The sequence below is a fragment of the Cryptomeria japonica genome, chromosome 6 (genome assembly GCF_030272615.1).
Source record: "Cryptomeria japonica chromosome 6, Sugi_1.0, whole genome shotgun sequence".
NCBI lineage: Eukaryota > Viridiplantae > Streptophyta > Pinopsida > Cupressales > Cupressaceae > Cryptomeria > Cryptomeria japonica.
The window spans coordinates 276,520,100-276,664,278 of NC_081410.1; the positions used below are offsets into that span (position 1 = coordinate 276,520,100).

The 144,179-nt window shown below is 36.8% G+C and overlaps 1 protein-coding gene across 1 annotated transcript; it reads right to left on the minus strand.

Moving 5' to 3' along the window:
* Positions 1-21,138: 21,138 nt before the first annotated feature.
* On the minus strand, positions 21,139-120,275 carry LOC131062625 (protease Do-like 10, mitochondrial). The gene is made up of 8 exons (XM_057996330.2): positions 119,132-120,275; positions 118,770-119,015; positions 104,116-104,311; positions 92,825-93,084; positions 92,515-92,642; positions 52,596-52,799; positions 22,050-22,100; positions 21,139-21,747 (listed from the first exon to the last, which is right to left on the minus strand). The coding sequence occupies exons 1-8, from the start codon at positions 119,685-119,687 to the stop codon at positions 21,463-21,465; spliced, it is 1,926 nt and encodes a 641-aa protein (XP_057852313.2). The 5' UTR covers positions 119,688-120,275; the 3' UTR covers positions 21,139-21,462.
* Positions 120,276-144,179: the final 23,904 nt, after the last annotated feature.

Here is a 144,179-nt window from a genome sequence, read left to right on the forward strand (position 1 = left end):
CTAATCAATAAAGGCTTTCTTTAAAACATCCCAACCATTAATGGAATTTCCTGGTAGAGTCAAATACCAATTATACTTGTTCTCCCCAAGTGAATATGGGAAGAGTTTGCATACCATGTCTTGATGTTCGATATGGTTATGAACCACTGCATCCTTGAATGCTTCAATATGCTCTTTTGTAGTCCTAGGTCCCCCAAAGTAGAACTTACTACAGAATTTTCCAGGGTTCCTAGGTAGGTCATGTATCTCTCTAGGCATATTTCCTAATGGCGTGTGATCTTGGTTGAAGTAGGCCACTAGAGGTGGTGATGGTTGGTGTTGAGTCACGAAAGGTGCAATGATGGGTTGTGGACCAGGGATTAATCAGTCTTCTACGTTGGGTCTGGATGATTATGCTAGTGAGGATGTTGAAAGTCGTTCCTTAGCTTTTTTCTTCTTCTTCCTAGTTGCAGGTCCTAACTCTACTAAGTCTGATGGAGAAGAGTTACTCCTACAAACTTTGTAAAACCTCTTCAGAGAGAAAGATGATATATGATCAAACTTAGTATTTCAATTTCTTGGTTGTAGCAGAGGTTGTTGGGGGTTTCTTTGTGCAAGAAGTTGCCTTTGTGCCTTCACTTTTATGTGTATACCTTTTTTTCCTTTCATTGTCAAGGACTTGTCTCGCTCACAACCAATCATTATGATTCCTTCTACTATCCTAAGAAAGAGTGTGTAGCTGGGAAATGATGTCATCTTGTTCATAATTGAGGTTGGGTTAGGTGAATGGTAAAAGTTCGTCTACTTGGAGTACCATGTTAGGTCATAGTGCGACCATGCAATTGAAAGTTGAGTGGGTTTTTGCTTCAGGCCCTCCTTCTAGCGCCAGTTTCTGTTGACGAGTGTTTTGACACACTCACCAATAGCCAAGTAGTTTATGTGAACACTCCCCACCTCTCCTCAAAAGAGAAAATTTTTTGGGAACTAACCACTCCAAGGTCTCTATAGTCAGTTCTCGACGGTGATGGGCAACTCAATGGTTGATGCGGTCGTACTTGTTAAAGGGGCCTGCTGGTTGAAACAACTTCCAATAGCTCAACTTATTTATTTTTTTGCATTTTTTATGATTTAGGTTCTCTTTCAAAATAAACAACAAAAGATGGATCAAGGAAACAAGAAAATAACAATGAAACCAATACAATAACAACTTAATGAACTACACAATTAGAACCATGTAATCTAAATATCATCAATATCATTTAAACCAACATTCAGTAACGGACCTCCAATTAACATAAAAAGTCATGCAATCTCACAAATTCACGGAAACGAATACCACCACAATATTGTTTTATCACATCAATTCTCATACACCACTTACGTGCACAATACAATTCATAAAGCAATAAAACATAAAATCAAAACAAGTTGTTGATTTCAAATAATAGACATTACCAGATTGCAAAGAACAAATTCATAGCACAGACGCATAGATCAGGCAATCTATAAGTTGCTTCTTGTATTAACTCTAAAGAATGTATCATAACATCTACTCAAACTCATAAAATCTGCATAAAAATCTCTAAAAGAATATCTAATTGGACCTCAAATCATCAATTTGTGGACCCTTACAATGAATCAAAATCTCTAATTTATAGAGTTTTTTTTGTCCTACTTTCTAGGAAATAAACCTATCACTAAAGAAGCAAGGAGTCGCAGTTGGCATGCAAGTCTTTGCCTTGAACTCAAGTTAACTACTACGAAACTATGATTGGGTGAGCATTACGAAAACGGTGCTACATGAGCCAACCCTTTTGTAATCATGCAAAACTTGCTCAATAATTTAATGTACATGTTGGAGCAGCAGTTGAAGTCCCAAACACAGTGACATGCAAAATTATTCAAAAATATCAAGCTATCATTAGCAACTGTATGTTCAAATTTTACTTCTTTTTATATCTCTTGTAGTTGCTAATGAAGCATGCAACTACCTCAGTAGGAGGATCAACAACATGTTTGATTCTGAACTTGAACTTCTTCAAAATCTCCTCTACATTCTTACTTCTATTTTCTAATTTCTCTATTATTGTTGAAGCATGTTGATACTGAGTTATCAAGTATGTATATCTATCCATTAACTCAGCATTAAACTCAACATAAATTGTAAAATAACGTGTTGCATATGTGTCCCACTGACAGAGTACATTGTCCTCCTCCAAATGTCCAGCACTAAGGATACCAAGCCCAAAAATGCCTTACAACTTCACTACAAACTTTTCATATTTCTTTACCGACCCAAGGAGAGGAAGACAAGAATTTGTTATGTCCTTTTCATATTGTTGTAACACCTCAATCTTCAATTCTAAAATATATATATATAAGACTGCAAATTTTCAATACTATATCCTCCCAAGAGTTCTTCCTCCATTATGATTTCTTCCCCCAAGATTCAAAATTTGACATTGCTTAGTAAAAATGTTGAGCTTTCGCTCCCACTGTTGAGAAATTTAAGCCAAAGCTCCTCCTATCTGCGTGGATTTCCTACATAGTATTCTGCAAAAACAATCTAATTTTAGAAGCATTATTTTGCGCCCATGTTTTTGCAATTGCACCCACCTTTATCACTTCAATGAGTGCCTTCACATCTCCTTCTATAAGCGATGAAGTTGAAGGTAAATTTTCATCTACACACACGTCCATTGGCTTGCCCATTTCTACAAGTAATTGCTTGTATCGTCCCAATTGTGCTTTAACCTCTGAGTGAGAAATGTGTTCTTTCTCTATTCTGCTCCTTACAACACCGGTAACAAGTTCCAAAGTATCCAACTCTCCCCACTTGGTTTGTTTACCCAATTTTACTTGTGAAGCTTGGTATTTCGGGGAGCTCTGGCCTTCAACTTGTACAGGAGCTACAATATCAACAATCACCTCACTAGAACCGGTCCTAGACAAATGATGTATGGTTTTCGCCCTCTTTGTTTTCCTTGGCTCTTTAGTGATTGCAGCTTGTTGCAAGGTGATTTTTGGTAGTACCACTTTCTTTTTCTTCTCAAAGGTGAAGCTTAACAATTATAGTGTGTCTTCACCCTTATCACCTTTGTGTGGCATGATCTTTGTAGTTACCTTGTGTACCTTTTGTAATTGATCTTCTGCTTCATCTTTCTCCTCCTCTTCTTGCTCAGGAATTTGAATATCTTGGGTTGACATACTTTGTTGAACTTGGCCGGTTTGGAGAACAATATTAATATTCAACTGCTTATGTTTGTCTAATTCTCCTAACCTGACGCTTACTTCTTCTTCAAGCCCTTTATCAGCTTTATCTATTTCTTTCAATTCTCCTTCAGCTGCTATTTCTTTTAACAAATTATCCTGGTCCTCAGGACTTAGAACCAATATTTCATCATGCTCATCCTTAGGCTCATCTTGTTCTCTCTCTTCTTCAGATGGCTACTTCTCTGGTAGATTCTACTCATCCACATCCATGGGATCTACCTGTTCTTGTTTCTCAAGCCAAATAGATTTATTTTTTTATTTTCCTCAGTTTTCCTTTGTACTAGTTGTACAATAGGTTTCTCATTCTCCTGATTAGAATAAGACCCAATATTATGAATAGTTACCTTTCCAGTAGTGGGAGTTATTACTTATATTACTGGAGGTGATGTTACTAATGTTGTGGCAAAAATATCAGTTGGTGCAGACATCGGCACTATTACAAGGATTGTAGTAGCTGATGATGTCAAAATTGGAGCATGTGTTGTTGTAGTAGGTGGAGGCTGAGTAGATGTTGTTGTCGTATCAGGAGGAGGTTGAGTAGATGTAGTTGTACCTTCATCAGCCTTTCCTTGCTCATATTTCTCCTTAGCACCTTCTCCTGGTGTTTTCCCAATAGCAACCCTAACAGGATGTATTTCCATAAGTGGCACGGCTCCTAATCCCTCCCTTATTCCAAAATTTGTTGCCTTCTTCAACAACTCAGATTTTTGCATTTGTTTCTTGACTTGTTCGATAAGCTCCTCTATGATTGGCTCGGGTCTAGCACCTTCATCTAGTTCTATGGATGTGTTATTTCTAGAGCTAGACCTTGTTCTCCAGGCATATTCCCTATGTACCTTTTCTTGAGGGTTATCAGTGGTTGGTTCTTTTTGTTTTCCTCTTGAAGCGCTTGGCCTAATCCTTGAATTCAACCAATGTTTAGTTATTTTTATAACATTTTGGGTTACTGAATCTATATTTACATCTTCTTGTCCCAACCATCTTATTGGGGAGAGGGGCTTCTTATCAATTCCTTTCTCCCTGTATGTTTGATCTAATAATTCACCATCATCCCTGAATTCTTTAGGGAGATTTGTCTCTATTTCAAAATTTCTTATTTGTGGGACTAAGAGCCTAGAATATTTTTTCTCTCTAACTTTTAAACTGTCATAGAGGTTGGCCCAAAAGTCTTCTAACCTCGGTTTATGCCCATCATAATCATTTGCTTCAATTTTCCATATGGATCATAATATTCCCGAGCATAGTTAAATTCTTTTAAATGCAAGTCCTAGAATTCTTATTCAGTTGCCTTAGTTGCTTGAATTTTCAAACAAGAAAAATAACCAATTGAAACAGAGAAATCCACACCGGTTTTGTGCTTTGAAGACAGCAATGACTGCAACCCAACCATCTGCCTTACATACTCCAAGAGTATCACCCGGTCATTGCAATATCGAGGCAGAAGCATGGGATTCCATGTGAAGCCACTAACCCTGATGTACGTAGAAAGTTTATTCTAAATGAACCAACATCCCCATTCCCTTAATATTGTCATTGCCTCTGGGATTATTCTATAAACCTCATCACCTGTGAGTTTTATAATAACAGGAAGAGGAAGGCATCATTTATCCTTTTGAAATGTATCTTTGCATTGCTCAGAGGGAGTTGAGTATAATACTCCCATACCTTTTTTTGCCCCTCTTCATCATCGAGTTGGTCTTCTGTTTGAAGACCTGGAAACTTGCCTACTCAAGCAGCTTCCCAAATAATATAAGAAGTAAAGAATAACTTCTTCATTTTATGCACATCAACCAGTTGATGATGTATGTTATTCGATAATATTTGGGCCCAATCAAAATAGTAGTCATATACTAAAACATCCACGGGTGAAAATGTTGGCAATCTGGCTTACCGAAGACCTTGCTCAACATGATTATTAGGTCTTGTTGTGGCTCTTTGAAATCGGCCCTTAGAATGTCAGTGGCCTTCAACCCTGTCTTCTTCTCTTCTTTGAGCTAGTTTTCATTCACGTGTCTTTTGCAAGAAGCGGTATCCTTATCCCATACCTCTGCAGCTTCCTATTCAGCAGTCAACAATACTTCATCCCTTGAAGGAATTCTAAATACAAAACCTAGCATATCTCCTGACAAATCTATTAATGTTTTGTCTTTATCATTTGTTCACTTTTTGGTGTCTGTGTTATAGAACTGTGCAATAGTCATAATAAATTCAAGGGCTTGAACAGATTATGGAAAGATGGTTGCCTCCATTAGCCCCAACCTCTTGATCCTCCTATAAGGAGCATCCAACCTTGTCTTGTCCAACTATATTTTGATATCCTCCAGTTCAATATGTCCAACTTCAGTATCAATCGCCCATTTGATTTGGTCTTCCAATTTGGAAGCATAAGTCTGACCTTGGTAGTGGTACTTCATGGTTGATGGTAGCTTTTCCAATTCCTTAACTTTCTTGTTGGAGGTTGCATCCATTTAATTGCTCTAATTTGCAAGAAAGAACCAAAAATTAGCCTATCACATAGTCAAAATAACAATTTTATCACCCACTTCGGGACCCTGGGGTTCCAAGATGGGAAACTCCTTCAAAAACAATTAACTCCGGGGTCCCAGGGTTCTAAGATAAGGATAAGCCAAAATGGCCAAGCCCGGAACTTCGCGGTTCCTAGGTAAGGATAAGCCAAAACAACCAAGCTTGGAACTCCGAGGTTCCGAGGTAAGATAGATAAATATGGCCCAGAACTCTGAGGTTCCGAGGTAAGTTATTAGAAAGCCCAAAAGGATGGTCCGAAACTCTGGGATTTCGGGGAGAAATAAAATAGTAGAGCCTGGAACTCTGGGGTTTCGGGGTGAAAGGGGAACAACTTTGAAACTTTAGGGTTCCGAGGTTCTGATGGGCAAAACATAAGACTTCAGAATCTCGAACCTAGAGCACGCGAAAAACAAGAACACACAAAATGAGAAACGAAAAAAAAAGCCAAAGAAAATCTACACTAGAAAACTAGAAAATATAAACAAGAAAACACAAGATGGAAGAAATCCACCAACCTGGTGGGAGAAAATGCTTGAAAGCTCGGCAACACGGAGGCACGAATTCAAGAGGTCAGAGTTGGAAAACTAGAAAGCTTGAATGCACAAATGAGCTTAGAATAGTTTATTCTCCCTATTTATACCATCCCCCCACCGGTAAGTCGTTCGTACAATTGCCTTAAACACGACCTTGGGAGTCCGGGGTTCCAGATTTCCGAGGTGACAAACAACAAAACACGAACACATCTTGGAACTTCAGGGTTACTAGGTGAAAACACCAAACAACCTCGGGATTGCAGGGTTCTGGAATTTTGAAGTTCACAAATAAACAAATGACAAAAACGAAGAACTCAGAATTTCAGGATTTTGAGGCTTCAACAAAAAGGAACAAGGCAAAACCTCGGGATTCCAGGGTTCTGGGGTCTAAACCAAACATAGGAAACAAAGAGGCTACCTCGGGACTCCGAGGTTCTGGGGTCTTAAGGCAAAAACTCAGGAAAAAAAAACTACAAAAAGCAAAAGAGAGGGGACCTATATTTTCAACACAAGGAAACTGATGGGGTTAGGTATGCAAGGCATAACACTATGCTATTCACTCAACTTGCAAACATTTGCAATTTCAATGCAATGAAACAACTTCGTGAATCAACTAACCTTAATTCTAACCCTAAACCTAACTATAATCCTAATGTTAATTTTAAATAATTAAATTAATCGTTGATATAATTGTTAACATTAACCATAATTGTAATATAACCTTAACTCTAGTTGTTAATAATTAAATTAATTATCAACACAAATATAAATTATATATAAAATGTAAAGTTAAATTAAATAAATTTTTATTAAATTATTCTAATAATAATTATAACCTCAAGTTAACTTTATTATATAAATGAAATAATATTATAACATTATTATTACTTATTTTGTACTCATAATTTTTTCTTTCATTTAATTTCTTACATATCACAATGCAAATGCTACTCTACACACACACACGTGTGTGTGTGTGTGTGGGGAAGTTATTCCCGTACATAATGGCTTTATAAAGCCAATATACTCAATGTATTGAGAGATTAATGATTATAATGAAATTCCTCTTTATTTTTGTTATTATTTGAAATATAAATATTTAATATTGTTATATATTGGTATAAGAGAGAATTGATCATGTGATTTTGAAGTAAGAATGGAGGGCGATTGTTACAACACGTTTCAAAAGAACAAGTGTGAAGGGTGTTATCCTCATTTTTTATTTCAAAAATATGGACTATTACGTAGAATTTTTTGTCAAAAAATGAAAATTTTATTCTAAGGCATCCTTCCCGAGGCAGAATTTTGCTTTGCCCTTGGACTGACTTAATCCTCAGCCCATCCTCGAACCATTATTCAAATTTCATCGCATTCTGAGTTCGTTTGCCATGTTTTTCCTTCAATTTCGGGTTTTGTCTCCCAAACTGCAGGTGGGAAATTTTCCTTAAGTTACAAGTTTTATTTTTCTTTTGTTTTAGTGTTGTAAGGAAATTTTAAGTCAATTCCAAGTACACTTTATAAAAAATAGAGCTTGTAACTTACTTTTTATTCCCCCCTTGTTGTTTTTTGGCTTTTTAGTCATTGTAGGAACGTTTTGGACATATTACAAGTGAACTTTAAATTATAAAGTTCAAATAAAACTTGTAGTTCATTTTAAAAGTTCCACTTAAGTGATTTTAAGTTATGGTAGAGGTTTTTCTCCTCCATTGCAAGTTTTATAAATCACTTTAAGTTGTAATAGGGATTTTATTTCCCTATTACAAGTTTTATTTTTAAGATATTTTTGTGAATTGTAAAAGGAATTTTATTTTCCCTTTAATAGTCTTTTGTTGAGTTGTTTAAAACTTGTAAAGGGACTTTTATTTCCCTTTTACATGTATTTTAAACTTGTTGTTTGCTCTCACAAACCTGATTTTGCCTTAATGAATGAAAAGTGAATATTTTTTAACTTGCAAATAGGTGAAAGAAACCCGACTTATTTTGTTCTATGCATTTTAAACTTGTCATTCCTCCTCAAGAACTCGACCAGCAATATTGGAGGATTTTGTTGAATATTTCCACCGATTTTTGTGGAGAGATTCAAGGAGGGAGAAGGCGTTTCGAATTCCTTTCTATTTTCATGCATTTTCCAACTCCTTTCATGGCATTCGGAGGTTGTAGTTGCTGGTTTTGTGGCCTTCAAACAGAAAAAACGTGTTTGAGAAATGTCACAATTTGCCTTTGGAATTTGCCATGAATCCTCTTCCTCAGTCATTTTTATTTGTCTTTCCTAGGCGTGGAGTTTGGATGAAGATTTGACCAATTCTCATGCCATTTTGATAGTCGTTTTTGTTGTATAAGGTGTTTTGGAAAAACGTGGCTACCTTTTTGAATCTCCTTCTTGTATCTATTTAAGAGTTTCAATCTTCTCTTTCAAGGATTGATTCTTGCTTCTTGGAGGGCATTTGATTGATCAAGGTATGTTTTTTTCCTTTCTTCTTTGTTTTCATTTCTAGTTTGTTTGGGTTTCCTTGGTCAATTTGTATATGTTAGTTTTGTTTTGCTCTTGCTTAAAATCAGTTTTGTGAGAGATTTTCTCCTTTGTTCCAAGTTTGCAAAGCAATTTGTGAATTGTATTGTCTTTCCCCATTTTCCCTCTTTACTTGCATTCGAGAATTAAAACCTGATTGCAAATAAGATAAAAATAGTTGATCTACCCCTTTCGTTGAAAATCTTAACCATCTTTTGTTGAAATTTCAAATTTCAAAGTTGGAAAAATGTTGAAAGATCCTCCCATTTTCATAAAGACGATCTTCCCAAAATCTTTCCATTTTCACTCATATTCATTGCCATCGTTCGTACATACCATTCCCGCCATTTCCCAGATGCCAAAATCTCATTTTTCACCTACTTCTTCATTTTCCTTTTTACAAGTATACTTGCATTCGGGTTTCAAAATCGTGATTGCACATTTGTTCTTCCCCACTTGTATACTTGTAAAACGTTCCCCAAGACCCAAAATTGGTCCAAAATGCACTCAAAAAACACTTGAAAATGAGTTTTAAAGGTCCAATTACAAGTGCAAACTTGTGTTTACCCATTACACATTTGAAGTGGCATGTTTGTTCTCCATAATTGCGAGTTAATTCTCTTGTTTTTCTCACACATGTAATGCAACTTCCAGAACCCGAAATTCACTTGTGAGCCCATTTTTGCATCTGTTTATCCCTTCCCTTGTCAGTTCGGTTTGCACACACAATCTATCAAATCAATGGATTAAGGCATGGGCCTTATTTTGCAAGCAAATTTCAAGATTGGATGATGATACAAAGAAGAGATACAGCAACAATTCATGGTTGAGAGTATAGAATGCTTTCAAGACAAAGATGGTCATGATATGAAAAGAGGAAGGCATCCATTTCCCTCCTGAAAATCTAGTACTACCCCAAGCAAGAAGATCAGGTTGAAGTCTGTTGGCCAAGGACACAAAGATCATTAAGGATGCAAGTTCTTGTTCCGGTTCAAGATGTCTTCACTGATCTAGAATACTTCAAGTTCTAGCACCTTGAACCAGCATGAAGATCATCATAGACAAAGCATGATGTAGTTAGAGTCGTGTCTTTGGACACATAGAATAGTTTTAATTATGCATTTGTAATTTTGTTTTGACAAGTTACATGTAAAAAATAACTTTGTAATTGCAAGTTAACTCATCACTTGCAGTTTTGTAATTACATGTAAAGCACAAGTTGAGTTCAATTAGGACTGTAGTTGGAATAAGTCATGGTGCTTGAGATAATTTCTCAAGTTAGTTAGGATCCTCCCACATTTTTTCTCAAGAATCTTCTCCTATAAATACTTGAGGGGGTCTATTGTAATGGACATCTTTTGGCAATGCAACAAAATTTTGCCAGTTTGTATGTGCACTCTAAGACTTTGAGCTTAGATGCAAATCATATTGCTTTCAATAAAAGAGGCAAGTTATGTTGAGACTTTGTGCCAACTCAAGTTGTTATGTGACGACATTTTCTAGAGTTGATTGTGAGTTTTGTTCTATTGTGAAAGAGGAATTTAAATTCAATCTTGCAGACTTTGAGCTGCTAATTGTATTTAGAGTTATAAGTTTGGTTTTCAGATTTGGTCTTGCAGACTTTGAGTTGCTTATCATATCTAATACTAGTGTGGAAAGCTCAAGTGGGAAGATAGCTTGTAGACTTTGTGCTACTTATATTTTCAAGACTTGTGCATGTAAGGTGAAGTGCATCATGTAGTTAGACTTTGAGCTTTCTTTATGTTTTCTCATCCCGGGGAATTGATGGAGGTCTTTGTGCTTTCATGGAAACTTTGCTTCCCTTTGTGTTCCAAAAATTCTACAAAAACATCTCATTTATATATTTGTTGTTATTTATTTCCAATTTCTATTACTTTACTGTGAAGAGAAAAGAGTATAGTTTTACTTGAAAGAAAAAGAAAGATTGTTGTCCCACCCATATAAGATTAGTTTAGTTTGTAGATAGTGGGAGCCTTCCCTAAATTAGGGGAGTATCATACTCACACACTGTGGCTGAAACCACAATTTTGCACATCCCCCAGGTGTACAAAATTTTCAACCAATAGTTTTTGGCGACTCTGCTAGGGATCGAAATATTTGAAGTACTTTGTTAACTCTATCTTAGAATCTATGGTATAAATTTGATTGGCCCATCCAAGTTACCAACAATTTTGGCGACTCTGTTGGAGACACAAACGCATTCGGAAGCATCATGCTTTTGTTTGAAGTCTATTGTCTTGTTTTTTTTTAGAATAAATTTTCTTAGGTTTCTGCTAGAAATACCAATACACATCCAAAATCCTCACTCTTTTCTTTGAAGTATACCGGTATCCTATTCATTGTAATTGTTCTTGTAATTTCTCAAGCTTTCACCAAGGTCATGTAAGATGGCTACTCAAGGTCCTTGGGGGAATGTTTTTGGTCTGTTGAATCTGACTCCGCCATTACAAGCTCTTCCTGATGGTTTGAGGAAGAACTTTCCCAAGTTCTTTGCAGATGGATAGCAACACCCTGACGAACACATTTTTTCTTTCTACATTGCATGTGGTGTTCATGGTGTTGAACACAAAGATGTATCTGTAAGGCTATTTGTGGAGACTCTCCAAGGTATTGCAGCTGACAGGTTTTATATCCTTTCTGTTGGTTCGATTATATCTTGGGTCACACTTAAAGACAAGTTTGAAGAGAGGTTCAAGCCTGTAGAAGATGTGCATGCATTGTTAGCTCAGTTGACTCAAATGAAAAAGAAGTCACATGAACCTATACGGGAGTTTGTGGTTAAATTCAATAAGTTGTGTAACAAAATTTTAGTTGTTGCTCAGCCTACCGCTACAAATTTGAAGTGCTTCTTCATCAATGCTCAAGTGCCAAAAGTATGTTTCTTATTGAGAAGGGTTGTTCCAAGAAACCTTGCAGTAGCACAAGCCTTGGCAATTGATATTGAAGATGATATTATCCTTGCTGGTAAGATAAAGATAGAATCAAATGGGTCCAAAGAAATCTCTTCATTGGGATCATGGGCTACCAAGAGAACACATCCCATGGTGCAGAGGTTGGCTAATGAGTTGGTTTCCTCAAAAATCAAATAGGTCAAGGTGTATTCTCTTCCCCTTATGATGAAGACATTTCAAGGAGGCCATACCCAAATACTGCTCCTGGTTATGTAGTTGAAAATCAAGATAAGCTTCCTTCATCACTAGAAGGGCTTGCTCTTGAGGCACCACCAACAAATGCAGCAGTGGAGGATTCTAAAATTGAACAAAGTGATCTTGTTGGTCTCTTCCAAGAAGAGGAGGAGGCAAACACAGTTGGCGACTCTCAAATCTGGTTTATGCAGTTCTGGAAAGATGATGAACAAAAAGAGTGGACCATGTCAGATATCATGGACAATGCGCAATAAGAGGTTGAAGGCCACCTTTGCAAGATGTTCATGAAGGAGGATAATCATCATGTCATGGGATGTGAAAATATGGTTTATGAAGATAAAAATAAAGTTTATGTAGTTTGGTTTGATGAATTGCCCTCTTTTGTTGAAAAAGATGAAGAAATCCTAATCAAAGCAGCAACAACAACAGTTTTAGAACATAAAGACAATTCTATTTTGAAGTTTGGAAAGTTTGATGAAAGTTGTCATGAAGCAAATTTCAGCTCTCCTATTCAAAAGAGTAAAGAAGATATTGAAGAGGATACATTTTGGGATAAGATGGAATTATTTTATTCAAGCTTTGATGTCAAACCAATATCCTATAAGTAAGAAGATGATGAGCAGCTTGAGAAAAATGAAAATCAAGAGTCTGTTTTCCAAGATGGAGGTTTTGATATTTGCTCAAGTCATCAAGAAAGTTCTATAGAAGGGTCTTGTTCAAGTCTTGTTGATAATTCTCTCCAATCAGAAGTTCGTGAACAACATACTGAGGAATGCAATGCAGTCATGTTTTCATTTGAACCACATGAAGATCTTGTCATTCAGCACAAGATTATGGTTGAAGCATAAGGTTATGGTTGAAGAAGCAGTTGATAAAGATGTAATCAACAAGAAGAATTTTGTTTTTGTCCCATCAAGAGGATGTCATATCAAACATCTTTCTCAGTTGGAAGCCAATGGAAAGCAAGAGGTTTCACTTGTACATGAGTTGGGAGATACACTTGAGGAAGAGGCCAAACATGCATTTTCAACTAAGCAAGAGTAGTCTGATTTCAAAAATCTACTTTGGAGCAGCAATACATATGATTCATTTCAAGGGGAAGGTGAATTTTTTCATCTTTTCCAAGGAGTGTTGCATCAAGTTCTGGTGCAATTGTTTGTGCTTCAATTGGTTGTGGTTACTAATGATCATGCAAGGTACCATAAGTTGTTGAAGAAAGGCAACTATTTTGTTGAGCCGGTGAATGGTTTCATTTGAATGGTTTTCATTGTGGCTAGTTTAGGATAGGTAGGTTTCCATTTTCAATAAGTTCAGTTGCACAAGTTAGCGTCTTGTTTTTAGTTAGTTGATTTGCGTCAGTCATATCATCCTTTTTGTCGTCTGTATCTTTTTCTTTTGGTCTTTTGTCTTTTTGTTTTTTGTTTTTGCTTTGATTGACTCTGTGGACCAATGGATAAGGAGGAAGGCACTTAGAGATCTGGTTTCTATTCTTTCACAACAAGTGAAATGAAATCCCCAATTAGAGCCAGTTGTTGTCCTCATTTTTGTTTTCAAAAATATGGACTATTAAATAGAAATTTTTGTCAAAAAATGAAAATTTTACTCTAAGGCATGCTTCCCGAGGCAGAATTTTGTTTTGCCCTTGGACTGACTTAATCCTCAGCCCATCCTCGAACCATTATTTGAATTTCATCACATTCTGAGTTCGTTTGCTAAGTTTTTCCTTCAATTTTGGGTTTTGTCTCTCTGACTGCAAGTGGGAAATTTTCTTTAAATTACAAGGTTTATTTTTCTTTTGTTTAAGTGTTGTAAGGAAATTTTAAGTCAATTACAAATACACTCTATGAAAAATAGAACTTGTAACTTACTTTTTATTCCCCCCTTGTTGTTTTTTGGCTTTTTAGTCATTGTAGGAACTTTTTGGACATATTACAAGTGAACTTTAAATTATAAAGTTCAAATAAAACTTGTAGTTCATTTAAAAGTTCCACTTAAGTGATTTTAAGTTATGGTAGGGGTTTTTCTCCTCCATTACAAGTTTTATAAAGTCACTTTAAGTTGTAATAGGGGTTTTATTTCCCTATTACAAGTTTTATTTTTAAGTTATTTTTGTGACTTGTAAAAGGAATTTTATTTTCCCTTTACTAATCTTTTGTTAAGTTGTTTAAAACTTGTAAAGGGACTTTTATTTCCCTTTTACATGTATTATAAACTTGTTTATTGCTCTCACAAACCCAATTTTGCCTTAATGAATGAAAAGTGAATATTTTTAACTTGCAAATAGGTGAAAGAAACCCGATTTCTTTTGTTCTTCTATGCATTTTAAACTTGTCATTCCTCCTCAAGAACCCGACCAACAATATTGGAGGATTTTGTTGAAGATTTCCACCGATTTTTGTGGAGAGATTCAAGGAGGGAGAAGGCGTTTCGGATTCCTTGTTATTTTCATGCATTTTCCAACTCCTTTCATGCCATTTGGAGGTTATAGTTGCTTGTTTTGTGGCCTTCAAACAGAAAAAACGTGTTTGAGAAATGCCACAATTTGCCTTTGGAATTTGCCATGAATCCTCTTCCTCAGTCATTTTTATTTGTCTTTCCTAGGCGTGGAGTTTGGATGAAGATTTGATCAATTCTCATGCCATTTTGATAGTCGTTTTTGTTGTATAAGGCATTTTGGAAAAACGTGGCTAGCGTTTTGAATCTCCTTCTTGTATCTATTTAAGAGTTTCAATCTTCTCTTTCAAGGATTGATTCTTGCTTCTTGGAGGGCATTTGATTGATCAAGGTATGTTTTTTTCCTTTCTTCTTTGTTTTCATTTCTAGTTTGTTTGGGTTTCCTTGGTCAATTTGTATATGTTAGTTTTGTTTTGCTCTTGCTTAAAATCGGTTTTGTGAGAGATTTTCTCCTTTGTTCCAAGTTTGCAAAGCAATTTGTGAATTGTATTGTCTTTCCCCATTTTCCCTCTTTACTTGCATTCGAGAATTAAAACCTGATTGCAAATAAGATAAAAATAGTTGATCTACCCCTTTCGTTGAAAATCTTAACCGTCTTTTGTTGAAATTTCAAGTTTCAAAGTTGGAAAAATGTGGAAAGATCCTCCCATTTTCATAAAGATGATCTTCCCAAAATCTTTCCATTTTCACTCATATTCATTGCCATTGTTCGTACATACCATTCCCGCCATTTCCCAGATGCCAAAATCTCATTTTTCACCTACTTCTTCATTTTCCTTTTTACAAGTATACTTGCATTCAGGTTTCAAAATCTCGATTGCACATTTGTTCTTCCCCACTTGTATACTTGTAAAACGTTCCCCAAGACCCAAAATTGGTCCAAAATGCACTCAAAAAACACTTGAAAATGAGTTTTAAAGGTCCAATTACAAGTGCAAACTTGTGTTTACCCATTACACATTTGAAGTGGCATGTTTGTTCTCCACAATTGCAAGTTAATTCTCTTGTTTTTCTCACACATGTAATGCAGCTTCCAAAACCCGAAATTCACTTGTGAGCCCATTTTTGCATCTGTTTATCCCTTCCCTTGTCAGTTCGGTTTCCACACACAATCTATCAAATCAATGGATTAAGGCATGGGCATTATTTTGCAAGCAGATTTCAAGATTGGATGATGATACAAAGAAGAGATACAACAACAATTCATGGTTGAGAGTATAGAATGCTTTCAAGATAAAGATGGTCAGGATATGAAAAGAGGAAGGCATCCATTTCCCTCCTGAAAATCCAGTACTACCCCAAGCAAGAAGATCAGGTTGAAGTTCGTTGGCCAAGGACACAAAGATCATTAAGGATGCAAGTTCTTGTTCCAGTTCAAGATGTCTTCATTGATCTAGAATACTTCAAGTTCTAGCATCCTGAAGCGGCATGAAGATCATCATAGACACAGCATGATGTAGTTAGAGTCGTGTCTTTGGACACATAGAATAGTTTTAATTATGCATTTGTAATTTTGTTTTGATAAGTTACATGTAAAAATAACTTTGTAATTGTAAGTTTACTCATCACTTGCACTTTTGTAATTACATGTAAAGCAACTACAAGTTCAATTCAATTAGGACTATAGTTGGAATAAGTCATGGTGGTTGAGAGAGTTTCTCTAGTTAGGATCCTCCCACCTTTTTTTCAAGGCTCCTCTCCTATAAATACTTGAGGGGGTCTATTGTAATGGATATATTTTGGCAATGCAACAAAATTCTGTCAGTTTGTATGTGCACTCTAAGATTTTGAGCTTAGATGTAAATCAGAGTGCTTTCAATAAAAGAGGCAAGTTGTGTTGAGACTTTGTGTCAATTCAAGTTGTTATGTGACGACATTTTCTAGAGTTGATTGTAAATTTTGTTTTATTGTGAAAGAGGGATTTAAATTCAATCTTGCAGACTTTGAGCTGCAAATTGTATTTAGAGTTATATGTTTGGTTTTTAGATTTGGTCTTGCAGATTTTGAGTTGTTTATCATATCTGAAACTAGTGTGGAAAGCTCAGGTGGGAAGATAGCTTGTAGACTTTGTGTTGCTTCTATTTTTAAGGGTTGTGCATGTAAGATGAAGTGCATCATGTAGTTAGACTTTGAGTTGCTAGATATTGTGCTTGGTTAGCAGAAAATCATCTAAAAAGGTTGATAGGAGAATAGATAGTTGAAGACTTTGAGTTTTCTTTCTGTTTTTACGTCTCGGGGAAGTGATAGAGGTCTTTGTGCTTTCATGAAAACTTTGTTTGCCTTTGTGTTCCAAAAATTCTACAAAAAAGTCTCATTTATGTATTTGTTTTTGATTAAGTAAAAACAGGTTTTAAGGGACCCGAAACCCTTTACAAGGCAAGTTTTGGAAGGACCTGCAACCCGAACCGAAAGATAAACTTGAAGGTCCACTCAAAGAAACAGGACACAAATGAGATACAACATGGCCAAACCAAGGATGGGGTACATCACAAAAAGGAACCCCAACAAGAACCAGCGAGCTGCAAGAGACCAGCAGCCCCAACCCAACCAGGAGAGATCAAGAGTTTGACCTACCCTTATGGGATCGAAGGGTCATATCAAAAGAGGACTGAGACGATTTAGATTTTTTACTTTTAACAGTAATCCATCCCTCCTCAACCCTAGCAGCAGCCTTTTGCCAAGAGGATGGATCCAGAATAGAGGACCTCCCATCACCAGGAGGAACAGAGCCAGCTTCCGGAGAGGCAGGGACAGCAGAAATCAAAGGATCAGACAAAGATCGAGCATCACTCTGGGAAGCGAGAAGGTCATCCACCAAGGAAGAAGATCCAGCAATCTTTAGACGATCATTAGGGATGCCACCACAAGCATCCCCACACCCCTGAGCACCAGAAACAGAGGCAGCAACCAAAGGCTCGGCCTGAGGAACCTGCGCAGCCACCTCGGAAAAGCTTTTCTTTTTAATAAAGTAGTGCTCAAAGGAGGCACCTTTCCACCAAGAAGCAAATTTCTTTTTCTTCTTATCTGATTCACACCGTGCAACAACATGTCCAATCTGGAAGCACTTTCGACATCTAAAGGGGATGCCCTCAAAGTCAAGCGGTTGGACCCAAGATCCCAAAGAAGATTTAATTTCTATCTCAGCTAGAAGCCCTTTAGAAACATCAATGTTAACCAATATCCGAGCATAAGTAGAATGATAAATTTGGTAAGATTCCTTATCAATCATTAGGAATTCGCCTAAAGCCTCCCCCACCTCCTCTAGCAGAGAGTCCGTCCATAGATGAAGGGGAAGGTTAAGGAGCCTAACCCAGATAGGAATCTCATTAAAAGAATCAGTAGAAGGATTAAAGCCCAAGAACTAGGGTTTAACCATCAAAACAAATTTGTCCTCCCAGCTGAAAGGATTTGTGCATAAAATTTTCGATCTATTCTCTTCATATTCAAATTTAGCAATGAAAAAGCCCTTGGCTGAAGGAAAAATGTTAACTGAACCTTTCAAAATCGGTTCCCAGCTTTGGGAAATCCAAGTGTGCAGCTGAGGAAGGCTTGGCCAAAAGCCTCGAAATCTACAAATCAGACCATGAGACTCAAACACAGAGGAGTTGTGGATGATCTCCTGATTAGTATCATTAGACACCCGAAAAGCCAATGGTTTGTAAACAGGAACAGTCAGAGGCCCCAAACCGCAAGCAGCCTGATCTGAACCAGAGGGCGCCGAATGCATCGAATCACAACCCTCCGTATTAGTAACAGGAGTCTTGGGCTTGCAAGGTGCAGCCACAGTAGCCTCCTCTAGCAAAATGGCAGCATGGGAGCCCCCAGGAATCGGAGCAGACCCAACATCCACCCCTGAAGAGGGCAAGGCATGCAAGGAAGTCGCAGAAGAAACCCTCGAACCGTTGGCTTTGGCCCGAACAGAAACTTCCACGCCCTTCGTAGCTCCCACAGCATCCTTCACCGAGCTCCCCGTAGGCAAGACGAGAGTCGGCCTTAGGGCTGCAGCAGCGGCAGCGGCATTCGGCCTTAGGGCTGCAGCAGCGGCAGCGGCATTCGGCGACATAGCGATTCATTTATGTATTTGTTGTTCTTTATTTCCAATTGCTATTACTTTTTTGTGAAGAGAAGAGTATAGTTTTTCTTGAAAGAAGAAGAAACACTGGTGTCCCACCCATATTATATTAGTTTAGTTTGTAGATAGGGTGAGCCTTCCCTAAATTAGGAGAGTATCATACTCACACACTGTGGTTGAAACCACAATTTTGCACATCCCTCAGGTGTACAAAATTTTCAACCAACAAAGGGTAAGCTAAAATGGTCGTTGAATGTTTGTTGGTCGACACCATTTTGTTGGGCATGTGCATTGTTGTTGAGCATGGAATATTAGAAGTATAAATTAAAATTTCAGATTTCATAAATGTAATCTCTGCCAAACATCTCTTCAAGGAAATCATAATAGGATGAAACTTAAAAACCCTTAAAAATAGGAATTAAATTTTATTGGAGGAATTGGATTTTTTGAAGTTAGTTGCAAAATTTGCGTTTGTATGCTACCAATTGGATGGAATCGATTTTTTTTTAGACTAATAAACAAGTGAAATGACCAATTTGATGGGACTATTTGATGAGGTGTTGGATAAACAAGGGAGGCATACAAATTCTGAAAAAATATAGGCATATTATAAATTGTAAATATTGTTTAATTTTTGTAACATATTCAAATTGGAAAGAGGTGGCATTTTCTATCTTGACGATTGATCTTTTATTACATACGCATTCCATTGAGTGTAGCACGAGGAAAGACATATTCTTGAGGTAATTGTTGAAAAATACATATCAACATGGTATATTAATCATGTTCTGAACTTCTTGTTTGAAAGATGAATAAATGCAAGAGCTTACAAAAGAAGACATAATTACCAAGGAGGAAATGTGAATTGTTTTTTGCACAAGTTAAAAATGTGATTTATTGGGCATAGACTTGAACAATAGTACCCAAAAAATTAGTTTTTAGAGATAATGAATAGGTGTTCCCTTGGTCAAGGTTTGAATGTAATGCAAGAATATGTTAATGGAATTATTGGATGCCGCTACCAATCCCATGAGGAGTTTGGTGAGTAGAAATTTATGATTGAAGATCTATATTTTTAGGTTTTATTTATTTTTCAAAATCAATTTAAGAAAAAGGGGTTTATTTTTGTAATTGGAGATAAAAGAGGAGCTCAAAGGTTCTTGTTCTTTTTGTTATAGTTATTTGATGTGCTACATATTTTAGGAGAGTAATGAGCATTGTTTTTGGACTTATGAGGAGTGATTTTCTAAAAGGTTCATTTTTTTGTAAAATTCAAGTGTCTTGACAATTTTATCATGACCACACATATTTTTGGGGCAATCCATAGGCAATCTAATAGGGCTTGCAAAGACTCAAAGGTGATATTGGGCGGATATAAAATATATCATCCAATAGGAGGTTGGAAGCATTGGAGGTAGGAGAATCTTCATCATCTCGAGCTAGCTTCTCGCTCAAAGAACATCTAATATGAGAAGCATCTATTTCATCTCTAGTCCCTTCAAGAGCAAGAGGGAGCATGCAATGATTTGTAGGTTTGTAGATAGTTGAATCCACAAACCAGGTATGGATAATTGAGTTTGTCTTAATCCATAGTTCTACAAGTGTGTTACTATGGATAATTGAATTAGTTTCAATTCACAATTGATTGGTGATTATGTTATTGTAGATAATTGAGCGAGTCTTGATTTACAGTTGGTTGGTGATTTTCTTATTAATGATAAGTGTATCTCGATTCACAGGTGAACATTGGATAATCAAAACATTTCCCCAAACATGAAGAGTTTGGATTGATGCTAGTGTAGAGTTGGATAATCAAGACATTTACCTAGACATGCAAGTTTGGGTTGATGTTGATGCAAAGTTGGATAATCAAAACATTGTCTAAACAAAGAGGTTAAGGTTGATATTGAGACAATATTTTTCTATTTTTCTTTTTTAGCTTGTTAGGAAATGAAAGTTAACATATAATAGATTAGTTATTAGGTTAGTTGGATAGGAAGTTAGAAGTGAAAGTTAGTCCCATCATGGGAGAATAATGACTAGAAAATAATATATTGAATATAATAAGAAATGAATGATTGTAATAAAATTCCTCTATTCTTGTTATTATTTGCAATGTAAATCTTTAATATTTCTTTTTTTTTTAGTCTAGAGGTATATCGATGATCCAGCCCAACGCCCAACCTACATTACCTTGAATGTAATAAGAAATGAATGATTGTAATAAAATTCCTCTATTCTTGTTATTATTTGCAATGTAAATCTTTAATATTTCTTTTTTTTGAAGTCTAGAGGTATCTCGATGATCCAGCCCAACGCCCAACCTACATTACCTTGGTCTTACTTATTGCCAAGTTGGGGCCAAGAAGGGGCGAGCTGAGGTGAGACTAGTCCTCTAAGGATGTACGCAACCGCCCGCAACTATAGTTAATATTCAAAATTAAACCATCCTTTGCATTTGAATTCATTGAGTTTGTTTTAAAAAGATATGGATTATAAATATTTTGTTTTCCTGGGTTTAAAAACAAGTTATGCTTTCAAATTAAGACAATGAGTATAGGCTAGTTTCGTTATATTAAGATGTAATCAACGAGACTGGTGTAAAATGTGTGCAACATCTGGGTATAAATTCAAGTTTTGCATTTGCATACCTAGAAATTTAGAATTTAAAATTTGCTCTTAGGTCTATGCTTTTGCAAGCAAAAACTACATTTAGCACATTCTCCTCATATTGAGGATGCAACATTAAAATTTATTTTTATCACCCAAATTGAGGAAAAATTCATATTCTTTTACACCTGGTAGGTTTCATTCCCTTCACAAAATGTGGCTGCAATCAACTGTGCCCAGCATAATAAAATTGATGGATCCTGCTAATGTTTAACATGCCAAGGCCGAATATATAAATCAAATGTCAAGGAACTTGTGACAGCATCCAAATCCTATTATCTAGAGTCTAGAGACGGCAACAGCTTCTTCAACAGGTGCACCATCTACCCTTTCTTTATATTCCAATTGCTCTCGCTCTACATCTTCCATCAAATCGAGAGACAAGGCAGAAGGTATCCTATGTCGCTTCAATATACGAGAAGTGGCACCTTTAGCATTCTCATAATTCAGAACAACCACCCTTTCATCATCCAAGTCAAAACGGAGGCTCTTTTCTGTGCAACCTTCTACTAACCGACGTAAATGCTTCAAGTTGTCAACTACCACCCCGTTCACTTTTTTCACCTATCAAAAATCAATATAAACACTCAAAACTTAGAGTATATATACATACACGTAAGTGCGCATCTAAGTGCATCCTTTATCTCTTTTAATTTTATTGGCAACTAAAATTATAGCATCAATTTGCAATGCTAATGCTTAGAGATGGTTAACATGGTGTATAAAAAGAAACTATTATCCAGATTGTTGCCTTTATTGACTGGAAGCTAGTGAATCACATCTCAAATACTTCATGTGGTACCAAACGAATTGAACTACTTAACTTCAGGAAAAAATTACGAATCAATTCAACTGGAGAAACAAACCTGAAAATCTGACAGGCGCTCATAACCTGTATTAATATCATCCATCAACACCTGTATAAGCATGAAGAAATAAAACGCAATTTTCTGATCAGTAAATGAAGTTAAAACCATAATGACAACGATGGGATCTGTTCAATACTTGCATTTCCTTTTATGACATTTAAACAAAAATATCACTCTAATGCCAGCCAAACAACACTAGACAATTCTTATCAGACCTGTTCTTATCAAAATATATATTATGCTTATTTTACTTTCAGTTTTCATAATTTCTGCCCTGAAACTTTGGACTTGATTCTAGTACTGAAACAACAACCTGCTCATGGCAAACCAGTCTCTGCTTTAAAGGACAAAATCATTGAAAAAAAGGGGTATGGTATCAATTACTTGTATTAACCATATCACCATCAATCTCAAATACAAAGTGTAGCAAAACAAAAAAATTACTGAAACTTCAGGGATCCATAAGGAAAGTTTGTGCATGTTTGTGCCGAGAAAGGCAGAGAGGTAGAGCGATAAAATAAGATTGTGTGTTACAAAAACATAGATATGACTATAACCTGAGAATTCATTTTGAATTTCCAAAGAAAAGAGAGGCATTTATAACATCACAATAAAGACTAATGAAGCTAATAGAAAGGAACCTGCTGGGGTTTTCTTTGCCAAGGCGGCTCTCTTACATGATATGGCTCTAGATTTCATCCATCAACGTCATTCTCATCTTTATGTTACTCAAGAAGTTTACCCCTAAAGATCAGATGTTGGTTTTTTGAGTAAGCTTGATAGAACCTAAGAAACATCTCTTTTTATGGATTTCTAGATTGGATTCATATAAGCATGTAAACTTGATCAATACGGTTTTGCATGTTTGTTGATCAATGTATACTTATTGCTGTGGGTTATAATTTGTTCTATGTCTTTCACAGTTTTATTTATATATGTTCTTGGGAAGCTTGTTTTCCAACCAAGATTTGTGAGAACTAAATCTGTTGGAACTAAATCTGTTGGTGAAAATTATGTCTCATAATTACACTTTACTTAAGTTGACTTAAGGTAATGCATTTCATCATAGTTTGCATATGAGACACTCAGGAAAGTGTGCACATAGGGATGATGCATGTAGGAGAAATTTCACCTTTTGTGGTCTTATCTTGTTGTTACATTCCACCTTCGGTAGGTGATCCACCTCTTGTGGAATATTTTATTATTTCTCCTCCCTGCTCCTACCTACCCTCACCTACCCTTGTTTCTCATTGAGCCACATGTCATGATTGTGTGCTCACATATCCATATGGCCTTGCCTTTATAAACAAGTTCATTTACAGTGTATGTAACAATTCAATTTCAATCAACTCAGTTAGTTGGGTATTTTGCATATTTTGTTCTCTCTTGTTTGTGCTATCAATTGGACTCTAGATCTTGGCAAATTCTCACAAAATCTCATCTTGAGACTCAATCCTGACAAGCTACAGATGACAACAATAATACAATCATATGGAGAGTATTTTGTAGGGTTCTAGCTAGCTCTAAAGAAAAGAGCCTTCCCCTTCCAGTCCTATAACTATGCAATTCTTGGACAATGAGGTCTCTCACTTCAACATAGGGTGTTATCCTTTGAATGCATGTCATGAGGCCCTTCATAACCTCTCCATTAGGATCTCAGAAGATATTTGGATACAAAAAACAGGGGTTGGGGAAGTACCTTGTTGCATGGATGGTGATAGGCCAAAACCGAGATAAATAATGAGAAAGTTTTATGTTTAATAATTAAATTTTGTTTGGTCTTAGTGTCAATCTGGGGGTGCAAACTTGCAAAAGGCGTAGTGCCTATATGTGAAAGGGCTACAGGTAGTGAGCTAAGTGTGGAACAAATGCAACTAGAAAATAAAAACACTCATTTAAAATTGCTACGTGAACTGTGCAAGCTGCCAAAACTATGCAGGCTGCTATAGGGACTGTGCAGACTACTGTGACTAAATGCTATAGGAACTACTTACAAAAGTATAATTTCAAACAGCTAAACATTATCAAAACAACAGATTATAAACTATTAGAAACCATTAAATTTAAACCCTAAATGAAATCGATTCAGCAAAACTGTAATTTACAAACAAAAATGAAATCGAAATTAAAACAAAAATTAATAAAAACATGGAACAAAGTCACTGCCATTTCGTGAGAGTGAGCCCTCCTGTAATGTCCCCACTCTAGTCAGAATCAGTTGTTGATGGCTTAACCTATTATTTGAACTCTCGTAGGCTAACATGTTTGGATAGAGTCTCAGTAACAATTCCACTTCTTCAATTCAGTCTTGGGTTTAGTTCCAAGGCCTTTGCAGTCAGTGTGTGGACTTAGTTGAGGGACTTATTATTTATAGTAAGTCAATCTGGCAGTAGTGCTATCTTTAGTCAGGGCACCTGGACACATAAGGGTTATTCAGTGTTGACTTCAACTTCAGATGGCACGCCAAAAAACTAAATATTGAGGGAGATATTAATTTTTTAGTGGTTAAGTTATTAAATTAACTTATATGGATATTATAAAGTCATAAAGTGACTTTATTAAAATTAAAAGCCACTTAAATATGATAAAATGATTTTTATTAAATAACTTAAGTGAGTTTGGAGGCCCAAAAAGCAAATTAAACTATGGAAAGTAAATTAAATACATTTAAATGTATTTAAATGACTTTAGGCATACTTTCTTGGGAAACGTGCCATTTGGAGTTATTATAAAGTTATATTATTAACTTTATTAAATAGTGGGTCACTTAAATAATATTAACTGAATATCAAAAGGTTACGCCCAAGCGAGGAATTAATTCAAATAGTGCATAAAGTATATTAAATATATTTTAAATGTATTTAACTCCCTTCAAGAGGAAATCACACTTTTTGGAGAATTATGCATTTTTGGGTTTATAAAGGCAAAGCAAGCAATTCAACCTCTATTATTGATTATTGATTATTGATTATTTGACATTGCTTGTTATTTTGCTCTGTGGAATTATTTGACAAAGGTTTCAGAGGTTTGGCCATTGGAGAACGAAAATTCTTCGTGGATCTGTGATTGTGAAGTTGTGGAAGATCAGTTGAATTATTGCAATTGTGAAGGCTTCATTCAGGAGTCTTATTGTGCTTCAACAGAGATTCTTTTATCCAGATATTGCAGATTTTTCAATAAGGAAAGGGCAGATCAGGTTAGACAGCCCTTTTAGCAGCATACTTCATTTCAATAAACAGCCGCACGATTTCCAGTTGCTGGCCGTAGAATTCAGGTTTGGCACGTGAGGTCCAGGAAAGGGACGTTTTGTCCTGGAGGGCAAAAATGCCTTCCTTCTTGCATTTTGGTTGCACAATTTCCAACGCCTAGCACATACAGGGTATTCCATCACTTTTCTGGCTTGAAGAAATAATTCCCTGGACTTGTACACCTATTTTGGTCAGTTTCCCAGTTCTGGCTGATAAACTCCGGAATTCTTTATTTAAAATAAGCTGAGGACCTATGGGTATGTTTTATGTATCAGTTTCATTTGCAGTAGTTATCTAATTCATAATATAGATTTGATTGCCCTATATTTGGTATCTATCCAGTTTTATGAGCAATTCTTGCCTAGTGCACTTGTTATTTTTTGCTTAAAATTGTTCAAAACCCTTGAAAAATCCAAAAACAAATCAGCAATAGTATTTCAAAAGAGTTAGAACCAGCAGGGATCTTACACCTCTCCTTCCATAAGATGATCAAAACATTGCTACAGAACTTAGATAAAAAATAGCATGTATTTATTTAAATGAAACATATTACAATCATTATTTCTGTTGAAAACTCTCACAAATGGGAGAACCTACAAGCACAAAGTCTTACAATTCCTCTCTACTATGAATAATTGGCTGTAATAATTTAATCCTTAATACTTGTAGCACAAAGTCTACAAGAAATCAGATTAAAGCTCCTTTCAACAATCTCGTTAGAACCTCATGCAAATGTAGAAAAATATATCAATATGACACAAGAACACAATGGATATAAGAACAAGGCTTCAACACAAAGTTTGAAACTCAAATGCTTTCTTAATATTACTTGAGAAACCAATTTACAAGTATGAAGCACAAAGTCTTTACGATTGTAAATTTCTATAGAGTTTTCTTGCTTGCTCATAAGATAAAAAAATTTATAGAGCGCCCTCCTGTATATATAGGTGAGGGGCTAAGAGCAAAAAGTGGGAGAAGTCTAACTAACTAAGACTTTTTCCACAACCAACTGTAACTAACTATGACTTATTACTAACTATGACTTATTCAAATTACAGTCTTATTGCTAACCAAATTGTAATTTGTTTATATGTAATTACAATTTACAAGATTACAAGTGTAAGACTACTTGTAATTACAAGTTTTGCCACTACATGTAATTTGTCAAAAAGGAAATACATAAAACAAGAACAAAACTCAAATGTCAGGAGACACTTCTTGTCCTTCTCTACTCCTAGCCATGAAAGCTTGAAACCTGTCAATTGATTCCTGCCATTCATCAGGATTTGGTCCTATTGTATTCCTTGCAACACCAACAGCTTTGATGATAACATCAGAATATCTTACCGTTGCTACTATATGTTCCTCAAGAATAGTTTGCATCTTTTCAAGGAAAACTTGGCAATTGACAAGTCTATGAATGGAAGTCACTGTTCCTGACAAAGCCTTGACACCAACTCAAAAAGTATTAGATCTTCAAGAAGCAACTCTTCATCTTAACTTAAGATCTTACAAGACATCTTCTCAAAATTAGAGTGTAATGTCCCCTTTTCTTCGAGTGATAATTAAATAATTATATGTTTAATAGTCCTAAGTCTTATGGGATTATTTAAATTTAATTAATCGGCAACTGGACATACTTTATTTTATAAAGTAAAGTCACTTTTGAGGGGAAAAGTAAAGTCACTTTTGAGGGGAAAAGTAAATTAAGAGAAATAAAATAAAGTATTACTTTCAAAAAGGAAAAGTATTAGAAAAGGAGGAAGAAGTGCAATGGGGATTCATTCTTGAGTTGTTATTTTCAAAAAAACTTCTCCTTTAGAGCTTGAAAGCTTTAGCTTGCAGGTTCAGTAAACCTTAGGACAGAAACCCTAGAGGTTTTGGCTATTTGGACGGAAACCCAAGTCAGCCCACTTGGTGAATTCATCTCAAAATTTACAGTTGCACAACATTGATTAGTTTTCATGGAGATTCAATTATCTATCTCATAGATTTTTAAAAGGTTTGTTATTTTATGTGTGGAGGCATTCCCGAGTATGTCTTGCCTGATGGCATTAGGCATTTTTTGATTTGTAACAGCAGCATGTGTTTGTAAACAACAATAAATTTCTATATCAAAAGAATTCCATTGGCTTATTTAGGTTCTCCATATTTCACTGATTGATTTCCTTAAAAATCTATATCGTTCATCTTGCATGTTCAATTTGCATGTTTGCATGTTGCAATATTACATTATGATGAAACAAAACAGGAGTAAAAACAAAAACCCAAATCAGATTTGAAGCAATCTGAGACCAAGATATTACAGTAGTATCAAAGCTAGTGATCTTGCCAACCTGTTGGAGTTTCAGCGTTGCATGTCAATTAGGTGAATACCCAGATTAGTGCATGTCAATTTGGTGAACTTGCATGTCAGTTTGGAAACTACCCAAATCTTGCATGTCAGTTTGGCGACTGCCTAGATAGTTGCATGTTGATTTTGAGAGTTGCATGTTGATTTTGAGTGTTGCATGTTGCTTCTAATCAGTTGCATCTCATAATTTATGGTTGCATGTTGCTTCTAATCAGCTGCATGTCAAAAATTATGGTTGCAAGTTGCTTCTAATTAGTTGCATATCAGTTTGAAATCAGTTGTTTCGGCTGCATACAAGTTTATAAAAGGTCACGACAATGGGTAGAATTATAGATAGAAGATTGCCACCTACTTTCCTTCTGAAATCAACGTCACATACAACAGGGGTAAAAAAAGTTACAACAATGGATAAAGGCGGAACAAGTCAATCAAGGAAAGATAGAAGGGATAGTATAAGTCCACAAAAAAATGATTGACATATGGACGAGCTTATGAATGATATGTTCAAGCATTTCAGAAATATCAATCAGATATGTTATTATTGTTTGAGAAATTGCTTTTGGAGGAAGAAGCCAAGAAGATGGATAAAAGGCATAACAACGATGAACACATTGAAGTCACTAAAGATGAGCATATAGATCATTCCAATGCTAAGAATTCACTTGAAGAAGAGGCACATGAAACTTGTGGCAGCTATGGTAATGCTGCTGAAAGGGAGGAAGCTAATTCTGATTTGGTTATGCATAATAACGGAGCTACATTAAATTTTCCAAGAACCGTTACTTGAACATGCATCTACAAATGTGGATGTTGTGACTAATAAGGATGACAAAATAGTCGCCATGGGTACAAATTCAGATTTAAGCAATGTTGAAAGAGACATTGTCCATACATATGAAGGTTTTGTGGATCAAAGACTTCTAGCACAGCATGAATGTTCAATCTATGGTTGAGGAAGAATATGTGGAAGAGTGTGTGGAAGAGAACATTATTTCAGATTGGAAAAACCTAACCCTTCACGAAGAACTCAAGGAATCCACCTATGTTTCAGCATCACACCATTATGACTCTTGGGTGGGGCATAACGCTTCAAAAGAGGAATTTGGTGAAGAAGAGGTCAAGGAGGTAGCTGATTTTGAGAGGCATGACTTTGAATGCAAATCAGGGAAACAATTCTCTAAGGCAGCCATACCTGTGGGGCAACTTTCACATGAAGATGCAAATTCAGTCATGAGATAGGTGCTACAACTTTAGGATCAATCAACAATGAGGTGCATAAGAAGGAGCTCGTAGATGTAAGCTGCTTGAAAGGTATGACTGCCCTTAGTAAGTTTGATATTCCTCGTTTTATACACAAGATTACATTGGAGGAATACTTGTTAAGATCAATTAGGCATATTGTCTTAGAGAGCTTATTATAGAGACTAAGAGATTGCCTAATAGGAAGATCTTACAATTTGATAATGTTTGGTTTGTTTTGCACACTACACCATGGAGTTGATTAGTAATGAAAAACAGATCAGCTTTAGCAGCTAGGAATTTATGTTATTGCAGCAGGAGACACCTCATAGACCAGCACTCATGGAGGAACAATCTTCCCTCAGAAAAGATACAAGAAAGAGCAATGAAGACACCTTGGAAAGCTTCTGGTTTTTTGAGTTGGGACAGCAATCGTGTGATGTCACATGTGCACAAATCCAAGAAGGATAGTGGTGACAAGAAGTGTAGCATGGTAGACATTCATGAGTGGATAGATAAGTATGAGGTAAAGGTTGAAACCTCAATTTGCCAACAATCTAATTTTTTACCAGCGGTTGAAGAAGGGCATTAATCAATTTGTGATGTTGGCAATTTCATTGAGGTGTATCATGATTTTATGGGTGATATGTTTAGTGGATCAACCATTCATGCTTTGACTTTGGGTATTAATGGAGACAACTACAATACAACTATGGAATCGTCACCTATTTCATATGCTTATGTAGTTGTTTATTGGTTGTGTTGTGACATAATTCTCATGGATTCATGGTTGACACGTGGCTGTCCTACATGGTTGTACATTGCATTTTCAGATTTATCTGGGTCTACAACAGTTTTTGGGTTGGATTGGAGTTTATGGAGACACGTTCACTTGATAGGTAAGGTGTATGAGATGGGTTTCTTTCTCATGCATGGGTATGCAGACATCATTGCCTTCACTTTAGTGGCTGGTCTGATTTATAACAGCAGCCTTGAGGTGGAAAGTCTAACAGCTCTTGAGAGGAGTTCTCAGTTTGTCACACACCTTGGGACAGCAGCCTATGATAGCATATATGAAGGCAAACTTGGAAAATACAAAATAAAGGTCGAGTCTCATGTTGATGATCAGCCATCTCCCATCTTTACATGGTTACATTCATCTTGTTGTTATGCAAGAACATGCGATAAGAATTGAAGAACCACATTGCATACAAGGTTTGACATTATACCTTTGTTACATAACAATATCATTCCTTGATCACACTTGGAGAGTATATGTGGTAAACGAAGAAGACATCAAGGAGCATGTAGAGGACAGTAAGGAGCATGTAGAGGACAGTAGCACTTCATGTTCGAACCTTTGGGTTTTGAGTTACATCACGAGGATAGAGGGTTGTTCTACATTTTTGAGCATGGAATTTTCAGCCATAGTTCATTGGGTTAGACTTCTCGCAATGGTGATAGATGGTTGTTTCACACTATTGATCACAAAAGACTTCAAATTGGTTCTTTAGGAAAGCAGGTGGTTGGAGGATTTGGAAAGATTGGGATCATTCTTCCTTTATTGGAGGTTGGTATAGTGATGAGATTCCATCATCGTTTGTCATTAGAGGTACTTGCGGCATCATTTTGAGTGGGATTTCCAGCAGCATATGGTGGATTGAAATGATTGATTGTGCACTTGTAATGATAATTTCTCACATCCGTGGGAACTCATTCAGATTTAGATGAACATTTGGCATTGGTGGCATGATAAGAGACATCTATTCCTCCACTTTTCGTTGGTGTGAGAGCGTGTTGAATTGGGATCCTGGCACTGGCATGTTTGGTGCACTACTTCATTGGGATCATGATGAGTTGCTTCACAACTTTGGGCATAATGATGTTTATATCAGAGTGGAGCAGTGGAAGCTTAAAGGAGCTACACATGGGAAGACATAACAAGGTCCTAGATTAATTTGGGATCCAGGTATTGGCTGGAATATTTGAGCTTAATGCAGAGTTGATACATGTGATTGATTGAGGACAAGCAATCTTGGGGTGGGAGGACTGTAATGTCCCCTTTTCTTCGAGTGATAATTAATTAATTAAATGTTAAATAGTCCTAAGTCCTATGGGATTATTTAAATTTAATTAATCAGCAGTTGTACATACTTTATTTTATAAAGTGACTTTATAATAATGTCAATGACAAATTATAAAGTGAAGTCACTTTTGAGGGGAAAGGTGAATTCATCTCAGAATTCACAGTTGCACAACATTGATTAGTTTTCATGGAGATTCAATGATCTATCTCATAGATTTTCAAAGGGTTTGTTATTTTATGTGTGGAGGCATTCTAGGGTATGTCTTACCTGATGGCATTAGGCATTTTCTGATTTGTAACAGCAGCATGTGTTTGTAAACAACAATAAATTTCTATATCAAAAGAATTCCATTGGCTTATTTAGATTCTCCATATTTCACTGATTGATTTCCTTGAAAATCTATATCGTTCATCTTGCATGTTCAATCTGCATGTTTGCATGTTGCAATATTACATTATCATGAAACAAAACAGGAGTAAAAACAAAAACCCAAATCAGATTTGAAGCAATCTGAGACCAGGATATTACATAGAGACGATATCCTGCTCTACCTCAGTACTCATTTCTAGAGTAGCCTCAATATCTCTAATTAAGTCATTGAGAACTAATGACTTACAGACCATAAGTTCCTCAAATTCAAAATACCTATCTCTATTTCGTATCAAAATGTTGTCACACGGGATTTTCAATTTGACTTGATCCATCTCATGCCAGGTTTTCAAATCTTTTTCTATGGATTCCAGACTTTGCTTAGAAGCTTCTATTGTCTTATTTAATTTCATCTTTTCTGCTCTTACATTGCTCAACACATGCAATGCTTTCTTCACCACTTGAGTAGTTTGATCAGCCAGATGATTTACCCAAGAATCAACAGCTTTGGCCTTTTGAGCATCTTTTTCAACTCTTTTGATGGACTTTTCAGAAGTAGAGGAAGTTAAGGGAACAACCTTTTCCGAAGTATTTGTGATCTTTTGGATCACTAAGATGAGTTGTGCGTTTTCCTCCTTGAGCTTATCCTTTTTCGCTAGGAGTTCATCATAACCCTGAACCAATGAAGCCATAGAATCCTGAGCATCATGCATCATTCCAACATGAGTCTGCTTTCCTAATTCCACCCTTGTGAACTTGTAGTCAGACAATTGCATTTCTCCTTGTGGCTTATCAACAAGGGGTTATGTTACCTCTGCATACTTCATCTTGTTGCTATCTACAACCACCCGTGAAACTATCTTGGCTTTCTTGGCAGCCTTAGGCTTAGATTTCCCGAGTTGTTGAAAGTTAAACACATCTAAAGAAATCTCCTGCTTTTTCCTCTTAGGGGTGATTGAGCTCAACCATGGGGGTAAATCTAATGAGCTTGCATTCATAACAACAACTATGGTTTGTGTAAAAACAGGCTCTGTCTGTACCACAGTTGTCATTCTAGGTGAAGCCTCAGTCTGGACAGCAACAAGTGTTTGCTTAGATGACAAATCATGGCTAGCTTCAGTCATGAACTTATCAAAACTTACAACAGAGGTATCCATTTCAAGAAGTGACATGCTAGATAGAACAACATACGAAGGATTTAGATCAAAAACGTTCTCCAAGTTGCCATGTGAAGTATCCATGGGCAATTTTGCAACTGATGATGATACATTAGTGCAAACAGATGCACTTAGCTCAACAGGGTCAACATGAACTTTAGAAAAAGAATTCACATTTGTGTCTATTGGAGACATAGGAGCATCCAAAGACAATTGGGGAATGGTCCTGTGAGAAGAATCCGAGTCCATAGTAGGAGATTCTAGAACATTCTCCTCTTGTGGTTCATCCTTAGAGTCAATGACCTAAATTAGCACTTGAGGTTTCTCTTTTCCTTTCAGCAACACCTCTTCTATAGGAATAACCAAACCCCTACTAACCCTTAGCTTGATCCTGGTGCCCGAGGAAGAAGCACCCTCTTTGGACTTGACCCTCACCTCAGACTTACGCCCAACTGGTCCTACTAAATCATTTTCCGCCCCAACCTTGATCTTTATACTTTTGACATTATTGTTTTTCAACCAAGCATTGGTATTAGCAAGGATGGGCTGAAATCTATCAAAGATTGAGATACATTCCTTTTGTGACCATGGGACAGTTGGTAGAGGAGCTTCAACAACCCTTTGCTCTATATACTATGGATCAAAGGTTTTCCCATCATCTACCATGCCTTCTGGAATCTTGGTCAGATCCAGATCTACAATTTGTTCTAAAGTAAGCCTGTTGTAGTCCATTTTTTTGATATCCTCTTCTGTACCACCCTTGTGAACCTGTAGTCAGACAATTGCATTTCTCCTTGTGGCTTATCAACAAGTGGCTTTGCTACCTCTGCATACTTCATCTTGTTGCTATCTACAACCACCCGTGAAACTGTCTTGGCTTTCTTGGTGGCCTCGGGCTTAGATTTCCTGAGCTGTTGAAAGCCAAACACATCAGAAGAAATCTCCTGCTTTTTCCTCTTAGGAGTGATTGAGCTCTACCATGGGGGTAAATCTAATGAGCTTGCATTTGTAACAGCAACAATGGTTTGTGTAAAAACAGGGTCTGCCTATACCACAGTTGTCATTCTAGGTGAAGCCTCAGTTTGGACAGCAACAAGTGTTTGCTTAGATGACAAATCATGGCTAGCTTCAATCATGAACTTATCAAAACTTACAACAGAGGTATCAATTTTAGGAAGTCGCGTGCTAGATAGAACAACATACGAAGGATTTACATCAAAACCATTCTCCAACTTGCCATGTGAAGTATCCATGGGTATTTCTGCAACTAATAATGATACATTAGTGCAAACAGATGCACTTAGCTCAACAGGGTCAACATGAACTTTAGAAAAAGAATCCACATTTGTGTCTATTCGAGACATAGGAGCATCCAAAGACAATTGGGGAATGGTCGTGTGACGAGAATCTGAGTCTATAGTAGGAGATTCTCGAACATTCTCCTCTTGTGGTTCATCCTCGAGGTCAATGACCTGAATTAGCACTTGAGGTTTCTCTTTTCCTTTCAGCGACACCTCTTCTGTAGGAATAACCGAACCCCTACTAACCCTTAGCTTGATTCTAGTGCCCGAGGAAAAAGCACCCTCTTTGGACTTGACCCTCACCTCAGACTTACGCCCAACTGGTCCTGCTAAATCATTTTCCGCCCCAACCTTGATCTTTATAGTTTTGACATTATTGCTTTTCAGCCAAGCATTGGTATTAGCAAGGATGGGCTGAAATCTATCAAAGATTGAGATACATTCCTTTTGTGACCATGGGACAGCTGGTAGAGGAGCTTCAACAACCCTTTGTTCTATATACTCTAGATCAAAGGTTTTCCCGTCATCTACCATGCCGTCTGGAATCTTGGTCAGATCTAGATCTACAATTTGTTCCAAAGTAAGCCTGTTGTAGTTTATTTTTTTGATATCCTCTTTTGTACGAAGACTAACCCAAATATCTTCAAGGCGATGAATATGGGTGAAGATTCTCCTGATTTTATCCTTCATTCCTCGATAATCAAAATCCTTCCTCACCTTGAGCTTCTTCAACATGATTTCTTGAAGTTTTGTCTCCATTGCCTTGGCTCTTGCTAGAGTTTTCAAGGAATACTAGCTAATCTACAGTGGATTATGTGAAGATATGATGATGCCTAACTTATGCTGAGCTAATTGGACTGCATGAACTGTCATCGGCTGTCTAGCCAACTCCATTAGGATGATCTTGTCGGTAGGATATCTCGAAAGCATATATGGTTGATCTTCAAAACATCCAATTCTCATGTAAGTGAAAGTTGGGAACTGAAAGAACAAGCATCCATACTCATTCGCCTTCTTCCAGGCTACTACAGACACTCTCTTGTTCTTAAGTGTTTTATCAAACAAGCACATGAAGTGACCAAAGAAGGCATCCTGCACCCTCCTGTAATGAATCCTACTAGGTCTCAAAGTGAGTTGCTCATAATATTTCCATACCGGTACCAGCAATCTGTCACCTTTGGTAGAAAGACTAAGAAATTGTCTAAGTGATGTTGCTATGTACACTAAGTAGGAATTCATGTAGAAGGTGAGGGTGGTTGAAACTTGTGACAGTTGCTCACACAAGTTATCACTAATGACTTCACCCTAGAAGATATGAGACTGACCTTTCCTCATGACTACAATGTATTTGTACATCCAAATCTCAAATACATTGGACTGTTTTAAGCCCATTATCCAGCTCAAAAGTGTGATCATATCACTGATTTCTTCAATGAAATCAGATCGATACAACTTAGGCAACCGAGAGAAACAGATCCTGGGAGTCTTGAGCGATTTTGAGTTGATATGTCTTATGCAATCTGATCTCTTCTAGTTGTAGTGATCCAGAGCATTTTTCGTGGAAATATCTGCATATACTGAAGCAGCAAGAACCTTGAAGATCTTATTGATGGTTTATGCATCCAGTCTTATAATAGTATTGCCATCGTCATCTTTGATTGTCCTAGATCCACTGTCAAAATAGCAGCACAGGCAAGAACAAATTTTGGTTCCAAGGCTGCCACTGGAAAAGTAGAAACCAAGTGGATATGACTATTTAAGAGCAACTGCATGCCATGACTTGGCGATCCTTCTACTCTTTCAAGGAACGAGACATATCAACATGCCCAATCTCCGTGTTTTTAATTTCATCAACAAGAGAGCTCACTTGAGAAGGAAAAATTTCATTCTGATACTTGTCATATTTGTATTTCATCTTCTTGTTGGAAGGAGATGCAAGCTCTTCTGTCATTGAACAAGAATCTGCAACACTACGATGAAAACTCCAAAGAGTTAAAACATCTTCGCAAGCTATTGGAGAAGCCATGAAATCTTCCTCAAACAAAAAAGCTTGGAAAACAAATGCCCATTCTTCAACCTTTCATTATATTTATTATGAAGAAAGTGAAAGAATGAAAGGATAAGTCTAAATGACACATTACGGATAAGGCTTTGATAGTGACAAGGGTGGAATTTCAGATCTCAAGGGATGGACTATAAGTGAACAGCAGCGAGCTTGAAAAGATGGAAATGACTAATGCACTATAAGGAAAAAACCTTGACATCATTACTTGTAATTGGGTCTTGAAGACCCGATTGCAAGTGTGCATGTTTGTATGTTTGGAAATAGCTTGCAATCGGGTCTTCAAGACCCAGTTACAAGTATAAATGATAGTAGCAAACGAATGATAGTGATGGGCTTGCAATCAGGTCTTCAAGACCCAATTGCAAGCAAGCAAGTTGATAGGATGTGCAAAATGGGAAAAGATGTTGAATCTTATACTTGTAATCGGGTCTTGAAGACCCGATTGCAAGTAAAGAGTGGGCATATACTTGCAATCATTTTGCAAATGAACTCACACAAAAAAAAGAAAACGAAGCTTGTAATCGGACTTTAGAAACCCGATTGCAAGTGAGCTTCTCTTGCAAAGGAAAAACAAACTATGCTACAAAGACTTGACTGCAGAAAAGGAAAGAACAAGAAACAAGGTGAATCAGCAAAAACCCCAAACTTCAAGCATTCAAAAACCATCCAAAAGATAGAAACAAGATTCGACAGCAAACACGAAAATGCAACCAAAAAGGGCTTGCAACGATCAAAGGGAAAGAAGAAAAAGACAACAAAAGAAACCTAAATCAGAGTGAAACATACCTCGAGGTGAGACAAGAATGCTGGAAAGAATCATCCAAATCCTCAAACACAACATTGAAGGGCTTTATGAAGATCAACACTACAATCAAAGACTTATATGGGCGGTTTGGAAGAAAGACATTCCTTATATAATGCAATCACTGTATCATAAATGAAACTTCACCCAAGAATGCAGGTTTGCCAAAATGGGAGACCAGATCGGGTTTAAAAAGCGTCGATACAAGTGAAGAAACACGCATTTCAATAGGCCTCTTCAACAAGAACTTGTAATCGGGGTTTAACCACGATTACAAGTGAGCTAAGATGCATATTCCTTATGTTTGCCATAACATATACTTGTAATCGGGTCCTAGGGACCTGATTGCAAGTGAATAAACTTTTAACTTTAAAACAATAAAGCAACTTGTAATCAGGTCTCTAGGACCCGATTACAAGTAATACCCATTTACTTGCAATAGCATTAAAAAATTCCTAGGACTTGCAATCAGCAACTTGAAACCCGAATTTGCATAAAAAAGAGGAAAAACGACAACCAAAATGATCAAGACTTGGACTAAAAAGGCAAAAACACCCACACATGATTAGATGCAAACCAATACAAGTTTTTACCTCATAAAACATGCCTTAGAGACGATAACTACGAAATTTTAAGCAAAAAAAACTACGAATTTTTAAGCAAAAATTTGTAGGGGTTGTCAATTTTTTAGAATTCAAAAATTAAGACAACAAAAAGATTCAGCAATTATCGATTAGCTGAAATCTATTTGTTGGCAAGTGCGATTACAAACTTCAGGAAATCTGTTCTCTCCTTCTCCCATAGCATGCTGCAAATTATTTTCCAAAGCTAAAGCCTAAAATGATAATGATTTTTAGTAAATACAATCAGATAATTAATTTCCATATTTTACACCAAAACAATATTAAATATTTCTAGTTTATATTTAATCATATACAGCAAAGTATGGTATATATAATATGGTACTTGTTATCACAAAAGCTCGCACCCTTGTTGAGCTATCAACTCAACAACCTTGTGAAACATGGAAACAGCCCCGAAGTGTGGGACCTTGCGCAAGGGGGTTGAATCTCCGAAGAAGGTCGGCTTCCTTCTCGATCCAAGTGCAGGTGTTGAACCAACTCAACAGTTCAAAACTAACTCCTAGGCCTATCCTAACAAATTGCAGAGGTAAAGGGAAGAGAGAAATGCTTGAAATAAAAGGAGGTGATGCACCAAGAAGAGATTGTTCCTCTCCCCACCGAGATGACACAAAGAATTAACTGAAACACCCAGGAGATGCACAAAATTCAGTTGCATGAGTGACTCCAATGCATGTATGGAGGTTAGAATTCGATGTGTGTCAAGAGGGGAGAAGGATTCCCACAAGTCAAACTCAGAAAACAAGTTAACACAGCATATATGGAGAGAAAAGCCACAAGACATAAACCTATAATGAAGGTAAGAAAACATACACAGCATACATAGGTTGAAAGAAGGCAAGAATGGTGATTTTCAATTAATTATAAGGCCAGTGGCCAAACTTACAGTTGCATAAATGTAAGATAAATACAAGAGAAGTGGGAGAGCATGGAATAGCTCAAGCCAACACGAAGAGAACCCTTTACAATGAAGCTTAACAGCCTTTATATAGAAAAAATGGTTACAAGGGTGATCATGATCCCTGCATGTCAGTCTGGAAGTGCAGCGAAGTGCATGCACTTGACTTGTACATGCAAGCAACCTAGCCATACCCACAAAGGGCAATCCTGAGAAGGTGGATTGACTAACCTTCCAAAGTCAGACATGACATAAGTCACCAAGCATGGCCCCGTACCTCCCTTGATGGAAATCCTGCCAAAAACATTTAATGCACCCTTGTGGCTCCACAAAAGAAAGTGCACAAGTCACCAAAATTGTCGGAGCATTTAAAGCCTTGAGTGTCGATCACGCCATCGGGAAGTGTCGCCAGTCGGAAGGAAGTCTGGAGCCTTCGGAAACTCGGACTCACTTAACTCGGACTCCCGAAGTGAGGAAGACAAGGGAAGGAGCAAGGAACTTCGAAAGTTTCGGAGAACTTCAAGGCTAAGGAAAGAACTTCAGAACCTCGGGGTTCCGGAGTTCCAGGATAGAGAGAGGAAGAGAAGAAAAGGAACTTTGGAACCTCGAGGTTCCGAAGTTCCGGAGGAACTAGAGAGAGAAGGCAAAACGGGAAGGAACTTCAGAACCTCGGGGTTCCGGAGTTCCAGAGAGAAGAAGGGGAAGCGAGGAAGAGGACTTCGGAACCTCGGGGTTCCGGAGTTCCGGAGAGAAGAAGAAAAAGGGAATGAAAGAGAGGAACTTCGGAAGCTTGGGGTTTCGGAGTTTCGGGATAGGAAGAAAGAGGCAGCAAAGGGAAGGAACCTTGGAACCTCGGGGTTCCGGAGTTCCGGAGAAACTGGAGAAAAGCTAAGGGAAGGAAGGGAACTTCGGAACCTTGAGGTTCCGGAGCAGGAAAGAAAACGGCTAAGGCAAAGAACTTTAGAACCTCAGGGTCCCGGAGTTCTGGGGGAAGAGAAAAAGAGGGCCTAGGAACTTTCGACAAGGCAACACTTCAAACCATGATTCCGCTGCTTTTATCCTTGATCAACTGGGGCAGCCCTGGTCCATGGAACATATCTCTGATCAGTTCTTACTGATGAACCAAGGGTGTCATAAAATGACAACAGTACTGAAATGGAATATGAAGTTGAGTGTTAAGGCATACAAAAAAGGCTAACATATTAAATGAAATGGGATGTAAATGGCTCTCATTAGATGGGTTGGTCAAATTGATTGTTCCACCTCCTATTGAATCTCCTAAATGGGATCAAATCTAAGGATGCCCCCTTGTAATAATTTATGGTGGACTCTTTGGCCCTATCCATGGCCTCATAAACATACCCCATTAGGTTTTGATCTCCATCTACCAAACAAAGAACTCTAACCTAAGGCTTCAACACCTACAATTTACAAATACAAAAACATTGAAGTTACAAATTTATAATGAAAGACTTAATTTAAAAAAAAGAAAAAAAATCCATTTGAATTTGAATTTAAATTCAAAGTTTTGAGGTTATCTTCATGATTTCTATAGCTTTTTATGCGAAAAGGTTGGCAAAACTATGCTTGCAACCCTCTCTCCTTTAGGCTTCTTTGAATAAGATGAGTCTAGCCATGTTTGACTCACAAACATTTGTTTCCAATAAATCAATGAACCAATAATTCTTTGCAATATTAGGAAAATTGTTGCAAACCTTGTACACCCGATGTTACCACCTCTTTGCATTGTTTGTGGTCTCTCATCAAATTAAGAACCCAAAGATGATTGTAGATATGTTTTGTTATGCTCCTTGCATCATCTACAACTGGTGTCACCCAATAAAGTTTGTCCATGTCCTCCAAAAGAAGTCAAGACAATGTGCTACACAACGTATCCAAAAAAGTGTTTATGTTTGTCTTGGAGCAATCTCCCAACCACCACATATGTTGTTGTATTATCAATGATGATTTGTACCATTTTCAATGCCCACCTCCATGACAACTTCCTCCAAAATTACACATAATGTTCCTACATTTTTTACCTTGTTAGAGGCATCCACCGATTTCAAAAAAATCATTTCACGATTTGAACCTATCAAAAAAATGATAATGGTGCGATTTTTTCCATCGTCCACCCATTTGAAAGAATAGTGAAGCAATTTTTTTTTCCATTGCTTCTTTTGTTCTTTCACTATTAGCCTTGCCCTTTTGGTTGCATTCAGGAGCAACCTACAAGTACAAAGTGAAAGTATAAAATTTTAAAGTTTAAACATAAAAAAAGCCTAAATATTAGAATACTTAATTATTGTTTAATTAGTATTTTAATGGTCATTAGTGTAATTTTTGCTTTATTTAGTTTTCTATTTTTGGCTTCTATTTTTAGAAGCAGTTGTTTCTTTTTAGAAACATCACCACTTGTAATCGCCTATTTAAACGGCTCTACAATTGAATAAAGTTATCTAATTATTTTGTTCAGTCAATTTTTCATGGTATCAGAGCGGGACGAGCCTGAAGAAATTTTTTCGTGCCCTTCTACTTGGAAATAATTTTCCAGAAATTTTTTTAAGAGATTTTTTTTATGAAAAAAATCTAATTGCTGATTCAATTTCACGAGCTAGGGTTCATGTTTTGTTCTGTGCGGCTAGGGCAAATTTGTTTTTTGTCTGGTTTTCTTTGCCAAAGGGTTTTTTAAGAATCGCGGGAGTTTTTCGTGACTGAAGGAGGATTTTTGGGCGTGGATTTTGTTTTCGTCTGCTCGCGTTTTTCTCTCGACGCAAGGCTATCAAACGCAATCTACGTGTTCTTTTTTTGTTTTTTCAGCACCGATTGTATTTTGTGCAACACAATTTTCACGCCTTCTGGACCAACAGTGGTGCGACTTCCTTCTACATCAAATTTTTCATGAAATCGCAGCACGATATTTTCACGATTTTTTTTCTTCTCCTGCGTCGGCAGTTTTTATGCCCGTGTTTTTCGGGTTTCCGCGACCTGCATACTTCCGACGGCGGTCGCGGATTAGGGTTTGACAGCCGCAATTTTTTCGCGATTTTCTAAGGTATTATCTGTTTTTTTTTGCTTGCGAATTCAAGCATTCGCATTTTTTTTGCGTCTGATTTCCGCAATAGACAACGCGGGTTTTGTCGGTTCTGAGCACAATCGACAGATGTTTATTCTAGTGCTCGCGATTTTTTGGGCAGTAGTACTTTTTTGAGTGTGCGATCCGCGCGATTTTTTTGAGATTTTTGGCTAGAGTTTCTATGTTTATCCGAGGGTGCAATAGATTATTTTTTTATTCTGTTTTTTCAAAAGAAAAAAAATACAACTTTCAAATTTTTCAAGGTTTTTGGAAAAATTTGGGTTCACAGAAAATTTTTGTTTTTTTCAGTGCCTTGGGTTTCATGCCAAAGCTTTGCATCTATTTCCAAATTTTTCAGAATTTGTACCAGAAGCTGTTGAAGTTTTTTGCTGTTTTTTGACAGAAAAATCAGATTTTGTCCTAGTTTTTCGTGTATAAGAAAACGGGATGGCATCTTTAACAAATGTCATGTTGGAGAGTAGTCAGAAGTTCAATGGCCAGAACTATAATACTTGGAAGCAAAGGATGCTCTCAATTTTTGAGTATTGTTGCCTTGAACAAATTGTTTTGGGCAAGGAATCTCGTCCTACAACAACCGATGACGATCAAGACAAACATGATGCGAAGAATCGCGAGGCTTTCATGCTTATAAAACTCTCAATCACAGATGATCAACTCCCTCAAGTGCCTTCAGGTAAAACAGCTAAAGAGATTTGGGATCTCTTAAAGGATCTTCATGAAACATTGGACAAGAGTTGAGCTTTCTTTTTGAAGAATATGCTGTTTTCTATCATGATGGATGAAAAGACATCTATCCAGGCACATCTTACGAAGATCAAGGAGATCCGTGACCAGTTGGAAGCTATTGGTTGAACCATGGTGGAAGAGGATATGGTAGTGATCACGCTGAAAAGCCTACCCCACTCTTATGAGCATTTCATTGACACGATTAATATCTCTTCTACTAGTGTTGATCTGAAGTTTCTTGATCTCTGCAGCAAGGTTCTGCAACAAGAAAGATGGAACAATGTTAGTGTGGAACAAGCGTTTAATGCGAAGGACAACGGTAAAGGCAAGTACACGCAAAAAGGGCAGCACAACTCTAAGGAGGGGTTCACGCAAAGATTCACATGTCACTATTGTGGTGGACTTGGGCATATCCAAAAATTCTGCAGAAAGAAGTTGGATGATTAAAAGTCCAACCAAGGCGGGTCTCAGAAGCAAGTGCAGGCTCATGTTGTAAAGCGTTTTGAAGAGGAATCAACCTTCTATGCTTTTTGATTTTGTCATCGGATGGGTTTTCTGATTTTTCTCCACAAAAAATCATGGGAGGGTTTTGCTTGATTTTTTCCTCAAAAATCAGGGAGTGTTGTTTTACCACGTGATGTCTGCTATTTCGCTGCATGAGGTTTGTTGTTTTACCACATGATGTCTATTGTTTTGCCATGTGATGTCTGATGTTATGCCATGTGATGTTTGGTGTCTCGTCGCATGAGAACTAGCATTTTACCGCATGATGTTTGGGGTTTTACCGTGCGACGTTTCAGGGTTTTTACCATTTTTTCCACAAAAAATGATGATTTGTATCTTCAGTTTTGGAGGGTTTTCTGATTTTTCCTCAAAATCTTGGTTTCAAGTTTTAGTTTGGTTACCCAACATCAGGTTGGATGGATTCTGGTATTCTTGGTCATTAACACTTTGCAGATCCATGGAGGGTCTCCGCCACAGCAGAGTGTTCTTTCTATTTGTGATCAAAAGACCTGCAATGTCTTCTGTAGGGTATTTAGTAGATAGAATGACCATTAAGGGAGGGTATTAGAATATTTAATTAGTATTTTAATGGTCATTAGTGTAATTTTTACTTTTATTTAGTTTTCTATTTCTGGCTTCTATTTTTAGTAGTTGTTTCATTTTAGAAACATCACCGCTTGTAATTGCCTATTTAAACGGCTCTACAATTGAATAAAGTTACCTGATTATTTTGTTCAATCAATTTTTCACTAAATTCAACATAAATTACTATAGATTAATGAACACAAATTTAGCCTAGAATTGAACATAAATTGCTCTAAGTAATAAATTAGCATAAATTAGCTAACCTTCCAGCCAAGTCTTTACGAGAAGACACCTTGCCTTTCCCAACAATTGTCAATGTAGTTACCAAATTCTACCAACAAGAACTACTCACCACATTGAAAGGAATGTAGTGTATCAAAAATCAACACATACTATATCTGCATGTTCACACACCTCCCTATTCCACCCTGTAGCTTCCAATGATGGTTGTGCTCCATTATGGGCATAAAAGACTATGTGGCGTGTCTGCAAGTTTAAGCGTTGGCACTCTACTTGAAGTAGATGAAGTGGAGGTAGATTTGCTTCATATGAGTGAACAATGAAGAGAGCGCGCTATACCTTCACGTGTCGCATGTTGTATCTTCGTCTAATTTTGGTTGCACTTGAGCACCATGACCACTAGCTATGGATGCTACTATGGCTGCCCTTGTCTTTTCCTTATGCATTTTTTTCTCTTTTGGTAATGAATGAAGGCATTCATCTTTCTTTTTACATCTTCAATCCTATAGAGATAGGACTTGGCATCACGATGAGTAATGCCTACAAGATGGTATTTGAGGCGATTTATGCCTCCATGACATCTAATGCGGGCATATTTCCAAGCAGGGTCTCTAGCTCCAATAAGACAAGTGCTTGTTATTAGCAGTGGCACAAATGGGGTGGAGCCTAAGGCTGAGCTTGATCCAAAAGCTTCTCTATTTGTCATTATATGATGTATTTAACCTACACATAAAAAGTGAAAGCAAAATGTTTTAATTTTTAAATTAAAAAAATTAACCTAAATTCAACATAAAATCACTAAAAATCACAATAAAATTAGTTTAAATCAATAAAAATTTAATATAATCTAAAGATTCTCAACATTTTAAAAAAAGGTCAACAAAAAGAATAAGTTTTGTATGCAAAAAAATAGTGAATTCAGTAAAAAAGTCAAAAGAAATCATCAAAAAATGGTGATGAATCCAATTTTTTGGCATTTAAATGCAAAAATACTACTCAGTTTAAAAAATGATGAAAAAAAATTTAGCCTCAATGCTGGATTTTGCAGCCAAAATGAAGTAAAATGTTTTAAAAAAAACTGACTTCTGCTTCAAATTTGCCTTCCAAATTCGCCAAAAATTCCTTTTCGATCTTCTCTCCTGCATGCAAAAGTGTTGTAAATGTTGTGTTTGAACTAGCAGATGCATTGGGTGTGTTGTTTTGCCTTGCAAAGCAAAAATGAGCTTCATTTTGGGGTCTTTTTTTACTCAAAACACTTTAATGTTGTCAATTGCGAGTTTTTGTGTCGAACTCGCCAACTTTCTAGAGAGTACTTGCCAAAAAAACCGGTGAGTACTCACTAGAATGTCAGCAAGTCTTTCTAGAAAGTAAAAACAAGCAATTAATCATTTTTTGGTTTACTCGGCAAGTACTCACCGACTTGACAAATATGTCATCTATGGTTGACATAACTAACACATTTCTTAAAGCTTGTGCTAAACTAAACAATGGAATATGGTTGCGAGTGAGGTATCAAAACAAATTCAATCTCCAAACTACTTCAACAAAACTTAATTTCTTATTTTCATTGTTGACAATGAAGTGTGTTGGCTGTCCACTAATCCAAATCTAAGAGTGAAACAATCCTTTTTCTTCCTCGAGGCTTGTAAGGAAAGTAAATATTTTTGTAGTACACACCATGGCACTAACTCTAAGCTCAATCTCCCTGACGCTTACCTCTATCCAATGCTATAGTAGTGATATCCTTTGCCTCAAATTGTGTTGATGAGAACACGATTATACTGAGGGGGTTGGGGGGGGCGATGGGTAAATCAGTATAATACTAACTTATACTTTTGCATAACTTAATCAACCACCATAATCATAACCATACAAGATCTGGTATGAACACAATATTTACATGGAAAGCCTTACAAGAGAAAACCATGGCAAAACATCATTTATATAAACTTGTCTTACAAACTTCGTAGGCACCAGCCCATAGGAAACACCAATCCCCTCAGTTTGCAGGCACCAACTGCAACAGTTAAGAACCAACTTAGCGAGGACATCAATCTTTCTTTTAGGAAGCACCAACTTCTGAATTCTTCAATGGATTATACTGTCTTCACAAAATCTGAAAGTACATATACTTTCCTTCACATATCTGCTTGTAGATGATCCAACGGTTATCATACAAATGCTCTTCTTTACAAATCTACTTGATGATGATGCAATACTTTCCTCCACAAATCTGACTGCAGTGCTTTCACATATATTTCTGCCATAGACTCCTCTCTATAGATCTGCCATAAATCTGCCTTTATAATCTTCTTATAAATCTGCTCATATGCTCATAACTTCTTCATAAACCTGTTCACAAATCCTCCATAAATCTGCTCATAATCTGCTCAAGTATATCTCATAAATTTGCTCCAATGTTCTTCAAACATATGCTCCAATATGTCCCATAGATCTGCTCCAATATGCTTCAAAACAAATCTGAAATACTCTTCATATTTCTCTGCTCTAGATCTGCTCTTATTCAAATAATATTCATTATAATTTCTTTGCTTCTAACAACACCAATTTACCTTCTTAAATACCCCACACAAGCACCTCTTCACCTAATATGATCTAGTGACCCAAATCTTATTATATTGTCAAAAAGGGTACCTTTCATTAATATTTTAATTAATAGCTTATATTTAATTATTTAAAAAGTGTTTTTAAGTTTTCAAATTTAGTGTCAACAAGCTCAAGGTGATGAAAACTGGTCATAAGGATGCTTAATATTATTCAAAGTTACCCCGAGTTTCCGGGACGAGGACGGCAGGGGACGGTGGGAAGCATTTCTGGGACGGCAAATTTTTTTGCCAAATTTGGGGACGTCAAAGGAGACGGCTATATAAAATACAGGAAAAATTTAAAATATATAGGAAAATTTCAAAATTCTAAATGTTCATATGAAAACATGGATAAAGCATGCATACATACATTATATTCATATGAAAACAATAAAACATGGATATAGCATGTATATGATACTATGAAAAGTTGAAAACATTTTAGAATGTAAATTCTGAACATACAACATTGTTAATACTCAATAGACAATATGCAATTATGCATTCATAAATTAGAATTTCAATTCATTCACATTGTCAATATGCATATCATAATAGATATTAAAGAAATAACATACAAAATGTCAAAACAAAGAGGTTAAATTTTCCCTACTTCTATCGACGCAGTTTCCCCCCATATTTTTCAACAGGGGTTTGGGGGTAGCGCTCCTCGTCGCGATTCAGGGCGAGATCGAGGGGCAGCACCCCGCGAGGCCAAAAAATCTTATTCTTTAACAAAGGCGTTGGGTGTTATTTTTCTATTGACTCACCGAGTTTGGCGATTTTTGAGCGATTTTCTAATCTCTGTGTCAAAATGCCCAAAGGCTACACTGCTGCCATATAGTTTCATTGTCAAAATTATGAATTAAATTAATAAATTTAAAATTTAATTAATGTTATCTTTTAATTTTTTTTATTTTTAATAACAATTTGAATTAATAAGGGGCATATTAGAAAAAAAAATTTAAAAATTGAAAATACAACTTTTTTTATTTTTTTAATATTTTTTAATGGCCTTAGATATGGGGGACATCTAGCCGTCCCCGGGACGGATTGGGGACGTCCCAGCCGTCCCCAGCCATCCCCCAGAGCTAGGGCAAGCGTCCCCCCGTTTCGGGGACATCCCCTCAAAATGCAGGACAATTTGGGGATGGGGGGAAACGTCCCCTGGCCGTCCCCAAGTCCCCGAAACGTCCCCGGGACGGGGACGGGGGTTTTCAGGTCGGGGACGCGTCCCCGGGTAACTTTGATATTATTTTATCAAGGAAAAATAGTTTTTTCAAAAAAAAGTTAATGAAAAGGTAAAAAGGGCTAAATTGTATTTTCAAAAAAGCAATAAAAAGAAAAAAACAATGAAAAAGCAAAAACACTTTTTTCCTAAAATAACTCAAAAGAAATTTATAAAAGGAGTTTGGATCTTAAGAAGAAAGGTTACTGCTTATTCATTACATTTGCTTCGGTGAAAGAATATGAGTTCTCTAGTTTTCCTAAGGACAAAAAACTCTTTGGTGAAACCAATTTCAAAGACAAAAACCATCTAGCTGGCTGAGTGATTTCATCCAGAAATCACCATTATGTTGAATGCTGAGTTTTTTCCAATTTTCTATTGATGTTGGAGATCTTTTATGTTTTGAGAGATTTTGGTATGTAAGTTTTATTAGTGTTTATTATCCAAGTTCTAGCTTGAATTTAGGAGTGATTTTTGGAGCTTTGAGAGGGTCATACTACCTTATTTCATGCTATACTGTTTGCTGCAGCAATAAACAGAGTTATTTCGAAGAGATTTTTCTCTACATATTGGGCCATACAGCAGTGTTGTTATCCTAGAGTTAAATGGTGGTTATACATTGGTTTGGGGTATTAAATATGGTGGATTGAAGGCAATTTTAAGACCCAAACAATCTGATATGATGATTGAGTAATTTTCAGTGAGTTTGGAGGTCTTCAATTAGCATTCTACATCATCCTTCAGCCCTCTTTGGCAGTCCACTTTAGTTTATCGAGTCCAGGAATGGTATGACATCAACCTATGATTTATGAACTAACTTATGTATATGCAATGGTGTGTTCATCATTTTGAATAACATTATTAGTGTGTGCAACTAGCTTCTCTTATCAATATCATTCTCATTTGTAGTTAGCGCATTCCATGTTCATATTATTGTGACTTTGGATGGTAATACCACTAGAGCACTGTCCATTTCATGTTCAAGATATTGTAAACCGGACGGTATACCGCTAGTGAATACATTTATCATTAAAGGTCTTGCTTCATTGCTAGACCCCTCTGCATTTCAAGCCCATTTTGGCACTAATCGGGTCCGCATGTAATTAAACATTTTGCCTTGATCAGATTTAATTGTAATGGCTCTGCATTCTCTATGCATGCTTGTTTGCTGAAGAGGTGTTGATTTGGGTCAACTATATTGCTTGCATGCTCTGGTCGTTTTGCCATCTTACATTTGAATAGTGCATTCTGTTAGGATTAAGGTGCCATCTACCTTGTAAATCCTATGACATGGTTCCAACATCCGTGTCCTAAGCCACTTAGGATGTATTGGGAAAATAATTTGTAATATGTAATTCTCACCATTGTTTGTAATACATTCATAAGGGGTGATGGGTTACACTAGAAGCGGTAAAAGTGGGTTGTGAACACAAATATTTAAAATAGTTTTCGCCACTTATGGATGTCTAGAATAAGATATTTAATGACTTAAGAAAGTGGAAAAAGAGTGACCTATGGGCTTCTCCAAGTGGGAGTGTGGAAGAGGCAACAAGTGTCTCTTGGTTTCCAGTCATTTTTTACATATAATGTAATGTTTAATCTTGCAATTTTAGGTGTCCATTTTAGAGGGAAGGTATTGGAAGATAAACCAATGTCAATCGAGTTTTGTGGAGGCATTCCAAGGGTTGTGGTTGTGAGTAATGAAGAGCCTTCTTTGGGAACCTTTATTGGTGGTTTTGGAGGTCTTGCCATTCTATAAATTTGGATGTAGATTTTTTTTGCAATAGAATGTTGAATAGTTGAATGTAGTTTTCTCTACAGGAATGAAGGACAGATGGGAGGCATAATGAGGTTGCTCACATGTACATAAGTGCTGATATGGTGGAGGCAAAGAGGAGAATAGAAGTGATTGTATTGTGAGCACTTTTATTGTTGTTAATAAGCTTGTCCTCTCTTCTTGGTAGAGTTTTTTCCCGCAAGGGTTTCTCCAAGTAAATCCTTTGTTATGTGTGGATGTTATGTTGCTGATTTATGCTTATTGCTGTTATATTAAGCAAAAGTTAATCATTATTTATTGCCATTATAAGTTCACATAAGATAGGTTTATTAAGCATGGTTAACAGACTGATTTTTGGCATCATAAAGAAGAAGGCTCTAATTATGGGTTTTCCACAATTACGGTAGCTTGATTTTCAGATTTGCATATGAGTTTCAGATTTTCATGTTGCTGCTATCCAAGCCTTGAATCTCATCCTTTGATTAGTTTATTGGATAGAAATTGATTTTCACAATCTTTGGTATTGAACTTGTTTATTTCCCAACACATTCATCTAGATAGAATGTGTGTTGTCCAAAACGCCATATGCTCTTACTTTGCCCACACTAGGAACTTGGTGATCCGAAAGCGCATGGACTTGTATTTGCATTTTCTATATTGAAAAAAATATATAAAACGATGTGGGCTTACTACAATTCAAAAATTTCACCTCAATTTCAAGTTAAACCATAGCTCCTAAGTTAATGTTTCTCACATGAATTTTTAATTCATATAATAAGACAATATATGAGGTGCCACATATATTCTACGACTCGTTTGTATTTTCACAAAAAAAATCTTCAAGTTACACTTTTGTTTTGGTGTCAAAATTAGCTTTTCACCAAATAAGATGATAAAACCACTAATCTTACTTAAGGGACCAATACATTGAAAGAAGGGTGAATCCAATAGATCTAGCCACAAACCAAATAGGAAGGGGCTGAAATTTTTATTAGATTCATTGGTTTTAGTTTCTCACCCTCTTTTAGGTGAAACTGGAATTGAATTGTATGATTTAGGATGAAGCAATGGATAATTGAGATAAACCAGTGAAAATAGATTGCTATAGGTATCAAACAGAGCCACAGACAAGGATGGGAGAAGAAGAGAATCAGAACTTGTTTCCGAAAGTTCAGACTAATTTTGGGGGATTGGGTAGCTGGGATTTGCCTTGGTCCTCCGCTTTTCGCTTTGTCGAAATCTGAACCTGTTCGTCATCATCAACTCTATCGAAATCTCTGAGTACAGCTCCTGAGTCAATTCCCTACACACAAAAAGAGAGGGAAAAAGGATAGGGGTTTACCTTGGGTCAAACCCCGGTTTAGGAATTAACCTTGAAATTGAAGTAATAATTGTAATGAAAATTGCAGCAAAATGCTTTCCTTTTGAGGGAAAGGCCATATTTGAAATTAAATGCTTGTAATTGAAATGTATACCTTGATGAAGCTTGCTTGAATCCTCATGCAAGGGTTTTAGGATGTATTGTAGAATGTCTTCATAGAAGGTTGATCATGGATGCCACCTTGAATGCTTGAACTTGACTTTACTTCTCCAATGCTTGACGAATGTCTGATTACTTGCTCACTTGAATTGAATTTAGGATCATTAGATGGCTTACTAGATTTCTTAGGCTTCAACTTCGAATGAGAGAGACAAACCTCCTTTTATACCTAACTGCTCGAAAATTATTTGAATTTTCGTAGTAGGCCGACACGGGATCTAATTTCCCACTCACTTGATGTGACTGTTGTGAGGACCACATTTGGGCCTTGATTGAGAGGACCAGGGTGTTGGGCGCCTTGGTCTTGAGAATCAGGACTCAGATTTGGGGCAGAGATAGGAGAGAAAGTGAAAATATGGGTTTGTGAGGTGGTGTGAGCAGAATCAAAATAGTCATTGGGCATCGGAAGACGAAGCACCAAGGTGAGGTCTAGGTGAGGGCGAAATTGTATGCGGATACAATTTTACGATGCTACAACTTCAAATGTACATCCTATGACACCAAGCTCACATTCACTCCCTCACACATGGGATTAGGGAAACTATGAACATACAGTGATGGAGTTACAAATGACTCCTAGTCTTCCTCTATTAATAGAGAGTACCATATCTTCTTTACTAAGCTTTTTTTTGCTGTTCAAGTCATTCTATGCTTCAAATCCTTCAAGTATCATAAGAGAGATCTTACTGTACAACTTCAAAAAAATTAATGAGCAAGGGTTTCCTTTCCAACAGGATTTCCCCTCCTGAATAAATCCTTGTCTCATATTTTCATACAGAAAATTTAAAAATTTCCATTATTTGCTTCATATCAGTTTTACTTGGTTAGCTTGAATCTTTTTATGGTGTTTTCTTGTTCCAACTATTTCAATTACTTTGGATGTTGTTGAGATAGAAATGTGAAGTTAAATTAAGTTAGCTACATGGAAACAGTCAATGAAGTGGATTTTCTAGTAGTGCTTGTGAGACCAATTTGTAAAAATCTGATCTGTGGTGCCATTCATAAGATTTGCGAAGTTCACCAAAGGCACAACTCCTAGTGTTAGGAAAGCTATGAATTGCTTCTGCTATAAGGTGAGAAACTGCAGTGTTACTAAGAGTGTGATTCTCATAGGCTGCAAGGCTGCTTGTGCTATGGGTGTCAATCAATAAAGTTTCCCACACCCAGTGCAAACTTCACAGGATGCAATGCTACTTGTTCTACAAGGTGCAAACCCCCAATGTAATAGTGTGAACTTCACAGGATAAACAGTTGCTTGTGATGCTAATCTAGCTAAGAGTGTGAACATCATAGGCTACAAGGCTGATTGAGCTATGGAGTACCTATCCATAGCATTACCCACAGAGAGACTGAACTTCACAAGATGCAATGCTTGTTGTACTACAAGGTGCAAACCCCCAATGCAATACTGTGAACTTGATGGAATACAAGGTTTCTTGTGCTGCCAATCCAGCTAAAAATAGTATGATCCCTAAAACTCTCCTCAGGAAGACCAAATTCAGCCTCAAAGTACTTGCTTAGATTAAGATGAGAAAACATGCAGCAAGATTTGATGATACCTGCTTTGGTTAAAAACGAGAAAATTGCCTGCAAAAATGGTATAGATCATAAGATGACTGTCAAGTTTTCAAGGACTTCCAATCCCAAATATAGCACTCAAAATCCTGGAAATTTTGTGAGAAACTCATAAGAACCTCAGACAACACTATGTTTCTTAATGTATGTTAACTCATTGATTATCAGGGGCCTCAGTATACTCAATCAACACCATTGAATAGGGTTTATTTTGATGCATAGTAGTTTCTTCAGTTTGGATATAATTTTTGGGGATTTCCTTAAACATGAAATTTTAAAAAAATTTGCAGTATCATTCAGACTAGCATCTGGACATCACTGCAGTTGATGTTTAGTTTTTGATGTTGTAAGTCTGCAAATTGTCTTTAATACAATATTTTCAAATAATGTTTTTAACAAATTAACAAAATGTCATATTAAATGCCCATAAAAAATATGCTAAAACAATAGGCAGTTTTGATGTGTATCCAGCTATTCTTGATAAACATGTCAAATATCAGATTACCTGAGATAGAATGATTATTTGTTCCCCTCTCTTTTGGGGCAATTCAGTAAGAGCGCGTTGACAAAGTCTGCGTGGTGAAGTGTTGTACCAATCATCACCATATTCATGAAGATAGGGTTGTGTCAATGGAGTGAAAACCAAACCAGCAAAGATGAAAAAGCTCGGCAACTTGTCAAACTGATGAACTGGAACCAATGATTGAGGCTGCCAAGAGATTGAAAGTTGAAAGAAAAGTTTAGCTATAAAAGAAAATTAATTTTAGAAGACTGGTTCCTACATAAAGAACGGGGGAAAAATATTCTGAGCTCAAATACTTTAAGTTAGAAAGCATAAACTTGGTACAAAGATGCCATACTATATTAAATTATTAATCATAATTATTTTTCAAAGAGATAAAGATTAATCCAACTCTTGAAATACTGAAGGCAACATAAAAAAACATCATCCATAGACATAACATTGTCTAATATCCTCTCAGACCATTAGAAATTTACAACTTTTTCAAAACTAGCATTTTAACTTGAAAGTATGTAGAAACTATGGTCTATAATTATTACTTGAAAGGGGAATCATTTTACAGCCAGGAACCCTAAGTTTCCGGTTCTAGTACGGATGCAGGTACAGGTTGGGGTTCTGATACTTTGCTAAGGCCAATAAGATTTCCTTGGGTACTGTACAGCTGTAACATATGTGTGTGCGCACATGGGTGTGTATGCAAAAAAGTTTAAAATATACAGAATTACAAATACATTTGATATATCATACAATATTATATTTTATAAGAATGACATTTGAATCTTTTATGGCATGATACTTCATCGTTAGTCAATGATATTATGACAGTCATAAAGATATTTGTCTCAAGTTGTTAGTTTTGGTCTCCAAACTCAAACCCCCTCATTGTAATCAAGTTTCTTATGTGATAAGAGATCCCAATAACTAGTGGGGTTTGGGTGTGGAGACCCCAATGGGGTTGAGCAGCAGAACCCCTCATGGGACTTTGGGGGCAACACTATAATGTCCCCATTTTAGGTCACTTCAATATTGTAGTTCGCTCCAGCTTTCTTGGTGACCATCAGACTTGTCAGAGAGGATGTTTGATGTTGGCAATGAGCTCAGTTGGTCTAGAGGACTATTATGCTACTTTTTGAAGCGAATTCTAACTTTTAATGGGTTCTCCAAGATTCTTGGAGAAAGCGTTTATTTATAGTAAGTCATCTGGTTGGGTTCGATTTTCATTATTCATCATTGCTATCACTCCAGTGCATTCAAATTTTGATTTTGATGCTTTTCAACAGTACCTACAACTCAGGTGTATTATTTGCTTTAATTTAATTATATTACTAAGGTTGCTTAATTTAATCAAAATAATTTAAGGAACACCTTAGTGTTATTGCTAGTTGGAAAGAGGATGAAAAGTTTTAAATCATGGATGTTTCATATTGGGACCTTACGTATCAAATATTATCATTATTCTGATAAAGGGCCTTTTGGAGTTAAAAAAGAGCTTTTAAAAGTGAATTTTTAAAAAAGAAGTCTTCTAGAAAGTTTAGCGGAAAAAGTATAAATAAAGGTTTGCAGAGCTCATTTGCATTATGAAAATTATTCCATTTTCCTCTGGAGAAACCCTTGTGGTTCAGCGGGATTGAACTTAGTTCATCTCAGCCTTCTTATGGATGGAAAACCTCTCGGAGAAGACTGCCCACAGTGGTGAAAGATCGTCCCTAGTTAATGCGGCATGGTCCATTTAGGATCACGGATTGTGCGGAAAAAAAGCTTTGCAATTCCAATTAAATTTTGCAGAAATTTGTAAGAGTCTTGCTAGGCAACACAAATTTCAGATTATGAAGATTTTTAAAGGGTTCGTGGAGAGACTATGGATGCCATGTATGGAGGAATAGTTCTCATTGCTGGCAATTGCATCTTTTGAAGATTTGAAGTGACTGCTATTGTTTTCTCTGCTGAACGTTGAAACTGGAGTTTGTTGAGCAATTTATTTGCTTAGCTTTGGCGTGGCTTTCAAGTCATTATGGAAGATTGATACTACCATGTATGGTTGTTGGAAACTGTAATTTTTTTGGCAAGACAAACAATACTAAGGTCAGCGTTCATACCTCTTGGTTTGCCAACTTGTGGTCTTGTAGCAACAATCTCATTCTTCACAGTGGTGTGGGTACCTTCAAATTTGTTAGCAATATTTTGAAGCAGCAACTTCAAGTTTCAGTCTAATTATTTATTTTTGTTGACTCCACCTGTTGGTATCATTGAGTGTTGAGTATTTAAATCTGCCAATGGAGGATATTATATTACAGACCTGTGCATGTGATTTGTAGTATTAGAAGAACATGGGAAATAATCCAGCTCACCAAGATAATGTAATTTCAAACAGCTGTCATACATTATTTCTGCTAATAATAAAGGTCAGATTTATACAAATATTCTCTTCTAAATTACAGTCAGATAATGTTGTTCAGAATATAGTGGTTTCAGTGAATGTAAGTTTGATCATCTTTACATATAATTGCATGTTAAGTTTGGGCATAATGTCACATGTTATCTCTGAAACATAAAATCAATAAAAAAATCAGAAAATACCTTAACAGTTCACCCAAAAATCACATAAAAGTCTGCAAACCAAACTCTAGCACTGTCACATACATGCAAACTGTTTGTTGAAATGTTCATGGTGAAGAATGCAAAATATGGTGAACATTCAATGAGAATGTGAAATATTTAACAAAATGCTGGCATTATTGAAGATAGAAAACTTTGTGGGCGTTGCAAAAAATTGGTTAGTGAACCAGGGGTGGCTTGTTACAAACACCCCCAGCAGGGTTAAGGGGCAGCCCAAATTAAGGCCAATGAAACCGCACAAACCTTCATGACACACGCCATTTTCACAATTTTATCAGTTAATAGCGAAATTAGGTATTTAGCACATTTTTGTTTATAAAAATGTTTTTAAATTTAATTTTTTTCTTTTTGTTGGGCAACCCTGAGTCCCCTTAGGTTCACCCAGGAGCAATCTGGTCTGCCCTATTGTGTTTTATTTAAGCCAAAATTGTTTTATTTAGCTTATTGAACTCCAACAGATATATCACTATATTAAGACAATAATTTGTTGGTCAGTTGGCTATTATGGCTTTTTATTTTGGCCAAACCCAAGATGCTCTCATTGCAGAACCTGTATCCCACACCCATCCAGTACAAGACTGGAACCCTAAAGTGGCATGGCATATAACTTAGCAGGAACCTTAAGAACATTTGAAGAACTAGCCACCAACATAAAGCACTGCCAGATCAAATAATCATGTCCAGAAAACAAGATAGCATCAATGGACACCAAAAAATGAGAATCAAGATAATTTCACATTATCATCATCTTCCACTGCATAGGCCCATTATCAATTACACATGAATCGGTATAAAGATTACAAATCCTAGGCCAATGAGTGGCATTCACAATCACAAGTTTTTAAAATTCCCACTTAAAACTTATTTTATTAAGCTAACTCTACCTTGTACTACTCATCACAACACTATCAATGGTGGCATTACCACTTATGTCCTCTTAACACAAGCTCCACAATCTATCTACTTCTATAGGAAAACCAAGCCCACCATAAAGTACTATTGTCATCTGCTAGTTGTTCATCCATAAACTCAGGGTAACTATGCTACACACCAGTAAATAACATATAGAATTAAATGGAGATGCTCCCAACTACCTTTGCATGCACTTCACCACCTCTAATGGCTGCCTATGACATATGCAATAAAGGACTTAAACAGAAACATCTCAAATGTGGATAAAAGCTTGCATCATGCACACATCAACGTGCAACACAAGTTCACTCTAGAGAAACCCTCAATTGGGTATAAACTGCAAAAAGAGTGAGTTATGCTCCTCATGCAACTAAGCCATTGTCATACATGTTTAGAATGCCTCAATTGGACTCACATGCATCCATAGACAATCCTGAAATGCTTCATGACCTGCAGCCCTACTCACAACCACAGAAAATGAAGAGCAATGCCTTCAACAAAAGTACTTTAGAATTTGTTGCATCAATCCCAAGGACTAAGCATGCAACCTCTATAGAAATCAGGTACTCAAAAGGATATTCTACCATGCTTACACCAACATGTTCTACCTTATGTCAGCATCATGTCTACCAGATAATCTTAGCTAACAAATCAGCTTCATGGGTTCAGCTCTGTACCAATCAACCAGTCCACATAGTTTTGGATGGCTCTCATTATCAGCCAATCTCTTGGCTCAGCTAACACTCACAAGCCTCCTTCACATGGCTCTAGCAATTTGCCAGCAGTATGGCTCTGTAAATTCTCATTTTGAACATCAGCAATGGAAACACCCTAATTCCATTCTCTGCTGTGTGCCGCCAACTCTCCTCTGTTTGCCTCTACTACCTAAGTAAACCTCTTAACAATCATCTAGAATTGTAGTGGCCAACCCTATAACTAATTAATCGGTTCAAACACCAACATAGAAACTCCAGACTACCTACAATCTAGCTCCCATGGCTACCAACAAAGCAAGCAATGGAATGCAAAGCAATAATCAAACACCACAGCCCAAATTACAGGAACAATGGTGTCTCAAGATAATGATTAACCTACCAATGATGATGTTTTGTTGCCCTAGCATCACCCAACACAAGATAACAATAAACATGACCCCTTGTTAACCAATGGCCACAAAGGAATTGTGGGTAAAAATTAGATACCCTATTTAGTTTGTAGGGGTAAATTTGTTTCAATTATCTATTTTTAGATTTCCACTAGTACTCCAATATGAAAGATCCTAAATTTGTTTTTTTTAAATAAGGTAAACACAAACTAACATTTTACCAACTAAATGGAAGTTATTTGTTCCTTCACTTAGAATATTATAAAGTGTCTTACTTAGTCTAGATTCCTGTCTTAGGAATAACTAATGGACAATGAGAAACAAGAAAGGAAAAAAAGAACTAGGAAATAAGAAGTATGTCAACACCAAGGATCAAAAATAGAAATATGAAACCTAGATACTGATGATTTTGTTAACTAATAGGATTCTGGTTTCTGTTAGGGGTAGCAAGAGCATATTTGGATTATAATACAAGGACACTAGTGCACAAACAGGGAGGCTAGCATGGTTGTGCTCCAATACACTATGCACTGAAATAAGAAACAACAGAAACCTTCAAAAGAGTAAGAATGCAATGAACAAAACACCAAAAACTTATATGAAATAATGCTACCATGATAAGGTAATTTGAGCTCAATAAACTTTAAAAAATAAAACCCACTGTAAGGAGCAATCTTATAACATGTTGTAATGTTCCCAAATGTTGCACCAATATCTGAGACAAATGAAAAAGGGTACCAGTAACTAAAGGAAAGCTTGCCAAGGTAGTCAAAACCCTATTTTGGTCTTTCAACCTCCATGGACAACCAAATAAACTTTAATATTCATGTGTGTGCACTTAACCTAAATGTGTCTAGAACGAGGAGCATAGATAAAACATATAAATAGCAATAGCTTGTAATTCTATCTGTGTGAAAATAAACAAGGTAATGGAATCATCAATATTTCAAGAATGGCAATTAAGATTAAAAACAATTTCAAAGCTTATGATAACTATAAAAATAGTAAATAATGTTGAAAGTATAAAGAAAGGAAAGATTTAAATCTCCAATACGGACACAAAAGCAATCAAAGGAATTGTCAAAGGAAGAACTACAATATCCTTGAGGTTTCTATAGAATCGAGAGTGAGAGACCAACGGCAAGAGGGAGGCTCAAGGCAAGAAAATATATATTTCTAGTATAAAGAATTGTGTCAATCTTTCGAGTAGAGTGGAAATAAGAGGATGCAATGAGAGAAAGCAAGAAAAAAAGATTTCAATTATAGTCATTAACCTTCAAAAAGGCTCCAAACAAAGCATTTTATTGAGAGAATAATAGCCATTAAAAAAAAGAGATCAATGAAAAGAGCTTTGGTTGTTAGAATGGGAAAAAAGATGAGTTTAAACTAATTTTGTTAGTTGTGGATGAACCTACAATCATGGCGACGCCACTGCAATATTGCCTTAAGTCCAAGTGTAAATAAGACAATATAAGGTTATTGGAATAGGTTCAAAATAAAGTCAAGGTTAGAACTTGGCAATGGGTGAGGTAAAAGGCTTGGATGATAGGTTGGGTGCAATTAATGACTACACTACAAAAATGGACACTAAAATGAGGGCAACATGTAGAGTAGAAATTGTAAGGTATGCAATTTCTGACACTACAAAAATAAAAACTGCATTTTCACATTCCTATAGTTGCATAGCAATTGAGGACAATTGCATAGCAACTACAAGCTCTTACACAGCCACTAAGATGTGCACCACCCAAAATCATATTTCATCGTAACTAAGATCACAACAACTAGATGGACAAGGGAGTTGAGGTTGCAAGTTCACCTACAGGAATTGATATAACACCCTGTTGACGTGTATTTTATACACAATCATACACAGAATAAAATACCTAAGGGCATCTTATCCTCTCTTGAATAAAGCCTCTAACTGCTGAAGATTCGCGTAAAGGATCAGTTAGGTAGACTCCAAGGTTCCTTAATGTAGGGTCTCTACGTGTGGATAAGCTCCAGTGGTATGATGTGATTTGCTGGAATCACAAGGGGACTTACATTGAACTTCCGATCTGCTTTGCTGGAACACAGGCTCTTACTAGCTTAGATTAAAAAATGGAAAAAGGATGGGGGCGAAGAGAGGATCTAATCCTAATACTAAGAATGTAGGAGCAATGATTGATTTTTGATGAAACTCTAACTAGGTCTTGTTTTGACATCAATGGAACATCTACACAAGGCTAGTGCGATCTTCTAGGGAAGCTTTATGATGTTCAAATCATCACCGCAGGCATAGATACCATCCAAGTTGATGCATATCAATGAAGAAGCGACAAATTGAAATTGAGCTTAAGCTGAACGATTCCAGTCGACTACACAAGGCAAGTTTGCAATCAACAAATTGCTAGTAGTATGGATGTACGAATTCCACCATCAATCAATCACATTTCTTCCATTCATCTAATCATCTACCATCTAAGATTGAAGACTCAACAAGAAACCATGCAAATTGCAAGAAAACGACATATTTCACCATTACTTCAATGAAAATGGAGTTTGTTTACAATCAATGGCAACAATTTCTTGCCTTGTCCTCCTATTCTACTCTCTAACTACTAACTACTTTCAACTATTTCTAACTATCTCTCTCTAATTCTCTCTAAATATTTACAACTCTCTCTAATCATCTAAAATTAACCTTTACAAAATGAAATGCCTGGGCTTATATAGTGCCCACAATACAATTTGATGGCTTAGATCAATTCAAGATCAATGGCCAAGATTTTACAATGAAAACCCTAATTAGGGTTTGTTACAACCATTACATAACATTTAATGCTTGACCAATGATAAAATTGTATTGCTTGGACACATGTCCCTTCTAGAAAAATCGACCAATGGATAGCCAGGGTAGGTACATCGGAGTTTGTGCCACCTTCCATGAGTTAAGTACATTGAATCTGGACATGCTGAGGTGGACCACACTGACTGGAGGAGTGATGACTGGGATGCCACCTCATCTGACGCTTGTAGCTTGCTAAATATTCAATTTGATGTCGTTGAGAGGCTATCTTTAATTAACTCTTGTCCTAACTCCTTTTGTCCTTGATGTGCAGGATGACGATGTACCTCGCCTTGGAACGCTGGATTGAAAGGAGTCGCCCATGTCCTGGCTTGATCGTTCTGGCGAAGACCGTCCTTGATCCGGCTTGATTTTCCTTGATGAGATCTCCATTTGAGGCCTACACAACATTTCAAAATTAGTAACATGATTTTGCAATACATAACATAAATTAGAGAGCAAATTTTAGGAAACTTAATGATAAGTCCTTTATTAATCATTTCCTAAAAACGATTGAGCTAAGGCAAAACAAAATTTCAAAATTCAAAATTAAGGCAATGACGATCAAAATTTGAAATTAAAACAAGAGATCTTGCCATACCTTACTTGAGAGCTTAACTCTAAAATGCAAAAATGAATAAAATTCGCCTAGGCGAAATTGAGGTATAAATAGTCTTCAATGTTATCTCCTCAAAAGATCAATTTCACCACCTTTCAAGTCTTGGACGTGATTTCCTCTTCAAGTTAGCAATTTCGCCTTAATGTATCCTTGATATGTCTTTGACGTCCTAGGCAACTTCGCTCAAATGGAAACTTCAAGTTCGCACCACCTTGCTTCGAAATAAAATTCGCTCCTTCAAACACACTCGCACTTCTCCCTTTGATCGCATTTGAATGATAAAAGGGTGATGTGAAAATGAAGATTCTCACCCTCCCTTTATAGCGCTCACCTCATACTTACCTTAAGGCCTACTTTGTGAAAATAAAGCAAATTAAACGATTTTTTAATAAATAACAAGGCCGACTTTTATAAACCAATAAAATACCAAGCGCTCCTTTTGATTTTCTATTAATTAATAAATAATTAATTAAATGCCTTTGTCATTTAAATTAACAAATTCGATTTTTTACAAGGCAAAATAATTTAATTAATATCAAGCGCAATATTTAAATGCCATTTAATTGAATTTTCAAAACTTATCGAATTTTAGCATTTAAATAAATTCAAAAATGTTTGTTTAGCGCCCAAAAATGAAAAAGTGGGAAGATACGTACCTCATCGCCCTGGTCCCTGACTGAGGGACAGGAGCGATCCATCAACTTTGTCATGACTCTTGCAATTTTTACGTCCAAGGTCCTCATCTCCACGTTGATTTTGCGATGTTTGTTGGGTCCTTCAAGCTTGAATTTCTTTCTTGTGCGAATAAGTGCATCTCATGACCATTATCGCCCTGGTCCCTTGGAGAGGGACAGGAGCGATCCTAAGGTTTTCGCTTGAAATTCTCCATTTTGATACGATCCTTTCCTTGTATCATCTTCCAAATGCCATTTAAAACCTTGTGCGTCTTTGTCTTAACGTGATTTTCAAAGAATATCATGTGTTTTGCCTAACATCGCCCTTGTCCCTTGGAGAGGGACAGGAGCGATCTCCATGTCTTCACGTTCATCTTGTATCTTTGACCTTCGAACTTCCATTGTAAGGCGAATAATATCATTGCTTGTCCATTCCACGCACGTCCCACTTGCTTTCATGAGGTGTTTGGATGTTATAAGGATCATCGCCCTTGTCCCTTGGAGAGGGACAGGAGCGATCCTTGTGTCCTAGCTCAAATTTGCAAACTTTTGATCTTCGTTCTTCGTTCATTGCCTTCCAAAGGACGTCCTCGATCTTGCCCACCCTTGCATTGTCTTGATTTTGTCGGAACATGAGTGTTTTAGTAAAAGTCGCCTTGGTCCTTGTCCAAAGGACAGGAGCGATATAGCCTCTTGGTACAAATTGGTGATCGTTTGACGTTTGAAGCCTTTGGTATATCACCTTCGAAAGACGCCTTAGACCTTTTATCACCTTGCAAAACATTGACTCAACGTGATTTTTGTATGAATTAGCCAATATATTCAACATCGCTCTGGTCCCTTCCTGAGGGACAGGAGCGAATTTCAAGATTTTGAGCTTGTCTTTGCCTTTTTCAACTTGCCATTGTCTTCATTGGGTAAAACGTGGTCCCTTGATCCTCCTCAATCACTTGATGCGTGATAAACTTTCAAAATTTAGAGCCTTTATACAAATTTCGCTCTGGTCCCTTCCTGAGGGACAGGAGCGAACTGGGAGTCTTAGTGCAAATCTTTCAATGTGACGACCTTTGTAACTTGTTGCTTGATGGAAATGCCTTGAGACGTCCTTGCCACCTTGTTCTTCGCCTTGGAGTGGTTTTGAACTTGAAGAGAAGGCAACATCACCATTGTATCGCCCTGGTCCCTTGGAGAGGGACAGGAGCGATCCTCCTTTTGTAGCCTTTATCTCACTTTGTCAGGTTCCAAGTCTATATTCAACGGATTCGTCTTTCTTCACTCCATTCGTTCATGCCTTGACATTGTTTGTAACTTTGCAAGAAAATCAATTATATCAAAAATCGCTCTGGTCCCTTCCTGAGGGACAGGAGCGAACTAGACATTTAGGACCTTTGTGGACGTCCAAAAAATCTTCATTTTGTATTCAATGCGTCCATCTCATGTTCTTCCTTGCTTTTGAACGTACACTTGTCTTGACATTTGCCTAGATTCTGTCTAATGAAGGAAATCGCTCTGGTCCCTGGGAGAGGGACGAGAGCTACAAGGTACCTCGCCCTGGTCCCTTGGAGAGGGACAGGAGCGATTTTGCTCTTGTGGGCCTCATTTCACTTCATCACCTTCGAAAATTATATTCAACGGATTCGCAATGCCTCCTTTCATTCATTCATGCCTTGAGATCGGCTGAAATTTGGCGAGAAAATCATCTACAACAAAAATCGCTCTGGTCCCTTCCTGAGGGACAGGAGCGAACTTAAGCATTTTGGTCCTTTGTTGACGTTTGATAATCTTCAATTTGTCTTCAACGGGTTCGATCGACCTCCTTTCTTGCCTTCGAACATAAAATTTGCTTGATCTTTGCCCAGATCGTACCTTATGAAGAATTTCGCTCTGGTCCTTCAGTGAGGGACAGGAGCGAATTTGACCCTCTAGGCAAAAACTTCATCATTTCGTTGTTTTTGATCAAGTCTGGATGCTCTATCATGCTCATTTCGTCCTTCACCATGCCTTTGATGTCTCGATTCGTCCAAACAAGGTCAGGAATGGCCTAACTAAGCATTTTCGCTCTGGTCCCTTGGTGAGGGACACGAGCGATTCGCCTTGGTCCCTTGGAGAGGGACAGGAGCGCTTTTCGCTCTGGACCCTTGGAGAAGGACACGAGCGGAATTTGACTTTTCGCACTCTCAATCAGGACAATTTTAATGGAATATAACATTTAAGTATAAGTGAAGAAATGTCACTTATACTTTAAGTTATATTCCATATATACTTTCAGGATGTTTGAGAGTGGTTTCAGACCTCCAGGAGTTATATTGCAAAATCTAGTTTTTGGAGGTTTTTTCAGTTTCCAGACTTAGTCAAATTTCAGGATCAGGGCATTCCAGACTTAGCCAAATTTCAGGATCAGGACTTCACTCAAGCCGGACTTGCTATCCTATGTGATCCCCTGGGCGACGCTTCAAGTTATATTCATTTGATAAAATGCACCTCTTTGGACCTTTTCACATCGTCAAGACGTTAAAATCTTGCAAGGACAAAGCAAAATTGGATTTGTAGCTCCGGTCCTTCACTGAGGGACAGGAGCGATTTTTCCCCTGGAGGCATTTCCGTGCTCATGAAAATCTTCAATTTATATTCAATGGAAAGATCTCGCCTTTCTCCATCACTTCCAATTCGTAATTCATCTTGACCCTGCAGGAATAGTAAAATATTTGAAAACGAGCTCCCGTCCTTCACTAAGGGACAGGAGTGATTTTGCTCCTACAGGCCAAAATAACATGATTTTACACATTTTAACACTTCACAAGGCGAAAACAAATCATTTGAGATGCCTAGGATCAAAAATCAAAAATGTCAAAATTTGGTCAAAAATATTCAATTGGACAAAAATTCACATTTCATCTTCAACACTTAGACAAATTTAAGCTCTGCATCAACATTCCAATTGAAAATTAGACCATTCTGGCGAATTCATTTCATTCAAAATTTGCATTCTAGAAAAGGAAATTCAAAAAGCTCCCAAAACTGACTGGATTTTGGTCCGAAAAGACGGTAATTAAAACCCTAAGGCTTGACCCTAAATCCAGACAACTAACAAACTAACAAAACCCTAGAAAAAGCAAAGCGAAAACGAACAAAACGAGCAAAAAAAAACATGGGTCCCCATTTGCAATGGGGCGATGTGTGAAAACGTCACAACACACCCATAGCAAGGTTGAATGTCACCTGCAACAACTTGCAAGGACGCCACAGCAGTAGGGAGAGTGATAGGTTTCACTCCGAGATGTCTTTCCCCACTACCAACAATAACACATGCAATAGCTCAAACACATTACTCTCAGCAATGTTGTTATTGGCTTGAGGCTATGGTCACTTGCAGCAATGTTGTCAGACGGTCAAATAGAGTTGGCATTGTTCAACAAGGAGGGAATGCCACATAGAGATGTGTTGTTGGTGACATAGTTTGAGGTAGCAAATTTATGGGGACAATTCGTTCCTATGCAATTGTTTGCATCTTGTTGGATGGTAGAAGATAGGGCAATGATTATCTTTGGCACAAGCAGTTTAAGTAGTCATTTTTTGATGATTGCTAGTGACAGCCATCTTGGAGGACATTTTGTATTTTGCAAATGTCCATCCTTTCCCATTCCAATGCATGTTCTTTTCTATTCCAATAGGCACATTTCATCTTGCCACAAATCATTCTAATAGCATGATTCAGCACTAGGATGGCTATTATTCTTCCCTTAGTGACATCATAACTTCCCAACTACTAATCACAAATGCATTATTGACAATGATGCTAAGATAGTGACTATTCAAATTTTGAGCTGGTTTTGAAAGGTCAAAAAGTAAAGAGGCAAAAGATGAAGATTGGATTGAAGAACCTCTGTTACATGGTGTGGGAAGCCATATGAGCAATAGATTGGTTGTGTATTGTTGCTTGTTGGACAAAGCCAAGTTGTGTAACTAGCAAGTATTGGATTCAGGCAAAGCCAACTACATTTGTCAAAGCCATCCATGGTTAGAGGACAGACTTGTATCTTCCAAAGCCATTGATTGTGCAAGAGCCATGCCATTCTATGCTAACAATACTGAGAGTCCTTAATTGAGTTTTGCTTGACCTAATTGGCACATTGTCAGAGACATGGGAAAGCCTAGCCAAATCTTACAATAAATATTACAAGCATTGGTAGATGTTGAGAGTATCACCAAACCCATCTTGCAATTTGGCAGAGATTGCCAAAATCATGTGATAGAAAGTCAAAGTTATGATGCTTATTGGTTAGCTAAGACTACTTGGTAGAGGGAGGATGTTAAAGGAAGGAGAAGCATACTTCTGCAAGTGTGGTGATATTAATGTGAAACAACTGCCCACTGTCCCATTTAGCAGGAAGTTGCACACAAAGGCACTTTTGGAACTGCTGCAACCAAATTCTAGATTGCTATGAATGGATGGCAGAACTTGTGCATGCAGGTATTGTCCTTCATTCTCAACTATTGCAAGTCAACTAAGGCTACAAGTCATGATCATTTTGGATGTATGTAATTCCCATTGAGGTTTTGTAAACATCCATGATTGGGGATTACAAACATGATGAGCATAGCTCACTCTTCTTAACGGATTTCTCTAAATAAATTATTGTGTTTCGTATTCTTGTGTGTCATGCAAGTTCATTTTCCGCATTGAGATGTTTTTATATTTAATCCTTTAAAGCATATGTCATAAGCAACCATTGGAGGTGGTTAAACAAATGGAAATGTAGTTTAGAAGTGTCATTTCAGAATCCATAAATGATGTACCAAAGTGCAACATAGTTTCCTCGAGTTTATGGATCATGTGCAGCAACTAGAATAATGATGCACAACTACAGCTGAAAGTGGTCTTACTGGGGAACACATTGATTTGAATTTCTGAATAAAGTTTTCAAACCACACTGTAATGTCCCCTACTAAATATACATGCACAAACATGTTTGCCTGAATTACAAATAGAAAACTAAATCAGAAACAGAAAAATATCTTATCGCGAAGAAATTTTTCTATTAGTTCATATAGGACATATGTTCTCATAAATCATTCATACACAACAGATTTTGAATTGATACAATTGTGTATCTTCAATGGGTTGTAAGCATAATTCATTTCGTTACATGATTTGGGGAAACAAGGTACGACCAGCTTTGCCCAACCGTCCCACTCCAATCCCAAAAGCAGTCATCATGCCCCTTTGGCCTTGGCAGCAGATTAACCATTCACCAAGATAGCCTACTCATTATAGCGTGGGTCGTATCCCCTTGATTATACCTTATTTCATAATTGATTAATTTTATTTTGCCAGGGAGCCAGTGGATGGTAGAAGTGGCTTAACTCTGTCAGAACCAAGGCCAGTAGCGGACACCTGCCCTCCTGGCCTACTGATCTAATATGATTCAGTAGGTGGTCTACTTGGGTGGACAATATACCCTTCTACAAATCCCTCTACCTCCCTGGAAAGATATTCATTTAAATGTAGATTATATAAATTCATTGTGAATGCAGATTATGAATTCCATTTACTGTTAATTAATATGGAACTGTTCAGTTCAGATTTTTATATTTAGTCTGTCAGTATTTTACCAATTTACACCTTACATCTTTCTTGTGGATCATTTGTTATTATTACATTAGTGACAGAATTCTGATCTAATAGGAAACTTGCTGTACTGAATTGTGGTTAATTACATTGTTAATCCACATACATATTATTGAACTTAAGAAGTACTGTATATTATTTTGATAATATCACAGACTATTCACAGATTTATCATCTGAATTTATTCATATATCATGCTGAGGCTGTATTATTCTTATTGCACTCTTAAACACTAATTATCATTTACTCCCTGAGACAGTAGAAACATACCTGAGCAATTTCTTTCTTTATAAGTTTCAATGTGCTGCAGGCTACAACTCTTTCTTTCCTCAGTAATCTTCTACCGGCTGCCTCTCCTTTTTCCAACCTATGCCAGTGTAGAATACCCAGCCGCCCGATAAATATTCCCCCCGCTAGTCGTGTTATTGGTCACGACCCTTAAGAGGAGACGTGGCTGACTTCAGTCACGTCCAACCACCATTCATCATCGCTAGGTTGGTTGCGACTCTTGAAAGAACCGTCACACCTAGTGCGATTCTAAAGGAATTACACAGTAATAGGTTTTAGAATTATTTATTAAAGTTTGTAATAAATCTAATAATTATTTACCAATACTTGTCACTAAATTAATAATTAATAACCATTAACACTAATCAGAGTCTTATTACATATTAACTTCTGTTATCATCAAATCAGTTCAATAATAAATTAAATTATTGAAGGGAAAAAAAGATACAACTAATATCTGCAATCTGATCAAAGATTGTATTACATGAATATATTTACATTTTGTACATTTATCATTGGAACATGACACACCTCCCTAATCAAGGGCCATTCAAACCAGAAACTAAAACTAAGAATTCCCATAATCCTCCATCATACCGAAAACAACTTATCTCCAAAGTTGATTACCAATGTAGTATCCCCTCATAGCGTCAACAAGGCCTACTCAAATAACTTATGAACTCTGCTACATTAGAAACATCTCACTGTGATAAAAATCCTTGAATTTTGGAGTTTTCTTGTGATTTCCCCCTCTTGGATTTTTATTCTAAGAATTTTTCTCTCTCCCATCATTTGCAAACTCTAAAAGTGCTTGCCAAGTTTCCTGAGTACTAACTATTTTTTTTTTCTGCACAATTTTTTACAAGTTTAACTCGTCAAGATTTCGGCGAGTCCATAGGGAAAAATCACAATGTAAGAAAAACACAAGTAAAAACGTCAACGCAAGTTAAAATGCCAAGGGTACATGGTGACACGTCCCTGGGACTTTTCCCATATTGCCACACTAGAGACGTTCCAGGGATGAAGGGACAGCTCAGGGATGTTTCCATGCTGTCCCCAAAAAATCAAAAACTGGCTAGAAACGTTTTCAAGACAGTCGAACTACGTGGGGACAATGTGGGGATGGTTGGTCATCCCCAAGACACATAGACATCCCCCAACTGTCCCCAAACTTCTAGCTTTATGATGGGATGTTGATGCAAAGGATGCTATGCAAATTGATGAGGATACACATGAGAGATTGGTCGGACTTCCATTATGTTGGTTGAAAATTTTGTACACCTATGAAGATGTGCAAAATTATAGTTTCAGCCACAGTATGTGAGTTTAAAACTCTCCTAATTTAGGGAAGGCTCGCCCTTTTCTACTAACTAAAAACTTAATCTAATTTAATCTAATTTGGGTAGGACAACAACCTTTCCTCTTTTTTCAGAAAAGATTATATTATTTTTTCCTCTCAGAAAAGAAACAACTACTTTAAAAGATAACAACAGCAGCTTAAAGCAAGACAAGAGAGGAAATGAAGTTTCCTGAAAGCACAAAGACTTTCGTCACCTCCTCCACGACAAGAAAGTAGCAACTAAGCACAAAGTCTTGAGTTCCCGCGATCCTATCTACCTTTTTCAGAATGATAAAACAAGAACAATATACAGCATATGACAGCGCAAAGCCTGCAAGTATGATGCACCTTCGAATTACTTGAAATGGGAACAACCACAAGCACAAAGTCTTGCAACTCTTCTCAACTTTTAACACTAAACTATCTTAATTCAATCTTCAATATTTTCAGCACAAAGTCTTGCAACTCTCCTCAACTTTTAACACTAAACTATCTTAATTCAATCTTCAATATTTTCAGCACAAAGTCTGAAAATATTCAAAATGAAGCTCTTCTCAACAACTTTCTACAATCTCAAGCAAATACAAGAAAATATTTCACTATGACATAAGAACAAAATGGACATATAAGTATGGCTTCAACACAAAGTCTGAAATTCCAAACTCTCTTGATATTACTTGAAGAAAAACAGTTTACAAGTATAAAGCTCAAAGTCTCTATGATTGCAAATTTCTGCAAAGTTTTCTTGCTTGCCAAAAAGGTAAAAATTACAAAGGACACCCTCGTGTATATAAAGGAGAGGGGCTGAGAGCAAAATGTGGGAGAAGTCTAACTAACTATGACTTTTTCCACAACTAACTAACTATGACTTATTCAAATTCCAGTTCTATTGCTAACCAACTTGTATTTTGTTTACATGTAATTACAATTTACAAAGTTACAAGTGACAATTCACTTGCAATCATGAATCTTGACACTACATGTAATTTGTTGAAAACAAAATGCTTAAACAAAAAGCAAATGTCAAAAGACACTTCTTATTCTTTTCCATCTCTAGCCATTGGGAATTGGAAACTGTTGATGGATTTCTGTAACTCATTAGGATCAAGTCTTGTTGTATTCCTGGCAACCGCAACAGTTTTAATGATAACATCAAAATACCTGACGGTTGCTTCCCTTTGGCCGTAATTGAATTCAACCAAGGGGGTAGTTCTAATGAGTTCACATCTAAGACCACAACCGTGGTTTGTGAAGAAACAGGCTCTGCCTGTACCACAGTTGTCACTCTAGGAGAAGTCTCTATTTGGACAGTGATGAGCATTTGCTCAAGCGGCAAATCATGACTAGCTTCTGTCATGAACTTATCAAAACTCATGGCAGGAGTATCAACCTCAAGAAAAGATACACTGGACAGGATGGAATATGAGGGATTCACATCGAAGACATTCTTAAAGCCACCATGAGAGGTCTCAACAGTTACTTCTATGCTAGCACAAACAGACGTGCTTGGTTCCACAGGATCCACATGAACGATGGAAAAAGAGTCCACATGCATGTCGATTGGAGACATGAGTACATCCAATGACAATTGAGGAACCGTTGTATGAGGAGAATCTGAGCCTATAGAAGGGGGTGATTAGGTTGTATTCTCCTCATGAGTGTCATTTTCAGCATCAATAACATGAATTTGCACCTGCGGTGTCTCCTTTCCTTTCAGTGACACTTCTAGTGGAGGAATAACCAAATCCCTGCTGACCCTTAACTTGATTCTAGTGCCAGAAGAGGAAGCACCTTCTTTGGACTTAATCCTGACCTCAAATCTTCGCCCAACAATTCCAGCTGAATCACTTTCTACTCCACCTTTAATTTTGATAGTCTTGACATTATTATTCTTCAGCCAAGCATTGGTGTTAGCAAGAATGGGCTTGTCGAAAATAGAATCACACTCCTTTGACCATTGAGGAGAAGGAAGAGGAGCTTCTATGACTCTTTGCTCTATGTACTTTGGGTCAAGGATCTTTCCATCATCCATCATTCCTTCTGGGATCTTGGTCAAATCAAGATCTACAATCTACTCCAAGGTGAGCCTGTTGTAATCCTTTTTCCTAATATCTTCTTCAGTGCGAAGATCAACCCACACATCTTTGAGGCGATGAACATGAGTGAAGGCCCTCTTGATTTTGTCCTTCATCCCTCGACAATCAAAATTTTTCCTCTCCTTGAACTTCCTCAATTTGATTTCTTGAAGTTTGGTTTCCATTGCCTTGGCCCTTGTTGAGGTGGTCAAAGAATATCGACCAATCTGCGATGGATTGTGGGAGGAAATATTGATACCTGGTTTGTGATTGGCAAGTTGTATTGCATGAACTGCCATCAGCCATCTAGCTAACTCCATCAGAAGAATCTTGTCAGTAGGATATCTAGGTAGAATGTATGGTTGGCCTTCAAAACATCCAACTCTCATATAGGTGAAAGTTGGGAATTGCAAAAACAAACATCCATACTCCTTCACCTTTCTACATGCCGCCTCAGAGACTCATGTTCTTGAGTGTTTTGTCAAAAAGGCACATGAAGTGGCCAAAGAAAGCATCCTGCACTCTTCTATAATGAATTCTACTAGGCCTCAAAGTGAGTTGCTCATAATACTTCCATACTAGTACCAACGACCTGTCACCTTTGGTAGAAAGACCAAGAAATTGTCTAAGTGACACTACTATGTACACCAAGTATGAATTCATGTAGAAAGTGGGGGTGGTTGGGACTTGTGATAGCTGCTCACACAAGTTGTCACTGATGACTTCTCTCCAGAAAATATGAGATTGTCCTTTCCTCATGATCACAATATACTTATACATCCAGATTTCAAACACATTAGCATGTCTCAAACCCATTATCTTGTTGAGAAGAGTGATCATATCACCAACTTTTTCAATGAAGTCACAACAATACAACTTGGGCCATCTTGAGAAACAAGTTCTGGGAGTATTGAGCCACTTGGAATTGATGTGTCTAATGCAGTCAAATCTTCTTTGGTTGTAATAATCCAGAGCACTCTTCATAGTGATGTCTGCATACACAGGAGCTGCAGGAACTTTGAAGATCTTGTCAATAGTCTTTGCATCTAACCTAATTATGACGTTCCCATCATCATCCCTGATTGTTCTAGTTTCCCTATCAAAATGAGAAGCACATGCAAGTACGAACTTAGGTTCCAAGGCAGCCACTGGGAAAGAAGAGATCAAATGAATATGGTTGTTCAAGAGTAAATGCATGCCATGTGTTGGTGATCCCTCTATTCTTTCCAAGAACTCAGACATGTCAACATGTTCGATCTCTATATCTCGGATCTCATCAGTGAGAGAGACCACTTGAGTGGGAGCGATCTCATTTTGGTAATTATCATACTTATACTTCACTTTCTTGTTTGGAGGCGATGTCGGCTCTTCTATCATTGAACAGGGATCTACAACACTATGGTGAAAACATAAAACAGTTAGAACATCTTCAGCAACTATTGGGGTTTCCATAATGCCCAAACCTTTGAAAACCAATGCTCACATCAAGACTTGGCAGGTTTTTATCATGGAACAACTTGGACTAACACAAAGATACTTTGTGGATAAGCTTGGACAGTGATAGAAGGGGAAATCAGATCTCAAAAAGTTGACTGCAAGCAAGGGAATCATCACAACTCGCACTTGTAATTGGGTTTTTAAGACCCGACTGCAAGTGTGAGTGTATAGTTTGAAAGCAAGCAGTAATGAATACTTGTAGTCGAGTCTTGAAGACCCGATTACAAGTATCTAATATGCAATAAAATTTCAGTTTTAGTAACACTTAAGTATGGAGAAGTATAGTTGCGGATGAAGTTTGCAAATGAGTTTGCACAAGTAAGGAAGCAAAGATTTGTGAAGAAGAGCCAAACTCTTACTTGCAATCGGGTTTACAAGAACCGATTGCAAGTAGACAAACTTATAAAGAAATGATGAATGAAATGATAGTGCGGCACTTGCAATCGGATCTTGAAGATCCGACTGCAAGTGTGGATTACTTGCATATGGCTTTAACAATTCACTTTGGCACTCAGAATCAAAACTTTGCAAGGGAAGACAACATACCACTTGCAATCAGGTTAGGGAAACCTAACTGCAAGTGTACCTTGGGAAAGACTCAACATCTTGGCTTGTAATCGGGTTTCCCTAACCCGATTGCAAGTGACAAGAAATAAACTTGATTTGATAGATCAAGAAAAAGTAATCCAAAAACGCAAACTACAAATGCAACGAAAAGAAAATACAAACTGGCAGTCAGGCTAGGGAAACCCAATTGCAAGCTACCAAATCCACACAAGAAATGGCAGAAAGGGTACAAACAGTCGAAAAACATATAGCGTGAATAAGATCCGAACATGCACTTCAAAATGCCACACAAATTTGCCATATATCATGAATGGAAACGAAAGCAAGAAAGATGCACTTACCTTACAGATGAAATCCCACGGAGATGAAAGAATGACTCAAACCTCTAATGCGATTTCTTCAAGAGCAAAATGAGAACAAAAAGCTTCCTTCTAAACTCATATAGTGAATAGAAGAGGGACACTCCTACTGAAACTCGAACACCAAACAAAAACCCTCCTTCGCGGAAAAATGAAGACACTGGAAGAAGAATCAGGTTTCAAAACACCCGATGTGAGTGCCCAAATGCAAGCGACTTAAGGCAAAATGAATGAGAGAAGAAAAACTAACTTGTAATCGGGACCTAAGGGACTGATTACAAGTTGAATGAAAACACTTTTAAAAAAAAAACCTGACTTGTAGTTAGGTCTCTAAGACCCGATTATAAGTGGAAGAGATAATAATTTTCAAAAGATACATAAAATCACTTGTAGTCGGGTCTTAGAGACCCGACTACAAGTCACTAAAGAACACTTGCAAATGTCTTTTAAAGCTTCCATTACTTGCAATGAATACTTCAAAACCCGAGTTTACAAAGGAGGATAAAAAGAAAGCCTCAAAACAATAAGGAAAACTAGAACAAAGATGACCAAGACTTACCCAAACGATTAGGCAGTAATCAAGACAAGTTTGTCCTTGAAAAACGTGCATTAGAGAAGATAACGATATGAATTTTAAAGGAAAAATTCGTAGGGGTTGCCTTATTTTCAATTTACAAAAATGAGAACAACACATTAGATAAACCAACTCCTGATACTCATAGTGGCAGTGACTCAAAGTCAAACTCTAATTTTGATGAAATGTTGGGAGATGCCAATTAGAGGCAGCCTCATACTTTTCATTATGTTTTACAGTTTTTGACTTTTGTGGCTTTGTCATAGCCTTTGGGCATTTTCGTGTATACAATATAACTATTTTCAATTTTATATCATATGCACATTGACATGAATTATGGAAGCAATTAATTATTAATGTTCAAATCTAATGTGAACTCTATTGTTGTATTTTAAGGGTTCTATAATTTATGTGTCAATATGACAAATGCCTTATCAATATTATTATATGAATGTTTGAAATTCTCCTAGATTTTAAAAAAAATCTATATTTTTAAATAGCTGCCCCCTTTGCCATCCCCCGTTGTCCCCAAAAATGGCCTAAAAAAATCTCATCCCCGAGATGTGTCCCCTGTCCCTACATCTCCCCATCCTGGAAATTTAGTGGAGCATAGTAAAACACAGGTAAAATGCAAGTTACAATGTGTTTTCCACACAATTATTTTTCTATAAAACCATACATTCATCCCTCCATTAAAAACACAACAACAAGCACAAATATGTTTTTAGGTGACTTGAAGAAGAAATTTTCAATTTTTCAGATTTACAAAAAGTTGGTTTCAATTTTGTTTTCCCTTTCTGTTTAAGAATTTAAATTTGTAAAAATAAAACATGTCGAAATATCAAAAATTGCCAAACATGTTGAATGACCAAAATTTGCAATAATTGTTATTCATTAATGTATTTTAATTTTCATTAGGGCTTTTTTTGTGAGCTGCCAAGATTTTCTCTTTGGACATGTCAGTTTTTAATTTAATTTTATTGATGTAAAATTTTGCCTCAAGGGTTACAACCTCGCACCCCCTATCGTCAAGGTGGGTGACCAAACCGCACTGAAGACTGGTTCAAAATTTTATTTTTGTCACAATTCCAATATGCTACTCTGTGCTACTTTCTTCCTTGTGAAAGTCTTGGTCTGCCCTATGTTCATTGTTGTTTTCTTCAAAATCTTTAAGCCCTTGAATGCAAATACATGTTCATAGCCAGTCAACCCTTCATTATACCTTGAACAATGAACATTAGGACAACTATCCCTTCAATTGACCATTGCAGTCAGCAACTTTTAATTTAACAGAAGTTTGTAGCAACGATTCAAATTTATCACTTAGCTAGCTACTGTATCCAGTATCCACTATCCAGATTCGCATGATGATGTGATTTGTAAACCATATGTATTCAAAAATCAAATTTAATAGAAAACACTTCCTCATGGGTTTTTAGAACCATTTGATACATTTTGTAATTGAATTTTGCAAAAAGAATGTGTTTATTTAAGAAATTTTAGTACAAGTTAAAAAATTTGGGCTTCTTGAGTACTCTCTGAGTCCAAGTCTACATACTATGCTTGCAGCTATCCCACCATGTGCATCTATGGCATGATTTGCATCTCTGTTATCCCCTATCCGGCTTTCTTTATCTCTAAATTCAAGACATTCATTTCTAGAACTTCTTGTAACAAGCAATCTGTTTTTTGTAATTTTTAGGGACATGACTTTGCAGTAGACATCGTGACCGTTGTGCTAGAAGGCACATTTTGGGCAGTTGCGATTTTAATACATTAATGCATTACGCTCGAGGTAGAAAAATGACCACCACTAGAAGTAGATTCAAACCTACAAACCTGTCAGTGAATTACCAAATATAATGATGCCCCCTCTAATGCGAAGTTTATATCTCCTTGCCATCACAAAATGTTGACCCCAAATTGAAATGTGTTAGCATTTGCATTTCCGTATCTAAAAAATTGAGGCATTAGGTTTCAAACTTCGGAATGTCTTATCCTTGTTCCAATCATAGACGCAGAAGAAATATAGTGTTATTACTGATTTGCTAGTAAGAATCACCAAGCTAAAACAAACCCAAGCCAATCCCAAGGATTTACTATTCCTCTAGCAACTTAATGAAGTAGTTTCAAAAATTTAGAACAAACGATCCAAGATACCCATTCATCATGAACACCTTGTAAAAGCGACCACAACCCAACAACAATCTACTCAAAAACTGCTTAAGGAACAAAGCAGTGCAAGTGTTTGAGGGGGAAAAAGCACCTCCCATCATGGAAATGGCTATACAAGCAAAGTTTGAAGGAGAAAAGGCACATCAAACCAACGCACTAAACCAACATGTTTGTGAACTTGCTAAACTAGTTCTTCACTTGTATCGGCACTTTTTAAACCCAATTTGGTCTCCCATTTTGGCAAACCCGCATTCTTGGGTGAAGTTTCATTTATGATGAAATGATTGCATCATAAAAGGAATGTCTTTCTTCCAAAGCGCCCATATAAGTCTTTGATTGTAGTGTTGATCTTCATAAAGCCCTTCAACATTGTGTTTGAGGATTTGGACGATTCTTTCCAGCATTCTCGTCTCACCTCGAGGTATGTTTCACTCCTGTTGGTTTTTGTAACTATGTAGAAAAATAAAAGTTGAATTCTGAATGCCGAAGGCAACATTAGAATTCAACTTAAGTAATAGGGCTGGACCCATTCTTCTATGTGGCGTGTGAATTAGTCATGTAATGGGCTGGGCCCAATAACCATATCTTGTATTATGACAGGACCATTTCCTAAACGTGTGGACCCATAAATGTTCCCACGCAACACATTATGTATTCCTAAATGAAACGTGTGGTTAAGCATTTATGTTTATAGGGCTGGGCCTAAATGAAACGTGTGGTTAGGCATTTCATAGGGCTGGGCCTCAAACAGGAAACGTGTCACAAGTTGCAAGTTATGTAGGCCTCAAATTGGGCGCCAAAGTGCAAAGTGAATATGTAAAATAAAGAAATTAGTTAAGGCCGACTTAGAAGACTTGAACATGAATCTTGTATATAAACAAGATTCATTCTACACAACAAACATCCTTATCAAGTGCGATTAGCCTTATGCAAGAACAGTCAGCAAATCAGGCATCTTAGAGAGCGAATCCATTGGACAACTTGCTGGGCAAGGTGATGCGCTATACTTCAGTGATCTCCCTCTTCAATTGATGTCGATATTATGCTCTCCCTGAAGACACACTACAGCTGCATATGCTAGGTTCAGTCTGCCCTAGATTGGCATCCAAATCAAATAAGTAATCTGATTCATGTAATCTGCTCATAATAAGAATCTGATCTAAATCTTTCATGCTGGGTTTTTTTCTCCATGAGGGAGGTTTTCCCAGGGTATAAGCGTGTTATGTGTGTGCTTTATTTTAGTTTGGTTTTCTGTTCTATACTGTTAATCTGATCACTAAAAACTAACAACTCCGATTTAGGTTTCTTTTGTTGTCTTTTTCTTCTTTCCCTTAATTCGTTGCAAACCCTTTTTGGTTGCATTTTCGCATTTGCTTTCAAATCTTGTTTCTATCTTTTGGATGGTTTTTGAATGCTTGAAGTTTGGGATTTTTACCAATTTGTCGTGTTTCTTGTTCTTTCCTTTTTTGCAGTCAAGTCTTTGTACCATAGTTCCTTTTTTCTTTGCAAGAAAAGCTCACTTGCAATCGGGTTTCTGAACTCTGATTACAAGCTTCGTTTTCTTTTTTATGTGTGAGTTCATTTGCAAAATGATTCCAAGTATATGCCTACTCTTTCCTTGCAATCGGGTCGAAGACCCGATTGCAAGTATAAGACTCAACATCTTTTCCCATTTTGCACATACTATCAACTTGCTTGCTTGCAAAAACCCATCACTATCATTCGCTTGCTACTATAATTTATACTTGCAATCGGGTCTTCAAGACCCGATTACAAGCTATTTCCAAACATACAAACATGTACACTTGCAATCGGGTCTTCAAGACCCGATTACAAGTAATAATGTCAAGGTTTTTTCCTTACAGCGCATTAGTCATTTCCATCTTTTCAAGCTCGCTGCTATTCACTTGTAGTCCATCCTGTTGTGACCATTTCACACATCCCCCATCAAAATGGGGACCCCCCTTTTTATGCCCAAGTCCTAGTCTCTTAGTCTAATATCCCTCTCGCAGGTGAAATGAGTGAGTTTGTTAGCCTTCAGCAACATCTAGATCATATGAGAAGTCAAGCCCATCATGAGTTCAACCGAAGAATGAATGAGAGACTGCTAGTTAGGGATTCTTCAAGTGCCCCTCTCTCAAAGCGAATTTCACCCTTGTTGCCTCAGGTTGAAGGTGAAATCATATTCAAGGTGAGTTTTGAGGTCTTTTAGTACATAGAGACATAAACTAAGGCATAGAGTAGTAAGATTCAACTCAAAAGTGTGTTTTCAAGCTACTTCAAGTGCCCTTAGTTGAGAGCAAAGTTTTTCCTAAAATGCACCATTAAATCTAGTTTCAACAAACTCAAATGGATGGAATGAAGGAGAATGAGCAAGAAATCACTAAGTGTCAAGTTTCAATCCACTTCAGGTGAACCACTCTTAGAGCGAACTTCATGTGCCTCTCTCTCAGAGCGAAATTCCTCCTAAAACCTCATGTTGAGCATGCTAAGACGTATTGGAGTTGGGAAAGTGAGTGTAAGTGAGCGAAGGAGAGTTAAAGTGTTGATTTGAAAGTAACTTCAAGTGCTCCTCTGAGGAGCGAATTCCACTTCATGTGCTCTTTGATAGGAGTGAATTTTCCTTTTAGGTCTTCCGTGAGGTAAGTTTGGCATTTTTTCATGATTGAAAGCAATGAAAATGATTGAGAACAAGTTTATTTTTTGATTTGAAATTCACTTCAAGTGCATGTGATTTGGAGCGAACTTCAAGTGCATAGCCTCAAGAGCGAACTTCATGTGCACATCATTTGGAGTGAACTTCATGTGCACACCATCTAGAGCGAACTTCAAGTGCATCAATCATGGAGCGAACTTAATTCGGGTGCTCCTAATTGAGAGCGAATTTGCAAGATTGCTTATGAGATCATTGCTTTGAGCCTATTTGATGCTTAGAAAAGAACAATTTTGAGTTAAGGGGATGAAAGGCGAGATTTAAGAGTAACTTCATGTGCACACCATTTGGTGCGAACTTCAGGTGCATACCATTTGGAGCAAACTTCATGTGCACATCATTGAGAGCGAAATGCCTTATGTTTGGATGCACTTTCATGCTTATCAAGGGTAGTTCAAACACATTTGGCGCCAAAAGAACATAATTTAAAATTCAAAACGAAAATGTTATAATAAAGGTCGGCCTACATAGGAAGAGACACATCTTTTCCTTAATCGCCTTTAAGAGGGTATTCAAGCATTCATTTCAAACATCAATTCAAAACAAATTCCTCTCTCTCTTGTAGCAAATTTCACAAAGTCAGCGAATTTAATTAAGATCAGCGAATTTCATCAACATCAAGAGTGAATTTAAGCATTGAGTTTACAGATTCAGTAGCGAACTTCATCCTCCAATAGCAACATCCATCAAAGAATGAAAACGAATTCAATCATGAAGGTGCAGATCCACTGATTTAGGGGATTTCATCATTAAGCAGCAAAATTCATCTGAAGAACAGCGAACTCCTTGACATTATCAATCACCTCTTTGATCAGGTTTAGGGTTAAACGTCAAAAAATCAGAGGTAAGTATTGTATTTTGATTGATAGGAGGCTAAACGCAGGTCTGATTAGAAGCAAACAATGATATATTTAGTAAATTAGACCTCCTTAATTCATTAAGAAAGTGCAGATAGGTGTGAAAATCAGTCTTATTTAGCATCTAATTTCAGATTCATTTGAATGTAAGATTGATTTAAATCGATATTGTAGGTTATCTACTATCATTCTCATTAGCAAATAGGCTTAACCACATTAATACTTTGCATATCTTTCACCATATCTCCTAATTTACACATCTCTCATAGGTGAAGAATAGCAGCACCTAAGCCAAGTGGAACAGTGAACCGTCAAGCACTCATCAAAGAAGATTCGAGGAGCAGTACATTAGAAACCAAGATCACATCTCATTGGAGCAGAATAGTCGACACCAATCTCGAGAAATTCGACACCAAGAAGTTTCAAAGCCCGTTGTACACAAGTGAGCCTACTGCTACAGCGAAGAAGATGATGGATAGCGGGATTATAAATGCAGCTGGCTTCCCTCCTGCGGTGCGATGCTGTGAGTTAATTGTTGAATGTGCCAAACACTATAATTCCCACTCAAGAATAATAGTGGTGAAGGATGGAAGAGTACTTGCATATCTCTCGGAGACAACCATTAGTGAAGCATTTCATCTACTTGAGCCCAAGGACATGATCTACATGAGTATGGAAGGAGCTAAGTCAGCCCATAATGATGATCCAGAAGCTTGTTTAAGGATCATCGACAAGTTTTGGTTATCAAAGAGTAGAGGTGGTAAGAGCAGAATGCCCAGCAGATTACACAAAGTGGACTTCAGAGATGAATTCAAAGACTTCATCACTCTACTTCATCGTGTGGTGGGTGCACCTGAGGCTTCATATTTCAAGGACTGGACGTTTTTCTTCATAGAGACAGTCACTCATGGCAAGAACGCAATCAATTGGGCGAGACTCATCAGCAACAATATCAATAGGCAACTAAGAAGACTGATGCGCACTAGGACATTCTACATGAGCTCCTATGTCATATACTCTCTTGCAAGGAATTACGAGTATCCCGGACTAGTGTATAGAGGCATAGTCGAAAGAGGACCAGGAGAAATAAAAGTGCATGAGTGTTATACATAGCTTCATCATCTGACTAAACAACACTATAGGAGAGTGAATGATGCATTCACTATGCACATCATGAGGTCGCTTCAAGGTGGACTTCATCAAAGACTCTCTCCAAAAGCACAAGCTTTGGTTCAATAGTATGGTCAATGGTTCATCCAATTCCCAAAGTTCACTTATATCAGAGTTCAAGGATGTCCTTCTCCTCCCTACATGTTGCCACGCTATCCGACAAACAAAATAGTGCTACTATAGGTGGTGAGACAATTAGTGGCATATGTCAAGGCATATAGGCACAAGAACGGGACCAGTATCTCTTTTCCTATTTCACTTGATGACTCTATTGAAGCGTGTCCTCTTCAAGCAGCTAAGAACGTCGAAGGAGAGTTAGCCCTCTATTCACTAAAGCCATTCACTCCTAGAGATCACTTTGACCCATATGACAATATAAAAGAAATTATGGGAAAGAAGCATGGACACTAGTGGCAGTTAGAAGACTATTGGATGAATATTCAAGATGTTGTAGAAGTGAAGAAAAAGATGTATTCCAAGCTAACTCTCGATTTCATCATGAAGTGTAAGTTGTTTAGCGTTGTTGATCAAGTACAGGATAGCGGCAAATATCTCCAATCCGCCTATGCTAAAGGAGATCTAGATCAATTGGGTTGACTTGGAGGTCACGGATTTGAAGGAGTTGACGAAACAAGTCTTGGAATACATTCGCATATGGATAGACATCCAGCATCAGAAATTGAAAGAGCAGAATATAACAATGATATTCCACTCAGAAGCAAGGAAAGACAATGAAGATGATGCAAGCGCTAGTGGAAGTGCTTCCCAATTATCTCACTCAAGAGGTTCGAAGAGAAATAATCATGGAGAAAAGGAGTCATCAAGGAAGAAACATAAATCAAATTCCAGTCATCCTTCCAGTACCTCCTCCAGGCATGAAGAAGAGTTGAATCAGGATGAAAGACACAAAGAACAAAGGATAGATGAGGAATTAAGTCAAGGAGTAAATGAATCAATGGAATCTATAGTTTAGAATGATAAAGGCAAAGAAAAGTCATCACAAGAACAAAAGGGTCTCACTCCTCACATTCAAGAGATGATGAAGATGAAGAAGAAGACACTGATCAAACCACTTCCCCACCTAGAGATGAGCAGATGCTTGAAGAAACACAAGTTGAAGAAGGGAGATCATCTATTCCTGAATGGCTTAAGGAAAGGCTAGCCAGAGAAGTGATAGTAGTTGATGAAGAACCAACATATGACTTAGAGAGCCTTCTAAGTCATACTCAAGAGGTCACCGAGAAAAAGAAAGCTACGAAGATGTCTAAGGTGATCAGAGATGATTTGGGTTCTCGAAAGTTACAAATAGCTACTCCAATGGTTGAGAAGTATGAAGATGATATCACAGCAGATGAATATGATATGGAGAGTATTGATTTAGGTCCACTCACCTCCGAGCAAGCCATAGGTGATGCAAATGATTCATTGAAGACAGTCAATGATATGCTCAGGATGGAAGTACAGAAGAATAAAAGGGTAGAGAAGGAGATAAGTGCGTGGAGAAACTACTTCCAACAATTCCAAGAACCATTAAGACAGCAGAATCCAGCAGCTACACCACCACCTTTGCTTCCTGCGGAACCAGTTGATCATATGGAGAAGATGAGGAATTCAGCACAACTGATGGACACATGGATAGAAGACTCTTATACCAAAGTTAGCAAATTTATAAAGGGTATAATGAAGACACTTGATACAGTCATAAAAGTCCTTGGAAGGACTCATGTCCTCATAGAAGCCTTTGAAGCATTTGCTCATACCAGAGATGTTATCATTCCATTCTTGCAAGTATTAAGGAAAACACCCAGGGAAGTCTTAACAAGAGAGAAAATAAGAAGAGAAGGATCTACGCCCAACTTTCTACATTGGAGTAGTCTACTTCGCACAAAGAAGATTGTTTTTGAAGATATTGGAAACGGATGCAGTCAAGTTCAAGATGATATGCATCTTATTCATGATAAGATGGTGGAAGTAGCACAGATCGTCTTGGAGAGGAAGATTGATCATGGAATGATTATAGAAGCCAAAGAATTGGAGGAAAGAAGAAGAGTTATCTTTCATGAAACTGATGGAATGATCACCAAAAGGCAATTGGATGATATGCTCGCACTCGTATTATTAGCCAGCAAAACACAAGAACTCGAACCTGAATGGGAGAATGTTATCATCAAAGCCTTCGAGGAAGTCATGCACATGGAAGAATAGTTGAAGACTCTACCAGAAGTTCCGATGACTGAGATAGAAGGCATAACAACCAAATTCATTGAATATGCCAAAAGGGAAAGGGAGAAAGGAAACAAGATTCTAGAAGACAGTTTGTTATGATCCTACTTCGCAATCCATTTTCTCATTGGAGGATGCTTCCTCGATTTCTGTGCCAACACATGTTATTTTCTCATTGGTTGATTTCATGATAATATTTATCTAGATAGGGTTTCATTTGTAGCAAACCCTAATTAGGGTTTAGGTGGCAAAATCTTGGCCCTCGATCTTCATTTGATGTTGGTCGTTCATTGTATTTGGGAGTGATATATAAACTCCACTCATTTCATTTGTAATAAGTTAGAGAGATTAGAGATTATTAGACATTAGACAATAGACATTAGCTATAAGAGATAGAGTTCAAGAGAGATAAGAGAAGGACTTGAAGAATTGTTGTTACTTTGCTATTGGATTAATAAAACATTGAAGTTATGGTGTTTCTATTCAATCCTTGAAGCTTCTTGCATGGCTTTTCATCCTCTCAAGTCAATCTTTAATATTGGTTTAAGTATTTAGATTGAACGATGGAATATTGTACTTGATTTATTGTGAACCTCATAACCCATACCACTAGCCTAATGCTGATTGTAAGTGCGTCTTGCGTGGTCAACTGGAATTATAGAAAATACTTTAGTTCAATTGTTGCTTAATCATGGATATGCATCCAAGTGATGGTGTCTATGCTTTGTGGCGATTTGAAAATCTTCAAATGTCCTTAGAAGATTGCACTAGTTTTGGTGGAGTTGTTCTTGTATAGCAATACTAAGACTAGTAGAGTTTCACTTATATCGTCCTTCATCCATCCATTCCTAGGATAACTTAGTATCTCTCAACCCTCATCTTTTGCAATTTTTTTTGATAAACATCTAGTAGTAATAGGAAAGAACTTCATTGCATATCATCTATAAAGCACTTCATAAAGTCTTCTCATGCATAAGGCCTCTTGATGAAACAGCAATCACAACGACCACTCGTGCTTATCCACACGTCAAGACCTGACATACCAGAACCTTGGAGTTATCTCAAGTGATCCTTAAGCTAATCTTCAGCATTTGAGTAACTTTGTTCAAGAGAGGATAAGGTACTTTTAGGTATTTTATTCTGTGTTCGCATGTGCATGAAAAATACATCAACACATCCCTTGAGATTCGAAATTCCACCCTTGTCACTATCAAAGCCTTATCCGTAATGCGTCGTTTAGACTTATCCTTTCATTCTTTCACTTTCTTCATTATAAATATCATGAAAGGTCGAAGAATGGGCATTTATTTTCCAAGCTTTTTTGTTTGAGGAAGATATCATGGCTTCTCCAATAACCTGCAAAGATGTTTTAACTCTTTGGAGTTTTCATCACAGTGTTGCAAATTCTTGTTCAATGAAAGAAGAGCCTACATCTCCTTCCAAGAAGAAGATGAAATACAAATATGACAAGTATCAGAGTGAAAATTCTCCTTCTCAAGTGAGCTCTTCAGTTGATGAAATTAAAGACACGGAGATCGGGCATGTTGATATGTCTGAGTTCCTTGAAAGAGCAAAAGGATCGCCAAGTCATGGCATGCAGTTGCTCCTCAATAGTCATATCCACTTGGTTTTTACTTTTCTAGTGGCGGCCTTGGAATCAGAATTTGTTCTTGCCTGTGCTACTCATTTTGACAGTGGATCTAGAACAATCAAAGATGATGATGGCAATACTATTATCAGACTGGATGCAGAAACCATCGATAAGATCTTCAAGGTTCCTACTGCTCCAGTATTTGAAGCTATTTCCATGAAGAGTGTTTTGGATCACTACAACCAAAAGAGATTAGATTGCATGAGGCATATCAACTCTAAATGGCTTAAGACTCCTAGAACCTGTTTTTCTAGATGGCCTAAGTTGTATTGATCTGATTTCATTGAAGAAATCGGTGATATGAACACACTTTTGAGCAGGATAATGGGGTTGAAACAATCTAATGTTTTTGAGATCTGGATGTACAAATACATTGTAGTCATGAGGACAGGTCAGTCTCATATCTTCTGGGGTGAAGTCATTAGTGATAACCTGTGTGAGCATTTGTCACAAGTTTCAACCACCCTCACCTTCTACATGAATTCCTACTTAGTGTACATAGTGGTATCACTTAGACAATTTCCTGGTCTTTCTACCGAAGGTGACAGATCACTCGTACCGGTATGGAAATATTATGAGCAACTCACTTTGAGACCTAGTAGGATTCATTATAGGAGGGTGCAGGATGCCTTCTTTGGTCACTTCATGTGCTTGTTTTATAAAACACTTAAGAACAAGAGAATGTCTGAGGCAGCCTGGAAGAAGGTGAATGAGTATGGATGCTTGTTCCTTCAGTTCCCAACTTTCACTTACATGAGAGTTGGATTTTTGGAAGATCAACCATATATGCTTCCGAGATATCCTACCGCCAAGATCATCCAAATGGAGTTGGCTAGACAGCTGATGACAATTCATGCAGTCTAGTTAGCTCAGTATAAATTAGACATCAACATATCTTCACATAATCCACTGTAGATAGGTCGGTATTCCTTGATAACTTCAACAAGAGCCAAGGCAATGGAGACAAAACTTCAAGAAAAGAAGTTGAAGAAGTTCAAGGCGAGGAAGGATTTTGATATCGAGGAATGAAGGATAAAATCAGGAGAGCCTTCACCCATGTTCATCGATACGAAGATATCTGGGTTGATCTTTGTACAGAAGAGGATATCAAAAAAATGGACTACAGCAAGCTTACTTTGGAACAAATTGTAGATTTGGATCTGACCAAGATTCTAAAAAGCATGGTAGATGACGGGAAAACCCTTGATCAAGAATATATAGAGCAAAGGGTTGTTGAAGCAGCTGTCCTATGGTCACAAAAGGAATGTACCTCAGCCTTCGATAGATTTCAGCCCATCCTTGCTAATACCAATGCTTGGCTGAAAAGCAATAATGTCAAAACTATAAAGATCAAGGTTGGGGTGGAAAGTGATTCAGCAGGACTAGTTGGGCGTAAGTCTGAGGTGACGGTCAAGTCCAAAGAGGTTGCTTCTTCCTCGAGCACCAGAATCAAGCTAAGGGTTAGTAGGGCTTTGGTTATTCCTACAAAAGAGGTGTCGCTGAAAGGAAAAGAGAAACCTCAAGTGCAAATTCAGGTCATTGACCCTGAGGATGAACCACAAGAGGAGAATGTTCTAGAATCTCCTACCATGGACTCAAATTCTCCTAACACGACCATTCCTCAATTGTCGTTGGATGCTCCTATGTCTCCAATAGACACAGATGTGGATTCTTTTTCTACAGTTCATGCTGAGCTTGTTGCGTTAAGTGCATCTGTTTGCAATAATGATCATCATCAGTTGCAGAAATACCCATGGATACTTCACATGGCAACTTGGAAAATGTTTTTGATGTAAATCCTTCATATGTTGTTCTATCTAGCATGTCACTTCCTGAGATTGATACCTCTGATGTAAGTTTTGATAAGTTCATGACTGAAGCTAGCCATTATTTGTCATTCGAGGAAACACTTGTTGCTGTCCAAACTGAAGCTTCACCTAGAATGACAACTGTGGTATAGGCAAAGCCTTCTTTTACACAAACCACAGTTGTTGTTACGAATGCAAGCTCATTAAATTTATCCCCGTGGTTGAGCTCCATCACCCCTAAGAGGAAAAAGAGGGAGATTTCTCTTGATGTGTTTGACTTTCAGCAGCTCAGGAAATCTAAGCCCAAGGCTGCCAAGAAAGCCAAGACAGTTTCACGGGTGGTTGTAGATAGCAACAATATAAAGTATGCAGAGGTAGCAGAACCACTTGTTGATAAGCCACAAGGAGAAATACAATTGTCTGACTACAAGTTCACAAGGGTGGAATTAGGAAAGCAGACACATGCTCGAATGATACATGATGCTCAGGACTTAGTAGCCTCATTGGTTCAAAATTATGATGAGCTCCTAGCAAAGAAAGATAAACTCAAAGAGGAAAACGCACAAAACACATCTCAGTGATCCAAAAGATCTCTAATTCTTCAGAGAAGGTTGATCCCTTAACCTCCTTTACTTCCGAAGAGTATATCAAACAGGTTGAGAAAGCTACTCAAAAGGCCAAAGCCATTGATTCTTGGGTTGATCAACTAGCTTATCAAAGTGGTCAAGTGGTGAGGAAGGCACTCCAAGTATTGAAAAGAGTGAAGGCAGCAAAGATGAAATTAAATCAGACTTTAGAAGCTTTTAAGCAAAGTTCGGAATCCATAGAAAAAGATTTGAAAATCTGGCATGAGATGGATCAAGTCAAATTGAAAATCTTGTGTTCCAACATTGTGATACCAAACAGAGAGAGGTATATTGAATTTGAGGAACTTATGGTCAATAAGTCATTAGTTCTCAAGGACTTAATCAAAGATATTGAGGCTACTCTAGAAATGAGTACTGAGGTAGAGCGGCAATATCGTCTCTAATTTTGTGAAAATGTCTTGTAAGATCTTAAGTCAAGATGAAGAGTTGCTTCTTGAAGATCTGATACTTTCTAAGTTGGTGTGGAGCCTTCGTCAGGAACTTGAGTCAGAACAATTTACAGTGACTTCCATTCATAGACTTGTCAATTGCCAAGTTTTCCTTGAAAAGATGCAAATTGTTCTTGAGGAACATATAGCAGCAATGCTAAGATATTCTGATGTCATCATCAAAACTGTTGTTGTTGCAAGGAATACAACAGGACCAAATCCTGATGAATTGCAGGAATCAAATGGTAGGTTTCAAGATTTCATGGCCAGGAGTAGAGAAGGACAACAAGTGTCTCTTGACATTTGAGTTCTGTTTTTGTTTTATGTATTTCCTTTTTGACAAATTACATATAGTGGCAAAACTTGTAATTACAAGCAATCTTATCAATGGTAATCTTGTAAATTATAATTACATGTAAACAAATTACAAGTTAGTTAGCAAAAGGACTATAATTTGAATAAGTCATAGTTAGTTATAGTTGGTTGTGAAAAAAGTCTTAGTTAGTTAGACTTCTCCCACTTTTTGCTCTTAGCCCCTCACCTATATATACAAGAGGGTGCTCTATGTAATTTTTATCTTTTTAGCAAGCAAGAAAACTCTACAAAAATTTATGGTCATAAAGACTTTGTGCTTCATATTTGTAAATCGGTTTCTCAAGAAAGCATTTGAGTTTCAAACTTTGTGTTAAAGCCTTGCTCTTATATCCATTGTGTTCTTGTGTCGTAATTGTTAAAATAATATTAATATCTTCTATAATGGTCATCTTCTATTTTTAGTGGTCACCTTCTATTTTAAGTTGTTGACTTATTTAGCTTAAGTTAGCTTTTTATTATGTAATTAGCTTTAATTATCCGATTATTGAATCATTCATTCAATTTATTTTTCATGGTATCGAGGATTTCTGGTTCGTGGGCGAATTTCTTTGTGTTGGGCAGCAGTTCATGTTTTTTTTAGGGTTTTGGAGATTTTCGGGCCTGCAGCTTGAAGGTTGTTTTTGCAGATTGAAAATTTTCCTAGGGTTTCTGCAATTTTTGACTAGGGTTTTGACCCTTCAGTTCAAGTCGAAATTTTATTCTGGTTGCAGATTCTTGGTGGGTTTTTCGAGACCTCAATTGGGTCGTAGTCAAATTTTTTTGGGTACATTGTTTTTTGTGCCTCGATTTTTGAGCCGTCGGATCTACATTCTATTTTCAAATTCTTGGTGGGTTTTTCGAGAGCTTTTCTGGGTTGGTCTCATATTTTTTTGGGTGCCTCATTTTCCATGCCTTGAATTTTGTGCCAACGAATTTGCCTTGGAACTTAAAAACAGTTCGCAATTTCTGCTAATTTTGTGGATGTCGGGAATTTTGCTGTCTTTTGGGCACCATTTATGCTGTTTTAAGTTTGCTTTAATTTTTCGGTTTCTTCCAAACCTCGAAATTCGCGCCTTCAAATTCGTGCCAGAAGTCTCCTCCAGGGTTTTAGTTTTTTCAGCAGTTGATTCTATTCTGATTTTTTTTAAATCAGATTCTTCTGTCTCTTGCTTTCACTCAGTTGACCACGTTCAACCTCAATTTCTGTGATAGCATCTTTGACCAACATCATGTTGGAACACAGTCAGAAGTTCAACGGCCTCAACTACAACACCTGGAAACAACGCATGTTAGCGATCTTTGAGTATCGTTGCCTTGATCAGCTTGTTCTGGGCAAGGAATCTCATCCTACAACAGCAAGTGATGATCAAGACAAACATGATGTGAAGGATCGAGAGGTTGTCATGCTTATCAAACTCTCCGTCATAGATGATCAACTCCCACAGGTGCCTTCAGGTAAAACAACAAAAGAGATATGGGATCTCTTGAAGGATTTTCATGAAACGTCTGACAAGAGCCGAGCTTTCTATCTGAAGAATATGTTGTTTTCTATCATGATGGATGAGAAGTCATCTATCTAGGCACATCTCACGAAGATCAAGGAGATCCGTGACCAGTTGGAAGCTATAGGTCGAACCATGGTGGAAGAGGATATGGTAGTGATCACGCTAAAAAGCCTTCCCAGATCCTACGAGCATTTCATTGATACTCTCAATATCTCATCTACTAGCGTTGATCTGAAGTTTCCCGATCTCTGCAACAAGCTTCTACAACAAGATAGATGGAAGCAACAGTTTGGAAGCAACACTAGTACGTCCACTGAACAAGCCTTCACAGCTTAAGTTTTGGATAAGAACGAGGGTAAAGGTCAATCCTTCCACCAGAAGGGGCAAGGTCAATATACGCAGTCTTCGAAGAAGAAAAGTGTACAGTGTAACTACTGTCACCAGTTTGGCCATATGAAGAAAGATTGCAGGAAATTGTTGGCATCCGTGCAATCTAGGCTGGGAGGGTCTCAGGAACAAGAGAAGGCTCATGTTGCAGAGCATTCTGGAGAGAAAGAGTCATCCTTCTATGCTTTGTGATAAGCAAATTTCCTGTTTGGTTGGTTTTCACATTTTTTTCCTCAAAAATTGTTCGCAGGGTTTCGAATTTTTTTCCTTAAAAATTATTATCTGTCATCCGCAAAGCTTGTGTGGGATTTCTAGGTTTTCACGATTTTTTCTTCAAAAATTGTTTGTTGGTTTTTACGATTTTTTCCTCAAAAATCATCTGTAATACGTGAAGTTCGCATGGGATTTGTGATTCGCAAAGTTCTCAGATTTTTGATCGATTTTTCTCCTCAAAAATCGAGCTTTGTTGCAATCAGTTTGGGTCGCACCTGCCAAAGCGTACATCTGCAACCGTGGTATCTTGCAGTCAATTTTGGAGTTGGTACTCTTCTGCAAAAGGGTTTGCTGATTTTTTCCTCAAAATCATTGTTTCAGGCTTCAGTAATTCATGTGTGCCAGATCTCTAATTCGCGTGTGAAGGTCATTTACATTCGCTTGGAAGGCTTTTGGTACTCTTGGTCATTTACATTCTGCAGATCCTGGGAGGGTCTCTGTAGCAGCAAAGTGTTCTTTGCATCTGTGATCATAACACCTACAGTGTTTTATGTAGGGTATTGAGTACGATGACCATTAGGGAGGGTGTTAAAATAATATTTAAATCTTCTATAATGGTCATCTTCTATTTTAAGTTGTCGACTTATTTAGCTTGTTAAGTTAGCTTTTTATTATGTAATTAGCTTTAATTATCCGATTATTGAATCATTCATTCAATTTGTTTTTCAATAATGGTATATTTTTCTGCATTTGCTTGAGGTTATAACGAGATTGTTGAAAGGAGCTTTAATCTAACTTTTTGTAAACTTTGTGCTACAAGTATTAAGGATTAAATTATTACAGCTAAGTGTTCATAGTAGACAGGAATTGTAAGACTTTGTGCTTGTAGTTGCTCCCATTTGTAGTAGTTTGGAAGTGCACCATATCAGCAGACTTTGTGTTGTTGTATGTTGTACATTATTCTTATTTTGATCATTTTGAAAGGTAGACAAGATAGTGGAAAGTAAGGACTTTGAGCTTTATTTCTATTTTCTTGTCTTGGGGAAGTGATGGAAGTCTTTGAGTTTTCACGGAAACTTTACTTCCTTTTTTCTATAAACATCTTTGTACTTGTTAAGGTTTCTTAAGTTGTTGTATTTGTTTTCCTAACAGCAGTTTCTTTTCTAAAAAGACAAAAGAATATCGCCTTTTCTGAAGAAAGAGAAAAGGATGTTGTCCCACCCAAGTTAGATTAGCGTTTATATATTATAGTTGATTAATAATAGTAGAAAAAGGGGAGCCTTCCCTTAAATAAGGAGAGTTTTTAACTCGAAATCACAATTTTGCACGCCTCCCCAAGTGTACAAAATTTTCAACCAACATATTGAACTTGCAACCAATAGGGAGATAAGGCGATACTTTGGTATGAGATCTTTGTGCATATTTCTGATAATGTTTCCTACATACTACTGTTGATAGCAGATCACTATTATGATCACTCAATATAGTATATTGTGTGTATCTCCAATCTGCTCATCGCCGATTCATATTGTGTGATTTATTGTGGTTAATATGATGTTTAATATATATACATATCATGTCTGATTATTGTAATCAACCGTGGTTATGAAAATGCAATAGGGAGAACAGTTGATAAGACACCCTATCAAGTGTGGCTTGATTGAGGGAGAATGGTTGATAAAGGCACCCAATCAAGTGTGGCTTGATTGAGGGAGAATGGTTGATAAAGGCACCCTATTGAGGGAGAACGGTTGTTAAGACACCCTATCAGGTTACCCATCCTAACTTGCTATGATGGGATTACTTCAGTTATGATTTATGATTCTGAACTCTACATTTACAGTTGTCTGTAATCACAAATCGCTTCTCATTCATCAATAATTGGTCTTTCTTTATTTTATAATCTTTATAATTTACTTCATGAATCATAGTTAGTCTTTCTTTACTTTATGAATCATAAGCAGTCATTCTTTATTATCATAGTTAGTATGTTAGATAAATTCCCTAGCCTGGGTTTTTCTATTAAAGAGACAAAGATATTCCCTCTCTAACCCACCCTTAATAGTTAAGAATTATAATCCAGGGTAAACTAGGGCATTTTATAAAAGGGGACATTACAGTCAGTCACGTAATTTTTATTTTTATTTTTAACATAAATTTACACACTCATGACATGAGGCACCATGATGCCACTATAGAACGCCTCTCAGCATAACTACATTCAAAAATTGCACCGCAAAGTGTAACAACTGAAGTGAGCAATCATTTCCATGCAAAACACTTGAACATCCTTAGGAAATGTCCCAAGGAACAGCCTCCACCTGGGGAAGACATCTACTTCTCAGAAAATCAGGGATGGGGAGGGGGAGCCATTTTGTCATTGTCCCTATACAATCATAGAAAAAGTACTTCTGCATGATGATCGTCTGCAATTGTTTTCATTCCTCACAGCACTAATTCTTCACATGAACATATTTTGGGGTGTGTTAAGAGTGCTCCATGAGATCACAATTCTTCCTAATACGATGCTATGAATTTATATATCATATTTTTATAGTATGACATAGATAAATCACAAACAAAGCACAACCTTTTCATTATCATACCGGTGCATTACTACAAAATCAAATGAATCAAGCAATATTTCAACTAGTTTTAACTATTTATAGGCAGTCAGCAAACTCACTGGTCCCAGCTTAATATGGAATTCATGTTGTACACCATCACGCAATACTCTTACAGCACCAGTTTCACCAGCCTTTTTCATTGATACAAGATGATCAAAAGTTATCCTTTCCCTGTTCCTAAAATGCACTGCTTAGAAATTTAGCCATGATGTTAGAACACAGCAGATTTCAACAATACACAAAATGAATACAATATAAGAACAAAAAAGGCAAATTAGGCATCCAAATCGCTATCAACACTGATGCAGTTATACTTATTAGCCTATTAATAGCACAAATAGATAAAAAAAATCAGAATGACAAATTTACCTGTGCCGTCATTTGCAATAGGAACACCATCAAAAGCTATTATTACATCATCTTTCTTGAGCATCACATGTGAATCACATAGTGGGTTAATTTTATTAACTAGCACACCTGTTAATCCAGGTAGCATCTTTAGGTGATCCCTCAGCTGCATATTTTCAGTAGGTTGACAAGATACACCAAGCGTACAAAAGCCAATATAGTTTCCCTGTTCATTTACATCAGCCATAAAATGTTCTATGACCGGAACAGGTATTATGTACCTGCATTCAACGTAAACAAACAAAACAAAGGAAAAATATTTTAGTCACCAACTCCTATTTGTAAATACTTCTTATTATTGAGCACATTTCAAAGTCATAGGCAACAAAAAAGTCACTCAAATTCCAGCATCAAACTGCACAAAACATTATTAGGGACCACACATTAATGCAAACCAGTAAGAGCCAACTTATTGTCCAAGGGGTTGAATTGAGTTGGTCGATGCATTGAGTTCTCATTGTAGAGATTCAAGTTCAAATCCCAAAGGGACATCTCATATAGAATTTTAAATTGTGACTCTTGGTCTTCCATATTTGGCTTCTAAAAAAGTGGATTTCTAAGTTGTGACTCTTGGTCTTCTATAGGTGGTTTCTAGTTTAGTTGCTTTAAAGGAGCTAGTATTATTCTCATTGTTATGCTCGCAAGAGTTTGTATTAGTCTCATGTTGATGCTCGTATGAGCAAAATATTTGTAAATGATTATCAATATAAAAAAAATAGACCCAACCTAGCAGATATTTTCAAAATGGTATATATCAGTTCCCTCTTCTATCACACGTTAACTATTAGAAGACAAAATCAAATGTAACAATTGAACATCTTTCTACAATGTAAAGCATCTATCCCATGTAATCGTGACACTGAAAATCTTGTAAACTGATAAACTCTGCATACGTACTTTGAAAAGCCCAAACAAGAAGCACAATATGCATCAGTAACTATGTGTTTACAATGAAACCTTAAGCTTATATCTTTACATCTGCACCAAAAAATACTTCAAGAGCATAAAGTCATAGATTGACAATCTTTTGTCAAATTTCTCAAGCATAATTTAATAATTAGAGAAAATCCACCTTAAAATCTCTCAAGTCCAATCCTTTCACTATTCCCAGGATTTCAATCCTGCACTCACTTCTTGGGTGCCCATCCCACAACCATTCCACACATCCACAGATTTTTCAATAATCCTCTTAAAATCAGATTTTTTTTCTTTTTCGGAAGAATCCATGGAAAACAGATCCTAAATTAGCTCTATACAATGTTCTATTACTATAAAAATATTGGTACTTCCCATCACTCTCCTAGTAAGCATGACATCTGGAAAAAATTTGTTTCTCTTTCTCATAACGTGCAGAGAGTATAAAAGACAGACCCTATCCACATGACAAATCGTGTAGTATAACTTAACTTGTAGCTGGTGGAAACAAACCCTTAATTGGCAGAAGAAAATTCATGTGACCAATGGCAATGTAGATAGTTTGGCTGAACAATGATGTCATCAGCAACCTAAAAGAATAATTTAAGTATAAAGCCATCTTGAAATTGACAAGCTGCAGAACCATAGTGTTGCGACTCAAACTCAGCGAGTCGTTTTTTCCTCAGACTCAGATTTGGCACCAAAACTCATGCACACTCAGTAAATTGAAAAAATCATTATATCACATCCCATGTCAAAATAAATTCAAATACAGATATTATAAACTAATCAATTAGATCTACCATACACCTGTAAACAACAAATAAGTAAAAGACGCCACAAACTCCAATACAAAAGAAAAACTGTCTTGATATTATTAAAATTGTTTTTTTAATACAAACGATGGATTGAGAAATCCATATACATTGTATTGGCCAAAAAATACACAGAAAAATCAAACTAAGGTTGACAGGAGCCACAGTGCCTATTTGAGTACGCCAAATAAGCAACTACAATAATTCTTTTTGCAAAAGAGGTAGCATCATATTTTTGCACAACTTCTTTGCCTCTAAATTCTAATTACACAGGCTCAAACCTCTTCCTCCCCCATCATTACAAGCTCCATCTGACAATTAATATCATAGTTGAAAAAAAGGGACTTGACAATGACTCGGCTGGCCCAGAAATTTTAAAAACTCAAGACTCACGAAAAGACTCGGCAAATTTATCAAACATTTGAAAATATATAATTTCTTAAAATATATAATATTTAATAATATCCTTAAAATATATAATATGAATGTCTAGAGTCAAAACTATGAACCCTTCAAGTTTAAAGTTAAGTTCTATGAATATTATCCAATGTTATCTATCCCTTAAACCGATAGGCTACCTTCTTGAATGTATGCTTGAAATTTTTAATTTCTATGATGTGTCACGAAGGAATAAGATAAGGAACGGTATTCAGTTTTCTATATTCGTTCAACTTTTAACTGGTCATAGTCGAAGGAATAAGAAAGATATAAAGTTAAACATTTAATTTTTTATTGCAGTCACAGTCTCACAGATAACATTTCATGCTCTCTTTCCTTGATCGATCCTCTTTTTATCGCACTCATCACTCTTCCGTCGCGCCATCGCGTCACAATGAAAAATAAAATAAAAACCCTAACTTGAAATTGCGATTTCCTCATTTTTCTGAAAAAAACTTGCGCTATTTGGTAATTTTAGGGCAAAAAGATTGTCGCATCAAAGAGTTACTCGGCTGCGAGTTTATGCACAAGTGACTCGCCAGCAAATCCGACTCACAATTCGCGATTTTTGGGCAACGTTTTCAACTATAATTAATATGATCAACCCATCCATGGTCCTCCTTCAAAAAAGGGGATCATCCTACGTGATCCACTCAAATGTGGGATCATACTCTGCAAACTGCATTTTAGACTAATAAAGCTTATATATGTACCAGAATAAATCTATTAGAATTTTGAATCAACTGAATTTATTCCTCAAGTAAATCACTATTGCTCCAAGGACCTTATATTCACTACATCTGCTAGTTGCAAATCATAACAATATGAATTATTATAGGAGTTTGATCTACAATAGGTGGCTAGATGCATAGGAATGGTAGCGATGGTCAATCGGTTGTCCTTGCATTAGTGGATCCTGTGTCCTTGTAGATCTATATGTTTTCGGAATGCCTTCTGTGTGCAAAGAAGCTTAGAGACACCCCCCGTGGCCTTGCAAAGCCAAAAGTGAGCAGAGGAGACCCCCTCTTGTAAGGGACCATTTTAACAAGGCAATAAAATGCTCTCATGTCACAGGATCATACATTTCTGGTGAAATCTTGAAAGTGCAGAGCTCAGCAACAACAGAATCTATTGACCTGTGCTTGTGATCTGTAACTTTATCATCATAAATCTATATTATTCTAGTTCAGTTGCCTTGAGTCTATCAAATCCATAAAATCTCATTTCAAAGGTAACTGCAGCCCAGATGATAACACTGCTGTCGCCAACACACAAAAATTCAATATATGGGGCTCATAACCGTGCTCACCCTAAATTACAATGCAGCTCTCATGTAGGTTTAATATTGAGTTTGCATTGTTTATCCTGTTTATTACATTTCCTATGTGAGCATTCTACTTGTTATTCTTATAGATTTCAGGTCTAGGTATTCTTAAAGCATTCAAGTATCTAAGATATTTTCATAAAACCCATGTTTAATTCAAATTGTACAGCAGGCAAACATGAGTTCCCTTGACTGTATAAATGAAGCCAAGATGAAGATTCACAGTGCACAAATATCTTGCAGACAATCATATACACATATGACAAAGAAGCAAATGACAGAACAAAGTAGAGCTCATTCACAATGGAATAAGAAAAAACCATAGAAACTTCTCCAAAAAGATTCATTATGTGCTTCATTATTCACTCCAAATGGATTATTTCATGGTTCACACTGATGCAAATTTTCAATATAGCAGAGTTTGCACTAAAAGTGAGAATTCAAGAATGACTCAATTACATGGACTTTGGTGTTGGCCGGTGCTTGATTTGCAGTGTATGTGAACCTTTCTGAGTCATCTGTATATTACATAGTGTTTCACAACATTACACGTTGCACAACCTATGAAGCTATGAAATTGGTAACTTGGTGGTGCACTACTTTGTTGAAGTAACTGAGTAATGGCTGGATGTTGCATAAAGAGAAAACTCAATTATAGGAGGTGTGAACTTTTGCCTTCAGGTAGTGCATGCATGCCTCTATGCTTAGAAAGTTGCATTATCAAAAAAAGGATGATGGTTGTAATGTCCCCTTTCAGGATTTACCTTATCTTAGACCTGAAGCGACAATTCCAACTTAAGGTGAGAATTGTAGTACATTTATAGATATAATTTTATCAATTCTGAAGATATTTCATTATAATATTTAATTTAAAATTCTAGGAATAGTTCAGAGGATACAACTTATCTTGATAACTTTCTCTGATTTGTATACTTGAAAAATATGCCTCAATGTTATACATTGCTGCTGCTCAACTGAGCCTTCAGATTAGAGAAAAAAATAAATAGATTCTTCACAACTTATGCTATAGTTCTCTCTTTCAACTTGATCTTCAAATGCTATGAAATGACTATATAACTGCCACACAATTCTCTTCACAATGAAGTTCTTTATATCACCTTTGAAACTGCTATAGATCTGGTCACAAGTCTGAAACAAAGAGATCACAACCTCTTCCTTATAATCTGCTTATCAAATTCATATACACTTCTGAATTAATCTTTTATATAATGCATTATCCCCTTGGTGTATGTATTCCAACTATCTTCTTCTAATACACATCCAACCCACTCTCCTAAATATATTCTTTTATTTCCATACTCCACACCCTTCATGAAAGGATGCATCTCTTCAAAAAGATACAACCATTTGAATGGTCATGTCTCTAACATATCATAATCTTCTTTAAACTTTGCTCTTCATGATATATGTCTTCCACAACTTCTGCTTTTTTTCTTTATTATAATTATAACCTTTTTTCACTCCCCATTCTTCTCTTCACACACACCACACACTCCTATATATATATATTGAACTAGAAAGATATGTCCCTTCCCAAGAGAGATACCCTTTTGTTATATATATATTACTCATTAATCTAAAACTCAAATCGCACCCCCTTTTTTTAATCCAAGAACAAAATATTCCCCGTTTATAACTTCTTCATTTTTCTGAAAGGAGTGTGACCCTTTCTAAGAGATATACCCTTTGGTATATTAAGTGCCTTCTCCAATTGTAGCAACCTTTATACAACTTATCAACTTTGTTAATTAGACAAAGTCGATCTTGCTCACAAACAATGATTATGTTTTATTGTCTAAAGTCACACCATTTAATTTCTGAATTGCCTTTTTGGTCAACACAAATTAGTCTTAATTTTAATCTTTAATCACATCTTAACAGATCGTACACGGTCATAGCTTGCCAGTGATTGTTTCCTTCCATGTAATGATATTGCACATAATAGGAAAAGCCTTTTAATTCGCTGCTATGCAGATTGATATTAATCGTTGCTTAGACATAATTATCTTCACATAGAATCACTGTTTTTAAGAATAGCTTCTCCTTAATAATTAATCACCACTCTTTTGAATCAAATCATTACCTTTGTTACTTCAACACTATTCGTTGCTTCACTGTATATGGAATCGCTTGCTTATAAAGATATATTCATTGTTGTTTAATCAATCACATGTCGTTTATCTTAGCGATTTAATCTTGCCTGCCAATTGTGTGATCAGCCAGCAAATGTGATCGACCTATTAACATTTTAATCACCATTGTTGATTTCTGCGTTGAAGTTGGCCATCATCGTAATTGTATATTAAGTGTTAATAAATCACTGCACCTTTTGACAAATAGTTACTCCTTAATCGGTCCATGGGATTACTTTTCTCTGATTCATAGTCTTCCACATTTACAACAAATCATACTCCTTTGTTACTTATGTCTTTATACTATAATGATTGCTTCTAAACAATCTGATTGGCAAATATGATGATGTTGCTAAGACTTCAGCAATAGTGCGGATCGCTGCATATAGAAGATTAATTGTCATATCATAATGTAATTGAATTGTGTAGCATTTCAGTTTATTCGCCACCTTAATATTATGAAGGCACCGTTCTGCACATATCATTATCTCAAAGAGAATCGTTGCATACAGACTTTAATTTGCTGATGATGGAGTCATTGATGTTATCATCTCTTTGCTGTCAAAGCTTGAAAGATACCAACTGAGATATTGGCACAATCTGATTTGGTTTGTCTCAAATGAATCTTTGACCAGCAATGTAATTTTTGGTTTTGATGAGGGTTTTTGGTTTTTATGCGTTTTTGAAGGTTTTTGAATGATAGATTGAATAATGCAATTTGGAATTCTAGTTAAGAACAAATTACAACTACTGAAACTAAATTTTAGAATGTCTGATTTATTAACAGCAACTAATAAATGCAATGAATAATTGAATTTCAACACTAACATGCCAAATTGGACTACCAGGAGTCCAATGCCTTGCGTGAAGGGCTTCTTTATTGACTTTATTGAAGAGAAATACTGCTACAGGAGCTTCTAAAGTGTTCCAACAGCTCCTAAGGGTTTTATTCTTCAAAACAATAATTATCAAAAACAATTGAACGGATGAATAGCTGATCTGAAGCTTATTCTGAAATCTTGCCAGGAGAGATCACCAAAATTGCTTCTTTTTCCCCTCTAATTTGCTGATATCATTCAAATGTACTGGGATTTCACCAAATAGATCACCAATATGTCTTAGTTACCACCTAGCAATGATCTCACAAGCAAGAGCTGCTCCAAAAACCTCCTTATTAATTTGTTTGCGATTCCCAGGCTTCCAAGGATGGTACGGCTAGCCTAGGAATAGTACGGCTGGCTGTAGAAACCATTTATTTTGCTGGAAATGAAGGTAAACCACCCAGATCTGAGAATTAAGCTTTATTGATGCTGATCAATCATCAAAACCTCTGAATTTGACCCTCTAAGACTCGATTTGAGGGTTTCCTTGAATGCTGAAATGCTAGAAATGGCTGGGGTATCGTCCAACCAACCCTGAATTGAAGGTTCCCGTCCTCAATCAGAAATCCACAAGCTGTACCTGCAATGGCAGACTGCTGCAGAGAAGAAAGAATGAATGATTTCCAAAAAAAAATATCCCCAAACTTGCACGTACAACCTTCTTAAGCCTCCAATCCCTAATTCGACCCCTAGAAGCATCAATAGAAGAATCCAATGGAATCTTTTCTCCCTCCATAAGTTCAATGCGTATGAGGGTCAGCTCGTCATTAAAATTTGGCCACCTTTTAAAATTACTTTTCACCTAGGAAGATGTGCCAAGGGTTGAATTATAAAGCCTTATTAAAACATCTTTTAAATTAACTTTATAAAGTCTTATTAAAACATCTTATAAAGTTATATTATTAAGTCCACCAAAGCAAGAAAATGACTAAGTATTGGTCCCCTTTGGCTAACCAATCATCTCCATACACTGAACTTCACCTGTGGAGATGGGTGACAGGTGAATTTAGTATTTACGCATCTGGATAGCAACTAGAGAAGTGGGGACATTACAAAGCTGGTCTTCAGCGATGCTTGATCAATGCTTGGCTTATTTTATACTAGATATTTTGACTGTTATATATTAATCTATCGTGTACGATCTTTAGAATGTTCATGATGACTGGTAACAGTATCGATGGTTCCTTGATATCATACTTCTCTTTAATAATAAGTTTAAATCTTTAATTAAAACATTTTATCGTTCATCGATTTTAGTTGTCTCCAGGTTCGGGATGGGAACATTACAGTAGTAATGAAAGCAATGCAAAGTCTGTAGTAGAGCAAAGGTTGAATGCTGAAATGAGGAGAGGAAAGTAAAGGATCTATGAAGAACAAACCCACAATGCTACAAAGACTTGGAATGGTTAGCAAAACGATGATGAGAATGTTTAAATCACAGTGAAGTTTGCAGTAATTATGAAAGCTGGAGATACTATGAATATGGAAGAATATATGTGAGTGTAAATGATTGTCGGTGCCAAAATGCTCATAGTTTCATGCTTGGCAGGTGACAGCAAAATGAACAACATGTTGCAGAAAACACAAACATGTCATACTAGACAACCAGTGCTATTAATAGGCTGTGAATTGAATCAGCTAATAGAAAAATGTTCTGAAAGGTTAAGTACACCTAGGAAGCGAGATTTGAAAGAAGATTCTTGTAGTTTGACTTGGGAAACTAAATTGGTGTTTTGCCTTTACCATGGAATGCAAGTAATCACAATCAAACTCTTGATCCCCCTTCTACAAAATTGCAATTGAAAACTTTAAAAAATAAAGAGAGATTGAATTAAATTAAAGGGGTGTGTGGGGGGGGTGAGGGTGGGGATGGGTGCGATGTGATTTGAATGGAAATTTATTGCAGAAATTTACCAGAGTCCAATTTTTTCTTCTATAAATTATCTTCTCTAGGTTAACAGTTGCAGATTACTTCAAATCTTTTGATGTGTTTAAATGTTAATTTGGGCTGCAGCTGTCTTTTCATATGCAAGTTTCAAAGGTTAATTACACAACACGATCACTGTATGATTTCCTTTGAATAATCCTTGACATATGAACTCTATTAATTTGTTCAGGATAATTAAATGAACTGGGTTATTTTCTTTCATTTTGCAGACTTTTGTTGGTCAGTGTTAGTCGAATAATTCATCTTAAATGCTACACAGTTTGTGATGAATTTGGACTTCTTTCATTTTTATTATTAACAATAATTGTATTCATGACAGCAACTTTGAGGCCCTAAAAGATTTAAACCTCGCATCTGAAGTCTGTAACAAAATCTCTAAAAAGAAAAAACCTAAGTTGCTGAATCGGGTACGGGAACAGGAATGGGTACGTGGGATCAAAATGCCAGTACGGCAGAATTTTTCTGAAGTTGGGTGCGTTCATACAAATATCAAATATATGTATGTATATATATACATACATGTATATGTATATATAATATATACATAATGCATGTGCATATATATCTATCATCTATGTATATATGTATATATATACAATATGTATATGTATTATATATACATACATATATATGTAGCTAAAAATAGAATTAAGTTTAGAATGTTATATGCCATTACAAATTTCAAATACTGAAACATAACATATTAATTTAAATTCAGTTTTCAATATCAAAAAGATCAAACTAGAATCTCATGATAGATAAGTTCTGAGTTCACTAATCAGCACTGTAGGTCTTGAGAATATCAAAAAGATCAAACTAGAATCACTAAACATTTTAGAAACATTTCAGCATCTAAAAACACAAACCCCAGACGCACCTGCAGGAGATTCGTTTCAGAATCCGATGTATACATACACATATATGTATATATATATATGTAGCTAAAAAATAGAATTAAGTTTAGAATGTCATATACCAATACATACACTAAACAAAACCATTACAAATTTCAAATTTTGAAACATAACATGCTAATTTAAATTCAGTCTTCAATATCAAAAAGATAAAACTAGAATCTCATGATAGATAAGTTCTGAGTTCACTAATTAGCACCGTAGGTTTTAAGAATATCAAAAAGATCAAACTAGAATCACTAAATAATTTGGAAACATTTCGGCATCTAAAAACACGAACCCTGGATGCACCTGCAGGAGATTCGTTTCAGAATCCAATTCCAGTACATTTCATACCCAGAATCACTCGAAAAATCCCATGATTCAGCAACTTAGGGAAGAACTAGTACTGCTTTGTTTAATTTTATTGAACACTCGAAACTCTTTCCATAAGCAATTTAATTTCAGTAGACTGGATGAAATTTCAGTTTTTCTATAGTCTTAGGTAAACAGTATAACCATTTCTTAAAACAGAAGGGAATCAAGTCCCTTACTGTTGTGAGTAATTTGTGCTAAGTTAACAACTACAAACCAGGGCATCTTCCTTTTGGCACGCCCAAACAAGGGCAATGCATCCTTTAGCCTTTCCTGCTACTAAAACACTGTACATAGGTCATTCCAAGTATTAAAAAGTTAAAAACAATACCAGCTGAAATGCAATTATTAAATCAAGAGAAAACCATGCTACAGAATTAAAAAATATTGTTTTGGCACTCTTCACCACTACAAGCGAGACAATACATTTGAGAGATGATCTTTTTTGACAATTATATTGTTGTACAGTGGTCATTTCCCCAAAATCTGCTAAATGTACGTACAAATATAAACTTTTTGGCACTGTTTTTGCTCTGGTGAGCTACATTTGGACTGATGTAGTTAGTATCATCATATTAAGCATGTGATTTATTTCTAATGAGCCAACATACATCCTGTAAAATAATTCATTTCCGCATGACTATCCAATCATCCTTTCAAATCTCCTAGCTGTTATCATCAATTTAGGCACCTGATTTTCTTTGTGGGAACCAATATTTCATCCTGGAGAAGCTTGCTTTTGCCTTTGGGCAGTTCATCATTATTAATTTGATCCCTTTGTTGCTCTTGAAATATTCTCTTTTGTAAAGCCTGAAAATCTTCTGCACAACAATGGAACTTTTTTATTTACTTTTTACGTAATGTGTATATAAATGTACAGTACTAGCTCTCTGCTTTACTGGTATATCCAACTTTTGATATCTGAAAGAGATACTCAGTGCCAATAAACTGATGCTAACTTACACAATCCTACAGTTTTTCATCCCTGCACAATATCTACATTTATGCGTGTATTCCATTATGCTTTCCAACACACAGTTCAGTAATTTCTATCAAAATATTTAGATGTAACCCATTGGTCAGTAAAAGAGAAATTGCCCATAATTGAAACCAAAAATTTAGTTAGAACAAAGATGGGGAGGAGAACAAAAGAAGAGCACAAGGAAAAAGATGCTCATCAAAAAAATAGTTTGAGAATATTATGCTACAAATAGACAAAATATGCATTACAAAAGAATAGATCACCAAGGTGTCAGCTTAAAATTCACATACCATTAGGAGAGGGGAGACAACAAAGGAAGACCACAACAAAATAATTGTTCATTGAAAAAGTAGTGTAGCAATAGTATATTACAAATAGACAAAACATGCATTCCAAAATAACAGACCACTGAGGTGTCAGCTTACAATTAACAGAAATTGCTAAGGAAACACAGTTATCAGAAAACAATGTACAGGACTTCTCGAGAGCTAAAACATAGTTAGTCTCCATTAATCCTTAGAAACTCACCCAATATTTTCTGCACCTGCCAGATTTTGAAAAGCAACACCAGCAACTTTCTCATTCATGATTGCAGGTCCTCCACTATTGCCTGGATTGATTGCTGCATCAATCTGTATGGCCATAAGATTAGCTGCCCCATGTGTATATTGTGACAGTTCTACTCTTGAGACAACTCCTCTAGTCACAGAAATATTGTCACCACCTGCAAATTTGTAAAGAGGGTTGCGTTATCTAGAGATAATTACTTAGCTAGATGAAGAGAAAAAGAACAGGAATTGAAAGTAGATTGTGTTAATAATTATGTTTGTGATTCTACTATATCCACTATGATCTTTAAAATCTTAGTAAGCTAAAAATATGATAACCATTACCTGAGCAGCACATGGGAAAATTGTACTATTGTTTAAATTATTTATTGAAAAAAAACATTGTTCAGCAGTAATTCGAATAGACTTCAGATGTTATCTAAAAAAGAACATAGATCATTCAAACAGGAATTTAACAAATGCACTAAATACACTCCTAAAACATAATTTTTTGCTGCCTGATCTTGGGGAACTCTAGTGAATACATTTTTCACCTAGAACATGCTCCAAAATGCATAGGTCACAAGATCTAATCTATGGAGACAGAAGCCTTATTTTTGGGTGCAAAGAGTGTGAAACAGGTTTCTTATATTTCTGATAAAAAACGAGATGGCAAGCAGCCTCACAAAAGAAAGGAAGACAAGAAACTGCAACTGTTCTTTCAAAATAGCAACAATCTAAAATACTCCAAATGATAATGATAGTTATGATGGGAAATGATATTGATGATATGCAATTTGTGGCATTTTCACCTCCACAATCACTTACTCAAAATCATCATTCCTCAAAATCCTTTGGAGTACAAAGAGTGTGAAACAGGTTTCTTATATTTCTGATAAAAAACGAGATGGCAAGCAGCCTCACAAAAGAAAGGAAGACAAGAAACTGCAACTTTTCTTTCAAAATAGCAACAATCTAAAATACTCTAAATTATAATGATAGTTATGATGGGAAATGATATTGATGATATGCAATTTGTGGCATTTTCACCTCCACAATCACTTACTCAAAATCATCATTCCTCAAAATCCCCATTGGAATCCCCCAAATCCACTTTTCTATCATTAAACTTAACTTTGGTGGCTCAGGTATTGGCAATCCTAGAATGGCAGAGCAAGATGGAATTATCTGAGAGGCAATTGGAGAGATCACCTTGGTCTATCATAACATGTGAGCTTCAACACTCTGATTTTGAAGAATCTTGAACATTTTTAGGACGGATTGCACTCTCCCAAACCCTTCGACTCCTATAAAACATAACTAACGGAGATTCTTCTCTTATCATATACATAGCATAAAGGTTTTTATCTTCACCTCGTTAATTTAACCATGTAAGGCCAACCCCAAATTGTGTTATGTCTCTTAAAAGGGCAATGGAAAACTGCAGTAATCCACCAAAGACTTAGCAATGTCAAATATGACAAATCAAGCACAATCTCAGCCCTATTTCCAACTACATAGCCAAAAAGGGGTTATCTGGAATTTTGGAGTATGGACAACTTCTAACTAACATATAAAAGTGTATTTCTCTGTTCTAATTGTAAACAACTTTCACAATGCTGACACTTGCACAACAGGAAAGGTACAGGACTCAGTTCCATTTGTGGTATTTCTCTGTTCTAATTGTAAACAACTTTCACAATGCTGACACTTGCACAACAGGAAAGGTACAGGACTCAGTTCCATTTGTGGCAACTACAGTTAATCATAGCATGGTCACTTCAAAGGTATTAAATTCTTCTATGAAAAATAAAAAGATATAAAAGATATTAACATTACTTACAAAATCTGGTTATCAAAAAAGCTTGGAGCTAGTATATGCCACATCCATTTTTACCATCAAAGTTTGGTAGTGGAAGTTAAATCTAACTTCCATTGGCAATTACAAAGGATGTCATATTCTCCCCTATTTTGAGATTTGTGGGATTCCTAAAGACACGGAAGAAGATATGAAAATATTTATCTTGGCAAATATGTGAATAAAATGTCTCTATATGTGAGTTATCCCAATGAAAAAATGAAGAGAATGTACCAAGTCCAAAATACAAATTCCAAAGAGGAAGTGAGAAGAAACCAGTATGGACTTCATAACAAATTTCCCTAATTAAGAAGGTAAAAAAATTGTCCTTTTATGGTTGTTGACAAATTCACAAAGTTTGTATAGACAAACTAGAAAACAAATCAAGTTGCTGAGATTTTTATGAAGCATGTCTATAAGTTGCATGTTATCTCACCAATATCATAATAACTATAAGTGATCAAAAAAGCCAAATTACAAAAGAGCTATCTAAGAAGGTTGGGACTCTACCAGCACATGATACTAGTTATCACCCACAAGTTGAGAGGCAGACAGATTGTGAAGAAACCATTGGAATTTGGTCAAGACTACACTTCTAAAGCCAAAATCACTGAGATATATATGGCTTACCAATCTAAATTTTGCAATAAATCACATTTCATATGTTCATAGGAATGTCTCCATTTTGAACTTTGTATGGATATCCACATAAGATAATTTGGATGAGAAATGAATGGCAAGTACTATCAGTAAAATCAGCTTTAGAAAATTGAGCTAGTTATAAGTAAATCGTAAACGTATATACAATCAGCTAAGGATGAAATGAATATCCTAGGGAAATGCCCACTCCTGGAAATAATCATCATGATGAAGAATGGAGTATGAAAAGAATCAATGCAGTGACAAAAGAAGATCAAACAGAGTTTCAATACATGACATTGTTTTTGCCAAAGTTGCAAAAAGACAAAAAGACAATTCGGAACCATGTCCCTACAGGGACAAGGTAGTACAAAGGATTGAAAAGGTTGCAAATAAGCTAGAATTATCAGTTGGAACAAAGATCCACAATGTTTTCTGTTAACTTTCTGGCCATGGTAAATGGATTCTGCATAAAGAAAAATAAATCCTAACTGCAAACTGAAATTTCAATCAAAACAGCAGACTTGAGTATGATAATCTGCAAACACACACTGCTGAAAATACGAAAAAAAATTGTCATTTATTAAACCAAAATGAACACACTCAAACATTGTTCTTCTTTTGTATTCTAATTTTTTTTGTGCTGATAAGTTATGCACCCAAATATATCTTTAAAGCAAATAAAGCTAAATCAAATAGAAAACAACGAGATTTATTCTAGAAACAAAAACGGCTTATCTTCGTGAATTTAGAATCCCTCTAGTTATAAAATGCTAGAGAGTTTGAAGAGTCCAATGCTTGGCTAAAAGAAATTTTAAAAAACTAAACTAAAACTTAAAGCTACTTTCAGTGCCCAGCTGTACGAGAACAGCAGCCAAGCAACATTGAAAAGCTAGCATTTTCAAGTATGAAGATTGAAGAAATTTGTGGAAAATCTAAATACCACTACTCTAAATGTATGAAGAAGAAGATTGAAGAAATTTGTGGAAAACCTAATTACCACCACTCTAAGTGTATACTAGAGCGAGTGTGTTCAAATACAGCTAAGTACACTAATAGGTGAAAGAACTATAAGGCTAGCTCAAAATATGCATCACTATCCATCATAGGAATTAGGATTCCTTGGCCAAATAATTACACCACTGCCCCAACCAAAATCAAATTTCATTAATGTTCTCTCTATAATATATTTCAAAGTTTTAAAAAGAGGAAAAAAAAAAGTTGATTGCAAAGGCCTAGTTTTAACGTCTTCCTTGAGTATATAGCACATACATTTGAAAGGAAACATTTTGCCTAATAGTACATGGGCAACTCTTCTATAGCTGCCCATCACTACTTTGCACTAAGGGAAAAAATCTCAATGCACTTGAATAGGTCCTCTGTCACTTCTACATAATCCACAAAGAAGTCACTCATAAAGAACGATGGATTTAGATAGTATCTAGCAACATGGATGTAAAGATGCATTTTTCAATCCCATCCCTCATCAGTGATCTTCCATATCACCTTTGTATTTCTTCTCATTGTGCATTTTGGACTAGATGCCTCTTTTGCCCTTTCTATGGCCTAAAAAAAATAGTCCATGGAGGATTTTTCCCCATCAACTATCCTCAACACATTAATTAAGGGCTTTGCAATTTGCACAACTAATTGTCCATTCAACCAAAAAGTCATCAAAAACAAGCAGGGTAAAAACCCGACCATCCAACTAAGTAGCAAAGTTAACTCAACCCAATGAGATGAAACAGAGGATCATTTGAAACAAGTTTTACAACTCAAGAAATTGGTTAGCAAATCTTGTCGCACCTACCTAAACAAGTCCCTTTTCATTAATGAAAGTTCTTATCAACTAAACACTTTGGTGTGATCATAGATGAACTTTGTGATCATCCACCACATCCTTGCTACAAGCAAAACCATGGAAATTTATCAGATGCATCTACAGATCTAAAGAAAATTGCCTCTATAATGTCACAAGGAAATTAATCAATGCTTAGTTCCTCCTATCCATCCACCCATCTATGTCAATTTGACTTAGTCAAATGCACCACAAATCTAAGAAAAATGTACCACCCTTTGATGCCCCAAAGAATTAACCAATGCTCAATTACTCCTATCTATCCACTCATTTGACATAAATATGGACCTTGCCTTTGCTTATTTTTTGCAATGCTCAAGAAGTACATCATTCGCATCTTGTGCCATATCTCTCAAAGTTGAAACCTACATCTGCAATTGTATCAGTCATCCCCTGCCAATGTGGAGACCTAGCAACGTTATATGGGATGATAAAATAATACCAAAATATGGCAAAAGCCTATCTTGCCTGCTCATGAACACTACTCTTCCACCCCATACTCTTCAAAGATGATTGAGCTCCAAGCATAAAACAAGGTGCAAAACAGACATTCATATTGTACCACCTATATTAGGTATTTTTGATGTGCAAGAAGGTGTAGGAGTATCCCTAAGGCTCCCATATAGGTTCATCTTTGTCCAAGAGTCCAACTACTACCTCAGTAGACAACAAACAAAGAGTTGTTTCTTAGTTTTGTTTACTAGGTGAGTTGTTTCTTAGTTTTGTTTACTAGGTACACCTCAAGCAACAACAAAACTTGGTAAGTGACATCAGCCAAGTAGTTTTTGCAAGCTTTAAGATTGTGCTCTAATACCTTTGACAAGTGTGGTTTGAAGTGGTGAATACCCCCATTATATTCATCTCTATAAAAAATGCACTTTGATTTGTTGGAATAAGGCAAAGATTTGCAATATTTTGTGCAAAACCCCTTTCACATTGCATGCTTAGCTTAAATAAAAAGACAAAACCAGAGGTTTAGCCTTTAGGGTTACTAGAAAAATCAAATAAATGCCTTAAGCTTAACCATAGACCATAAAAATTAGTTAAAGGTTGGGATAAGGTTAGTAAAAAAAATTAGGCCAAAACTAGTTTGAGATTCACATTAGGGTTACTAAAAATAGCTTTTTTGCTTTAAGATAGGATTAGAAATCAGTATTTATATATATTAAAATAAAAAAGTAAATAGGGTTAGGGCTTGGTTAGGGACCTAAAGTTTCAAAGTATAAGCTTTTAAGTATAAATTTTAAACTCTAATGGTAAGTGTTTAACATTAAAAACCCCTAACCATTAGGGTTTAAATTTTAAACCTCATAATTTATAGTTTTTAACCTTCAATGCCTAACAGCCCCAACCATAAAAATAGATTTAAATACTTTAAAAAATAGCAAAAAAGATACTTAGGGCCTTACCTCTTTTGTGTGCCCTAACTTAATGAGAACCGTTGATAACAGCTGAAATATGAGTGCCCTAGAGTGTGCCTTAATCAATCAAATGTTTGATAATAGACAAAATACAAGTTTGATTGTTTGACCTGCACCTTGTTAGGAAAAAGGTGTCTCAACGTTTGATTTATCAGCATTGATTATTTAATTAATAATGTTTAAATTATGTTGATAATTTGCCTATGTAATTAATTTCATGTGCATCTGATGATATCATTTGCAGGAGTGGCACTTTGAGTTGTCATCACATGTGAAGTGGTATGGGTGATATGTTTCCTATTTCTTAGGAGATAGGCATCCCACCTATATGAGTTGACTGAAATCAATATTGATGTTTAACTCATAAGGAACTATTAAAGAGGAGTCAGTTTTGGAAATTGCTAAAACAGGTGGAGTTGTGCATGTAGGTGCTTTTTTTGCAAAGTTTGAGTTTGCATGTCAAGTGGATACCTTACATGTGTTGTTTACAATTACCAGGTTTCAGTTTGCATGTGATGGATAAGATATGTGCCTTGCATGTTCATCTTCAGTCTTCCATGCATGCAGTGAAGAGAATGAAAACACGTGGCATTTCTCGGCGTCTATCTTGTAGCTCTATAAATATGAGTGTTTGCTTGAGGAGTTAATGAGGAGAATTATTTATTGCCGGATTATGTTGTTAGATTTCCTCCAGAAGACCAAGATGTAATCTCCATGTTAAGGCTATGAGCCTGCAAGTGTTTTGTAACATGTTTGTTGTTGCAAATTAATACATTGGTCCAATGCTTTGGAGTATGGGGTTTTTTACCCAAAAAAGTTTTCCCCACATATATTGGTGTTTATTCTCTTTTACCTATCTTTCTTCTATTCTTTTTCTATCATGTTCTTGAAGTGTGGATTTACATGACATTATGCTGCTGAAATTTAATATTAGATCTGCAAACTAAATTATCTTTCCTCTAAAGGTTAATGCGATGGGAAATAGTCTATGACTTTTTCTGTTTTAAAGGCATAGTAGTATGTGTTTGTATCAAGTTATTGAACAACTGGTTAAGAAAAAGAAACAAAGGATACTTTAAAGTGCATTCTCGGTCCTTCAGGAATATTCTTTTCCCTTTCACACTCCTGCTCTGAGAAAATCTGAAATGCAGTGTAATATTGAAGGAAATTTTGAAAAAGTATTTATAGGCAGAAATGAAAAACCTAGTTTACTCCAATTTACATCATGATTTGATCGGGATTAAATCACATCTTGAAGTTTGTGCCTGCATTTTTAAAGAAATAAGCAATCCCGTCTGGATAAGATCTCTATTCTTCCCAGTTCATGATTTCTTCCCCATTTCTACTTCTTGGATTAAAACAACGAACATCAGATTTGCAGCTCATATTTCAGAGTTGAGGTGCAGAATTTTGCTCTTTTCTGTTTTTGTGTATATTTATGATCAGCATGTTCTTAAGGAACAATAGTATATCAAATCAATTGTGTCTCAAAGGTTAACTTTAAGAATAACTTTTTTCATCAGTGCATTTTTAAATCATTTGAGGGATAAGGAATGTCCATTTAAAATCTGATCGCTTATCCCATCAGATATAACAGGAACACTTGTGAGATGATTCTGCCGAACAAGTAGAATGCCCTTACACACTTCAAGTTCTAGTGGGAATAAGAGAGCACAAAAGAAGATTATAAAACATAGTGCAAAATGCCATAAATTCAATGTTACGCCGAGTTTCTGGGATGGGGGGCGGGGGGACGGGGAAACGGGTATCCGGGATGTTTTTTTTCCCGGAGCAGAGGACGGTAGGGGACGGCTATATATATATAGGGAAATCTGAAATTTTAAATATATTCATGAATTATATATTTATATAGCATTGTAACACAATAAACATCCATCATAGCAACATAATAACATTTATAAATCAGAATCTAGATTCTAAATCTAGAATCATTGAATCAATGATCATTCATCGAATCATCATAGAACTAAGAACATAGCATCAAACGAATCAAATCGAATCATCATAGAATAAGAACATAGGATAGCATCATGATTTGAATCAAATGAGAGTTCAAATTTCAATTTCATACATTCATAGATATAATTCATTGAAACAATGAAAAGTATCACTATCAAGTATCATATCATATATAAAAATATTTAAATAAGCAAAGGCTCCAAGTTTCAACAAAATGAAAAGTTAAAAACTTAAAGTATCATATCATATATCAACATTCAATTATCATCATATCAATGTATCATATAATGTCAAAAGACTCAAAGTCTCAAACTTCAAAATCAAAATGTAAACAAAAATAGTATGTTGCTGCCCCTAATCTTGATCCATATCAATGTCATTGTCACTGTCAGCCTGAGCCTCAAAGGATGCATCATCCAACGGAACGCCAAGCAATCCTTGCAGTGTGTCATCCCGTCAACCTAGGTGGCGTCTTCGGGATTAATATCCCACCGTAAAACTGGAGTTTGTCGATACTCTGGAGTCTTACGATCCGCAAGTCGCAGGGAACTATGCACAACCACTAACTTCTCCGCTCGTTTAGAGGTAAGCCTATTCCTCTTTACGGAGTGGATAAAGCTACATGTAGACCAATTCCTCTCTGCAACAAAGGAACTAGCAACCTGTGAGAGGAGACGAATGGCAAGTGACCTCAACTCTGGTGCATTTGACCCATGCCATTGCCACCATCCAACCAGGCTTTTCTATGCCATTATTGCTCTATCCATCTTTGCCTCTGGTGTGGTAAAGTTTGGACCATCAAGGTTTCTTAAGGCAACCCATTGCTCATGAAGTCTACCAGATTCCTCAGCTGAATACATCTTTTGAAGGGCTTTTATAATCCCACGTCTCACCTCGGCATCCTCATTAGGAGCGCACCTTCCAGACCTAGGCTCATACCATTTTGGGTTTAGTGCAAAGGCTGCCATATGAAGTGGAGTGTTCATAGCATTCCACCTCCGCATGAAAATTGGCTGAATGTACTCATATAAGTCCAACAACTTATCGTGAGCCTAAATTATCTCCTTCATCTTTTGAATCATGCTGTCGATAGTCTCATATATCTCTCCAAGGCTAGGAGAGTCCGTATCAGGATATCTAATGACATCTACAACAGGAGAGATGGTGGAGCAAACATATCTGCAATAAGAATAAGAACAAAATGTTAGAATCCGAATTTTTTTAATTAAATGACTGAAAATCAGAATTTTTTTATTAAAATCAGAAATTTAAAAATTTGAAAAATTGAAAGAAATTTCTGGTTTTTAATTAAATGTGAGAATCAACATGTCTTACCTCACAATTGACCACCAATCGTCATCAAGGATCCGCAATTTTATGGCTTTTACTTCAGGAGTGTTTGCAAGAGGCCATCTATTCCACTCTGAATTCACTACCATCATCTATAGAGCATCATGCACCTCAGCCATCCTCTCTAACAAAATATAGTAATTGGCATATCTTGTCTCTACAGGTTTGAGAAATTCCTTCTTTGAAAACATCCTGAAGAGAGCAAGTGAGGTGTGGTAGTTGCAAATGAACATTTGAATATCTCTACCTTGTGTCATCACTTCCTTTACCCAATCCAATTTCCCCATGTTCTTCAATGCATTGTTCAATGCATGAACACAACATGAAGTCCAAAAAGTGCTTGTAAGCACCCTCCACCATCAAACCAGACAATTTGCACACGTGCTAAATCAGTGATCACCTGAACAACATTTGAGGGCCTAACCTCCTCTATGGCCTCTCACAGAATGCTAACCTGAAAATCTGCATCCTTGCGTTTCCTTGAACAATCAACGGCTCTAAGAAAATAAGAGCTAGTTGTGCATGCGACCATGATGTTGAAGAGTGGTCAATGACTAATATCGGTCCACCCATCCATCACAATGGAACAACCACTCTTCATCCAAGTACGCCTCATATCCTCCATCACCAAACTCACCTTCGATATGCTTTGTCAAGGCGGGTAGTGCATAGTTTATGATCTCCAGGGGGTACAAAAGAGGGACCAATATTACCTGCATCTTTTATCATTTTCTTTAAGTAAGGAGAATGGGCCACATGAAATGGAATGGCATGGGCATAAAAGAAATCAGCAACGGAACTCTTTGCCAATTCCCGTGCCTACACATTAAACAAATTTGTAACTAACCCCGGCTGCTCACTATCACTAGCCTTCCTCTTTCCTTTTTCATTTTTTTTGGCACACTATGAATGGCACTACCACTAGATGAAATAGGGTGAACACAATGAGTAGATGGCTGTAAAGGCTGAGGCATTATGAAGGGCAGATCTTTAGACTTGCATTCAGCCTCCATGTGTAATCTATAACACTCTAACTTTGCATCCTCCTTTAAATTTTTACAATATTTAACTCCTTTGCCCGTAACACCCAAGAAATGAGACCACACCCTTATGTAGCTCCCTCTAATTTCACCTTCGCATACATGACAATTATACACCCTACTTCCACCCGAATTTATTTTTTTTTACATCTGTGGGATGAACAAGGCATAGTAGAGATTTTTTAGGGTTAAAAGGGCCTTGTGCAAACGATTTTAAGACAAATGAAGGGATTTCAAAATGTTAGGTCCATGTGTTGATTCACCCCCAACACTTTCACTACCACCCCCAATTGCAACTTCTTCCCCTTGCCATTCTTCATCACTACCATCACTCCTACTATTGTTGCTCATGTTTAATGAGTACTATACTGTATAATGCAAGCTCAAAATTCTAGAATATAAGGAAAAAATATAAAATTGGACTTTTTTTCTTGAAACTATGAAGAAAAATTTAAAAATGTAAAACAAAACCATTATGATTAAACCAAATATGGAAGCATGGACTTACCTTCAATGCTCCAAATCTGAAATTTAAATCCTCCAAATAGCCTTGTTGTTGCCTCTTTTAAATTTTCTTCTCTTCTTCAAACCCTAGGTGCTGGACTAAAACATGAATCAGTTTGGAGTCTGGACTAAAATGCTCATCAATGCAAGTAAATGTCGTCTGGGCATGAGCGATAAACTTCACAGTCTTCACTTGCCTGGCTCAGTCAGAAATAATTACTGCTACAGTGTTGCTTCTCGTCGAAGTTCGATATGAAAAATATCACTTGCAGCTTCATTTTATTTTTTATCGCTTGGCTTCACTATATCAAATATGATATCGATATTTTATTGATATCATATAATATGATATCGATAATCGATATCAATATCATATTTCATATGAATATCACTTCCATTGATTAAAACTTAATAATAAATATCGATATTAAAATTTAATTTAATAATTAAATTATTAATTCCATTGATTATCGCTGCAAAGGAAGTGACATTCGCTTCAAATTTGCTCCAATGTGATGGCAATGGAAATAGCAAAGGAAGAGTATTTCGCTCCAATGAAATAGCAAAGGAAGAGTATTTCGCTCTCATGAAATAGCAATGGAAATTCGCTCTCATGAAATAGCAAAGGAAGAGTATTTCGCTCCTGGGAGGGAGCAAAGGAAGTGTTTTTCTCTCCGAGACTCAAGCAATGGAAGTGACCTCAAATTGTAATGACTTCCATTGCTCATCATTTGAAGCAAATGTCACTTCCTTTGCATAAATGTTGGAGCGATTTCCATTGCCATCACATTGGAGCGAATTTCTCTTCCATTGCTCCCTTCTAGGAGCGAAAGTTACTTCCATTGCTCCCCTGCAGGAGCGAACTTCCTCCATTTGCACTCAAAAAGTCTGAAATTCTTCTTTTAGTGTGATAGGGAGTGTATTGATTCAGTTAATTTTGTTATTTCATCAATATGATTCAAAATGTCTTCTTTTCTAGGTCTGATTGAAGAATCAAAACCGGGAGTGAGGAAGCACATTCAAGACTACACCAAGATGGAACACAACACAAGGCAAGCATGACATTCAAAAGAAGAAGGATTTCACTGGCAAGCACAATGATACCAAGAAAGGTGACTACGCAAGAAGGACTTCAGGATATTCAAAAGATTTCATAAAGAAGAGAGGTCATACAATCACCTCAAGGCAAGATGGGCAAGCGAGGGAAGAAGGTCAAACTTGATCATCATCACACCAAGCTTTGAGCTACGCAAGAAGGACTTCAGGATATTCAAAAGATTTCATAAAGAAGAGAGGTCATACAATCACCTCAAGGCGAGATGGGCAAGCGAGGGAAGAAGGTCAAACTTGATCATCATCACACCAAGCTTTGAGCAAGTGAATAATGTTGAGTATCAAGTGATATTGCTCAATACTCATTCATGATGATGAATGAGGTTTACAGGTGCAAATTGAGGTGGCATCCTAGTCACTACTCCACCAAACAGAGGAAGTCCTACACCAGCATGTCTCAATTCAATGAACCAAGCTCACCCATGGGGCACAAACTCCAATGTACCTACCCCCACTATCTATTGGTCAAACGCTCTAGCGATGACATGTGTCAAAATGTTGTAATTATTTCATTGGCCAGAATAAAGTTGGTTGTAACAAACCCTAATTAGGATTTTATTGTAAAATCTTGGCCATCGATGGCATTCAATCTTGGCCACTCATTGTAATGAGCTCTCTATATAAAGGCTCAAGCTCTTCATTTGTAGAGGTTAATAAAATAGTTAAGAGTCAATAGTGAATAGTTGATAGATGTTAGTTAGCAAGCAATTAGAATAGATTAGGAGGAGGAATTGTTGTTGAGACTTGTAAATGGAGATACTCTTTTCATTGAAGTTATGGTGAAATGTGTCATTTCAACAAGTCCCATGGTTTCTACTTCTCATTTACTTTCATGTTGATTAGACTGAATGGAGGAAATTGTTGAATACCTTTGCGTGAAATCCATTTAGTCCATACCACTAGCCTCTTGCTGATTGTAAGTGTGCCCTATGTGGTCAACTGGGATTATATGAGCTTAACTTCAATTGTTATACATCCATTGTTTATGCATTAACTTGAATGGTAATCAATGTTTGATGATAATGATTTGAACATCTTTGGATTGCACCTTAGAAGATTGCACTGAGCTTATGTCAAACTGTTTGGTTGATGGTGAGACCTTGCACAAGAGTATTCCATCGAATCGCTCACTCTTCTCTTACATTCCTAGGAGTTGCATAGTCTTCCTAAACCCTTCTCTTTTGCTTTTTTTTTAATTCTCCACGCAAGTAGATAGAATCAAAGTTCCAGCAATTCAAGCATTCATGTACAATGTAAGGCCCCCTGGAGGAACAACAATCACAACAACCAACTGTGCTTATCCACACGTCGTGACCCGACATTGAGGAACCTTGGAGTTATCTCAAGTGATCCTTGTGCGAATCTTCAGCATTTGAGAGACTTTGTTCAAGAGAGGATAAGATACTTTTGGGTATTTTATTCTGTGTTAGATTGTGTCTAAAAAAAAAATCAACAGACCGCTTGGAAATGTTTCCGGTTGTCCCCCTATACCCAAAACTGTTTTCGTTTCCGAAACATGTGCCTTTAGGGTGGAAACGCATTTCCAGGTAACACTGCATAAAATCAATTTGGATTGAAGAAGAAATTGTACAGGTTGGTAACATATGGACTCTTCTGCAGCTGTCTCACACGGGAAGAAACCATTTATAATATACAACTCTAATGAGTCATGCTATATGAATATCAGAGACATCAGAATTGAAAAATAGACTAGAAGTATTACAAGAGGTCAGTTTCAGAACCGACAAAATTATCCAGAGGTTTGAATGTCATATTTTATAATATCAAATTGAAAGCCTCTTATTTACTAAAAGCTGCAAACTTGGACTAACTGATATCTGTTAATATATTTAAAATTTTATAGAATCTCAACACTAGAAAACAATCAGAGAAATTTTTCCTGCACTAGAAGCAAGCTATTTTAGTAATTCCCTAACACTTATGATTTGACTCTGTTAACATTCCTTAAACCTGCAGTTCACTAAGTGCAGAGAAACATTTTCATGCTTTGTCGTATTTATGATTTAGGTAAGGTAGAATTCCTCATTCTTTATACAGTTCTAATAAAAAGTACGTGGGGAAAAAACCAAGGGTAAATTATCCAATTTGTGGAAACCTATCCTCTCCTTTTGAAAATGCCAAAATAGTTTTTCTCAGTGGAATCAACTGAAAGAGAAGAAGCTGGATAAGTCTCACTACATAAAAATCAATCACTTTCAAATTCCAAATAATAGGTTTGCAGGAAAACATGGGCAACTTAAAGTATTTGTGTATAGAGAAATGCTAACCCGGCCCCTAAAGAATAGAGAAACTGTCAAACAATACATGTTTTCCACTTGCAAAATATATCTACGTAATCCTACACCAGGTATGATGAGTACGAATCTTGGCTAAAATTGAGGTACCTTCTGATAATCTGTGAAATGACCAACTCATAATTCCGGCATTGTCATGTATGAAAACATTTGGGCAGCAAATGTTCGATTTAAGATGTTAGATTGTTTCCACTAAACATCCTCAATGCTTAGATTCAAATTTGAATAGAAAACAGTAAAAATCTTACAAATTCCCTCTAACACATGAGGACCTAATCACATTCTGATGGAAAAAAACATTTGTTTTGGTGACTAGCTCAGTGGTCACCTGACAGGACAAAAGATAAGCACCGTATGTCGTATGACATAGAGGTAAGAAGATCTTAGTGTTTTAAACTAGGCCACCTGCATAGGTAGCAAGTACTAGGTGATTAATAAAACGGCTAGAGAAGCCAGTCTATAACCGCTATAATCTCCAATATAATGAGCAAATATCAAGACAGATGCATCGTAAGGTGACAAGATAGAACCCTTAGTTAGAAGTAAACAAACATACCTTGAGGATATCCCACGACAGCCACAGCTTCCTGGAGATAGGGAATGTTCCCAAATTCGAGAAAATTCATTCCTTCCCAAAATTCCTCGTTACTAACCGTAAGGAGGGCAAGATCACATTCGTGCCCAACAGCTTGCACCTCTGCCCTGTATTTAGTTGGAGAACCATGTTTGCGAACAAGCACAAAAGTTTGATCTGCTACGACATGAGCATTTGTCAAAACTCTCCTGCCTGAAATGACAAAACCTGCAAAACAAACACTAAATTACATTCAAGAAAATTAAAGCTCAATAACTACTTATACGAGAGCATCATTCCAATGACCAATTACAAAACATAAATAGTTAAAAGTTAAAACTTGCCAGATCCTGTAATTTCTCTTTGAGGCTTATTTTGCCATGGAAGAAAATAATTAGGACTGCTTGTTACAGTGAAAACCTTAACAACAGCATCCAGAGCAAGTTCAATGGCAGCATAGGCATCTGACCGAGTATAGAGCTCGTCACTGGTGACCAACTCCAATGGTATAGGCTCCGTCCCAGGATTCTCAGATTTTGTTGAGAATTGGCGACGATGTAAAAAGTATGTAGACCTCAAAAAATTAGTTTTCCTCGTGAGCAACGAGCTAGAAAATAGACCCTCCCTTCCAAATTCAGTAAGAAATTTTGACATGCTTTGTAACGACCTTATAGGAGCTGTATCAATCAACTCCTTATGTACAGGACTTCTAAAAATTGCCATTGGACAAAAGTGTATATATTTGGGTAGCTTATCTAAAGAATTTGATTCATGACCCATTAACCTGTTTCCACATTCCATATGATTAGGGTTATTTGGGAAGCATGACAGACGCTTTGTAAGAATGTTACGAGATGACAAAAGCCTCCGCAACGTGCCAGAGCGTGAAAAGTACGCCATTGCTTTTGATTGAGAGATAATGGTAACTAACAACTTTTGCAGACAATAACAATTCACATCCTTAAGTATGGCGAAGAATTAATTAGTTGAGAATGAAGTTTAGCAAAACAAGAAGTTATCTATGTCCTGGAAACATTAAAAATAAGCCTTTTCTAAACATATAATAAACCCTTGCAGTCCAGGAGTTTTGAACATGCGACCAATCATGGCACTGCTTCTTGTTCAGGGTTTAAGATTCCAGAGTAAATTTAAAGAAAAAATGGAATATGAATGACTGCAATAAGCTCTATAGAGCAACGCCTTCATCCGCAATGAATAAATGATATTTTTTAATTGTTCAGGTTATAAACGAAGAGAAAAAACTTCAGCTAACGAGCAAAGTTCCTTGTTTTTATTCTCTGCGGGTGCACTGCCATGAGATGAAGCTATAAACCATAAGCTATGGCTCCCAACATGGCCAGAGCTCGCGCCTTTTTCCATCATTCAACAATGTAATATGGCAGTTTAGGTTTCTATCCTCTGCTCCAACTGCTGGTCTAAAAGGTCTTAATATTGCTTTCCTCCTAAGTTAAGGGTAATCGTGAAAAGTTGTGTTGCAAACAAAGGTCTTAATATATGGAGGTAATTATCACATGAAAACAAGGTGAAAGGATTATTTTGATAAAAAAATAAACTTTCAAATCGTATAATTATATTCAATGGGTTGATATCATCTTAGAGAAGTGCAAGACGTTTGAAACAATTACAACTATTAGATTGAAAAACAACAAAAATTTCATCAAGTACAAGAAACTTTCAATAGGGTGTTCAATCTTGTGGACTCAATGAAATCATTCATTCATTCATGTGCATCTTTAACTCTGTGAGCTCAACTAAATTCCTTTTTCAATATGCATATTTAGTTCTCTAAGCTCAACTAAATTCCTTTTTATTTTAAGTTGTTTTTCTTGTTAAAAGTGATTTTTATAAATAAAATAGAATATTTTTTATTTAATATATGTCTATTTGGTATTTGATATATTTAATTTTATTTACTAATCATTTACAAATTGTAATATAAAATGATTTAATGATTTGCATCTAAAAAGGAATAAAATAGAATAGAAAATTGTTTTTAAATTATAATAAATATTTTATAAATTTTAAAACTTATATTTTATTATAATTTTAGAATTAATTATAAACTTTGAAAAAATTGAGGTGATTTAATTAATAATTTTAAATCCAATAATACTTAATCCCGCATAGAAATAGAATTGTACTTAAAAAATACTTATCTTTTTAAAAAATATTTATTATTAATGTCAAATTTATAGTTAAGTTATTAGACACAATACAAGACCTATTTAAATAATGTGAGAACATACCCTAACTATCTACATAATGTACATCATTCAAGATATGATAAACCTTACGGTAAGGATTTTGATTATAATTCAATTAATGTTTTTTTGTTTTTTGTTTTTTGTTTTTTTGTTTTTTTGTTTTTTGTTTTTTTTCGGTAATAGTTATAAATTTGTATTAGCAATTAAAGTGAAAGTATACATAATGTGAATATTAAAATGAGGATTAACCCCAATCAGTAGTCCATGAAACTTTGAAAATCCTATCCACCCTTTTTACCAAAACTCTTACTTTCCAGCCTATGAAACAGTTTTATCCCCATCCCAAAAGAATGACATGTAACCATCTAAACTACATCCACTAAAAATATTAACATTTATACACTTCAAAAAATAAAAGACATTAAAACATTTATAATTTCATCTTCTTCTTGCCAGGTCCATTTATCTAGTAGTCCTCTGGGGCAAAATTTGTCTTCTTGGCCTCACCCTTCTTCTTCAAATCCCTTGCTTTCCTCAACTCCACCTCCTTCTCTTGGAGGTAATCCTTTAGATTTTCCCACCCTGGGCATGCCTCCTCGATCCTTGATTCTCTATTTGTTCCATCTCACCACAACATGAATGGCCTGAACTCCACTTTTCTCCCTTTCAGCATCAACCCCTCACCAAACGAGCGTCATTGATGAATACTAAGAGGGGGGGGTGAATTAGTATACCAATAAATATTGTAATCAATCTTTTAAACAATTTAGCAGATAACCAGTGCAATAGACTCACTACTAAACCGGTTAAGATAAATGCAAACCAAATAGCAAACAAAGCATTCACCCACAAAAGCACAATCACCATAACACAAGATATTTGACGTGGAAACCCAAATGGTAAAAACCACGGTGAGCAGAAACTCACAAGTAACTATCTGTAGAATAGAAACCAGACCGGTTAAGGTCAGACCGGTTAAGGTCAGACCGGTTAAGGTCATACAATGTTCTTCACCAGAACAGATCCTGTTAGGAATCTAGATCTCTGTTAAGAGATAAGTCCTGTTAAAGACTACCTTGTTAAAGGATTTCAGATCCACAGTTGTGAACCACCTTGTTAGAGGATTTACAAAGGCTTTGCTGGGCCTACCCGGTTAAGGGTTTCAGACTTGTCAAAGATATTAGTAATCAACAAGTGAATGATCTAGATAATAGCACAGTATGCTTAATTAGATCCTTGACAGCTCATTGTTAATGCATTTCAGCATTACTTCAGTCTTCAATATCTCCACACTCTATCTCTTCACATAGACCTAATCTTCTCTTCGATGATCGCACATAACCTTTTCTATTCTATATCTCACACATGCAAACCCTAGACATGATGTCCTTATAAAGGAATTTGATTTCATGTCGGTCCAATAGAATTATACTACAAGTTCCTAGGTACAGTGCATCTAGACACATTTGGTAACACGACACAAACACACCGCCAAAGTGTCAGTGGATGATAACTCATCACACATTACAGTAATACCGGTTGGTAACTCATCACAGATATATACCGGTTAATACAATATACCGATTACCAGTTGTCAAAAATGAAGACTGGAAGATCGTAGTGTCCTGATCAAAAGTTAACTACCGCTTGGGATCTTTAGTCTATCTATGACCGGTAAACCATCTTCTAAAAAATATCGATAGTCTGAAGACTATACATTCGATAATACACAATACCAGTTGGAACAATTACCAATTGAGCATAACTCATACATCAAGAAAGTGTGTCCATCAATGACAATCAAAAAATCATCAAAATGCCAACAATCTCCCCCTTTGGCATTGATGGCAACACTTAGGAAAATTTTGATATCTAAGTGTTTTTACAACAATAACACATAAGGTGCTACAATCAAAATTACTCCCCCTAAGCATATACACTACTCCCTTTGCAAAAATTACAAGTAAGTGCATGAAATGGTAACATTCACCAAAATTTTAATGTACACTACTCCCCCTTTGCCAACAATGACAAAGTAATGCAAAGTAACCCCTTTTTCCTTATATAATAAAATAGAGTAGATGTTCATGACAATAAGGAATGAAATTTCTCAAAAACAAATTTAAAGTTCTGCACAAAAGTTTTCATGTCCAATGTCCATCACTCAAGTAATGAGGTAGCAACCTCACTTTTAGTATTCATCTGGAATGTTAGTTCTTCCATTGCATCAATGGTACTCAGCTCTTGAGTTACCGTGATGGCTTCCAAGTTGAGAAAACATCTTTGAAGAACCTCCAGTTTTAGCAATAGGAGCAGTTGAAACTCCTGCAAATCTTTAGTCCAGTTGTTGATCTCTAAGTCCATCTTGTCAGTTTGACGCTGAAAATGATGAACAGTTTGCCCATAGGTAGTGAATAAGTCATAGGGCATCTTGAAGGTGTTGATATATCCTCGTAACTCCGATTGGAGTTGAGCTCTCTATTTGAGCACATCTTCACAAAGCAGATGAGGTTGGCAGATTTTACTCAACAGTAATTTGCCCTCATCCATAGAAACACTGATATCATTATGTTGCTTTAGTAGTTGCATCCTAAATTCATTCATTTGCTTGACTAAGGCAGTATTGAGTACCTTTTCATGGTTCTTTCTTGCAGTTGCTTCAGCAACATCTTCCAAGCATTGTACTTGGTCCTCTACTACGATACAAAGAAGTTTGAGGTTGGATAGAGAGGAGTTGGTACTGGGGAGGTTAGTACCGGGAATTAGACTGGTAAGGGTGTCAACTACAATTTGTATGACATCTTGTTCTTTCTTCCTCCGCAATTCTTCCAATCTGTCATGTGCAATTTTGATGCCTCGAAGTAGCTCAAACTCATCTTGAGATTGAGTCAAACATGCAAGAGTTAGATCAATAGGACTGGTGGAATCAACCTGCTTGGTTTGACCACCGGTTGCCTTAGGAGTCTTCCCTCCTTCTTCGGTTTGGATCTCTGCTTTTTTTCTCTTCTATGCTTCCTTCTCCCCTTCCATTCCTTTCTTTTCTTCCTCCTTCTTCTTCTCCAACTCTTTCTTTTTCTCCTCTTCTTGTTTCTTCTGCATTTCTTCCTTCTTCTTGTCCTCTTCCTGCTTTTTCTTCTCTTCCTCCTTCTTCCTTTCTTCTTCCTTCCTCTTGTCTTCTTCTTTCTTCTTCTCTTCTTCTTTTCTCTTATCTTCTTCTCTCTTCTTCTCTTCTTCTTTTCTCTTATCTTCTTCTCTCTTCTTCTCTTCTTCTTTTCTCTTATCTTCTTCTTGCTTCTTCTATTCTTCTTTTCTCTTATCTTCTTCTTGATTTGCTTTTTCCTCTTGTTCTTTCTCTGCTTTCTCTTTGTCGTGTTTCTCTTTTTCAACTTTTTCTTTGTCAGGAGTGACATCCTCTAATGCATCAACATCAATAGGGTCAATTTGTTCTATCACTCTTTCACCTTGACTGTCAAATACCTCATCCGGTTTGCCTAAGGATAGGTCAGGTTCTTGATCAGCCTTCTTGGTGGCTTCAGATACTCCGTGTATTTCGACAACAACTTTTTACATGTATGTGTGTGTCCTTTTCTACTTCAGAAGTTTTCCCTTCTAATAACCTGAGTCGACTCCTTCTCATAAAGAAGATGTCTTTGTTCTTGTCCATAATTTCAAATAATTAAGAATTTGAAGCATCGGGAAATTATTGTGCAAAAATTTTCTCCCTGATCTCTTGTTCTCTTTCAATGGCAATGCACCATTTATTATCCAAAGAATTATACAAAGAATTAGGAGTAACAAATTTAATCTTAGAAGGCGACCGATCATTAATACATAAATATCTAATGACCTCCTATTCTACCTCCTCTTTCTCACTATCATTAAAGTCATCAAAATGTTCCTTTAAATCATCAAGCACTTTCCTCCTAATATTCTTCATTGTCCTCTGACAATGTGTCATTGGTTTATAAGAAGAAATATCTATATTTACCAGTGCAGAAGTTGCTGGTGCATTACCGGTAGACTTTGGCTTTTTGCTTGATTGCCTTATCTTCTTTGTTTGAATCTCTAGTTCAGTGTCTTCTTCCTCTGGTGAGTGATTCCTGGATTTCCGCTTCCTCTTGAATACTTTTGTCGGAATGATCTCGGGTTTCTTTTTGGCTGGTGACTGCTTGGTCACTTTCGAACTGGCAGATGTAACTGGTGTAGATACCGATGGCACTGCTTTGCCCTTTTTCTGCTTCGGTTCCTCAATCGATGTGACCCTCTCCAAGTAGGTACCAGTTCTTTTCTTCTTTGCTTTAAGTGGTGAGGCAAGTAGGGTAGAGGCATACCCGATCAATAGGTCATTCACTACTTCATACCCCATAGGGCCAACTACTTCCTTTCTAGGTTCCACCGCTTCCATTATGCAGTCATATGTCCTTATTGTGAAGCAAATGTCATCTTCATACTTCTTCACTATATCACTAGATATCCTCATTCTCTGGCTCATCTTTCGTTTGAATTCATCAAAATACTTACCTAGAACCTTAAGACATGTAGTTCCCACTGCTTGTAGACTCTCCTTAATCTATTTGGAAGCTGGTAGGTCAGTAGACCATTGAACATCACCTACTCCAGGGAAATAACCTTGAAAATAGAAGAATAGACTGACTAGAAGTTGGCCAAACTTGAACCTCGGTGATTTATCCTGTTTGATGGATTTCAGATTCACCAACAATTGCTTTTGTAAATAGGTACATAGGTCAAGTATCTTCCTTCATCATCCTGTAAGCAACATTCACCGCAGCAGCAAGGACATAATTCATTCTGCTGGCATAAAATATCCTGTAACCAATCACCTTGCAAGCATATTTTACCAGATCATCTGTAACGGTGTTGACGATCATTGCCCGTTGGTCACTCACATAACCGGTGAGCTCTATCATTTTAGTTTTGGTGACCTTTCGTAGAGCTGGTACTTCTCCAACATTGCAAAATCCAATGACAGCATGAACCGCTTCCGGTGTGATGTCATGGGTCTGCTCAAGATGCATCTTGTCACCATGCACTCTGCTGAGGATAATGTGACTATGTCCTTCTGTAAATTCTTCCAGAAAGTATACTGCATTGTGTGGTTTCATCTTCTCGGGGATGCTATACTCTGGTTTTATCTTCTTGTCATCTCCACAGAACAGACCTAGTTGGGAGTGAATAACTAGGGATCCTAGGTCTTCCAACTTACAGTGTATATACCCTGAAATGTCTTCCTCGACAATAACTCCGACAAGAACTTGAGATAGGGCATTGTATCTCATTTTCTTTTGAAAAAACTCGGGCCATTCTTCAGGTGCACTAGAACTAGAATGTGATGCAGAAGCCATAACCAAATGATAAGAAAGACTTTCAGAAAATACCTTCACAGTCTGAAATTTAGGCTTTCCAATATCATGCACAGTACACCACTTCGGTTGCTTGTTCACCGCTTAGTGTTCTTTACTGATTGCTTGAAGATGATTGCAAGATTTTGCACACGATTTCTCCAAATGCTAAACAAATTGCTCTGGTTTCTCTGCTCTTGAAGATTCTTCTTTTGAAAATAGATAAGTGAAAATGATGACAAAAACCCTTTTAAACAAACTCTCACCTACCATAATAAATGCATCATCGCTAGGGCACAAACCCTAATTTTACCTTTTACCTCTTCAAATCTTCTGCCGACTGACAGGTAACATATATCGGTAAAGGTCTTCACCGATATAAACTGGAGGTTCAAAATATTTCATCGATATGTTCCCCCTAAGATTTTCTGAAGCTCAGTTTGCCAGTTCAGAGACTTCCACACTAGGTGCAGAAGCAAGTTCATCCTATGATCCTTCTTCTGATTTCTTTTTCCAAGTTTTATTCATTTCCACTTGAACAGTTTCAACATCAATCTTCCCTTCTGGAGTGATCGATATATCATCCGATAGGTTCTTTCTCAATCTACAAGTTCTGGCAGTGTGTCCCGGTTTGTTGCAATGATAGCATACCATTCCAGGTGTTCTCCATGGTCCGTTATTCATACTTCCATTCTTCCTTTTGCGTGTTGCAGCAATGTGACCACTACCACGATAGATCAAACAAATTTCTTTCCAACTAGTTGTCGCTTGATAACCAATTGACCGATGGTCATAGGTATTGTACTGGTTGGGATTCTGGTTCACAAGAAGTTCCAGAATAACTCCTTGAGTCCTTGGAGGATATCTCCCAATGTTGTGCAAAACCGACCTGCATTCAAATGCTCTATGCCCAAACTTGTTGCATGCATAACAATTTCCATTGAATCTATTGGATCGAGGCATATTGTTTTGAAAATAAGGAAAATTGTTGTAGGGCTTGCTTCTACACACATTGGCAGTATGTCCTTCTTTGAGACAATTAAAGCAAACAAGTTTAAATTTTTGCTTACCTTTATCCTTGGATGTTGGTTGCTTCTTTGATGTTTCAGCTTTTGTTCCAGAGGTCTCACCTTCCTCATACCCAGAGAAACCAAGTCTAGTGGTATTCTTTACTGGCTTTGCCGACTCCAGCTTTTCCTCTAGCTTAGTAGTACTCTCATTGAATTTGGCAAGCATTACCTTTGACTTGGTAAGTTCCTTGCAAAAAGCAGCATTGGATTCCATCAAGGTTGCATTCTCATAAATAGCCATGTTTAGTTCACCTTGCATTTCTTATTTTTCCACTTTACTCTCTTGGAGATGAGCGGTAAGGGTACTGATTTCTTGTTTCAGCTTGGAGATCTCATGATCTTTGTCTTTTACCAGATCTTCAGCTTTCCTTCTATTCTCAAGCTCTTGACACATTCTGATAGTCAATCCTTCCAACTCTCTTCTCAGACTGGCTTTAGATTCATTCAGTTTTTCAACTTCTTCAATTAGGGCATCCATGTCTGCTTCATCAGAAGAGTTATTTTAAGTGAGTTCCATCAGTTTCTCAGCATGCTCTCTTCTCTTGGCCAAAGAGGCTTTATACTTGACTTTGAGTTCATCGTAGGCTCTCTCAGTCTGAGTGAGACGATGAGTAAGTTCCCTCACACTGTATTCCCCCATATCTCCTTCCAAGTGGTTAGACTTGTAGAAAGGTTGGCTCTGATACCAATTGATGAATACTAAAAGGGGGGGTGAATTAGTATACCAATAAATATTGTAATCAATCTTTTAAACAGTTTAGTAGATAACCGGTGTAACAGATTCACAAATAAAGCGGTTAAGATAAATGCAAACCAAATAGCAAACAAAGCATTCACCCACAAAAGCACAATCACCATAACACAAGATATTTGACGTGGAAACCCAAATGGGAAAAACCACGGTGAGTAGAAACTCACAACTAACTATCTGCAGAATAGAAACCAGACCGGTTAAGGTCAAACCAGTTTAAGGTCATATAATGTTCTTCACCAGAACAAATCCTATTAGGAATCTAGATCTTTTTTAGGAGACAAGTCCTGTTAAAGACTACCTTGTTAAAGGATTTCAGATCCACAGTTGTGAACCACCTTGTTAGAGGATTTACAAAGGCTTTGTTGGGCCTACCCGATTAAGGGTTTTAGACTTGTCGAAGATATTAGTAATCAACAAGTGAATGATCTAGATAATAGCACAATATGCTTAATTCGATCCTTGACAACTCATTGTTAATGCATTTCAGCATTACTTCAGTCTTCAATATCTACACACTCTATCTCTTCACACAGACCTAATCTTCTCTTCGAGGATCCCACATAACCTTTTCTATTCTATATCTCACACATGCAAACCCTAGACATGATGTCCTTAGAAAGGAATCTGATTTCATGTCGGTCCAATAGAATTAGACTACAAGTTCCTAGGTACAGTGCATCTAGACACATTTGGTAACACGACACAAACACACTGCCAAAGTGTCGGTGGATGATAACTCATCACACATTATAGTAATACCGGTTGGTAACTCATCACAGATATATACCGGTTAATACAATATACCGATTACCGGTTGTAAAAAATGAAGACTGGAAGATCGTAGTGTCCCGATCAAAAGTTAACTATCACTTGGGGTCTTCATACCACTTGGGATCTTCAGTCTATCTGTGACCGGTAAACCATCTTCTGCAAAATACCGATAGTCTAAAGACTATACATTCAATAAAACACAATATCGGTTGGAACAATTACCGATTGAGCATAACTCATACATCAAGAAAGTGTTTGTCCATCAATGATAATCAAAACATCATCAAAATGCCAACAGTCACAACCAACGACCCACAACTTCCCTCACCATTAGAGTAGGCAACCCACACAAGGAGTAGTTTGGGACGCAAGCTTTGGCCACCCATACCACCTCTTCCTTTGTCCCAAACATCAGACCCCATGCCACCATCATTGAGATTATGTCTGAGTGCAATAATGGAACTTAGAAACTAGATATTCTTCTCCCATCAGAGTTTCCATAATTTGCATAAACAAGGGATCATCAAATTTGAAAATTCCCCCAAGTCTATTTTCAAAGACCTTTCCAAAGAAGTCCAACTGCTTCTTTATTGAATGAAGTGAGAAATTTGCTTCCATGAGTGCTACCTATGGTTTCTACCCTTTTCCTTTTTTCACTCTCTAGAGTATTATTCACCAACACCACTATTGACTTCCATCTCACACTCGTTCCTTGGTTTAAAAGGCCATGTCTCGCCCTATCCCATCACTAAGTTTCTAATTAATACATCCTCATTCCAAGGACACCATGCTCAACCATCTCAAAATCATGAATTCCCTTCTCCTGTGTCACTTCCACACTTCCAGTGTCAATGCACCATATCGATATGTTTACAAAGAATGGTGGCATACTCAAATCTTGTGCATTAAACGTGCAGATTTTTCAGCTCATATTTGTCCCAAAAATAATTTGAAATCATGCCCTCCCACATGCCTTCACATTAAAACAAACCTGATTCTTCAAACGGTTACTTCCACGTTTGCTCCACCTCCCTCCCACCACTTCACAACCTTGACCTCCAACTCACATCCCATGTTTGACAACATATCAAGTTGCCCTCTCTACGTACATGCGGTATTTTAAAGTCTTAGAAATTTTGTATTATTTCACCAATGATGAACATTGTTTTATTTGTTTTCAAACATTGCGAGACCCCTTTTGCAATGGCATCGATGACCAAAAAAAAAATTGATTAGTAATAAGTTATTTTTATTATATCATAAAATTAAAAGTACATTATCAAAAAATATTATTCGCCAACATCAAACCACCCAACAAAACCATCTTCAAACCCACCCAAACCACCCTGCAAAACCAGAATTCAAAACCCACCACCCAATATACCCTCCAAACCACCACCCCTCACCCAAGTTACAGTTATTCGAGCTTAAGAAAAGCGCTCGTCACATCATTGTCTTTCAAAATTAACTGACAAAACTAAACACATACGACATCACTAGAATTTACAAAAAAAACAGTTTCCAAAAATTACATTTCAAATCCATGGACAGAGCGAACTTAATCAGAGGTACCTGGGATCAAAGTCAGGTCGTTAACATCCCTCATCTTCCTCTTTCTCAGTCGCAATATTCGACGCTCCACCAGCCTCACTTCCTCTTACGCTTATCTCAAAGCCACTTCCACCTCCATGAGTTGCACAAATACCTTCAGAGCTTCCCACCCCCTTCGTGCCTCCTCCATGCATCGTGCCTTCATGCCATCTTCTCACCATCTGATAAAGGGAAAGAATTTATCTTGGGTTTCCTGATGAACATTCAGAATCCCTTCACAAATATCGAATCCCTCACTCGAAACCTCCCACTAAATAATAGAATCTATGGGTAAGTGCACCAAGATGGTGTGCAAAAAGGGGGGTATAAGTGGACACCTTTTTTCTGAAATCAGCTAAACCTGAACTTGGAGGAGAAATTTGAGACTTGTCCACTCAAAATATGAAGATAATCAAAGAACAAATATTGTAGTACTCTAGTTTCCAAACTACTAAATTTTTTCAAAATTGGATAAAATTAAGGGGGTCAAATCCTTCAACACGAAAAATAGATTCTGATTTTTTCTAAAAAAACACAACATAGTGTCTGACGTGTGCATAAAAAAAGTCATGGTTAGATTTAGTATTTTTACAAATTCTTTGGTATAAAGATAGTTTTTTATTAAGGTAAAAGCAGGTTTTGAAGGGGCCCTGAAACCCTTTACAAAAGATCCTTAAGATATAAAAGCATTAAGCAATAAGATGGAACAAACAGCTAAAAAGCCAGCAGAGAAACAATCAAAATCCAGCAACAAACCCCACAGAACCAGCAACAACCAGCAAAAACAAACAAAATCCAGAAGAGGAGCAACTAGATATTTTTCAGGGCATTAGCCAAATTTCCGCTAATCCTATACAATTCTTTAATATTATCCCTAAGTTTAGGGATTTCCTTTGGAGAAGTCACAATATCTTTCTTCATGCTCGCCCTCGTTCTCTTTACAGCTCCACGAGGAGTACTTTCCGCAGTCCCAATCTCAATGGCATCTTCATCCATATCAAGGTCCACAACTAGCTTAGGAGTACTGGATCCCTGAAGGACCTTAGAGATTTCCTCTAAGTTCTTTGTAACAACAATCAAGATATCTGGGATCATAACCAATAGGTTTTTCATTGCATTTTTTCCTTCCTCTAGCTTCTCAATCTGAGCTTCCATCTTCTTAGCTTTTTCCTCCAAATCCTTCATCCTTTGCTTCCAATCCCTTTCATCTGTCTTCCTCTCCTCTTCCCAGTGCTTCCCACTTTTTTCAAGGTTCTTGATACCTTCATAAGTCCACCTGTCAAAGCCCATTCTAGCAGCAGAGAGATTTTTGAGATTATCCAGAATTAACCCTTCTCCAGCAAACTCCTTATCCTTGCTCGAGTTCTCCATGTCCTTCTCCTACTTGAGCTCATTCTTCTCCTGCTCAAAATCCATATCGTTTTCCTCATTAATTTTATCATCCTCCTTCTCCCTTGGCTAGCTATCGACATTGACTAAACTAACACTGTCGGTAGGACTATCTTGGTTGGAAGCATCCTCAGCTTCTCCTTCCTCTTCCCCCACATCCTCTTCTTTCCAACTTTCCTCCCCTCTGGACTCCTCTGTTTCCATCTCACTGTCGTCTTTTCCAATAGTCTCTGAAACATTCTCCATCTCCATTTGAGTATCCTTGTCCTCTTGATTTTTCAACCCAGTAGCACTTTTGCTCTTTTTGTTCTGAATCGACTCTTCCTTGCTTGGCCCGCCTTCCTCCATCTTTCTCTTACCCTTTCCTGAAGACACAGACAACCTCTTATTTTCCTGGATAGAAATAATTTTGCAATGCTCATAAATGAGCAAAATAAGGCCACAATGAAGCACTGAAGACGAAGGGTTCTTACTGCGCTTATTAAGAGATCTCGACAACGACCTGAAGAGGTAGTAGGACAAGGAAATCCTTTTCTCGTGCCTGAAATGATTTAACAACACGAAATGGTATGTGTGGACCCTGGTAAACCAACCCTCCACAGTAATGTATTCCATGATAGCATTCAACACACAACCCCAAATTTTCTTTATGTTGGACGCATCATAATACCCTCCCGTAGCTTTACCAATTTTTGCCCTTTCCTTTTCCTTACGCGGAAAAATCTTTACCATGTTATTAGAAACTTTCAAATCTCTGAAAAAATTAAGACCCGAGTGGGGCATACCAGTTACTATCTCTATGAGGTCTGCATCCAACTTGAACCTCACCCCATGAATTTTGAAAGAACCGTTGCTCCAGTTTTTAGTGATTTTGGTGATTGCAAGATTAACCCTGCCTTTGTTATAATCGACCAACTTCTCCATAAAATTCGTCATAAACCCTTTTTCCAGCTTAGTCCAAACCTTTGGCATTTCCTTCCATCTGGACATGTTATCTGGTTCTTCTCTCCTTAGATCCCCTCCCATTTCCTTCCATCTGGACATGTTATCTGGTTCTTCTCTCCTTAGATCCCCTCCCATTTTCAAATTCGCAATACCAACTCTCGTCTTTTACAAATTCGGAGCTTCGTTCCACTCGCCTCTTGAAATTGTGAAAATGTTAACCCACAAAGTGTGCAAAAGATTAATATATTTGATTAATATTTTGCCATTCCACCAAGTCGTCATTACCTTTCCATAAATGTAAAGATTACTCATTGCAACTAGCATGATTGATTGTGCGATTCATCTTTTCCCATGAATCTATCCTTTCTTAGAAGATTTTTAATATCAAAATTAATATTATCTTCCCCGTGCCAAATACTTTGAGCCTCGAAAATAACACCTAGGTTTGCCAAACCATCCGCAACCAAATTTTTTTCTCTAAAGGCATGTGTAATTATAATACTTTTAAAGCTAGCTATAATTTCTTTAGCTTTAAAAATTATATTTTCAATAGACCAAGATGGCTCAATTTCTCCCTTCAAGCACTTGATAATATTTAGAGAGTCTCCCTCCAGCCATAAGTTATCATGATTCAGATTTTTAGCAATAATCAAAGTCTTCAAAGCTGCAGAAGCTTCAACATAATGACTTGTTTGATTACCCAGAGGCCCAACAACTGCCACCAGGCAACTACCAACAAAATTCCTGACAATGCCCCCATAACCAGCTTTACCCGAATTCCCTTAGACGCCCCATCTAAGTTTGCCTTAATCCATCCCTGAGACGGAAAGCACCATACAAGACCTTCCCTTCCCTTATCCTTACAAGATTTGTTATTGGAGAGGTTCCACCTTTCATTAAAATCCTCTTTAGTAGCTAATCCATGACCAGTTCTATTTAAACACTCAAATATTCCTCTATAGATTTTATCCACCACAACAACCTCAGGGATAACATTTGTATCCCTAAAAAATCCTATTATTGCGCTCTTTCTAGATATTCCATATGACGTTTGGGAGAGTTAGTTTCCATAGCTCAACATTCTTAGAATTGGAATTAGGACAGTACCATTGTTGCCATAGCTCCCCCAGAGAATTCGGGAAAACCCAACTCAGCTTCCACCTACAAAAAATAATTTTCCAAATTTCTTGGCTGAAAGTGCACTGGTAGAGGATGTGACAAGTAGACTCCTCTTCCCTGCAACAAAGAGAACACCTATTAGGAAAAACAAATCCACACTTTTGGAGGTTATCAAGAGTCAGCACCTTGTTTTGGATAAAAATCCAAAAGAAGATATTAACTTTAGGCATTAATTTTTTTATCCACACTTTAGACCACATAGGAGTTTCTTCCAGCACTTTGTTGTGGATAGCCACTGCCGAAAACACAGAGTAATTTCCATCTGAAGTCTCCTTCCAAATCAAACTATCCTCCACATTGTCGCTAAATATTTTAGAAGATAGAAGAATCTGAAGAAACTTTAATCCTGGACATTGCTGGCTGAACTCAATCCACTTTCCATTTCTCCAATAGTCTTTAACAGAACCACCATACCTATTTTTGAACCACTCTTTCCATTCTTAAGGATAGGAATATCCTCCAGAGGTTTGTCCAAGAGCCAACTATCTTCCCAGAATCTGATAATTCCTCCATTCCCCAATTTCCACCTTCTTCCAGTAGCAGCCCAGCTTTTAGCCATTTGAACTGCATTCCAGATTGCAGAGCCTTCGACCAAAAAAGAGTTATCCATAAATTCTTCCTCTGAAGGTTGCATATAAAAATATTTCTTTTTCTAGATTAAATTCCATTCTCTTTCCTCCCCTTTCATTCTCCAGATTTGTTTAGCTAACAAGGCATTATTCATGGACATAATATTCCTTAAACCCAAACCCCCAGAAGCCTTAGGAGTACAAATTTTGTTCCAAGCAATAAGGGAATTCTATTTTTATCTTCCACTCCCGACCAAAGAATTTTTTTTTGAATTCTCTCAATTGCCTCTGCAAACTTTCTAGGGATTTTAAACAGACTAAGGGCATAAATAGGCAAATTTTGAAGAGTAGCTTTAAGCAGCATTACCTTGCCCGCTTGACTAAGGATAGCTCCTTTCTAGCTAGCCAATTTAGAGTTGAATCTGTCAACCAGCTTCATCCAGAAATTCTCTGAAGGCTTAATACAAAGAGGGAGCCCCAAGTAGGTTGAAGGAAACTCAGCAATTTTACAACCAAGGATTCTCTGTCTTTCAGCAGGAGTATTAATGAAGAACAAAGAGCTCTTATCCCAATTAATTTTTTGACTGAAAGCAGTTTCATGTGTATCCATAACATTCTTCATATTTCTTGCTTCCCTAATAGTAGCTTCCCCCATTGTAATCGAATCATCAACAAACTGTTCATGAGAATAGGTTAAGTTGGACAATGAAGGTTTCAGACCTTTGAGTTTTCCATCTTCCACATTTTTGATAATATATCCACCCAAACTTTCAGCTAAAATAGTAAACAAGATATGGGAGATGGGATCCCCCTGTCATAGACCTCTCGAGCTTTTGAAGAAACTGGAAGGGGATCCATTAACAATAACAACAGAGGAAGAATTTTCCATCAATTGAGAACATAGCTGAATCACTTTTTTCCCAAACCCAAAAGCTTTCATAATTCTGAAAAGGAATTGCCAATTCACTCTATCATAGGCCTTAGTCATATCCAGCTTAAGAAAAAAACCTTGTTTTTTAGCAGCCTTCAAAGAGTGAATATTTTAATGAATAGAAATAATAGAATCCAAAATCTGTCTACCTAGGACAAAACCATTTTGTTGAGGTGAAATAATCCTAGGAAGAATCTCCAGCATTCTAGAAGTAAGAACCTTAGACATAATTTTGTAAATAGAATTACAAAGACTAATAGGTCTGAACTTATTAAGAGAATCTGCTCTAGAAACCTTCGGAATAAGAACGATGAAGGTCGCATTCAATTATTTTAAAAGCCTCCTAGAACCAAAGAACTCTTTAACTCCATTACAAATATCAGTTTCCACTATATGCCAGAAGATTTGGAAAAAGAACATTGGAAAACCATCCGGCCTAGGAGATTTATCTCCTTGAAAAGAAAACACCGCATTTTTGATTTCCTGATTAGATGGAATCCTAGAGAGATTTTTGTTGTCTTCCTCATTTAAAATGGGAGGGATAGCCTGCACAAGAAGGTCTTGATTTCTGTAAACCACATCATCTACCCCTCCCAAAAGATTGCTGAAAAAATCCAGAGCTTCCTCTCTTATAAAATTTTCATCCAACAAAATCCCCCTAATACTCGATAACCTGGAAATCTTGTTAACCGCCCTATGCTTTAGAGTTGTCAAGTGAAAGAACCGGGTGTTTTTATCACCTTCCTTCAAATACAAGGCTCTTGATCTTTGTCTCCAAAAAGTCTCTTCATTAGAGATAATTGTGTCATATTTAGACAACAACCCATTTTCAACAGATCTCAAGTGAAAGCCCTTCCTCTTGAATTTTATCTTGTACTTCCTTAATTTCAGTCTTAAGGGCTTTGCTCTTGAAGATGTCACCAAATATCTCTTTGTTCCAAACTTTGATTTTGGCCTTTATTATGTTAAGTTTTTTAGCTACTCTGAATAAAGTTGTTCCCTCCACCACAAAATTCCACCAATCAGCCACACAGATTTCCAAAGACGGGTGGGATAACCATGCTTTTTCAAATCTAAAAGGGAAGTTTATCTTAGCACATAAAGAATTAGTAGTAAAAGAAATAGGGTAATAATCAGAACCAATCTTAATAATTGACACTAAAGAGCAACTATACTTAGAAATCCAATTAAGAGAAATAATGACTCTATCCAGCCTTACTTGAATAAAATTAGACCCAGTTCTGCGATGGGTTCAAGTATAATTAATCCCTTGGAGATCCACATCCATAAGAGCTTGATCATTAATAAAATCCATAAGATCTTGTCTTCCCTCTAGCTGTAAAGGAAGGCCTCCCATCTTTTCATCCTCTTTGAGAGGTGTATTGAAGCCACCCATTATTATCCAACTTTTATCAGCAAAATTTAGTCTTTCTTTAGCAAGGCTCCTCCAATATTTAGATCTTCTAGCTTTAGAATTAGGTGCATAGACATTAGTGATAACCCAGGAAAAGTTATCCTTAATATGCTCAAGCAGAACTGAGGTCCTATTAACATTTGCAATGAATTCCTTCCCTATAATAGTATTTTGGTTCCAAAAAATCGTTGTTCCTCCAGAAGCACCCTCCGAACTTGTTCCAATAACTCCATTATTTTTTAATATTCTAATCCTTTCCACCTTATCCTTACTCATCTTAGTTTCCTGAACAAGGACAACATTCGGTTTATGATCTCTTATAATATTTCGTAACACATCCTGCTTATGTGGGGCATTCAACCCTCTTATATTCCATGAAATTATCTTCATACTTTAACCAAGGATAGGGCTGACTCAATGGAGCTCTGTGTTCCATCAACATGATTCTTCCAACTTTCCTGTTCCCTTTGATTTTTAAGAGAGGGTCTCCCCTGCTTTTTGTTGTGACTTCCAACATCTGCAACTTTCTTATTCTTGCTTCTAGTTGAAATACCTCCATTATTCAGTTTACCTTCTTTAGAATTGAGAATCCTAGTATTTCCCTTCAAAACCACCATTTCCAAACTATTAGGTGGAGAATTGCATTGGATCGGCTTAGGGCTTCCATTGATCAATAGCAAAAAAGGCTCAAAATCCGAAATTTTATAGTCTTGAGCTTCATTGAAGTCTCCCCCATTTTCTTTAGTATTGGATGAGGCAGAAGCATCATCATTGGAATTCTTATCAACTCTTTCCCGAAGATTGGGTCCTTCCTTCTAGTTCTCTGATTCAGATTTTTGAGCACTTACATCTATCCTTTGCTCTACCTCTTTGATGCTTTCTGTTTGATTGTTAGAACATGCACAAACATATTTTTCATTATTACTATTCTTATCCTTCTTTTCCTCATTTTCTAACTCAATCAGTTCCTTTTCAGGAACACACCCTGCAATAGGATCTTCTATCTTCCCCTTCGTTTGCCAATTTTGCTTCAAACTGCTATCACTCTTACCACTCTTACTCTTCTTGAGCGGGCAAGATTTCGCCCAATGACCCCTTTTTACAATGAAAGCAAGTAAACATAAGAGATTCATATTCAGTCACTTGGGTCCATTTCCCCAATTTAGATATAATCTCAATAGATTGAGGCATATCCGTCATTTGATTAACATTGACACAGAAATGGGCAAAAACCAACCTTGATTTTGCAGTAGTCATCGGGTCAATCAAGAGAAGTTCTCCAAATGAACTCGCTATCCCTTTAAATACTTCCTCATTCCAGAACTCCAATGGGAGGCCAGGGAGATGCGTCCACACAGGCGCCGACACAAAAAAAGACTCGTTAAGAGAAAGGTTTGGCACCCATTTCTGTAAAGCCAAGGATGACTTTCTAAACATCCATGGCCCTTCACATAGAGATTTATTCATGTCTTCTTTGGAATTAAAGGCAAAGGAAAAGAAACCCCTAGGTAAAGCCGCCACTTCCACTTGCCCTTTAAGAACCCATTTCCTCCTTATAAAACTCCTAACAACATCTATGTTAGGCATTAAACCAACAAACCTTCCAACTAAGGTCATAGTTAATTCAGACACAGTGATATCAACCAGCTTATCTAGAATAGAGATAGCAACAACCCCAGTCACAGGATCAGAAATATTTGTAACTTCCGGGAGCCCAGATTTCACCAGTGGCCTTACTCCAAAAAGTGATGACCATTTTTTTTCCTTACCTCTATCATGTGGGTCCCCCTTTTTGGAATCTTTTTCTTCCACTAATTTGACTGTCTCCTTGTCCCCTTCAGTGCCCTGTAATGCCTGGAACCCAGTCTGATTGTCAGCTCCAACCGCAGAAAGACTGCCATCCCCAGGAAATCTGCCATTCCCAGGTTTAAATTTTGAATTTCCCGCTTGTTGCTCCCCTTGCCACTCCGCCATCTACAATAATCAACCATAAAATGTTACCAACATCAAAACAAGACTTACCACTAACAACTAGGAAATCAGATTGGTATAAAGATAGTTAAGAGTGAGCACTAGAAGTGTATTTTTTTGTAATTTTTTGTTGAGTATTTTTTTAAATGATTTTTCAAAATGGGCACATCCTGAAAATCAGGTACCTATTCGTGCGTGACGCATAACTTGCACCAAAATAATAAAAAATTCAAATTTTTTTAAAAGTGTAAATAATCAAGTGCACTACAATAATATATAAAGTTTTTTAAATTTGGATAAGTAGATCAAAAGTTATTAAAAAATGGCACACATATGTCTTTGAGAGGTATGAAGACACTGGTAAAAGAAATTCAAGATTAATATGTTATTGTTGTTCAAATTTTTTAAAAATAATATGGTTAGAAAGCTCAGAAGATGGGTAAAACTATGGTGGCAATTTTAGGAATACCTAGTTGATGAGGTGTAAACCTGATGATGACAAAGTTGAGAAACCAATTTGATAAAATAAAACATGTCAAAAAAGAGGGAAATTGAGGGAAATCAAACTCCCAACCCTCAACCTTGTCATCCAAGCCTAAACACATACAAGATTTTTTAAATTGAAAGTGTGTACGGGGTTTATAGAAACAAAAGTTCCTGCTGGGTTATAAAAAGAATAGCCTGTATGCGTTTTAGAGAGGAAAACACTCGTACAGGTTATGTCAACATAAAAGCATTCCAATATATAGAAATAGATATGTATGTATATAATGTGTATACATATGTATATACCATGTCTGTGTATATATGTATATAATATGTTCATGTATATGTGTATGTGTATGTATATGTATATAATGTGTGTGTGTGTGATATAAGGTCCCTTAGCACACAATATGACCCCTTAAAACCATATGATGTCGTAAGGGGTCATATGATGTTCTAACACAAGTGCGGCCCCATTAGGACCCCACATGACCCCCAACTACACCATATGACCCCTTAGGACCATGTATGAAATCCTAAGGGATCATATGGTTTTCTAATACATGTGTGGGCCCTTAGGACCCCACATGACCCCTAACTACACCATTTGACTCCTTAGCACACCATATGACCCCTTAGGAGCATATGATGTTTTAAGGGGTCATATGGTGTCCTAAGGGGTCATATGGTGTTTTAACACATACATGGCCCAATTAGGACCCCACATGACCCCTAACGACATCATGTGACCCATTAGCACACCACATGACCCCTTAGGAGCATATGATGTCCTAAGGGGTCATATGGTGTTCTAATGGGTCATATGGTGTTGTAACACATGTGTGGCACCATTAGGACTCCACATGACCCCCAACGACACCATATGACCTCTTAGCACACCACATGACCCCTTAGGACCATATGATGTCCTAAGGGGTTGTATGGTGTCCCAAGGGGTCATATGGTGTTCTAACACATGTGTAGCCCCACTAGGACCCCACAAAACCCCTAACAACACCATATGACCCCTTAGCACACCACATGACCCCTTAGGACCATATGATATCCTAAGGGGTGGTATGGTGTCCAAAGGGGTCATATGGTGTTCTAACACATGTGTGGTCCCATTAGGACCCCACAAGACCCCTAAAGACACCATATGACCCCTTAGCACGCCACACGACCCCTTAGGACCATATGATATCCTAAGGGGTCGTATGGTTTCCTAAGGGGTCATATGGTGTTGTAACATATGTGTGACCCAATTAGGACCCCACATGACCCCTTAGCACACCACGGACCCCTTATGAGCATATGATGTCCTAAGGGGTCATATGGTGTTGTAACACATGTGTGGCCCAATTAAGACCCCACATGACCCCTAACGACACCATAAGACCCCTTAGCACACCACGTGATCCCTTAGGACCATATGATATCCTAAGGGGTCGTATGGTGTCCTAAGGGATCATATGGTGTTGTAACAAATGCGTGGCCCAATTAGGACCCCACATGACCCTAATGACATTATGTGACCCCTTAGTACACAACATGACCCCTTAGGAGCATATGATGTCCTAAGGGATCATATGGTGTTGTAACACATGTGTGGCTCCATTAAGACCCCACATGACCCCTAACAACACCATAATACCCCTTAGCACCCCACATGACCCCTAATGACATCATGTGACCCCTTAGCACACCATGTGTCCCCTTAGGAGCATATGACGTCGTAAGGGGTCATATGGTGTCCTAATGGGTCATATGGTATTGTAACACGTGTGGCCCCATTAGGACCCCACATGGCCCCTAATGACACCATATGACCCCTTAGCACACCATACGACCCCTTTGGACCATATGATATCCTAAGGGGTCGTATAGTGTCCTAAGGGATCATATGGTGTTGTAACACATGCGTGGCCCCATTAGGACCCCACATGACCCCTAATGACACCATAAGACCCCTTATCACAGTGCATGACCCCTTAGGACCATATGATATCCCAAGGGGTTGTATGGTGTCCTAAGGGGTCATATGGTGTTCTAACACATGTGTGGTCCTATTAGGACCCCTAATGACACCATACGACCCCTTAGGACCATACGATGTCCTAAGGCATTGTATGGTGTCCTAAGGGGTCATATGGTGTCCTAAGGGGGCAATATGAACCATTATTGCAATATAAAATGCAATGTCAATACTGCTTACAAAAATAAGTTCACATCACCCGGGTCCTTAGCACACCATACGACCCCTTAATACACCACATGACCCCCTAACGACACCATATGACCCCTTAGCACACCATACGACCCCAAGTAGGACCATATGATATCCTAAGGGGTCATATGGTCTCTCTCTCTCTCTCTCTCTCTCTCTCTCTTTAAGTAAGTAATGTGTACGGGTTTTTAACATAAGAAGCGCGTATGGGTTATGGGAACTATGAACGTTGGTTTGTTGGGGTATTTCTAGGGACTAAATACGCTTACGAGTTAGCTAAAAGTAACTCGTACATGTTTCTTTCACATATTTTTATTTGGTCAACGACCTCAACAACCACAAAAGGAGTTTTGGAACTTGTTGAAGGCCCCACTACAACTGATTCTACGATTATGTGACAATTTTATGTCAAAGTAAGTGAACATTTTGTTTTACATGAGTTCAAATGATTGAATTGTTGTTCTAATTATTTTGTTCGATGTTATTCTGATTGTTTAATAATTTTTTATTATTAAAAATAATGATATTACTCATTTTTATGGTGATTTGATTATATAAGTTTTTGTAACATATATGTGCAAAATGATTCTATTTAGGACAATAGTTATTAACGATGGGAAAGAACAATCAAGGAACAACCGAACAACATGAGGTTGAAAAGGAAAGATAAAGACAACATATGAAGAGATTATGTGAACTAAGAACAATGGGACAAGAAGGTATGTCATCTGCAACATCTCAATTAGATGTACCAAATGAACCTAATGCAATTGAATAAGAAATCACAATCAATAATCAAACAAATGATGAATATGCACCAACAACATTTGATTTACCAAATGAACCTAATGCAATTGAAGAAGAGACCACAATGAATAATCAATCAAATAATGAACATACACCTGCTCAATTTGATGCGATGAATGTACCTAATGCACATAATGCACCAATGTTAACACCTCCTATAAAACCAAAGTATCTAATTGACATCGATGAGAATATTTTGAAGCCAATGCCCGATAAATTACATAAACGAACTTGTAGAAGAATGGTTAAAAGAATATGGCAACACTATTTTGAAAACTTAAAATCAAACTGCAAGATGCCAATTGATCGTTGAAATGATTATAAATTTGAAATTTAGAGAGAGAATGAAAATTCTAGGCTTAAGATCTTTCGAAAGTAATAGTGAAAGAACTATTGTGAGAAATCTATTTGATGCGTATCAAACAATTGGTTCAAAGTCACGTACTAAAGATTCTAATGTTACTCGATGTGTTATTACATCAACCATAATGAGCAAGAAAATAAAAAAAGATCGTTTGATAAGAAAAACAAGTAAGTCATTAAACATAAGTAGAACAACATTACCTAAAGCATTAGAGAGGTGGGAGAAAATAGAGGATCCTAACAATCATTCTCTTTGGGTGTTCTTGGGTAGACTACCATGCAAAGACAAGGTTGTTGTTGATGCACTAAGAACATTAATTGAAATTTTTTGGCATGACAATGCAAGGGTTTCGCCCAACCAAAGATATGTTGTTAGAAGGCGAATTGGATCTAGAAATCGTGAGCCTCATGCCAAACACTATTTGTATATGACAGATAAAATTATATGAAAGATTCCTTCAAAAATTTCCTCAAATAAGAATTAGTCAAATATTTTTTGAAATGACAAAACCTTTTTATGTTAAGATTAATCATGTACGCACCACGTGTTGTTGTAGGATGCATATTGAATTTTCCATGCACTATGATATTTATCGTCATAAATATTGTACTTTGCACACTAACGATGTTTTGTAGGAATGCAATATACAAGCACCTCCTAAGTCACCAAGAGAATTTATTTCAAGTGTGCTATGTAAAAGAGATGATGGTTGCATTTATTATAAGATGATGTGTTTAAAAGGTTCTTGTGCTACATCTGGTGGTTTGCAACATTTACCAAGATGTGTACATTTGGAGAGCTCACATGAAATTGGTAAGAAACTAGTTTCTTTTGGAAAATACAAGACAATCACATATGGGGTTAAAGATGGAAAAGAATTGAAAAGATGTGAGTTAGTGAAAAATGATAAATGTGTAGCTGAATTTATGAACATGTTTAAAAAAAAACCAGTTCATGAGTACACAATGCATACACATAGAGCTCAGTGGTTAGATGAGCAATTCAAGTTATGTAAGGACACATTTACTCTTGGTACCATTGTCTTTATCATTGATTTTGCTATGAATTATACACTACAACCTCAAAATGAAGTGCAATCTATGTATTACCGTTCTATACAAGTTACTATTTTTGTACATATAACATTCATGCATGCAAATGATAGCACAATGGAGGATCAAAATGTTTTAAGAGAGTATCACTTGTACATAAGTGATGATCTTACTCATTCGTTAGAGTTTGTGCAAGGATGTTTTAAAGTTTTCTATGATAATTTAAGGGAAAGAAACATATGATACAACCAACACATAATATGGTCAGATAATTTCACCTCACAATTA

Coding starts and splice junctions, on each gene's coding strand:
- LOC131062625 (XM_057996330.2), bottom strand. CDS start 119,687: ATGGCGTACTTTTCACGCTCTGGCACGTTGCGGAGGCTTTTGTCATCT. Junction 104,312..118,769: donor TGTCGTGGGATATCCTCAAG/GTATGTTTGTTT, acceptor ACAAATTTGCAG/GTGGTGACAATATTTCTGTG. Junction 22,101..52,595: donor AAATAATCATTCTATCTCAG/GTAATCTGATAT, acceptor ATGCTTATACAG/GTGTTGATGGATGATATTAA.